The 126,169-nt window shown below is 41.1% G+C and overlaps 9 protein-coding genes, 1 long non-coding RNA gene and 2 other non-coding genes across 25 annotated transcripts; 5 read left to right on the top strand and 7 right to left on the bottom strand.

Annotated features, from left to right (window-relative positions):
• Positions 1-9,963: 9,963 nt before the first annotated feature.
• xpnpep3 (X-prolyl aminopeptidase 3, mitochondrial) lies at positions 9,964-19,147 on the bottom strand. The gene is made up of 12 exons (XM_026165621.2): positions 19,008-19,147; positions 18,811-18,924; positions 15,481-15,603; positions 15,208-15,395; positions 14,848-15,067; positions 13,297-13,481; positions 13,135-13,197; positions 12,679-12,792; positions 12,474-12,559; positions 11,601-11,784; positions 10,900-11,020; positions 9,964-10,819 (listed from the first exon to the last, which is right to left on the bottom strand). The coding sequence occupies exons 2-12, from the start codon at positions 18,875-18,877 to the stop codon at positions 10,653-10,655; spliced, it is 1,518 nt and encodes a 505-aa protein (XP_026021406.2). The 5' UTR covers positions 18,878-18,924; positions 19,008-19,147; the 3' UTR covers positions 9,964-10,652.
• A 1,194-nt stretch (positions 19,148-20,341) lies between these two features.
• On the top strand, positions 20,342-30,382 carry st13 (ST13 Hsp70 interacting protein). Of its 3 annotated transcripts, none has more exons than XM_026165631.2 (13): positions 20,342-20,495; positions 20,893-21,032; positions 23,551-23,599; positions 23,693-23,789; positions 25,114-25,187; positions 25,333-25,399; positions 25,523-25,607; positions 25,714-25,824; positions 26,918-27,020; positions 27,188-27,304; positions 27,402-27,441; positions 27,661-27,767; positions 29,578-30,382. In XM_026165631.2, exons 2-13 carry the CDS (start codon positions 20,923-20,925, stop codon positions 29,710-29,712), a joined length of 1,095 nt encoding a protein of 364 aa, XP_026021416.2. In that variant the 5' UTR covers positions 20,342-20,495; positions 20,893-20,922; the 3' UTR covers positions 29,713-30,382. The 3 variants fall into 3 exon arrangements, with proteins under 3 accessions (XP_026021416.2, XP_026021417.2, XP_026021418.2); XM_026165632.2 differs by lacking the exon at positions 20,342-20,495 and adding an exon at positions 20,572-20,775; XM_026165633.2 differs by lacking the exon at positions 20,342-20,495 and adding an exon at positions 20,585-20,685.
• Positions 30,383-30,741: 359 nt separating this feature from the next.
• rbx1 (ring-box 1, E3 ubiquitin protein ligase) lies at positions 30,742-33,546 on the bottom strand. Its single transcript, XM_026165651.2, has 5 exons — positions 33,415-33,546; positions 32,509-32,587; positions 32,303-32,373; positions 31,079-31,164; positions 30,742-30,901 (listed from the first exon to the last, which is right to left on the bottom strand). The coding sequence occupies exons 1-5, from the start codon at positions 33,487-33,489 to the stop codon at positions 30,889-30,891; spliced, it is 324 nt and encodes a 107-aa protein (XP_026021436.1). The 5' UTR covers positions 33,490-33,546; the 3' UTR covers positions 30,742-30,888.
• Positions 33,547-33,701: 155 nt separating this feature from the next.
• Positions 33,702-33,773, bottom strand: trnaq-cug (transfer RNA glutamine (anticodon CUG)). The gene has a single exon. It is a non-coding gene; the product is annotated as a tRNA-Gln (tRNA).
• A 1,093-nt stretch (positions 33,774-34,866) lies between these two features.
• Positions 34,867-41,106, bottom strand: chadla (chondroadherin-like a). 3 transcript variants are annotated; one of them, XM_026165611.2, is made up of 11 exons: positions 41,001-41,106; positions 39,147-39,305; positions 38,551-38,745; positions 38,318-38,473; positions 38,073-38,218; positions 37,585-37,823; positions 37,115-37,377; positions 36,133-36,469; positions 35,686-36,038; positions 35,299-35,465; positions 34,867-35,216 (listed from the first exon to the last, which is right to left on the bottom strand). In XM_026165611.2, the coding sequence occupies exons 2-11, from the start codon at positions 39,303-39,305 to the stop codon at positions 34,925-34,927; spliced, it is 2,307 nt and encodes a 768-aa protein (XP_026021396.1). In that variant the 5' UTR covers positions 41,001-41,106; the 3' UTR covers positions 34,867-34,924. The 3 variants fall into 3 exon arrangements, with proteins under 3 accessions (XP_026021396.1, XP_026021398.1, XP_080156551.1); XM_026165613.2 differs by lacking the exon at positions 41,001-41,106 and adding an exon at positions 39,859-39,998; XM_080300425.1 differs by lacking the exon at positions 41,001-41,106 and adding an exon at positions 39,859-39,998 and having other exon boundaries at positions 36,133-36,205.
• A 1,374-nt stretch (positions 41,107-42,480) lies between these two features.
• Positions 42,481-53,492, bottom strand: rangap1a (RAN GTPase activating protein 1a). 4 transcript variants are annotated; one of them, XM_026165619.2, is made up of 16 exons: positions 53,366-53,492; positions 52,448-52,567; positions 52,222-52,349; positions 50,227-50,286; positions 49,958-50,137; positions 49,691-49,825; positions 49,317-49,475; positions 48,816-48,929; positions 48,269-48,368; positions 48,055-48,139; positions 46,950-47,097; positions 44,880-44,996; positions 44,675-44,780; positions 43,669-43,757; positions 43,429-43,593; positions 42,481-43,113 (listed from the first exon to the last, which is right to left on the bottom strand). In XM_026165619.2, the coding sequence occupies exons 2-15, from the start codon at positions 52,557-52,559 to the stop codon at positions 43,468-43,470; spliced, it is 1,659 nt and encodes a 552-aa protein (XP_026021404.1). In that variant the 5' UTR covers positions 52,560-52,567; positions 53,366-53,492; the 3' UTR covers positions 42,481-43,113; positions 43,429-43,467. The 4 variants fall into 4 exon arrangements, with proteins under 4 accessions (XP_026021404.1, XP_026021400.1, XP_026021402.1 ...); XM_026165615.2 differs by having other exon boundaries at positions 43,472-43,593; XM_026165617.2 differs by having other exon boundaries at positions 43,472-43,593; positions 53,241-53,392.
• A 4,156-nt stretch (positions 53,493-57,648) lies between these two features.
• LOC113021133 (zinc finger CCCH domain-containing protein 7B-like) lies at positions 57,649-77,852 on the top strand. 5 transcript variants are annotated; one of them, XM_026165604.2, is made up of 22 exons: positions 57,649-57,875; positions 58,130-58,197; positions 58,318-58,354; positions 60,946-61,143; positions 62,547-62,705; positions 64,930-65,010; positions 65,139-65,181; positions 65,284-65,456; positions 66,780-67,365; positions 67,893-67,954; positions 68,046-68,139; positions 68,316-68,477; positions 69,488-69,702; positions 70,375-70,475; positions 70,618-70,799; positions 71,251-71,336; positions 71,673-71,833; positions 72,755-72,860; positions 75,790-75,898; positions 76,051-76,187; positions 76,309-76,478; positions 77,212-77,852. In XM_026165604.2, the coding sequence occupies exons 2-22, from the start codon at positions 58,139-58,141 to the stop codon at positions 77,390-77,392; spliced, it is 3,102 nt and encodes a 1,033-aa protein (XP_026021389.2). In that variant the 5' UTR covers positions 57,649-57,875; positions 58,130-58,138; the 3' UTR covers positions 77,393-77,852. The 5 variants fall into 5 exon arrangements, with proteins under 5 accessions (XP_026021389.2, XP_080156548.1, XP_080156550.1 ...); XM_026165605.2 differs by having other exon boundaries at positions 57,875-57,952; XM_080300422.1 differs by lacking the exon at positions 58,318-58,354 and having other exon boundaries at positions 57,652-57,875.
• Positions 77,853-81,881: 4,029 nt separating this feature from the next.
• Positions 81,882-90,274, top strand: tefb (TEF transcription factor, PAR bZIP family member b). Of its 2 annotated transcripts, none has more exons than XM_026165629.2 (4): positions 81,882-82,153; positions 87,219-87,785; positions 88,665-88,867; positions 89,217-90,274. In XM_026165629.2, the coding sequence occupies exons 1-4, from the start codon at positions 81,970-81,972 to the stop codon at positions 89,430-89,432; spliced, it is 1,170 nt and encodes a 389-aa protein (XP_026021414.1). In that variant the 5' UTR covers positions 81,882-81,969; the 3' UTR covers positions 89,433-90,274. The 2 variants fall into 2 exon arrangements, with proteins under 2 accessions (XP_026021414.1, XP_026021415.1); XM_026165630.2 differs by lacking the exon at positions 81,882-82,153 and adding an exon at positions 85,852-86,218.
• Positions 90,275-97,817: 7,543 nt separating this feature from the next.
• tob2 (transducer of ERBB2, 2) lies at positions 97,818-101,984 on the bottom strand. The gene is made up of 2 exons (XM_026165625.2): positions 101,757-101,984; positions 97,818-99,436 (listed from the first exon to the last, which is right to left on the bottom strand). The coding sequence occupies exon 2, from the start codon at positions 99,232-99,234 to the stop codon at positions 98,023-98,025; it is 1,212 nt and encodes a 403-aa protein (XP_026021410.1). The 5' UTR covers positions 99,235-99,436; positions 101,757-101,984; the 3' UTR covers positions 97,818-98,022.
• A 3,617-nt stretch (positions 101,985-105,601) lies between these two features.
• Positions 105,602-107,701, bottom strand: LOC145428329 (uncharacterized). Its single transcript, XR_013908614.1, has 2 exons — positions 107,398-107,701; positions 105,602-105,857 (listed from the first exon to the last, which is right to left on the bottom strand). It is a non-coding gene; the product is annotated as an uncharacterized LOC145428329 (long non-coding RNA).
• Positions 107,274-114,441, top strand: znhit1 (zinc finger, HIT-type containing 1). Of its 2 annotated transcripts, XM_026165645.2 has the most exons (7): positions 107,274-107,326; positions 107,668-107,730; positions 110,609-110,706; positions 111,239-111,314; positions 111,846-111,925; positions 112,012-112,181; positions 114,022-114,441. In XM_026165645.2, exons 2-7 carry the CDS (start codon positions 107,706-107,708, stop codon positions 114,041-114,043), a joined length of 471 nt encoding a protein of 156 aa, XP_026021430.2. In that variant the 5' UTR covers positions 107,274-107,326; positions 107,668-107,705; the 3' UTR covers positions 114,044-114,441. The 2 variants fall into 2 exon arrangements, with proteins under 2 accessions (XP_026021430.2, XP_080156547.1); XM_080300421.1 differs by lacking the exon at positions 107,274-107,326 and having other exon boundaries at positions 107,592-107,730.
• A 9,495-nt stretch (positions 114,442-123,936) lies between these two features.
• trnal-cag (transfer RNA leucine (anticodon CAG)) lies at positions 123,937-124,019 on the top strand. The gene has a single exon. It is a non-coding gene; the product is annotated as a tRNA-Leu (tRNA).
• Positions 124,020-126,169: the final 2,150 nt, after the last annotated feature.

The raw sequence follows: 126,169 nt of genomic DNA, 5'->3' as shown, positions 1-126,169 counted from the left end.
GCTGCACAGAGAGGACGACGCGCCGGGCTTACGGTTTCTCGGGTAAAAAATAAGTCTATCGCGGCTGTATATGTCTCACTACATATAACCCAATGATAGAATTCGTTGTGTTCTGCATGTACATGCCGACTTGTTTGTGCACTTAAGTGTTTGACCATGCAAAAGGCACTGTAGTCAGAAAGAACAGGACTCGTATTGCACGTAGTGGTTGTTGCAACCCGCTTGCGCGAGATGTCTTGCAGTCAGCACGGCTGCAAACAGAAGATCTTCAAGACCAAAAAAGAAGGGGAAAAAAAAATCACAGTTCTTGTGCAATCTCCCACATGCACACTTTATCTCTCCGTACACTTCCCGAGGACGATCACAGCGCAAATTTCCTATCAGCGGGCAGTCAGATTGATCCAATCAGTATTTTTCCTCTCTTGCAGAGGACGGTCTGTTGGGTTACTTATCTTGTGCTCCACAAGAGGTTCCTCTCCTGGTATTAAAAAAAAACACTTTAGAGAAAAAACCTCAGATTAAGTCACAAATATCGTCGCTTTTAAGGATGTCTTGGCCACGCGTGGAGGAGGAAAAAAGAAAGAAAAGCTCTGAAGCAAAAGCAGAGGATCAACGGCGACTGGAGAAAAATTGATCAAAATCTGACGGCTATTTCGGAAGCGGAAAGCTTCAGATCGGCACAATTATGTTGACACCCCCTCCTCCTTGAAATATTTTTGGCTGACAAAATCCTCTCATTGACTCTTTGTGATGGTGAATGCTCCCCCTCCGCGTTGATCCTGGCAGTTTTCCCCCCCTTCTCTTTAAACCCGTCTTTCTTTCCACCTCTCTCTTCTGCCCGGCAGCAATTTATTTATATAATTGTCTATGCGGGCTCTCTCCTTCCTCCGCGACGGACACATTATGATTTTTCATGTTGATGTTTTCCCTCCTCTCTTTTTTTGGCAGGTTTTTCCCCCCCTCGTTATGAGACACCGTCCTCTTCCGCCTCTCCTCCCCGTCTCCGCTCCGCAAACACCCCCTTCCTAGGATTTTTTCGGAGTATTTCCTTCTCATGCATACATATACACATATATATGTCACCGACTCGGTTTTCCCCCCACTGACGTCTTATCGGTTTTCGTGACGCTTTTTCTCCCCGGATAGCACGGACAGGATTCGGGCACTCTTTCGTCCCCCGGCGGTTCCCGGAGCGGCTGTCGTGGGTCGCGGAGTCGCTCCTTCTCTCGGTTATCTCCTTCTGTTTCTGACGGTCTGTCCGCACAAACAAAATGGCGGCTTGTTGTTTCTACTCCTCTGATACGGGGGGAGGGTTTGAGGTACAGCAACATTAGGCGTGAAAGGGGGGAGGAGGGAGCGCGCGACGACGGGAAGAAGAGGTTGTCTTCGTAAATGTTCGGGAGTGTCCGGAAACCGGTTCTGGGCTCTCTTTTTTTTCTCTTTTTTTTCCCTTTTTTCTGAGGATTTTTGCCGATTTCAATCTGCAGAGGACAGTGGCGCTCCACTTTTATCTCAGTCAAATACAGCGGCTTTCACTACAGCGAAAGTGGAGAGCGACTTATTTGACAATAATATTGAAAAGTACAGTTTTTAAACAGGGGTGCGTCCAGAATTTTTTGGTGGCCATATAGGGGCCGCTAAAAATATTGGGGTGGCACACCAAAAACAGAATTTCCAGTTTTATTGTGCTGTTGTCAAATATAGGTTACTTGAAAAACATGGCAACAAAAAGAGAAAATTCATTATATGCCTACTTAATTTCCTGCTATTATTGTTGATATCACTGAAAATAGGTACATAGATAAGATTTCAAAATCTTATCTGGTTTCATCCTGAGAGGAGAACAGAACAAAAGGCAGGCAACGGGATCCAAAGAAGAGCTTTGAATGTCCTTTAAGAAGCTTGGAGAAGTATTTCTGAAGACTACTTAAAGAAATGACAAGAAAGCTGCCTCAAAGTGATTAGACTTTGAGGTCGTACCGTATATTGATTTTCAAGCTCATTAGAATCACAGACATCCTGTTTTTGCCTTATATATTGTTTTTACATGTACGTTTGCACATGTTTCAATAAATTCCCGCACTTATTTCCCATTTTTCTAAGCAAAAGAATATAAGGGGCGGCTAACATTTACACATTAGTGTTTAATGAAATATTCTAAAATAACTTTGATTCTATCCCCAAAAGTTGATTCTGTTCATCTGGACGCAGTGTTTTCAGTGGGAGAAACGTTTCATCACTCATCCAAGTGATTTCTTCAGTCTCAGCTGACTGCAGGTTTCCCCAACCTTATAAACAGATAGATCAAAGATACTTGGATTCTAATAAAATGGCGAATTCATTAAGTGTTTTCTGTTACAGAGACAATACACTGCTAAAAAAAAGTATCATGTGATTACTCCAGAGATATCAGTGTGTCCAGTTATCAAACAGAAACCACTGTGGATCCAGTTCACCTTGCTTAGTGCAAATGAAAGTGACAACAGGTGCTCTGAAGAGCCAATAAAAAAGTAAAGGGTTTGCAGGTGGTGGCCACAGACCACTGCTGGTGATGAGAGATGAGAGCAGGTTCAGACTGAGCACATGTGACAAATGTGTGCTTCTGGAGACACCGTGGGAAACCTGCTGTCCCAACATCATATGTGCAGTCATGGATCTGCCAGTGGTGAATACCAGTTGAGTTCCACAGCGCAGGTATGTGAACACAATCCCAATAGCAGAATAATAACCCCTTTAAATTTTCATGAAATCTTTAACATCACAGCCCTGCATCAATAAATCTAAGCATGCTATTTAGCAGAAAAGAGTTAATATTACTTAATAAACATTTAAAAAAATCTTATAAAATATTTAATCATGTACAGTTTTGTCACAAATACATTTTTTTTTCTGTCATTTGGCCGATTTGTGCTGGTTGCATTTCAGCTTTTTCAACACAATTTGCATATTTTCATTGGTTTCATGGGTGTAGCTGGACAGAACGACCAATTGTCACAGATGCAAACTACCTGCCTTCATTGCAGCAAGACCCAGATTAGGCTGGCATTTAAACTACCAACAAACAACCTCCAGTCCTCTGCATTGTAACAACCCATTGCACTCAAAAGACCTTTAACATCAACACAAAGATAAAATCATCATCCACTTGGACGAATGGAATAAGATCATTCTCAAAAATTTGATTTCTGGAGGCAGGGGTTTTTTTCCTCACTGAGGCGACAGTCGCTTCCTTTGGCACATCTAAATCTCATTCCAGTCATTTAACGGTGCCTGAGTGAATAACTGGGAGACAGATGAGCTGCTAGAAGATGGATCTTCAAAGTCCCCATCATTACAATGTCATGCATCTGGAGACAAGACACTCTCACCACCTTTTTTTTCTCCAAATATTATTAACGTTAAAACTGAAAAAAGAAAACAAAAGGCATATGGAAATATTTATCACATTGATAAACACCAATCCATATTAAAATAAAACCTTTTTTGTAACTAAGTATAACAAACAAGATGTTAAACTACATAAAACTTTTCCTTGTTTCTAAAAACCCCCAAACATATCAGGTTATACCAACTGGTTTTTTTTAAAAAAACAAAACAAATCAAGTTCAAAAGAGGTCTCCAAATATTTTTTGGCTTTTACAATAAACAGTCCCAATCTAAAGTTTAAGACCACTTGAAAAATGGAAAAAAAAATCATATTTTGCATGGTTGGCTCTTAACAAGGTTCCAAGTAGAGCTTCAACATGCAAAAAGAAGAAATGGGAGCGAGACGAAACATTTTTTTGAGCATGCAATTTATTGAAAACAGCGCTTAAATGGAAACAAGCTGTTTTACAGCTGCTTAAAAGGCAGTATTTTTAGTGTGTTATTCCGAGGCGTGAGTTCAGCATCTGTGTTACAAGCACAAGCTGATTTCCAATCCTCTGGTCAGATTCCAAATCTACGTTCTATGGATTTAACTCATGTTGTGAACTGATGAGAATCAAATTTTACAAAAATAAAATTGTAAAACATCTTTTCTTATTAAAAAACAAAACATCCAAGACAGAATCAAAACACTAAAAAAGGAAATTGACAATATATTGACTGAAGAAGTGGAAAAAAAACTTTTTGAAACAGGATTATTGGATTATTATGAGAACGGCCCAAAAGCAGCTAGACTGTTAGCACGGCGTCTTAGACAGCAGCAAGCTGCTAATACAATTCACAAGATTAGGGACCCATCTACAAATAACTTGCAGTATAGCCAGGAAGCAATAGAAGAAACATTTAGGAAATATTACCAAAACTTGTATAAACAACCATGTTCCTCAAATAAAGACAAAAAAACTGCTTTTCTTAACTCCCTAGACTTACCACATATTGGTACGCAGCAAAACAGCAAACTAACTGCCCCCATCAGTCATGAAGAAATATCTAGAGCAATTTCAAGACTTAAAGCTAATAAATCACCAGGGGCCGATGGGTTTCCCTCAGAGTGGTACAAGAACTTTAAGGAGGAGTTGATACCAATGCTTCAATCATACCCTTGCGGAGGGTGTAACCCCTCTCTCATGGAGAGAGAGGCGATTATCTCAGTAATCTCTAAAGAGGGAAAAGACACAGAATATTGTAACAATTACAGACCCATATCGGTACTTAATGTGGACTACAAACTATACACATCAATAATTGCTAAGTGATGGAGGAGCTGCACAAGACAATAAGCAACCAGCAGAACTCCCATCCAAACGCAGTGCACATTATAGCTGGGGACTTCAACCATGCTGATTTAAGGTCAGTATTCCCCAGATTTGAACAGCATATTAAATGTGCAACGAGGGGGGAAAACACATTGGATCAAGTTTGCAGATGATACCACCGTGGTGGAGCTCATCTCAGGGGGAGATGAGACGGCGTACAGAGCTGAAGTTCAGAGGCTGTCAGATTGGTGTGTAGATAACAACCTGGAGCTAAATACCACCAAGACAAAAGAACTGGTAGTTGACTTCAGAAGGAGGAAGTCCAAGCTCCAGCCTGTCAGCATCAACGGGGAGTGTGTGGAAAGGTGTGCACATAGACACAGACCTCCAATGGAGCTCTAACACCTCTGCAGTCTTAAAGAAGGCCCAACAGCGTCTCCACTTTCTGAGAATCATCAGAAAAATGGACCTGAAGAAGGAGCTGCTGACCGTCTTCTACCGCTGCTCCATTGAAAGTGTGCTGACATATTGCATCGGTGTGTGGTTCTCCAGCTGCACCACAGCACACAGAAAGGCACTCCAGAGGGTCATCAATATGGCCCAAAAAAATCATTGGGCATCCTCTTCCCTCCCCGAAGGACCTGTACAGCACTCGCTGTCTCAGGAGGGCACGCAGCATCCTACGGGACTGCACACACCCAGGACACCGGGTGTTTAAGCTGCTGCCATCTGGTAGGAGGTTCAGGCTGCTGAGGTCCCGAACAAATAGACTCAAGGACAGCTTTTACAACAGGGCAATAGCCCTGATCAATGCAAATAGCTGACCTGACTGGCTACCTGCCTGGACTTTGTTAGGGGGAGGTAACAATGTTTAAAACAATAACAATAATAATATTTATATTTATAACAAGGTGCAATAATAATTAATGTGCAATAATAACAGTGTGCAATACACATACACTTCTTCTTTTTTTATTACTAAGTTAATATACTGTGTTGTGTTGTTTGTGTTGCGTTGTGATGTGTCATATCGTGTCGTGTTGTGTTATATGTAGTGCCGACGTAGGACAGTTTTCCAATTTCATTGTACTACTGTACTATGTATGACAATAAAGAGTTATCTTATCTTGATATGGGGCAATTATGACAGATTTAATTAATGAAGACCAAACTGGCTTTATCTCAGGACGTAGAACTCAAGATAGTATAAGAAGGACCCTCCAGGTAGTTAATTCGATACAAACAAAAAAGGGCAGTGCGGCCCTAGTAAGTCTGGATGCAGAGAAGGCTTTCGACAGTGTAGATTGGAGCTTCCTATATGCCGTGCTTGAAAGGTTTGGCTTTAATGACGGTGCTGTGATGTGCATCAAATCTATTTACCAATCTCCTACAGCTCGAATTAGAATCAATGGCAGCCTAACGGAGCAAATCTCTCTCTCTCGAGAGAGAGAGAGGGGTACCCGCCAGGGCTGTTGCCTCTCACCTCTTCTCTTTGCTCTATATATTGAACCCCTGGCACAGGCCATCCGACAAAGTGAGGAAGTGAGAGGAATAAATATTAAAGGGGAAGACCACATCATCAGCTTATTTGCAGATGATATGATATCATAGTCTACCTAGAAAATCCAAACCAAACTTTAATTCCACTGTTTAATGTAATTAATATCTTTGCTGAACATTCGGGGTACAAAATTAATGTGACCAAAACTCAGATACTGGCTTTCAACTATTTGCCATCCAAAGAGGTTAAAATAAGTTTAAACTGAACTGGACTGCAAAACAAATGAAATAGTTGGGTGTAACTGTGACTAAACAATTGAGTGACCTTTTTAAAACAAATTATGATGGACTGACCACTCAGATTAAACACGATCTAAACCGATGGTCAACTCTTACACTAGACTTTAGTGCAAGAATCACAACAATAAAAATGAGTAGATTTCTATGGAACTGTAAAAGGCCTAGAATAAAATACACAACATTACAACTATCTAGGAAGCAAGGTGGTGTGGGACTCCCTAATCTAAAAGATTATTACCATGCGGCCCAAACCAGGCCAGCGATAAAGTGGTGTGATCAGAACTTTAATGCTAAATGGAAAGATATTGAAATAAGAGTACAGGATGTCCCAGTCCAGACTTTTCTTGGAAATGAGCAACTTAAGAAAACTTTACAGCATTTCCTTGATCCTATAACATCCCACACTCTAGAGATATGGTCACGTCTTATGGCGTGCTTGATTGCGTAATCAAATCATACAGGTGCCTCCAATTCAAGGAAATTTCTGTACTATATAAAAACCTAAGAGAGAACATGGCAACATCAACTGAATACATAAAAAAGAAATGGAAGCAGGAAATAAAAACTGATATCTCAACTGAGGAATGGTTAGACATGTGTGAAACCCAGAACACAACGACTAACTCAAGATGCTGGAGAGAATTTGGATGGAAACATCTTACTCGATTCTTTATTACACCAAAAATCAAAAGTAAGCAGACTCAAGACAGTTTGCCATGCTGGAGAAGATGTGGTAACATGGAAGCACATCATACGCACGTGTTTTGGGAGTGCCTGAAACTGCATCATTTTTGGAAGAACGTGACTCTTGTAATAGGCAATATCTTGGGCTATCAATTACCACACAATTTTAAAACTGTATATCTTGGGAATATTAGAGAGTATGTTATGTATGATGACTTGTATTTGACATATATCCTATTGATAGCTGCAAAGAAAGCTATAACAAGAAACTGGTACAAACTGGATCCACCTTCTTCAAAAGACTGGTTAAATGTTGTTATATGGCACCAAGGAAAATTAATGAACGAACAAAACATTTAAGGTCTATAACTTTGTATATCCATATATGCATGCATGTATCAAAGTATGTATATAAGCTGGAGTATGTATGCTGGGAGTAAAGGCAGGTATGCATATGGTAGTTGATTAGAATTGGCACCCACACCTTTTGTTCGCTTTAGTTCTGTTTGTTTTGACTGTGTGCTTGTTTGGTTATTTCCCCTGAAATGTAAAACTGTGACAAAACTGTTAATAAAAACTACAGTGTCAAAAAACCCCCCAAAAAAACATGGTATTATATGGATTTATAAAAAATTAAATGGAATGCAATGATTTTTAATGTAATCAGTTTAAGTCATATGTTCATTTTACATAGGTGTTTTATGTTAATGCAAAGTAATGATATTTAAAATATACTATATATTATGCACTAAGCTCCCAGTTTCCTTTTCCCAGTGTCAAAATAATATGATCATTCATGATAATGTACTAGACTGCATTATGTTTAAAAGGGTTTAATATTCTCCTGATTGACGTTCACTACACACCTTCTCATTTATTTTCATGACTATTTACATTGTAGATTCTCACTGAAGGGATCAAAACTAAACTGAATGAACACATATGCAATTATGTAGTAAACAAACAGTTCAAAACAAGTTTTATATGTTAGATTCAAAATAGCCACCCTTTGCTTTGATTACCGCTTTGCACACTCCTTTTCTCCATTCCCTCACGAGGTCGTCACCTGAAATGGCCTTCCAACAGTCTTGAATGAGTTACAGAGATGCTGAGTGCTTGTTGGCCCTTTTGCCTTCATTCTGCAGTCCATCTCATCTCAAACCATCTCGACTGGGTTTAGGTCAGGTGACTGGAGGCCAGGCCGTCTGGTGCAGCACTCCATCACTCTCCTTCTTCTCCAAATGGCCCTTACACATCCTGGATGTGTGTTTGGGGTCATTGTCCTGTTGAAGAATAAATGATGGTCCAACTAAACGCAAACCAGAAGGGTTGGCATGTCACTGCAGTATGCTGTGGTAACCATGCAGGTTCAGTGTGTCTTCAATTTTGAATAATTCCCCAACAGTGTGACCAGCAAAGCACCCCCACACCATCACATCACCTCCTCCATGCTTCACAGGGCGAACCATGCATGTAGAGACCAACTGTTCAAAAAGCACAGATTTCCACTGGTCTAATGTCAATTCCTGGTGTTTCTTGGCCCAAACAAATCTCTTCTGCTTGTTGCTTTTCCTTAGTGGCTGTTTCTTAGCAGCTATTTGACCACCAAGGCCTGATTTACACAGTCTCCTCTGAACAGTTGATGTAAAGATGTGTCAGCTGCTGGAACTCTGTGTGGCATTTATTTGGGCTCTAATCTGAAGTGCTGTTAAGCGCTTGATAGTTTTTGTGACTGCATTTGGGGACACATTCAGAGTTTTAGCAATTTTTTCAGACTGACTGACCTTCAGTTCTTAAAGTAATGATAGACTGTCATTTCTCTTTACTTAGCTGATTGGTTCTTACCACAATATGAATTCTAACAGTTGTCAAATAGGGCTGTCAACCTCTGAAAAACACAACTGATGGTCCCAACATCATTAAGAAGGCCAGAAATTCCACAAATGAACCCACACAAAACACACCTGTTATGATCAATTACTGATGTGCTTTTGATTACCCTCTGAGTTTCTATGGAAGCAATAAGGAGGAACTTAGTACTCCACAGGACTGCGCAAAGCCCTGTGATGATAAGATCTGTAATTGACCCTGAACTAATACTAATACTGCATTAATGCTAATACTATCAATCTTCATTCAAGCAACATATATATTCAGATTAACCACCAAAAACTCTTGAACTTTCCCTGACTTTGACATTAAATATATTTTTATTAAAAATATACTAGTTAGATAGTAAGTATAAATATACCAGCTGTCACCTGAAATGCACTGAGATCTTTTAAATTTAAACCTTGAGATTTGACAATAGGACCAAAGCATTTCATGACTTTTATCATTCCAAAAGAGCACTTGGCTCTCACACTGCAGGCTTATTTAAGGTTTCCAGAGTATTTTAAGTAGAATGGGAGGCAGAGCCTTCAGCTTTCAGGCCCCTCTTCTCTGGAACCAGCTCCCAGTTTGGATTCAGGAGACCGACCACCTCTCTACTTTTAAGATTAGGCTTAAAACTTTCATTTTTGATAAAGCATTGAATTAGGGCTGGTCTGTCCACAGTCTGGTATCGCTTAAACTTTCTTCCTGCCTATTGTAGGGTCTTTACTTTACAATATAAACCACATTGAAGCGAATTCTGTCGTGATTTGACACCATGTAGATAAAAACTGAATTGAATGAATGGTCCTACAATACTGTCCTTTTTGTCCAAGACATAAGGGGACAACTGACCCTTATAATATAGTGAAGGAAATGTCATCTCTCACTATGATCGACCAACAAAACATCCTCCATAAGTAACCCAAGTTAAACCCATTGAATTTATTAGTTATGAAAGAAATATTGGAAATATTTTAATACACAATAATTTAGAAAACAACACAACTCTCCTCTCTGCTAAAAGAAAAACAAAATCCAACACACACTGACACTCTTGTGACCTTTTTCACATTCAGCAGATTAATGAAGACATCACAGTAACTCCAGATTTATGACGAGCAGCCTTTTCAGTACTCAGGTTTTTGGATCCTTTGTACTGCAGTATGAGTTGGAAAACAATTATGCACTTCTGTGTGCAACTTCTTCAGTGAGATATGAAAATGAGCCATAGTTCAGAAAACATGGTGAGAATCAAACCGGTTTTATCACGTAAAATACTTTTGTGGTAGCTGGATGTTAGCTGTTGTTTGTAGATGTTGATTTAGGCTTTAGTGTCAGATTTGGCTCACTGATAGAATCTGTAATCTGCCTTTTTTTGTAAATAAAGAATTGCAACTTTATGTTTGGTTGTTTGGTTTTATGTCTTGGAGCTGAGTTGCTCTAATGCAGCCAATATTTCATAGACAGAGTAGTGAGGATAACAGGTTGTTGTGACTTAAAAACTAAAGTCTTATTGTGTGCTCCCACCTGTAATGCACCACGGCCCTGAGTCTCAGGATATAAACAGATAGCAGTGAGTAGCACTCGGTCAGTTCTCTTTCTCTCCCTGCTCTATCTCTGTGCACAGGCCCGCTCTACATCAGCGATGGTCTTTGGTGCGTCAGAGGACAGAATCAGAGGTCCTCCCTTCTCTCTGATAACCACGTCATCCTCAATCCTGACACCCAGACCTCGAAAGTGCTTCGGCGCTTGGTCGTTGTCTTCACAGATGTATAGCCCTGCAGCAAGACACAATGTGAGCCGTAACGGTAACGGGACAGAACATTTACATGCAGGTGCAACCGTGTGGATTTCAAACCTGGCTCTATGGTGATGGCCATTCCTGGCTGAAGAGGTTGCGAGCGAGATAGTTCAGGAGTGTCGTGGACATCCATGCCCAGGTAATGGCCAACGTGGTGGGGGCAGTACTGCCTTGCAGCCTGGAATTTAAATAAATAAATAGTTAAAAAGGCTGCAGCAGTCAGACGAGTGGTTCTACTAAAGTCAAACCTCACATAAACCTTAACAAAGCACAACCACATTAAAAAGCACTTAAAACACCAAAATAAAAGATGAATGGAAGTCCAGCATGGACCTGAGAGGAATCCTCTGGATTAGGTCATCTGGTCTGCACACAAAAAAACAAAACAAAAAAAAACAACAAAAAAAACCTTTTTGAAATGTTGAATTGAAGCTCCAGCTTTAGTAACTACCGACACAAGATATCACCTGTAATACTGAAAGGGAAATCTGACTTCATAAGAATATAACGCCAGCATTCCTTCTGAAGCCTAAATTATACTCTGTTGCAGATACGGACAGCCGAAGACCCGACAACAGAGTAGTTATTCCTGTTATACTTCTTTGACGACCACTTGAAGTCCACTGCATGTGTAAAAATTCTGAGGAAAAGTACGATTTGTCCGGACTCCTCTAGGGACCATGACACTGTGCAGATGAGCCTCATTAAATATGAAGTGCACAACCAATCTGGGCACCCACCGTTTTTCCAATTATTACCTTTAGCGCCTCAGCATCGCTGGTACTGGCCCCGAGGATGCCAAGCCGCTTAAGCTGTCGTCCCAGCAGAGCCAGCATGGTGCTGTAGATGTGATCCAGACTGACGCCTGGAGAGCAAAGAGATAAACAGGAACGCTGGACCTCCAGGACGGATTCGTAGAGCTCAATCTGTGCAGGACTGAATCTAGTATTGAACACAAAAAAACCCCAAAACGTTTATTTCTGTGACTGGAACTGATCAACCTTCAAAAACAGACTACAGTTTCTTTAATTTAAGGGACCTAAATTCTAGAAATCAGATAAAATGAAGTTTAAAGTTGAATACCACGATCACCAAACCAGGATTGGAGGTGATGTGAACCACCTTTATTAACACATGCACTCTGGAAACAAATACTTGGAACAAATAGATGACTAAATAAACCTGGATGTAAAATGAAGTTTGACAAATTTACACTGTACACTGACTCATGGGCTGCGATGCACAAATGGGAACTTCACTCTATCGTTAGCGAAGTCATGATAACAGATGGAAAAGAACTTCTGCCACAACTCAAGGCGTAAAGGATTGAAACCTACAATCAGCGATTGTAGTTTTGTAGTTTAGTTTCTCTCATTTCCAAAAGCTAGATCACCCCTTTTTTTATTTTTTAAACAAATGTCTGGTTCTATTAAGGGTTGCCACACTAGATCATCTGTTGCTATGCAAGCCAATACGCACTGTGGTAGGTAATTTTTCAGATCCCCATATTGAAAAAGCTTTTGTGTCCTTCCTGAGGGCATAAACTCTCCATATTTATGAGCTCATTAAACAAACTATCACTTCTGTAAACAGTTGGCACCAAATATTTTAAGGGTAATCAGCTTACTTACTTTCCATTTATTGGCCACGTTCGAGTGATATCGCTGACATAACCAAAGTATTCGCAACCACCATCCAGCAACACCATCTCACCATCCTGATGGAGACAAAGAGGAGGGAGCAAAACGTAATGAGTCATATATGCTACTTAAATACATGTAAAGTAATTATTCTCAGGAATATCTGTGTCCTCTGACGTGTTCATGGAGTAATTACCTTGATTATTTGGTTGTTATTTATGTAGTGCAGAGTATTAGCTCGATTTCCTCCAGCAATCACAGGAGGGTACGCAAGAAAGTTAGCACCATGGATCCGATTCTCAAAATCAAACTGGAAAAAAGGTTATGTTAAATACAAAGAATGGAGGGGAGGCTCAAGACTTTTGCACAGTACAGTACGTAACAAATAAAGTAGACACTGTAAGACTTAAACAGCATTTTCAGTTTAAGGTACAACTCTCTGGAGTTCCATACCTGCTCTTTTAAAGCAGATTCGTGAAATTAGGAGGGAAATTTGGAAAATTTCAAAGCTGCTTCTCCAACTGTAAAAATCAATAAACTAACACTTACTGTTCTAATAATTACATCATGAGCCTAATCAATGAAAGACACAAAGATAATGACTGCTCGCACACGTAAAGGCAGTGAAGACAAAGGTCATCACAGAAGTCACCTTAGCAAACAGGACAGCTTCATCCACATCTCCTTGAGACAGAGCCATTGTCCTCCTAAAAGCCTGAAAGATAACAATATGAGCTGCTGCAAGTACACTTCATAAATCTAACATTCACTTGGAGTCTTCAAGAGCTTCACAAGAACCAATTTAAACGTCAACCTGTGCCGTGATTCGACCCGCTTCTTGCATGAGAGCCACTTCGGCTGAGCTTTTGAGGGCCCTGAGAGAGTGTATGAGAGGTCTGAGAGTGCGTGGTGTCGGCCCCGCCTCCAGAACGGGACACACGTGAGCCTGGTGGAGCTGAGGGTGAGCCGGCTGAGAAGTGTCGTACCACAGCATAGTGCCTGGAAGAGGATCAGAGAAGACAGAAATGCTAAGAGTGAATTTGAAGTGATAAAAGAGCTAAATAGAAAAAAAAAAGAAAAACATTTTAATACCTAAATGAAAAGTTTTGGCACTGAAATAGGAAAGCATTTATCCAACAACTGCATTTTTATTTACCACACACGTCCCATCTTTCTTTACTACCGTCCTGTCAAAAAGAACGTCTTCACATCAGTCAATAAAATTATATTATATACTCATCCCAGATTTTGAGTAGATGCACCTATGGTATCAATTTGTAAATCCTACTTTGCCTCACTCTTAAGTTATCACATCCACCCGGCTGTTCAATGGGCTGATGACAATACCCCATTAGCATTTTACAGTTGAAGGACAAAAGAATCCATGCAGATCCGCAGGTGCAGAGCCAAAAAAATGTGAACACAGAACAATAATCAACAGGTCACACATTGCACAACTCTAGAATCCTTATTTATTGCTTCTAGTGAAGTTTTGAGTACACCTGCTCTTCGTTTATGAAGATGAAGAGCAACCCACCTCAGCAGCAATAACCTCAATTATCAGTTTCTTACATAATTGTGGAGAAACGTTGCTTCACCTCATTGAGGTTTGTGGGCATTCATTTATGCACAGCTCTCTTAAACTTCCACCAAAGCATTTTAGTTGTGCTGAGGTCTGGACTTGAGGCGAGTCTAGGCCTGTCAGGTGAGGTCTGACTGACACCTTGATTTTTCTCTTTCACCCATTTGCTGTTAGGGATCATAGTCCTAATGCATGGCTTAATTTGTGCCAAGCTTCAGCTGCTGCACAGAGGGCCTCCTGTCTGCGTGGAGAATACTTTGGTATGAAGAGGAGTTCATTGTCAACTCAATGACTTCAAGGTGCCCGAGTCCTGTGGCTGGAAAATGAGCCCATTCACCGTGCTGACAGTTGATACGAAGTGCTTGTGCTGATATGCTGTGGTTGGTTTTCCCCTGTGCTGTGTATTATGGCCATAATGCCAAACGTGTGGCATCATTATAAACCTAATTCCCCCCAAACTGTACAATCAAGAAACTTGTGGGTCTTTTGCAGATTTTCTGACCTTGAGGTTAATTTGATAGGGCCACCACTCCTGGGCAGAAGTTTTGCTTCCAAAACACTCCATCCATCCATATATATTCCTGTGATAATAAGGTTTGTGAAAGACCCTGAAGCAGTGTCACTTTGCTTCTTTATTCAAGCAACATGCATAATTCAGACTGACCACCCAAAACGAAAGATATGGCAGTTAGTGATCTGGTAGGAATGAACCATAACACTTTTTTTTTTCTCTCTGCAGGATTGCAAAGAGTAACCCCCCCCCCACCACTCCCATGCACCCACCTTTCAGGCTCTTGAGTACAACACCCAGTTCTTCTATGCTATGAACTCTCTCTATGCCAGTCAAAGCAGCTGCTCCGTCCTTCCCAGACCGCGGTCCGTCCCACAGTTCTCTCCCCGGGTCTCTGCGAGGGACGAACAAAATAGCCTGGTCTGGTTGACCCTTCCCGTGAAGAACCAAGGCACTGTCAGGTTCGAGAAAACCACTGAGGTAGAGGAAATCCTGAGGAACATGTGTTTTGAGATGAATTAGTAAAAACTTACTCAGGAATTTCACCCAGGAAAAGGAAGAAGAGCAAAATCCAATTTTTTCTCCTTTCTGAAGAATTCTGAACTGAATGCAACTTGAAAGCAAGTGCTCACCTGGTTCTGATGGAAGGGATAAGGGATGTCATTGGTCATGTATCTAGTTGGGTGAGACAAAATGATGGCCACATGGGTGCTGGAGGAAGCAGAAGGTCCGAGTCTTTCGGCCTGAGCCTCGATAAGCGAGGCCAGTCGGTGTCTGCGGAGCTCATATTCCGTCTGGCTCAAACCTGGGGTTACCTCACCTGAGGAGAAGCATGCTTTCCTTAAAGAAATAAATTAAGAAATGACATTTTACAAGATCAGCTGTCCACTGTAAACAATACTCACCATGTTTGATGAGGTGCGGATGAGTGAAAGGACTGGGCTGGCCAAGGTAACGAGGTGGAACCGTCTTTGGCTTCAACCCGCCAGGTTTCACAGAAATGTTTCTGCACAGGCACCAAATACATCCTGCAGACAGAAACACACACAGACTGTAAACAGGTGCTTTGGTCAGTTCAGTTTGACTAAAGCAAAGTTATATCAGTTCTGTCCGCTGGGCGATGCTGGAGTATTGAATATAGTAGTTTTTTCTCATGCATCTTTTTAAACAATTTTAGAGTTCGGTACTAAACGTTAGTAAAAGTTAAAAAAAAAAAAAAAGACCCAACCCCATTTATAGCAATTTTCAGGCCACTACAAAGCATCCCGATGATTATTTACTGGGTAGAAGTCTGGCTGTCTTTACGGTTTCATGCAACATATCAGTGGGACGAGTGGGTGTCTTCAAAATGAGATAGAGAGAGAGATCAGTTGCATTAACAATCTATTATCTCCCACCTACTTACCTTTTGCTCATGTTACTAGGTAACAACAGGATGTCATGGGACAACTGACTATTAAAATTGGGGAGTGATCTAAGCCCTGTGACATTAACAGATTTTTTTAAAGTGTAAAACTAGCGCAAATGTAATATTATACATATGTATTCAGTTACGGTGTGTCTGATTTCAGCCAATATGTAAAACTTTATCCATACAAAACCATTAAAAAAAAAAGGGGGGGGGGGGGGGGCTCATTTAGCAATCACCTAGAGGTGGGGGGGAGTGACAACGATCAGCTCCAGGCTTCGCAAACCAATAAGTTGCGTCACAGCAGCTTTATCAGCATAGAACAGCGTCTCGCATCAGAAAGTATTTCAGTGTACCGACGGGTAAATCGCTGCCCACTGGTGGTGAAGGTTTGAAGTTACATTTTTTTAAAAGAGCGATTACAAAACATACCTTTTATATAAACAAGTAAAAAGCACAGCGGCGCTGGACAACGTTAAATTATTATGACTTTATTAGATATTTATTATCTGAGCATCAACATATGCTGTATTTTACAGGTTGAAGCAATGGTGAAGTTAGAGTAGCCCATCAGTACAGTGCTGTGAAAAAGCATTTCCCTGATTTCTTCGTTTTCTGCATAGTCGGTACACATCATCATCAAGCTCATCAACAAACACATTTGTTTTTTTAATTAGAAAAATATAACCTGAGTAAATACAAAATTCAGTTTTAAGTGAATATTTTATTTAATAAGGAGAAAAAAACCCCTACCTGACCCAATGTGAAAAAGTATTTTGCTAAATCATGAACTGTGATTAATTAACCACATTTTTGGAAAGCGGAGTGCAATTTCAATTTAACTTTTTTTTTTTTTTAAATTAAACCTTCATTTAAGGACCACATTTCGTATTTTCTCAGGTCATCTTTGCACATTCATTAGCTAAACCACATAAATGGGACACATAATCAATAAATAAATCAGGAAGAAGAAAAAAAAAAAATCATGGCATTGTAACTACATGCCAGTTCAGTTCAGTGGATCTAAGCTCCAGTACTGTGCAAAAGTTTTGAGCCAAATGAAGACGCACAGGGGTGGCTGTGTCCATAAGAACCTTTTGTTGATCCACCTACTGTTCACTGAAGGGTCATTAGAAATGGTCTCAGTGGAAGGTTGAGAGATGCCAAATTACACAAGAACTTGACCAAAAATCAGTGACAACAGGTCTGATGGAGTGTTGAATCCAAATGTGACATTTCTGGTTCAAACTGTCATCAGTACGTACAGGGGAAGTCAAGAGAGAGGTGCAACAGTGAGTGTCTACAGCAATCTGTAAAACAGGGTGGAGGCTCTATCATGGTTTGGAGTTGCATTTAAGCCAGTGGTGTTGGGGATCTTGTCAAAATTGATGGAATTATGAATGCAGAAAAGTACCATCAGACTTTGATCTACCATGCAATCTGCCTTTTAAGTCTGACGTCATTCGCCGTTTCAGGGTCCAAACTCCTCTTCAACTCAAACAAACACTGCGGCATCACTGGGAGCTAAAAAGTGCCAAAATTCTTTAGTTTGTAATGAAGTAAAAAGTGTGGCTGCTCTACCAGATGCAACAATCAAGTTTAAGATTCAGGCATCCATGAAAAACAGGATTTATGAAGTTAGAGGTTAGTGGGGAGTAAGTTCGCTAGTTTCTATCCAAAGATGATACACCATATTCTGACTGAGTTATCCTGAAAAATGAAAAGTACAGCGCAGCAATCACTTTGGACATGCATGAAGACAGAAAACTAAACAGCAGCAATGTTTGTAAGGTTACTGAAGTTGGGCTAGCTGACAGAGCTATGGTTGATATGGAAAATAAAAACACATTAGGACAGTGAAGTTGGAGGATGAACGCAAACTTTTTTGCTCTCAATGAAAGTTAATGTGAGAGACCCCAATGGGCAAAGACAAATGCAATCGTACAACAGGAAAAAGACACTGAAAATGGACCAAACTTCAGTCAGCAGAACGCCTGTGATGATCCATCCCCAGCACGTGGTTAGTCACTGATATCCTGCTGCATAGTTTGGATTACTTGCTATGAACAACAGCTTCATGCACCCATTCAAATCTTCGTTAGCCTCAGAGTGATACTTTTCTGACACATTAAAATATTTGGCGGCTCCCAAACAATAAGCTGGTTTAAATCAACTGAGCTTTACAACGTGCTGCAGACAAATGGCGGTAATAAAAACCCAGAGAGGTGATCAGCCAGTGATCACTGACTATTTTAAGGGCTTGTTCAGATTAAACTGAACACAATACAAACACTTTTAAAAGACACCAGCCTTAATGGAAACAGGGTTTATACGTCATCACTTAACAACCGGATACTATCTGGAAAGTGTCTGATTGATTTTTCAGGATGATAATGATCCCAAACACACTACCAATGCAGTAAAAGCATACCTAGAAAAACACACATTGGCCTCCCCAGAGCACAGACCTCAACATTATTGGAGCAGTGTGGGATCATGTTGAAAGAGAACAGAACAAAACCAACATCCAGAGAAGAGCTTTAAATGTCCTTCAAGAATCCTGGAGAACTATTCCTGAAGATTACTTAAAGAAATGAAAAGAAAGCTGCCTAAAAGACATTAGACTGTGTTGAAGAATAAAGGCGGTCGTACCAAATATTGACTTTCAAGCTGGTTAGAATTATTCAAGCTCTGTTATTGCCTTATATACTGTCTCTAGACGGGTTTTTTTTCCTATTTCCCACCCAACATGTACATAAGAGAGGCATGGTTCAGGACTTTTGCACAGTAATGTCATTGTAGTGATTGTAAAGTTACTGTCTCTAACCTCCACTCCAGGTCCGTGGCATCAGCTTGACAGCGGTCCTCACCAAGGCGCTCGCTGAGAGCAACATTGTTGCTGCAACTTGAGGACACCGATCAGTCACAGCATGTCGCTCCCCTGCGGAACAAAGTGTGACAGTCAGCGAACTACCGAGCACTCATATTCACAGAGACACTCTGAAGTAACTTATTATCACTTACCGAGGTTAACAGTCTCTCCTCCAGCAGTTATATGTACCCTGAATGACAGCTACACCTAGCTAGCTCGCTATTCTCACGTCTGCTAGCCACGCTCGTTTGTAGTTCATGAGAATTGCTTCCCTGAGTTTGGTTTCCCAGGTAGAGAAGCGGAACCCTCTCCCTTTCCTACTTGTTGAACCGACTACAAGCAGCTTTTATTTTAGTCATTTGTACACTCAATAAAATGGAGGCTATCGAGTGCCAAAAATAATCAAATAACTAGTTAAACAATTAATTAAATGTAATTAATTAAAATTGTTAACAAATAAATTATTAAATGTTTTAAATGGCATTATTCATATTTCAATTAATTATGTATAGATTTATTTAATGTATTATTTCATATTTTAATTAATTATCAGATTTTATTATTTACTGAATGATGTATTTATTTGATTCATTGAGGCACTGTATGTCCTCCATAAAATACACCATCAGCTTGTAAAAACAAGTCACAAACATTGCTCTCTCATAAAAAAAATAAACTACTAAACTAGAAACCAGCACAACACTGTCACTCTATTATTTAGTATGATTTTAACTTACAACAAGAAAAAAAAAAGTAGAATATTACAGGAGCTTCTTTCTAGCATTTCTACTACATGGTAGAAACAACAAATACGTGTATATTTATTAGCGATTTACACTATGAAATTCAGCGTATATGATTAGAAAATGAAAGTGCCTAAACCGTCAGGCGCGTTGCTGCCTGGGAGGCTAGACTCCGGGAAAACTGGCCCACTCAATGATGAGGTAACATGCTGCCTGTGCATTTTAACCCTGAGCGTGACATTTCAGGGAATAACGAGACAAGGTTCAAGGTGGGATGGGTTTGTATGTTTTTATTGCCTATTATTGCACTAACTTTTCGTATTTATGTTCCTCTTCTTGTATACAGCGCTTTGTGACTGTTTGCCTGTTAAAGTGCTTATTAATTAATTTATTATTATTATCACGATGCTGATACAGCCATGACTAGTAAAAAAAAATCTAAATGCACTGTTATATTAAAATGATCCAGTACAACTACAGGAAATGCTGTTCACTATGTCAGTAGAAAGAATATTAAATATTTATATATATATTTATATTAAATATTATTTTTTAATATTTCTATTTACAGATATTTATATAAGAAGAAAATAATGTTAACATTTTTACTACTTGGGTTCATTAACCCCTCTAATGAAATAATCTCGTACTTCTAGGGTTTACAAAGTTTGGGGGCGCAGAGTTGATTCGCACGCGCTGTGAAGCGGAACCGTTTCTGTCAGGCCATGCTCAGGGCACACACCACCCTCACCCCCTTGGTCTGTCCGATAACACGCCTGAATGAAAACCCAGGAGCGACGCCACTGTCGGTGAAGGTGTATTATAGTACTAACATCGACTGCAGGCTTCTTCTGTGTGTTTTTTCCTTAACTGTCAGTTAGGCATATCTTCGGCAGGGTGAGTTTGCTTTTATTCCTGAAAATAATGTTTGCATCTACGAACTATTTTCATTAATCATGGCCCGCGGTGCAGCAAGCTAACGACGTTATTATGCGTCAAACGGTCGCCGCGTCACAGATGAATTCACATTTCTAGAAACTTCTGACCTACGACCCCTGAAACAGTCAATACTCATAGGCGTTGCGTGGTTGGTTCATTTATAAAGCTTCAGTAGCGCTTGGTGCTGGTTTTATATTGAACTGTGGAGCTGGTTACTGCGCACGCTCATTCAATCCTTGTGCGTTAGCATACCTAGCTTACGGATGCTGTCACTTGTTTACGTGCAGCTAAACACAACTCCGGACTTTGCTAAGCTGTTGATTGTTTTTCCTCTCTGGTTTCCCCCTGCACCTAGAGCTCCGTCTGGTGGACGTGAAACTGCAGCATGGACCCACGGAAAGTGGCCGAGCTGAAAGGCTTCGTGCAGTTGTGCGAGGCTAATCCCGGGATCCTGCATCTTCCAGAGATGGGCTTCTTCCGGACGTGGCTGCTAAAGTTAGTACACTGGGAACTTACCTGTTGCTAAAAACAGTGGGAAGCCATTGTCTAATGCTGGTCTTCCTGGTTTAAGGAATCACAGATGATTTTTTTTTCCATAATGCCAAAACAAGTGCTTAGGTGAGATCTGAAACAGACTGTAGAGTTGACCACATGCCCTGTTCCGCCCACCTAACGGTAAAGAACACGGCCCCCCCACCGTAGGGTGCACAAAGCAAAGCCTCACAACACAACTAATTGTTAAATTAAAACCCCAGAGGTTGTTTTGCTTCCGTTGATGTTAATACCTCAACTCTGCAATGCAGAAAACTGTTTTGTTTTTTCATCTGAACAGCTCGGACTGTGGTACTATTATTTGTATATATTTTTAAGGTGCAGTCACTTATTTTTTTTGAGTTTGTTTAATATAAAAAGATATTGTGCTTAAGAATATGCATCGATTAGTGTGTAATTACATTTCCAACAAATTGAGGTTCTCATAAACTAATTAGTTCTCTTAAAAAAATACAGAGGAGCAGGTGTCACTTTATGGAAGCCGCCATGTTACCCTGCAAACTTGAATACAGTGACTGACATGTACATCACTGTATGTGGGTAGAGACCAGCAGCATACGTCAGAGGCCGCAGAGAAATCGTAAGCGTTCGCGTACGGTGGAGGTGAGATTTAATTTGTGTCTGCGCCTTCCCACTCAAGATATGAAAAGTTACACCTAGGTTTTATCGGTCCCCTTCACCAAAGAAGTGAAAAACGCACGATGGCATCTTAATAAAACATCATCCTCTTGCTCCTCACCTCAAGCCTCATCTCCTAAATTGAACTCAGAGAGGTCTAACACACAGAAACGTGCATAAACGTGCTTATTTATTCTTGATATTGTCACAGTTGGGTATTGTCAGCCGATTAGACACGCGACCCTCCTGAGCAGACAATGAGCAGGCTAAACAACAAAAGTTGGTTATAAGCTAACATTATGCCAGGTAATTTTAGTCTCTTGTGTCCTAAAAATCGCTGTTCCATGTGATAAACAAACCTCAGTGACACTGTTATCTGAAGAAAGCGATTCGTTTCAGACTCTTTCAAAGCTTTCACAGTTTTACAGCTGCCTCCAGTGTAAATAGACCTAGAAACACATTGACAACTGAGGTAAACAGCTGACTGACAGCCTGTACTCAATACAGATGAACTGCAGTCAGTTGTTTGTCCTGCAGAAGTTCGATGGGATTATGCACTTGAATTGGGGGGGTTTAAAAACAAGCTGAAATCAGTTGACTGCAGTCTGCAAAAGACTGACATCTGGTGGTGAGATTTTCAGCACTGTAACTTTAACTAAAGTAGCAGACTTTTGTCTGTGCTGCTGAGAATTTTTAGAAATAAACTGCTTGGAAAAACTGAATTAAAAACCAATTAGCCAAAACATTAAAAACTAGACTACTAGTATTCAGACACCCACCAAAGGACAGATCTGATATATGTGTGTGCTGCTGAGCTCTAACTTAATTTTTTAACACCTAACTACAAATCATTAGTTTTCTGATTGATTTGAATACAGGTTTTGTTTTACTACACTCTTGGGCTCACCAGGAGCCCACTATGATTGTTGGGGGTCTGACACAACTTCCTGTGGGGATAAAAGAATGGTCTTTAAAGGTTTGGGACAGGTTAAATAGGGTTAGGTAGGGTAAGGGGCTAGTGAGTACACCTTCTCAGCATCTGTCCTCACAATTATTATCATAGAGGCATGTGGGCCAAAATCTCAAATCAAAGTTCACGGAATGAATGTTTTAAGGTGCCAATATATCGTCCGCTGTGATCGCTTTGCTCACTCCGTACCGTCATCACACAGATACAGGCTTATACTGGTTGTTAAGCCATGAAAAAGTCGCTGCAGTATTTTCCTAAATGATAGTTGTTAGGGCTCCGACAATATCGCATCACAAGTGCCGATAAGAAAGAGAAGGAGTCAAAACTTGAAGCCAAGACTTTGTTGAGTGTCTTTTTTTAGGGGGGGGGGTTGATTCTTTCTACACACGTTTTCAAACAGTTGCAATATCTCCCTCCGGGCGTCAGTACATGATCGTACACTTGTGTCTTCAAACAACCTGCGACTTCTGCGGGGCAACGAACCAAGTTACAAAACTCAAGAGGTGCAGAACCGGCCAACACGCCACAAAGATTGGGTCTCGCAACACAGGATGTGATCTCAAAATCATCATCAGAAACCAGCGACCCAGGGATCATTAAAGTGGCCTTACTTTGTGCGCTGCTTGTTTTACTCAATTTAAGCTCACTTTTTGCAGTTTTAGATGCTGTGGTTCAGTGAAGTGGTACCAAGGAGAGGGACGTAACTTTAAATCTGATGGTGTATATGATTTGATTACACTAAAATGTTGAGAAATTAACTAAGCAATATGTTCAGGTGAAGTAACCCTGTTGCAATATCTGTTTAGGCTTTTCCTCCAAAACAATGTCTTAAAATTTAATGTTTTGTGTTTATTTTATTGTTCTGTTTTGCAGCATGGGTGCAACAATCCCTCCACCACCCAAGACAAGTGACTCATGCCAGGTGATGCCTAAAATATTATTTAATTGCCTTTTACTTCATGCTAATGTCAGAAATTACACCTCATCGTAACAAAGCGTGCTTTCGGACTTGTAGGGTGGCTGTCCCTGTGGCCCTCCACCCACCGCAGCTTCGCCTCCTGAGCCTGAGCCTGCGCCTGCTGTGCCGTCTGAGAGCGAGGAGAGTGAAATAGGTACTGTATGCCCCACTCAACACTTTGTTTCATGACAGCCTGGAGCTTTGATTTACATGCTGTAAATTTAATAGATTAAATGAAATAATGAACACAATTTACAGAAGATTTTTTTTAATAGAGTACACTTTAACTGCTAGTCCTTTATTTATCAATGAATGTTTTAATTAATTATAAATAAACAGAAAACACTTCTATTTACATCCTATTAAAGCATTTTAACATCATTATTTAGTACTGAAACAGACTCAGAGCTTACCCGCAATCATCTAAATTCCTTATTCTAAATATTTCTAAACCATAACAATGAGGGAGTTAACACAAGAATCAAGTAAGAATACTAAAGAGAAATTACTTGAACAGTTACCATCAGGATACAAACATTAAGTTCACCAAGGAGGATGCCGGGGAAAACACACAGACATAAACATATTAAAAGATATCCAAACTGGGCCTTTATCAAGTCACCAAAAATGCACCGAAAAGAACCTGAAGCATCAACCAGTGAGGAGCACAGTGACTGGGAGAATAACGCTGTCATCCACGGCACTTCAGACCCAGCCACACACTCAGACAAAAACCCTAGCTAAACAACTCAGTGCAGAGAGGAGTGCTTGGTTATAGACATGAGAGCGACCATTCCACAGCCACATGGCACAACACCTCTTCTACAGGATGAGACTGGGCTGTATGTTTGCCTTTAAAGGACAAAGGATGCTCTCCTGAGGATTCTAATGTTCACATTTTGGACAGAGAACAGGAGGCAGTCTACATCCAGTTTTGATTTAACCACCATTCGTGTTTCCACGCTGACAATCCCGTGAGCTTTTAGAGCTGAAGGGGCTTACTGGATGAGACGTGAAACCCAAAAGAAGTCCAATTGGCTTCAACTTGAGCCATTTCAGATCAGGATAGAATTTTTTCCATCCAGGCTGAAAAAGCTAATGCTATCGACAGATGGAGCACAGTGGAGATGTGGCTGGACGCATGTGCAGAAAAATAGCTCACTGATATGTAACAGTTCTGATGTGGTCACATAAAAATTGGTGTAACATCCCAACATAGAATGTTTTTACATTATATCCCTTGTTGGTAGCTGAGATGTGGTGCAGTTTTTGCTAGCTGTTAACCTGTTTTTAAGCTACACCAATAATTTCATTGAGCTTATTTCAGTTAGTGTGGAGCTGAGTAAACGTTCCCCGCCAACAATAATGGTTCAGTCCTGCAGGGATGCTGATGCGAGTAATTGTCTACCCTCCAAGTTATAGAACAAACTGCTCCCGTCTTAATTATTTATGTTATGTTTTTGTGTTTGGTTTCTCAGAAATCGACAGAGAGGGAGTGATCGAGCCAGACATTGATGACCCGCAGGATATGGGCGAGCTTGAAGACATTGAGGTAAAATTATGCACATACATTAAATCAAAATTTAACCCTATCTTAGTTGGAAGCTGAGCCCCTGACTAAGATTCAGAGACAGAGAAATTACTATATTTTAGATTTTAGAGAGACTTGAGGCATAGATATCCATACTCTCCCACAGGTCACAGAGGAAATGATGGACCAGGCCAATGAGAAGAAGATGGAGGCCATTAACGCTCTAGGAGAAGGTGGGTTGATGGTCTGTTTACAATGAACAGTGAATGCAATTCCTGAATGCTTCTCCCTGTACATGGAAGAAGAAATTAAAAGGACTCTATGATCTGTAATGTCTCATTTTAAATATATTTTAGGTGATCTGCAGAAAGCTCTGGATCTTTTCACTGAAGCCATCAAGCTTAACCCCTGCCTTGCCATCCTCTATGCCAAGAGAGCAAGGTGAGAGTCCACTGTGTCCTTCATTTGAAACCACCGCCTCTTCTTCCCTCAGATACCGTCTGTTCTGAATGCCTTTGAGTGTAACTGGTTATTCTCTTCGTTTTAGTGTCTACATCCAGATGCAGAAACCCAACGCAGCCATAAGAGACTGTGACAGAGCCATCAGCATCAATCCAGACTCTGCACAGCCTTACAAGTGGAGGGGGAAAGCTCACAGGTACGAGAGAGCTTCTGCTGCACAGGCAACATAGCCAAACTCTCATTCCAAACTTCCGCAAAAGCATCATTCAGGCCTGAATTACTCCCCTAAATGGGCTGGTCAGTGCTCATGATGTTTGCAGTGATAAGACATGCTTTTATTTTGAAGGCGAATATTGTCCATTTCTGGTTCATGTCACACTTTTTCAGCTTTCACAACCAGTCGGAGAGTAAAATTTTAAAGTTTGCAGACAAGTTGATGTCTTCCATGCAAACTACATGTGACAAGGTTTTTTGGTACAGCACCCTCTTTTACCTAGCAACAGCCAGCAGCCCTCAGCAACCACCAATCACCAAACAGATGGAGGAATGTGCATTTTCCCTCTTGGCCTGTGTGAATGGGGCCTTAAAAATGCTCCAAATAGCACCAACAACAGACAAAAACACTTCAGTGAGTCAGATTAAGGGAGGTGATGTTAAGCAGATCTCTGTCAGCTCTGCTTCACTGTATTCAATTAGTTCAGTTCGGTTTTATTTATTTAAAAAAAAAAACTTGTTGGGGGTGAAGGAAAAGGAAAAAAAGGAGTGCATAGGGAGATGATGACAAATGAAAGTAGAGAAAATGTAATGTTGCCCAGTAGTGGCTTCTTAACTAAAGGATATTTCAGAGGGTGTCTGTCTCTTGAATCCAAACTGGGGCCTCAAAGCTGAAGGCTCTGCCTCCCATTCTACTTCTAGAAACCACAAGTAAGCCTGCAGTGTGAGAGTGAAGTGCTCTATGAGAGTAACAGGATGATTTGATGAGGACTGATTGATCAGGGTTTTATATGTGAGGAAAAAGATTGTAAATTCAATTATGGATTTAGCAGTGAGTCAGAGAAGAGAAGCTAATGTGGGAGAAATTTGATCTCTGTGTCTAGTCTCTGTTGGTGCTACAGGTACAGCATTTTGGATCAACTGAAGGCTTTTTAGGAGCTTTTAGAAATACCTTTAACTCAAGCAGCCATATAAGTCCTAAAGTGATTAAATATGTGAGTTATTAAAGTTCTGAAGAAGGTAACTGGAAATGGAAACCAAATATTGTCAGTAAATTGATGTTTGTCCTGCTGCAGGCTGCTGGGACACTGGGAGGAGGCAGCCAGGGACCTGGCCACAGCCTGTAAACTGGACTATGATGAGGATGCCAGTGCAATGCTGAAGGAGGTCCAGCCAAAGGTAATAGTGAAGTGAACAGAAAGATTAAAAAACGCTTTGCCACAGTTTCATTTTTTTGGTGGGAACAGTAATGCAGGTAGTTCAATATGTAGAAGGTTGCAGTTAAACAGCAAAGTCCTGATCTGTTTACACGATCTTAATGCAGATGAACTCTTTGTAATTTTCAGGCCAACAAAATCATAGAGCACAGACGCAAATATGAGCGCAAGAGAGAAGAGAAGGAGATCAAAGAGAAGCAAGACCGGATAAAGAAAGCCAGAGAGGAGCACGCACGGGCTCAGAGGGTGAGTTGCTGGGAGGAATTCCACAGATTTTCCAGGAGTGAAAAAATCCAAAAACTGTATGACACTGATGAATGTCTCATTCATTGTTTTGCAACAGGAAGAGGAAGCACGACAGGCTGGAGGAGGATTCTTCCCAGGTAGGAGAGCAAAAGCAACTCATTTTACTGCCGAATGCCTTATGATGGAGTCCCATAATTTATACTCCTGTAAACACTGATTGTTTTATTGATCATCCCGTGTCTGCAACGTCCAGGGTGAGAACAATGTGTGAAGCTGTGTGTTCATGTCAGGGTTCTGTTATGCATCCATTTATTAGACACATAAGTGCAAGTATAAGTCTAATCATTGCTTGGCAGGTCCGGGTGGATTCCCAGGCGGATTCCCAGGTGGAGCCGGAGCTGGTCCCGGCATGGCTGGTCTAGGTGAACTCCTGAAAGATCCTGAGCTGCTTAATGCCATGAAGGTGACTAACTCTGTCCTCCACATCACAGCTGTCCCATGGTTAGGGTTGGTTATTTTAACACGTAACACGGTGCTGAGGAGAGTCTTGTAGACAGGACGGCTAATAGAACAATTTTGATGCGCACACTTAGACCAGGGAGCTTCAGGAGTGGGTTGGTTGTTTTTCCACACAGTAACAAATGATTATTTTAGCCTTTAGGGCAGCATGGAGATGAATTTAGTTGTTGTTCTAATTTTTACTCACTGACAAAGCTGTCTGCACAGTGTAGCCAGCACCTCAATAAAGGCAGATACCTAGAAACTGTATTTCTACTTGGTTTAGGAAAAATTCTCATCGTTTTGACATTTAAAAATCATTGATGTCACCTTTAACATTATGTCAGCAGCTATTCTCCACCGTGAACTATGTTAAAAACAAACACCGCTCACGCCTCACAGATGACAGCTTACAGTCCTGCGTAAAGATGAAAGTGACTTCGTACAGCCCCGATTTGCAGATGCTGTGTGCAGAGGTTCAGGAGCAGAAGTCCCATTGTAAACATATCACGGCAGACCTGACGATGTTTGCATGAACATGCTTTTCAGCTTCTCTTTATTGACCACTTTTCACTCACGGTTGCTTTACGCATACAGCCGGCTGTAGCTTTGCAGCTCACAGCCCGACACACACCAACACAACAGCATAGATGGCACAGACGTTAAGGCGGCGAGGCGTGATTGCGTGTGCCGCTCAGGTGTGTCCGCCTCCCCTGCAGTGGCGCTGCAGACCACGCCCCGCCAGACACATTAACCGGGTAAAATACATATTTAGGCAGAATTTTGCAAATATCTATTTTTCTTTTTTAGCAGCATAGTACTTTTTTTCCAGTTATTTTTTTAAAAGTCAGGTCAAGGATCCAAAAGCCCAAATAAGGGTGGCGGCTCACAACAGTGTTTGTTTGCTGAATCATTTTAGTTCAGCTGGGTGTCTTTCCTTTTGTTATATTTCTTTAAGAGTTCAAAATGTGTTAATTACATAAATAAAATGTAATTTTCTCTGTAGCACTTCATGGATTTCATAAGCAACACACCTTAGTTGTTCACACAAAGCATAAAGGTAAAAAACAATATATACAGTGTTATCTTCATTTTAGATGTCAAAAAGTATTTGCTGCTCCCAGTGTTTTCGTTTTCATGGAAACCGGGTTCAAATGGCTCTTTGGGTGTTAAAGGTTGCTGACCCCTGGTCTAGTCAGCCGATCACATGGCAGCAGCCTTTAGGCATGTAGACATGATCCAGATGACAAACTGAAGTTCAGACTGAGCAACATACTGGTGATTTAAGTGGCTTTCAATACAACATTGTTCTTGGTGCCAGACAGGCTGGTGTGTCTGGATTTAAATCAAGTTCTTATGCTGAACAGTACATAAATCGGGGTAGGCAACTCCAGGCCTCAAGTGCCAGTGTCCTGCAGGTTTTAGATGTGTCCTTGATCCAACACAGCTGATTCAAATGGCTAAATTACCTCCTCAACATGTCTTGAAGTTCTCCAGAGGCCTGGTAATGAACTAATCATTTGATTTAGGTGTATTGACCCAGGGTGAGATCTAAAACCTGCAGGACACCGGCAATTGAGGCCTGGAGTTGCCTACTCCTGACATAAATCATTCAGCCACACATGGCTGTTATGCATTGTTGAATCAGTAAGACCACCATATGACCTATGGTTAAAAAAAAAACAAAAAAACATCCAACAGTTTTTGTTAAGCTGATTTGGAAATGCCCTGGGTGAGCAAAGTTGACCCCATTTTTGTCCAATATCCAACTCCAGGACCCTGAGGTGATGGCCGCCTTCCAGGATGTCGCCCAGAACCCGGCCAACATCTCCAAGTATCAGAACAACCCCAAAATCATGGCCCTCGTCACCAAGCTGAGCTCTAAATTTGGAGCTCCTCCACAGCCATAGACAGGACGGGACCGAAATGGGAGAGAAGAACGAGTGGATATGTGGTGAAACAATCTGGAGAGCAAAGCTTTTCAACAATTATTCACTGTGTGTAGTTCAAACAGGGGAGCAGGTGACGGGTTATCTGGCATGGTGTAGAGGAAGATTGGCAATTTCTTTTTTTTTATGTTCTTAATCAACCTGTTAGCACTTAGCAACATGTCAACAAAGCAGCCCGGTGGTTAGGAGTCAGGTCTGATACTTATACACCCCGTCCAGCACATCTCAGCTGGGAATTCACTTAAACCACAGGTTGACGTTTTCTAACCTGCGTCATGAACAGCCAAACCGGGAGCCTCCTGCATTAAGACGCTAGCTTAGAAACATTTCTACCGCTGTTTAATACTCACTATGATTTAGCTACTGGTTTCTTTCTTTCTGTGGACGGAGCTGAACTCTCACACCACTGTGGGCCCTTCTTGTTATCAGACGTATTATTATAAAAAGTATTGAACATGTTTGACCCTGTTGGAAAAATTCACAAAAATAAAAGCTCTGTTCCTGCAAATCAGGTTTGATCTGCATTTCTAGTTCTGTTTCCCGTTAAATGTCATGTGTAAAAGAGTTCACTCATTTTTATTTTGACTTCAGTTTTCCTGTGATAATTAAACTGGAAAGAATGATCAGAAAACTCGACTCATCTTTAAACCTGTCATAATCATTGCCTCAATCTGTTTACAAACACATCAGCTGGTTCCAAATGTGGGTCTTTAAAGGTACTTTGATAAATCCGGCCTGGTGGGAGAGTGGGCCACCAGCTACTTAATCCATCCACAACATCTGTCTTTCAGCCAGAGGATTACCACTCTAACACGCAGCCGGCTGGGCTCTTATCAAAGCAGATCTGACTGAGCACTGTCCTGTCACAGCAGACGGCTGATTTGTCCTTTGGATCTCCTTCATTAACTCAGTCTTTTGCCCACAACCCCTGAAAATGTGCTGCTTGTCCCTTCCTCTTTAAAATTCCGACAACACAAGTCACACAAGCTGTATTTTTCACAAGATTCCTGTTTATTTCTGTACTTACAATATACCAGAACAAAATACATGAGAAACAGCTTTTATAAGCGGGTCAGAACAAGGATAAAGTGAGGGTGCTGCTTGCAGAAGCCAACAAAGGGGTGAAGGATAAACGAGCTAGTGTCCATATCTGTGAAAACATGACAGAGAGGATGTTCTGTCAGTACAGCTCTTCAGTTTTAAAGAATAAACAATTTTCTCTGCGGGTCAACAAATGATCAAATGCACTGTTAACCAAGGAACCCCTTAAACCCTTGTGATTGGACCACACAGTAAAACTGTATACAATGTAATGCATGGTACTCACTTCTGAAACTCCCACTCCCTGTTGTCCAGAGGACACACCTGTCTGGTCTTCAGCCAGCGAGAAATACAGTGGAAGTGGAAAGCATGCTGGAAAAGAGAAACAGTAGAAGGATGGTAAAACTACCTAAAAGAATTTTATTTAACAAAAATAACTTCTCTAGTGGAAAGTCGATATTTTACTTCAGGTTTACAATATTTAAGTATCATGTATTTTATTTATTATTAGTCCTTTATTTATCCAGGCAAAAATCTCATTTCCAAGAGAGACCTGGCAATACTGCTAATACTAATTCTTTGTACTTCCACACGACAACAATCAAACTTTGAGGCACAACTGGAAAACAAAGAAATAGATCATGTGCGCTTAAAATAACAAAATGACCAGAGGATCAAGTTATCCCAGATTATTTAAAACCATTTTTAAGGATTTTGGAAACTTTAAAACCTTCCATTTAAATAGTGTTCATTGCATGTATAGTTCCTGCATATAAACCTGGCATGAGCAAGCTCTTATAAGCACAACAGCCTTGTGCAGGAAATTCCTATTAAAGTTCATTATGATCAATGTTGGGAAAATCGCTTCAGAAGTTATACTAATATTAATTTGTGTTTAACATGATTCCTCTCACCTTTATGGATCAGCATGCTGATCATTTTTGATAATGATATATCATCTGGAAGATCACCTCTGCCCGATACATAGAACTTCCTATATCTGCCCTTCCTGGCAGCAGAGATGATTGTTACAGGAGGTGCCTGTCATCGTCTTTTTAAGATCACTCCTTAGAAGTCCTAATCTGACTTTGTGAATCTGCATGTTTTCAGTATGAATGCCAAATTTGAACAGGGAGCATCAACAACTGTCAGTGCTACAGACACCAGGGTCAGACTGTGAAGACTCAGTTCTACTGTGATATCCTGAGTTGTCCCAGGGAGATCATTCAGTAGAAACAACCTGAACTGTGGAGTGCAGGGCACACACACTTCCTATGACTTCCTCCTTTGTTCCCAAAAAATAATTTCAGACACCCATTTTCATCTTCTTTGCTGTGTGTGATTGGCTTTTGTTGCCAATCACACACAGCAAAGACAGAGAGAAAACAGAGAAAATCAAGTGGTCAGATCAGGATTTTTCTTCCACAGTGCAATTCAAACAAAGAGCAATGGTCTTAAAGGGGAGCTGAGACCATTTTGATCACACTGTACATGTTATATAGAAGCTTACATTGCAAACACCCCAGGCTACAGTGCACTCTTCAGAGGTTGCAGAAGCTTGGTTGGCCTGGCACTCTATGCCTAATGGGTGAGGAGGGAAAAGAGAAATGTGTCAACATAAAAAGCACCATATCACCTACAATGATAAGCAAACCTCATTTACTGTCAAAATGTTCACCAAAGAGATCAAAGACCAAAATGTAAAACTGAACTCACAGAGATCCATGATGTGGTTCCTACAGATAGCACAGTTGTCCACCACAATGTCCCAGGCCCAGAGCGCCACAGCATTCCACTGAGGGGGGAAAAATAAAATCACACAAATATATGATCCAAGATTCATAATCTGGAGATTATTTAATTTAAAAAATGTCTATATCCCCTTATTTGAACCACACGAGGGCCAGCAGTGCACAAACTGCTGTGACTTGAGGGGCACTTTTTGAGCTTAATAACAAACATGACATAAACATATGTTTTATTTAAAAATATATATTTTAACTTTGGTTCATTATGAGTGTCAAATGTCTTTTGATTTGAAAAAGAAGAAGCAAAAGCATCTCTTGAGTGTCTGTAAGAGGGCCTTATCCACTTCCCCATCCCAGAAACACGCCTGAGATGTTACTGTAAACTCTATAGAAGTCCTCAAATCATTAGAGATTTAAGGCATGGGGCCCTAAATATATCATTTGAGTCTAGCTTATTGAGAAAAGAATAGCATAAGAACGAGACACACAGTCGCCATCGAAAGCATGTCAAACGTGTAAACATTATTTTTAAATACAAAACAAAAATTACGTGTGATGTGTAGCTAGGCTAATTCCGCCGGGGTACCGTTTGAACAGCTGATGTGTTTCTGCCCATTACACCTTTGTTATTAATTCAGAGATATCTGTAAGGGCGTTGATTCTCGGCCCCTTAATGGGAAGTGCAAATTCGTGGGTATTCGTTACTAACAGCTACAAGCCTAGTGTCCTATGCCACAGTGACATAGCGCTAAAGTTAGCATGCTAGAGTTAGCTTAGTAAAGGCAGTGAGCGGCACTGAGCTATGATAGCGTCCATTGTTCACATTAGACAGCTTCTTAGTAACTCCCCGGTGAGAGACTTTTTACAGCCATACCTTCTTTACTTCAAATCGTTTCTTGCTTGCGCTATTAGTACCGCTCGGTGTATCCACGTCCATTGCTGCTGCCATCTTGAACGGAAGAGTATGACGTATGAGCCAAATCAGGCGGAAGAAGAGCGGCAGTTTCCGCCGTCGAATTTGAGAAATTTTAAAGCGTATTATATCGATATTTGACGGCGTAATGAAGACAGATCATAGTTATTTTCTTATATTTATTTCAAAAGCTAACAATGTTAACTTTCATGAACACAAAGCGAAAAGCTTCTCCATCCAAAACATTTAGGTTCCACCGAGATTTGAACTCGGATCGCTGGATTCAGAGTCCAGAGTGCTAACCATTACACCATGGAACCCCCACGACTAACCCTCAACTACACCTCAGTATAAAGGTAGGTATCACAGACACAATGTTCTGTCATTTCCCATTAGATATAGTAAATTGTTAGAGCACAAATGTTGCTAACACTGCCAAGTAGTTTGAATTACTATTGATCTCCCATCGATGCTACGGTGATAAGATCAATACTTTGCTTCTATCCTATAAGTTCAGTTTGTAGCCCACTGAATTTTGGAATTAAAAAACTATAGCTCAGACATGCTGTATGAAAATATCTGAAAGATTTTGTATTTACCGTCACGTCTAGAATATTTAAAACCTATAGCACATTTAGATAACAGATGTTGACCAAAAGTGCTTAAAAGACAGGTCTAAAAAAAAGAATAGTTTTAAAATAATTAAGAAGGTGAAAGATTTGTTTTGTTGTCGTGTTAACTAATTATTGTGGGAAATTAAAAAAAAAAAATCAAAGTGATTTTAGTGGTCATTAAAATGTGTTCAGAATTTGCATATTGATGACTATTTCATAAATCATGAAACACTGATCTCCCTTACATAAGCTGCCCTTATAGGCTAAAAATATTTGTATTGGTATAGGGAATACTGGCTTGATATCAGATCAATACCAACATTTGCAGTACTGCACATAACTAGCTGTGTTTGTCCGTTTTTGTTAGCTTTCAGTATGGATACACCCATAGATAAGATTTTTTTTGGCTATGTGGTTCTTCTATAAACTACACTCAATTCCAATGTGGGATATTGCTGTGCCGTCTCACATAGGGACAATGTGGGATAACATGGCCTCGCTGATTTCACCTATAGACACTTGACGCTTGGCCTCTGTAAATTAGTATGTGCACCACTAAATATACATTTCTGTAATATGCATAGCAGTTGGGCTCCTCTAAAAATGCGTTGTTATTCTCTCTCAACAAACCTTTTTAGTGTTGCATTAAAGTATCCCTGCAAGAATGGTGAGAGATTGGCTGAGTGACTGTCAGGTTTCCTCTGACTTTTTGACTTTGATTTTTCGCTTGGATACAAAACTTGCATGGCTCAACATTTTAATTTAGAACCAAACAAATGTAGCTTTCAAGAAACCCAGCTCCTTAACACTCAGGTTTATTGCAAAAAAAGAGGAAAAGGAAAATGAGTTACATGTTCTCATTTCAGTATCTTCTTTTTCTTTGTTACTTTTGGTGGCCCAGGTTTTCTTTGAGGCTGCTTCCTGGGCAGTTTGGCGACTTTAGCTGTGGTCTGTGCTTTGACTTTTCGGGATTTCAAGGAGTCTGCTTTGGATTTCTTCACTTTTGGATATGCAGCACTCTTCTTTTCTGGTGGAGAAATGTTCTCTGGGCAGGACTTGAAGACGTGGATGCCCCGGACCTTCTGACCTCTGAGCTCAGGAGGGTGACCACAAGTTGCGGTCAGCTCCAAACTAACATTCTCCATCCACCTGAGCCACAGATACAAAGAGACAGAGTCAGTAAAGCTGTCAGTTCATTCTAACTGTAGTCCCAGGTAAATCTTACACCGACCTGCGCAGAGGAAGCAGAGAGCAGTCACAACGCAGTGGGTTGTCCTGCAGGTCCACAGTCTCCAGGCCGGTGAGTGGGCTCAGATCAGGAAACTCCTCCAGCTGGTTTCCTCTCACAGTCAAAGTCCGCAGCTCTGAGGCCAGCCCCAGCAGTGCATCCTTGGAGATCTGCACAGTGGTGCAATACAAAGAGTTGAAAAGAAAATTCTTTATCTTGAACAAGCCCTCAGTGCAGTGAATAATCAGCACATATTTTCACATAAACACTACAGTCACGTTTGGACTAGATATTGGAAACCTGGCTGGTGTTCAAATACTGACAATGCTGAGAAAACATAAACACGTTGCAAACGAACTTGTGATATTAGCTTAAAAGGGTCTCTCGTACCTTTTCCATTCCCATATGATCCATGTAAAGTCTCTTCAGACTTTTGGATAAGGGCTGGAAAGCATTTGGTCCCACCCAACGAACTGAGTTCCCAGAGAGGTTGAGCTCCTGCAGATTAGGGGTCTCAAGCAGAGCGTGGGTGGGCACCTCAGTCAGCTGATTTGAATCCAGGTGAAGGGTACATAGAGAGTCAGAGTCAAGAGCGCCCTTGGCAATGTAAGTTAAGTTGTTATTGCCCAGGTATAACTCAGTAAGTTTAGAGCCCAGTGAGGACAGCAACCCACTGGTCTCAAGTTTAGAGATGGCATTTTGCTCCAGATGTAACACAACCAGACTTGGTAAGAGTGACAGAGCTAGAAGAAAGACACAGAACAGCCATGTTTTAGTTCCAGTGTTTCTTGTAGATAGTATCTACTGAGGCAGACTTAATGTAATTTTTCCACTGACCTGATCCAGGGAACTGCGCCAGCTTGTTCCTCTCCAGGTGGATGTAGGTGAGCTTGGGCACTCCAGCAAAGGCCTTGGGGTCCAAGGACATGAGGTCATTATCAGAAAGATACAAATACAAAAGGTTTTTCATCCCTTGGAGGGCACCACCTTCAATTTCATGGATTTTGCAGGACTGCAAGTGAAGAGAAACAAGTTGGCTGCTGCCTGGGAAGCTGTTGGCTGGAAGGTAGTGGAAGTGATTATCGTGGAGGTCCAGCAACTGCGTCTGGGCGGGGAAGCCTCGTGGGATTCTAGTATGGCCCCGACCCTCACATGTGGCATGCTGGGTCTCAGTCTAGAGAAAATCAGTTTTGAATGTGAAACCTGCAAAACGTCTCAGTGGAAATAACAAACAGTCATCGAGGAAGTACTCTGAGGGTTTACTTAATAGAATACCGACATATCACAGTGCTCTGAGACACTGATAAACATATGAGTAAAACAGCTGCCTTGTAGCATGCAGCATTAGCCTTCATTTAAAGGCCTTTGAAGCATTATTTGTGGTGTGCCAAAAATCTACCACTATGTTACCCATCTACCTACAGTGGAGTTTTAGAGCTTTCAACTCAATTTTATTCATATAGCATGGCCACTTGACCCAACCCCTAAATATATGCTTTATCAAAACCCTTTTAGCATAGCTCTCTAGCTTAAAACTAGAGAGGGTGTCTGCCTCCTGAATCCAAACTGGAAGCTGGTCCCACAGATTAGGGCCCTGAAAGCTGAAGGCTGTGCCTCCCATTCTACTTTTAAATATCCTAGGAATCACAAGTAAGCCACAGTCTGAGAGCCAAGTGCTCTACTGTGATTAGCGAAGTAAGTAAGTACAAGTGAGCCAAGTGAGAGTGTGGTAAAACAGCAAATCTATGAGAAACTGGAGTTTTTATTTTTTCTTCCTGCTTTCATTGTGTCCCAGAAGTGTTTTCTGTCTCCAACTTACATCACATTCACAGTTAGCTGGACACTTGACCTTCTGCTTTGGCTTGGCAGTGGCTGTGACCGTGGGTGGGACTCTTTCCGTACTCTCCTCCTCCTCCACCGGTGACTCCCCCCTCCTGCAGCGCAGATCCAGAGGAGACACCGCCTGCAGAGGCTCATCTGAGAGGTGAGGAGGTCCAGAGCAGGCCCCCAGCAGCTTCACACCACTAACTCTCGCCCACTGCCTCAGTGGAGACATGTAGCAGTTACAGTAGATGGGGTTCCCTTTAGAAAAAGTAAGAAATGCCTGTTGGTCAGCATGTAAAAATGACACATGGTATGCTATCACCCCCCTACATCTTTCTTTCTTGGCCTCACTATGAGACATGAGAAGTCAGATCACTTACATCTGCTGGTTTGGAAAAAATGAAAGCCTGTTATGTTAAAGTAAAAATCTGTGTCCAATAAAAAATATCAGAACACAGGCTTTACCTGTCAGGTTGAGGCTGGTGAGGTCTCTAGGGCCTGAGAAGGGCTCCACGTACCGAAGATGGTTGTGGCTGAGGTCAAGGTGTGAGAGGAGGGGGGCTTGAGAGAAGGCCTTGTCTGAGAGGTCCTGAAGGGACATGTGGCTGAGGTACAGGTGTGTAAGCTTTGCCATGGAAACGGAATCTTCCCCGAGGTAGACCATGGGGTTGTGGTTCATGTGCAGCCGTGTGACCTCACGGAGTCTTAAGAGGTAGAGGACATGGCAATTTAAAATTGTCACTTAAAAGCTCACAAATTTTACTACATATATATATATATATATATATATATATATCTATATATATATATATATATATATATATATATATATATATATATACATATATTATTGACTTCTTTCTGAGTGCTGCTGCAGCTGAGGATTCAATGCTAAACACACATTAAAACACACATATCAATACGTCCCATAACAGTCGTCCAGGTTGTCCCACCTCGTCATTGTCTGTGTGGGGAAGAACTGCAGCTCATTGTGATCCAAGTCGAGGCGGCTGAGGGTGAAGAGCCCAGCAAACGCCTCAGGTGCCAGGTTGTTCAGAGAGTTGTGGCTAAGACGAAGAAACTTAATGTTCTGCAGCCCCTTGAGGAGGAAGAGGAGGAGAAGGAGGACCGTTGTGGAATCGCATTACCAAACACATCCAAAAAGATTATTAACGTATTTACCCATAATTTGGAGTACCTGGAAGACCATGTTAGGGATGTAAACCAGCTGGTTGTGGGTTATGGCCAGTGTGTTGAGGAAGCCGAGCTGTGTGAAGGCTCCAGGCTGGATCTCCTCGATGCGATTGTTGTCAAGTCGCAGCTCTTTCAGGGAGGAGAGACCGTCAAAGGACTCCTGCAGCAGTGAAAAGAAGAGAACATCATTCTCATAATAAAGACTCGAGAGGAAAAACTGCGGGCCTCTGATCTTACTTGGTAAAGGATTTCAATTTTGTTGTGAGCCAGGTTTAGAGAGACCACTCGGCCAAGAGTCCGAAAGGCACCCTCTTTAATCTCGATGATGTTGCAGCGCTGCAGGTTGAGATGGGTGAGGTAGGGTGTGTGCATGAATGTCCCCCTGGACAGCACCTGCAAGTTGTTATTTCTCAGGTCGAGTTTCACAGTAATCTAGAGGAAACAATGAGTATTGGACACACAATTACATGCCAGGACGGAAACCAGAGTGAGGCTGGTTTATTCAGATAATAAGTCTGGTTAGCTAATCACTCTTTGGTTCTAAAATCACTCTCTCTCTTAGATGTTTCTGATGTTTCACTGAGGAGAAATCTTTGTCCTATAAACCTGTTTCAGTTCATCGATATTTCTGGGATGTCTTAATTGAAAACCCTTTTCAGGTCGTGCCAGAGCATCTCAGTCAGGTTAAGAGGAGAGCATTTGAAATTGTTATTGAAACACATGCACGCGCCATCCTTCAGAGTAAAGAGGAGAGGATCCATCCAGCTTGTTATCAACCCTCAGTTTAAAAAGCCTACATGTCTAAGATACAGCAAAACCCCTGAATTCCTCACCTCCTCCACAGTCGGGGGGACATCTGTTAGGTTCTTTCCCACACAGGCTGTTGTGAGTGTGATGCTGTCACAACTGCAGGCTCTGGGACACTTTTTGGCTTCCACGGGTAAAGACAGTGTTAAAACAAGGAGGACGACTTCAGCAGAGAAGATCTGCATCTGTGCCAGTAACACATGTTAGAAATAGAATTACAGGAGTGGCTAAAGGCCCCGGGTTGGGAGACAGACACTAGACACACTAGTTCAAGTTATAAAGCTCTTCTGCACCTTACAGAAGCAAAACAACAGATTTGGGGGTCTTGAAACATGGATTCCTCCTCATTTAGTTGGATAAAGGACTCTGCTTTTCCTTTCATGTCTATAAAATATTTTTGAAGGATTGTCATGTTACCTAAGGTATCTTTAAGGAGGCAGAAGAGCTCTCCACGGTTGAAACCAGCATAGCCTTTTACTTTGTTTGATTTCCCCTGATCTCCCACAACTGGTTCCTGGTTCCCAAAACTCAACGGTTTGGCTTTAGCAACACATGGCACACATCATTTATCTGCCATTTTTAAAATATAGATGTAGCAGGTGATGATCAAAACTGATCGATACTCAATATCTTACACTATATAGCTTAACACTGAATGCTACCATATGAGAAATCTAAACTCCAAAGAAAATCCGAGTTCAAAACCCAGACTCACTGAAAACAAGCAGCTTGGCTTACCTTTAACCATATGGCTGTGCTATCAGTGTTTCCTTGGTAACAAGAATTAGAGATGGATTTAATCTGCCAGTTCAGGCTTTAAGTTGTTCACTGAGGGCTTTACTTCACTCTGAGTGTGCTCAGTACTTACAGCCTGTGGTCCAACAGGCTAACAAACAAGACTTTGGTAAATTCTTTTGTGGTGACCCCTGATCTTTGTGTCCTCTCTCTGCAAATTAACACACTGGCTTCACATTTTCTGAGGCACAAGAAGCGAGCAGCTTCTATTTGCTGACACATGAGATGAAATAACTCACTGCTGGTTTGGAAAAATCAAGGCTTTTAAATCTGAATGTCGGAGTTTCATCCATAAGCTTCCATTATAACCTTAAAAAAGCCTGCTTCATCAGGCAATAATAATTGTGTGAATGCCTCAAAGTATTCTGTTATTTCTGCTAATTCCGGCTATATCTTTTGGTATTTATTACTATTATACTTTTTAAAATATTACACTTTTTTCCTTTTGTCCCATTGAAATGAATGGAAAACTTCCACAATTCTGCTAAAACTTGCTTGTTTTTGAAACTTAACTACTTCCTCATACTTTCACGTAGAAACTCCATTCAAACTTTAAAATGTTCTCAAATTATTGGGCTTTTTATGTGTGATTCAGCTTTTTCATATGTGTTACTGTTTTAATTTAATGCCTATTTAAGTTTTCAGTTGCAGCTTTGTGATTTTCCAGAAAATACATGCGTTGTTATGGTTGCTATGCAATTAACTCAGAGTGACAACTTGTCCTTTCTGAACTTTCTCTTCATGTCTGAACAACTTCTTGCTACTCACTCAATTTTCACTCAACCTCCACAAATTATACATCAAAACGTGGGGATTTTTGCTGGCTTTCAGAAAATGTCACTATCATTGTTGTGGAAGTTACAGATTTTTATCAGATCGCCTCAGAGCAACACAAAGTCTGAAAACTCTCCATAGAAAGTCAATGGAGAGTTTGTTCAAAATCAGCGCTGGAACTCTTTAATGAGAGCCATTTTCAAATCGTCATATCTCCTTAACAAAGCAAAGTTAACAAATGAGGCTTGTGCCAATTCATCTTCAGACACTGCTGACACTCACGGTCGAAGCAGTTTTTACAGTCATCTTACCGTTGAGCCATAAATTACATTTGTTTGAGGGGTGGAAATCTGTCCTTTCTGTCCGCAGTGAAGGTTCAAAGTCTGCCGATTCACCCAGTACAAGTGACAGGACAAGTGCTTCTATCCCACCGAGTTTTACAGTAGTTACACAACGTTTTGTAACTCCAAAAAACGGCGCAGTACCTCTGATTGGTGGACTGAAATTGAGCAGAACCAGGTTGTTCTGCCTCTTTTCAGCAGAAATTTCAGCGTTTTCACCTCTTATCAGCACAAATCTCAGCCTCTTCTGCTGTTTTTATCAGAATTGTCAGCTTTTTTCAGTTACGTGAGAACCAGTTTGGCTCAATGAGTAGCTGAAAAATTGCAGCCTCTTCTGCTCTTTCAGAAGAATTTCAGCTTTTTTACCTCTTTTCAGCACAATTCAGCTTCTTCGGCCCCCTGCATATTTTTTCTCTCATCATATCTATTGTTGGGACAAGAACTGCTTTGGCTCAGTGAGATGAGCAGCTGCTGTGAGATCTGTTGGTGCAGGTTTGAATCCTACTTGTTGCTGTTAGCACACCTCTGCTTGCATGCACTCTGCTTTAGTGACACTGTTCAGTGTACCCTTTCAAATAAAGCAGTTTTCAGCAAAGAGTTCAGCTTCTACACAGTGTTTTCATCAGATAGTTCTCCTGCTGTTTTCAGATTCCACTGCAAGGCATTCACACAGCATTTTCGCAGGAAATGCAACTTTTTCTAGTTATTACTACCATTTCAACTTTTCTTTCTCTGTTTTGCATTACTGTAAAATCTGTATCTGCATTACATCTTTGGAGTTTAAAGTTTTGCTTTTTATTTTTAAATAAAACTCATTCCAATAAAAGCTCGGATGCTATCTGAAATATAAAAAAACCTAAGTGTAATGATTTGAAATGCTTATAAATCCCATTTTTATTTTGACTGCAACATTCGAAGAAGGAAAAAATTATTTGGGAAAGAGCCACGTTCACCACAACAGCCTTCTTCTTTTAACTGCAGCCAGGCCATTTCAGCACTGAACCTCTTCGCTAGGTTTAGCATCGTCTTGCTGAGATATGCAAGGCCTTTTTCTGAAAAAGACATTATCTGGATGGGAGCACATATTGCTCTAAAAGCTGACCTTATACCATTCAACATTAATGGTGCCTTTCAAATGTGCAGATTATTCTGAAATTGCTCCGTAAATTGTGGACAAGGTCTTTTGCCAGATTGGTTAATATATATCCAATCACGTTACTGACCCGTTGCCAGTTAACCTGAATTTTCCTTCAGCTGTTTCAGTAGTTTCCCTTATCAGTTTAAATATTTAACATTTTCCATGTTTTATTGTGAATAAAATATGGGTTTATGAGACTTGCAAATCACTGCATTCCAGTTTTATTTCCTTTAAACCGCATTTTGTCTTTTTTGGAATCGGGGTTGTAGAAACTACACAGTCAGCTTGCAGACACTTAAAAAAAACAACAACAACACTCAAATGAGCTTTATTTTTGCAACACAATTTCATCAACAACTGTCTAACCTGAAAATACATTTCAATTTATTTAATGCATTTTAATGTGGTATGTTACAGTCTTGTTTCTGCTTGTCAATAGATATTTTAATATCACAATTTGACAATATTTGTGAATATATAACAAATATTTGGTGTGAAACAAGAGAACAGCAAAGGTGAAAATTAAATAGAGAAGCCACAATAGCTGCAAGTGCCAAGTCCACACTGATCCTGGTTTACAGCTGTCATCTGTGGAGCGTGAGGCCTTTTCTCATTCACCCATATACAAAGAAGGTGAAGTTAAAGGTGTCAGTGCTGTCTGGTAGTTATTTGAACATACAAAAGGCTTCAACAATTTCACACCTTCAGAGCTTTTTCTATTTCATAAGACATATTCAAGTTATGTCCGAAGTCCAGGGAAAAAAGGGGTTTTCTCAAGTGCTCCTCTTTTTTACTTTTGTGTTTGTGTGTGCTGGTTTCCAAAGGCCATGAATGATCAGTCTATGCGCACGTGTCCACAGTCCTCAGCTCTGAGACCGGACTCTCTGCAGTGTTGATTGGAGATTGTTTTTAGCATTTCCACATGACTCCAAGGTCTTGTTATTCCTAAGAATGACACGTGCAGATTGTACAATTATTTATCCTGTATTACAATTTTTTCATTAAAAGATCTGGAGATTTTCTAGGATCCCATGAAACACCCCAAAATCAACAATAATTATTTAATTATTAATTTTTTTATAAGTAAACTGCACCAAAATATTGCATTATATAAATAGTTTAATCAAGAATATAATGAATCCTCTCCAACACAAAAGTGAGATAAAACCAGGGCGAATTAATCACCATCTGTTTACGCACCTGGTGCAGAAGCATTTATGTGCTACGTTACTAAGGATAGGAAATAATGGCGTTTTGTACCTGGAAGCTGCCTTTTGATTGGCTCATTCTGTCACGTCCTTACCGGGACATGAAGGCCTCCAGCACAGCCACGCTCTCTTTGGGGAAGTAGTCCTGTCGAACGACATGCTCCAAAGCTTGGAGGTGGCCGGGGACCACAATCACAGGTTTCACCTTATCCTCGCTCTGAAGGTAGAGGACCAAAAACATTAGGGGGGGGGGGGAGCAAACCAAAGACACATTTTGCAGAGTGTTTCATACCTTAATAAGTCCAAGCAGCACTAACAAAGATGATACAAAGCTGTAGCCTTGGAAGGAAGAGGAGGTGAAAGCTTTCCTCAGGAGCCCATCTGCAAGAGGAAAACCATCTTTACAAACACAATTTTCAACACTGGAATAACACATCACTGACAACAAGTTTAGTTTCTCCAACTCCAAGCACTACAAAACACACATTTATGCAAAGCAAAATAAGATTATTTATTTTTTTAAAGCACAACTTTCCATCCACCAATTTGTTTGTTAATGGGAAAAATTACAATAATATGAAAAAAAAGTGCAACGTGTGGGGAACGTATACATATATATATCGTTATATCTTAAGGTTAGCGTGGCTCTCTTGGATGGAAACAACTACCAGCATCTGAAGCTAATGATTTTATACTGCTTCATAAATCCATACACACCATGCTAGTGTAAAAACAATGAAAATAAATAAATAACATACATTTAAAAAAAAAACAAAAAAACAAAAAAAAAAACTCTGGCACATACTGTATACAACAACAGAAACAAATGCCAGTTTTACATGTGGCTTTTGTTCTAAATAAACCTTTAAGTGGATCTATTATTATAAAGCTCCACTTAAAATTTTTGACTCCGTATGAACTCGACGAGACCGGTGAGGACAGAAGCCCCGCCCACCTTCCGCACAAACCCTTTGTTTGCAAGTGGCAGCCAAACGTGACAGCTGGCTCTAACTGTGATGAGCCAAAACCACTTTTTCCAGAGTAGACTGAGCTTTCTAATGACTTAGATGAAGTAAATTGTAGGATTATTTAAATAAAATTAAATAAAAATAATTTAAGAGCATTTTAAGCTTCAGCAATAGCTGAAAATGAGAAAACTATACTAATACTCAAAGTAATATGTGAAAAAAAGAAAAAGAAAGAAAGAATCAAACAGCTTAGCACAAAATAACTAAAATACACAAATGTCACACAAGTCTGGCATTTGCAAGATGACTCAACTCCACAAAGTGTCTTACCAATACTGTCCAACACTGCATTCCTAACTTCAGTATTGTCCTCCTTGTACACAGATGCAATCTTGAGGAAGGCTTCAGCTGTTTTTGTAGCGTCTGAAACATCCACCTGGGCCCGGAAGAAGAAATGTTTACACACTAAAGAACTGCTGGATCTTTGCATAGGATTACAAGTGTGTTTTAATGTCACTGGAGATTTCTTTGCTACCTGCTGCTCAATAAGCAATGCTCTCGTGGGGCCCAGTTTAAGCAGTTTGTCAGGGGAGGGAAAGCTGAGGAAGGAGGAGACTTCTGGGGGTCGAGGTGTTGACTGTGGGGTGGAAAACTGTAAGAACAAGGCAAAAGGAAAAAGTCAAAACACAAATGTGTGCATATGATCACAGCTAGTGTGGATTTTAGACTTCCTGTCACCTATTCAGTACAGAATGAGGCTTCTGTTAGACATAATAGTGACGTCCCTCAATACTTTAACATGTTAGTCATCATTTGGATTCAATAAGGCCCATATCTTACATATATCCTACTTAGAACTAGTGTATATTTTTTTCCTTATACAGTGGGGCAAAAAAGTATTTAGTCAGCCACCGATTGTGCAAGTTCCCCCACTTAAAATGATGACAGAGGTCAGTAATTTGCACCAGAGGTACACTTCAACTGTGAGAGACAGAATGTGAAAAAAAAAATCCATGAATTCACATGGTAGGATTTGTAAAGAATTTATTCGTAAATTAGGGTGGAAAATAAGTATTTGGTCACCTCAAACAAGGAAAATCTCTGGCTCTCACAGACCTGTAACGTCTTCTGTAAGAAGCTTTTCTGTCCCCCACTCGTTACCTGTATGAATGGCACCTGTTTGAACTCATCATCTGTATAAAAGACACCTGTCCACAGCCTCAAACAGTCAGACTCCAAACTCCGCCATGGCCAAGACCAAAGAGCTTTCGAAGGACACCAGGAAAAGTATTGTAGACCTGCACCAGACTGGGAAGAGTGAATCTACAATAGGCAAGCAGCTTGGTGTGAAAAAATCAACTGTGGGAGCAATCATCAGAAAATGGAAGACATACAAGACCACTGATAATCTCCCTCGATCTGGGGCTCCACGCAAGATCTCATCCCGTGGGGTCAAAATGATCATGAGAACGGTGAGCAAAGATCCCAGAACCACACGGGGGGACCTGGTGAATGACCTGCAGAGAGCTGGGACCAAAGTAACAAAGGTCACCATCAGTAACACACTACAACGGCAGGGAATCAAATCCCGCAGTGCCAGACGTGTTCCGCTGCTGAAGCCAGTGCATGTCCAGGCCCGTCTGAAGTTTGCCAGAGAGCACATGGATGATACAGCAGAGGATTGGGAGAATGTCATGTGGTCAGATGAAACCAAAGTAGAACTTTTTGGTATAAACTCAACTCGTCGTGTTTGGAGGAAGAAGAATACTGAGTTGCATCCCAAGAACACCATACCTACTGTGAAGCATGGGGGTGGAAACATCATGCTATGGGGCTGTTTTTCTGCCAAGGGGACAGGACGACTGATCCGTGTTAAGGACAGAATGAATGGGGCCATGTATCGTGAGATTTTGAGCCAAAACCTCCTTCCATCAGTGAGAACTTTGAAGATGAAACGAGGCTGGGTCTTCCAACATGACAATGATCCAAAACACACCGCCCGGGCAACAAAGGAGTGGCTCCGTAAGAAGCATTTGAAAGTCCTGGAGTGGCCTAGCCAGTCTCCAGACCTCAACCCCATAGAAAATCTGTGGCGGGAGTTGAAAGTCCGTGTTGCTCGGCGACAGCCCCAAAGCATCACTGCTCTCGAGAAGATCTGCATGGAGGAATGGGCCAAAATACCAGCTACTGTGTGTGCAAACCTGGTAAAGACCTATAGTAAACGTTTGACCTCTGTTATTGCCAACAAAGGTTATGTTACAAAGTATTGAGTTGTATTTTTGTTATTGACCAAATACTTATTTTCCACCCTGATTTACGAATAAATTCTTTACAAATCCTACCATGTGGATTCATGGATTTTTTTTTCACATTCTGTCTCTCACAGTTGAAGTGTACCTCTGGTGCAAATTACTGACCTCTGTAATCATTTTAGGTGGGGGAACTTGCACAATCGGTAGCTGACTAAATACTTTTTTGCCCCACTGTAGAGATTTAATGGTTAGAATTTAAAAAATTATAATTACAGACACATTTGATGCCATTTTACTCATTTAACTTGAGCCAACTTGTGTTAAAACTATTGCAATGAACAGACATGTCTTACCTTATTGCCAGTGCTTTCCTCTTCCTCCTCTTCTTCCTCTTCTTCCTCTACTTCCTCCTCGTCCACATCGTCCTCGTCATCATCTTCTTCCTCATCGTCGTCTTCGTCCTCCTCGTCATCATCATCTTCTGGCTCGCCCTCATCTTCACTGAAGAAGTTTTTTTTTTTTAAAGCACAGCTCTGTAGTGAGGACTTTGCAAAAAGACTTCATGACCTAAAGCTGCGTCCACAGTAGATGCGATTTGCGCGTTTCACATCACTTGATAAACTGATATTTGACATCTGACATGTGATGTATTTACTACCGTGTCATTCAATGGTATCCTGAGTTGGCAGCCGTTTGAATCACTCACCTGGGATTTGAGAAAAGTTTATCTCGGGTACTGTCCACGTCATGCTGGTTAGTATTTGAGTAGAGTATTTAAGAGAAGCCTGGCAGGAGGATCTCAGTATAAAGATTATAGACAGCAGATGTCAGAAGGCTCAAGAGCATCTACGGACCTCGTCAGCATGTGCCAGATAAAGGCCTATTACAATTCAAGGTTCTACACAGGCTACATTTATCAAAACGCAAACTGGCTTCCTTCCTAAAACGATTCATCCTGCGATCGAAGCGAACAAATACCGGCTTCTCTAGCTCAAAAATCCTGAACCTGTCCACACATCCGAGGATTTTGCACTAAGACATTTCAGGCCTTGTCAGAAGTTTTGCTAAAGCAAATTGCTCGGGGCCCAAACCAGACATTATTTTGGGTGAAAGCAGCAACCCTAGAATTGTCAAATAATCAATACATGTTAATCGGATTTGCGCTGTTATTGACGAAAACTTATTCTGTTGAACTGGAAGCAAACGAAGCCACCGAGGTGGGACTTATTCCATGTCATTGGGCAACTCTTTGACTACTTTAACAAATCCAAGGCATGAAAGATGTATCTATAATATTTTGTCTTTGAGATACTTTTTTAAGTTGCTGTAAGTTCATATGAAGAACCTCAAAAAGAGAGTTGTGGGGGGGGGAGGCTCTGAATGTCACTTTCTGCTATGAATCACAACCACTGTGGATGCAGCTCAAGCAAACAGGAGTCAGACTAAGCTGTGATTTACCTGAGTGATCCAAGTAGCTCGCTCATGTTCATGGCTTCCATGGCGACTTTCAAGGCTCTGCAACCATCCTCTCCGATGCAGTTACCTGAAAACCAGAGATCCTTTCACACAAGCCATGAAGCCAAATGCAGCTAAAACAACATTCCTCCATAATGTCTCAAATACAAACAAACAACAGAAGCATCATGACTGACACCGACTGCATTCTTTGTACCATTTAGGTCCAGTTTCTCCAGTTGGTCCTTGTCTTTTACTGCCTGTGCTACGACCAGAGCAGCATCCTCAGTAATCTCACCGTACGACAAATTGAGCTCCTGTGGAACATAAAAACTATTTATTCAGAAAGGTGTCCCACGTACATACATATGCTTTTATTTTAACTTCTGTAACGTCACTGTAGACTTCCACTATGTAAAACAAAAGGCGTTGGATAGGAGCAGCTGTAAAGTAAAGTTTTCCTTCACACGCGAGCTCCTAGATAGGTTTCTACTGCAGGTCTATTCTTTGTTGCAAATGTGAGAGAAAAGCTTTCATGGTGACAACTGAGCGTGAATTAAACGATAAGCGTCGAAGCAAACTTTTACATTAAAGATTTTTTTATAATCAAGTTAATCGATGAATCGTTACAACTCTAATACCATCATTAACCCTGTGCCCTGTTGTCAGGATGATAGGGGGAAAAAAAATTAAATATTGTCCAAGCCTACTGCCAACAACAACTTGCAACAAAGAGCTGGCAGTAGAGGGTTGCCCTCACTTACCTTGAGGATCGGCAGCCCCTCTGACACGCTCACTGCAATCGCTTTGGCTCCTTCCGGTCGTACCAAACAGTCTCCAAAGTTTATCACCTGGATGCTCCGCAAGTGTTTCAAGGCCTGTGAAGACACAGACAGTATCTGCTGTATCAGGCTGAAAATAACCAGTACAAATGATGGTGATGCATATTTTCACTATATTCAAATCATTCTGTCCTATTTTGCAGGCACTGTACAAATGTATCTTGTGAAGGCATAACTTTAAAGAGTTATATAAACAATACAGATCTTTCCTCTGTGCCTTTTAAACCAATCACTCTTTTGTGCAGGTGTCAGTGAAGCAGATTTCCATGCCTTTTTCAAGACTATCCAAGATTCTTTTTCCAGGCCTGGGAAATGAACGTTTTCAAATACTTTTCAGGTATTTCATGAGTGCACAAACTCTGTTTAAAAAAAAAACAACTCACTGTCTAGATATGCAACTACTAATCCCTTACATATGTATACCTGAGCCATGGCCATAGCCCCCTTCTCAGTGAACGTGTTGTCATTCAGATTGAGGATTCGAAGTCCTGGATTGTGTTGCATGGCTTCGGCCAGGGCGGTCACACCTGCGTGGTTGATGCCATTCTGGGGCATGTGAACCTCCTCCATGCTGCCCATAAGCTGGAAAGACAAACTTTAATCGTACACGTTCGCTGCTTACACATAAAAGATAAAACTGTAAAGATCTACTTTGAATGTGTCTGACAGCATAAACTGGCTGATAATTATTTATACGAAGTGGTCCAAGAATAAAACGTGTCAATCATTAAGAGACGTATGAGAAACAGTCGTTCTGATGAATCAAAATGAAGCCTGTCGATGAAAATCAGTCTTACCTTAAAAGCCTGAGCGAGGGCAGTGGCTCCGTCATTCTCCAGTCGGTTTCTTCCAGCAACAAACACCTTCAGGCTGAGGGGCGATCCCACAGCGCTGGATTTTTTATGGTTGTAGATCAATGATGCAGCTAAAATCTGAGGAGTACAAAACAAGTACAGTCATAATGATCTAGGATGCATCTGTCCACTTGTCTGGTTTTCATCTTTGATGCTTTATTCTTGACAATGACGACCTTATCCAAGAACACGTGTCATCTCCACACTTACCTTGCCACCTCCGATGCCCATGCCACAGTTGTTGAGCCGTAGCTCCTGCAGTGTGTAGCAGGTGGAACTCTTTAGCAGATTCTCAATGCCCTTTACTCCATCGGGTCCAAAAGCATTGTCGCTGAGGTCTAAAACTGTGAGCCTGGCACCCGCCAGCATCAGAGCATCACCCAGTGAATTCTACAAAACAAAAATAGGAAAATAGGAAGTGAATCAAAACTAACCGCTTGGGAGTCAAAATTGATGTGTTATTGATAATCATGTAGTACCAGGGAAGGTGGGATCTCAGAGCGCAGGCGACCTGTAAACATGTCACTCCAGTAACAACGCTGACGAGGAAGGAAGCAAGGAGACAAGAGCAGTGTCAGTGGAAGCCACAAGATGATTGACTGACTGATTGTATTCCATTACAGGGCAGTTAATCATATAAATTATTATTAGATTCACCCATGCTTGTTGCAGGTATCAGTGTGACAGAGAGCAGAAGGCTGTTTTCAGCCATATTTAAACATTGTGTCGGACTAAGTTATCAGTTCATCTGCATATGAAACTTCTTATTTTAAGTGTGCACCCAACCTATCGCCCTAAGGCAGCTGCAGGATGCCAACCCCCCTTCACCCAAGCCATGAATTGGATAAACGTTTGGATTTCTCATTCCAGATTTTCATACTTCAAACATTTGCTATGATAAAGCACCTTTCATCATATGCCTTTGGAATATTAATATAGGGCTGGGCCATATTATACCGTTCACGGTAATACCGGTATAATGTTAGGCAACGATAGGAAAATGAAATATCATAGAATATGAATAGAACGCGCATGCGCAGTGCCTTTTTTTTCATACGCACATGGCCGATTGTTGAGTGAAACAGATGAACCAGAATTGGTTTGTACAAATGGTGCAACTTCAGTGATGTGGAACTGGTTTGGTGTTTGTCCGTCAGATACACGACAAAGCACATTTTTTTGCAGAACATGCAAGCGGCCGTTGTTATTGTCATATTTGTCGGACTAAGATGCTCTTAAATCTGGGAGTAATCTGGGTCCTAAACTCCGTATTCTTCAGGTCAAACAACACTGCAGCATCACTTAGAGTTAAAAACTGTCTAAATTCTTTCATCTTTAATAAAACGATCAGCATTGCTGCTTTACCAGGTGTACCTATGAAGTTTAACTTCCAGGCATCCATGAAAACAAAATTTATTACATTTAACAGAGTTAGAAGTTAGCAGGAAGCTAGCGGAAGTTAGCTCGCTAGTTTCGCTAGTTACCTAAACATGATATTGCATGTTCTGACTGAGAGATTTCTGAAAAAAATCAAACGTACAGCTCTGCTATCACTTCCAACATAAATGAAGACAGGAAACTAAACAGCAGTGACGTTTGTAGGGTTACTGAAGTTGGGCTAGCTGGTATATAATGATGTGCTACGTGATCGCTAGCGACACAGCTATGTTAGCATAACATAAACAGTGAAGCTGGAGGACGAACACTAACACTTTTCCACTTATAAAAGTTAACGTGAAGGTTCCTCATGGTTAGAGACAAATGCAATCGCATGGCAGGATGCTGTAAAAGGACCAAACTTCAGTCAGGAGAACAACTGAGATAATCCATCCACAATACGAGGTTAGTCATTAATATACTGCAACAACATGGGAATAGAGCAGCTGCCAGAGAATTCAACATTAATGAATCAATGGTACAGAAGTGGAGGAAGCAAGAAGAATGAGTTTAATAAAGTTTGATTTATCTGACTGCTTTGTTTCGCTTAATGTGCCTTATAATCCCGTGCACCTTATGGTCTGAAAAATGCGTACTGCACACTGCAGTTTAATGTTGCAAAGCACCTCTTTTTAACTTCAGTGGATATTATACATGGTTATGCTCAGGATATGTCAGCCCATTTCCACTGGAAATGCCTTTTGGTTAAACTTTCAGCAAGGAATTTGCATTTGCACTGTTACATTTTTATAAAGCTTTAATGTACATAAAAACCAGCTTCTTGTTTAAGTGAAAATAAATGGAAGGTTGTCTTTTTGCGCTAGTAATGTTGTGGAGTTGTATTTTGTCTCGCATCAATTATATCGTCAGTTATATCGTTATCGCAAATTTTCAAATATATATCGTGATAAATATTTTTGGCCATATCGCCCTGCTCTATATTAATATTAATTGTATTTTTATTAGTTCGTATTTATTGTGGAGAAATATAAAACTGCTGAAATGTTAGAGATGATGAACAGAGAACAACGTCTCACCATCAATGCACTCTTTGTCTCCAGGGCCTTAGCGATGGCCTGTGCTGCCTCCACACCTACAGTGTTTCCCTCCAATCTCAGAGCTTGTAAACCCTCAAAGTCCTGGATCTCCTTCACCATCTCCTCAACTGCGGAGATTCAAATGATCATATTAAAACAGGTAACACATAAGAAAAATCATTAAAGCCAAGCCTTTGGATTATTTTAGTGATTAAGTGACACTCACCTGACTGAGCATCATCCAGCTTTCTTCCCTGTCCTTTGTAACTGAGCTCTCCATCCTCCACTCCAGTTTTGGCCAGAGAGTCAGCCAACTGCGCAACGTCGTCTGTCGCCATCCTGGCACCTGAGGACCAAATGCATCACTTTTTAAACTTCATGATAAACTCCGCTGTCTGACTCCTCTGCCCAATACCAGATGCTAACAGAACCAAAACAAAAGCACCCAAAAGAAGTCATTCAAACTCTAAATTATTCAGCTGGGTGTGAACAATCTGGTTTAAAGAGCGCGGGTTTTTTCTGGAAAACCTACCCTTACTGCTAGCCTTACTGCGACACAAAAACAGCTGAAAGCGCTTGTTCCACTGAGGGAATAATGCACCTCAAACACTGATTTTAAGTCTGGAAAACCACCGGAGCTCCCATGTCTACACTGTGTAACCAGTAATCTCTACAGTCTCCTACATAACGTCTGCACTCTGTGTGCTCGTCTAATACCCGGAGACAGCCGACAGCTTTGACGTAACGGTCACTGAGACAGAGTTGTTTTGGGGTGGATTTCCTCTTACAAGCAACCGGCGCCTAGCATGGGCTAACGTTGCTACCGTTATGCTAATATACCTGCATGAACTGTAACAGGCTCGTGTCCGTGGAGCCTTTACGATCGTTTCTGGAATTTATAATCCATCTTTATGCCATAATTACATATTTTCTTATGCGAATATGAACAGAAAAGATTCACGTGCTAGCAAAGGTCCATTCAACGTGGTTACAGCTCGGTCAGTCATCTGTTAGCAAACCTTTCAAGTTGGCCAGCGCCGAGGTTAGCCCCAGCCCTCGGGTTGAATTAGTTATTTTACACACCCTAAATCGCGTTTTAGCTAAACATGAGTCTACTCTTTATATAAATGAATGCTGTCATTACCACAACACTGCTGTGCCGCTTGAATACAGTCCGGCGGGTCGCTCCCTCGCTATTGCGCCTCTTCTTCTTCTTCTTCGTGAGTTTTATCAGCGAAAATGGTGCATTACCGCCACCAACTGGTAAGGAAGGACCTTAACAAAAATATTAGTCTGTCTTCAAAAATTAAAAAGCAGCCTCATAACCTTAAGGTTATGAGGCTGCTTTTTAATATCTTGAAGTTTGTTTGTTTTTTAATTTGTTTATTTATTTTCTTTGCCTTTAATGAATAGCTTTTGTTCTTATACTGAAGTTTTAGATTACTTGTCTAAAACAAGCCAGCATCAGAACTTCAGCCAAACTACAAAAATAAAATACGAAGGTCAGCCAGGAAGTGAATCAGAAACAAAAGCAACAAATCCTGAGATGTTAATAACCCATTAATCTTCGAAAATATTCTGCCATGCCAATTTGTTATGTTTTATTTCTCATGGAAAATACAAACTAGTTGCAACATTACAGAGATCCTCTTTTATTCTTGTTCTTCTTTTGGCTGTTCCCTTTAGAGTTCACCATCCGCTTCACATCAACTCTCTGCATGTCCTCTTTCACTGCATCGATGTATCTTCTCTGTAGTCTTCTTATTATCCTCTTAACTGGCAGCTCCATCTTTAACATCCTTTATTCCATATATTCAATATCGCTTCTTCCCTTGTTATCAGTGCCACAGTCTCCAAACTAAACATCATAGCAGGTCTCACTACCATCTGAATGGTGATTTTGCATTATGCCAAAGACCTACCCGCTATGCCTGCTGGCATATTTATGCAGGCTTTGTCAAACTGCTTTTATTCTTGTGGATGTCAGAGCTGGTAGGCCCTAGCTCGTTAAGTTAAATATGTCCAGAGCCTGTGATGCGCTAAAGGGCGGCAGTTTTATTTCAATAGAGATCAGAGGTCATCTCCTTCTATTTGTCACACTTACAGGATATGATCATGTGATTCATCATCTCTTGACTGTGCTGATCTGCTCTGCTAAACGCAAAATTTCCTTCTGTGTGCTGTGACTGTGCGGACTCAGGAAATATTATGGTACCCATAGTTGTGTGATTTTAGTTCAATTTTTGTCTTAGTGCTTAAAAGGTTTAAAATACCTTACAAATATAAGATGAACCGTTAGTTAATCATCAGTTTATCACAGTATTATATAGGTATCCTTGTTGTCCTTGCTGTTTTTAGTCTGAAGCATGCCTTCTCACCAACACTACAGCACTTTACCAGCTTCTGATTGGCTGATTCAATCATTTCTTCCCCTCCAAAATGGTGCTGTTTCATCTATCTAACATTTTTTTCATCACCACCTCATGCATCCATGTAGTTTGACCGCATAACAGAAATTAAACCATTTATAACGATTTTGTAAAGTGAAATGTAGTACATTCAGATTAAACTAAGAACCATTTTTTATGCTCAAACTTGATCATCTCCTTTACAAACAGGTTTGACAGGTTTCCAGTGCAGCAGGCAAAGTGGGGCGCAACAACCTTGCTTTTGGTTGTTAAAATATTATCATATTACCAAAATAAAACCCCTCTGAATTTTATTTTGTATAGTTATGCCTGTAAAGAAATTATGTATCATGGTTTGTATTTTTTATTGTATGCAAATACCATGTGAGTTAGAGTAAATCAAACAATATCAGCTTTATTTATACATCAGCTTAATGCCAGTTCATATCATTATTTCTAAATATTATTGAAGTGTTTCATACACTAAATTAAAAAATGTAGGGGGAAATACAGCAAAGATTGCGATGTGAGTAAAAAAAGGAAAAGAGGGGTCTAGTAAACTGGGAATAAATGTGAATGTTTTGTATAATACAGTAATTCAGTTTATTTAAGATAGCTTTTTAAAAGACGTGACAGTGCTTATACATTTGTATCTGTTCTCTAATTTCTAAAAATGTCAAATTTGAATTGATAACTCCATCATTTTAAGTCCAGTTTACATATACTGTGCCACACCTCAGGCTTTTCTTCCTATTTCCCTCCCTTAAGAATGGCTTCTTGACAGCCTTTTCACACTGAAACCATTTCTGATGACGCTTCAGTGAACAGTAAATGAATCAGCTGAAGGTTCAGGTATCAGGTCTTTGCTAGATTTCGCCTAATTTTTAAGCACGTAACCTTCAGAATGAAATATCTATTATTTATCTATCTTCATTTAAGCCTGCTGCTTCTTCTTTTGTGCTCCACTTCTCCTGTCTTATCAGATGTTTTAAGGACACACTGGACATCATGCTGAGATAATCACCTTGGTAATGGATAAATACAATTTTATATAGAATAGAATAGAATTCAACTTTATTGTCATTGCACATGCACAGGTACAGGGCAACGAAATGCAGTTTGCATCCATCCAGAAGTGCTTTAGTGATATAGATATATTACAATATATATTAGCAATAATATAGATATGTAAATATATTACAGAAATGAGTCTATTATGGTATGTTATAATGTACACGGTATGAAGTATGTTGTGAATATTCTATAACTATAAGTATGTACAGGCTGTAGTGAGTACAAGCTATGTACAGGCTATGAACAGGATATAAATATGAAAAACTATACAGAATATGAAATAAATAACTTTACAGAATCTGAGATATACAGCTATACAGAAATGGGAACTATGCAAGTTGTAAACAGTTGTAGGATTAAAGATTATTGAATGTACAGAATGATTATTTACACAGAGCTATACAGTAGTGAAGTTAAGATAAGTGAGGGTGTAGATAGTTTCTACAGAGGCTATATAAAGTGCTAGTGGTTGTGAGTGGTGGTTCAGTCCATGTTATTATTGTGTGTTTGAGGGTACAGTTGTCCATTGTGTGTGTGTGTATGTTCAGTCCATGTGTTAATGTGGGTCAGATGTCAGGAGGCAGAGTTCAGGAGTCTGACAGCTGTGGGGAAGAAGCTGTTCCGGTACCTGGTGGTCTTAGTCCAGAGGCTCCTGTGGCGCCTCCCAGAGGGCAGGAGGGTGAAGAGTCCATGTGATGGGTGACTGGGGTCTTTGATGATTTTCCCAGCCCTTTTCAGACACCGCTTCCTGTAGATGTGTTTTATGGCAGGAAGTGGTGCTCCGGCGAAGCGCTGGGCAGTTTTCACGACCCTCTGCAACGCCTTCCGGTCCGAGGCAGAGCAGTTCCCGTACCAGACTGTTATACAGTTGGTCAGGATGCTCTCGATGGTGCAACGATAGAAGTTCACCAGGATGTCTGAGGACAGGTGGTTCTTCCTCAGAGTCCTCAAGAAGAAGAGGCGCTGGTGAGCCTTCTTGACCAGCTTGGAGCAGTTGGTCGTCCAGGTGAGATCCTCGGAGATGTGGACTCCCAGGAACTTGAAGCTGCTCACACGCTCCACAGCCGTCCCCTTAATGTGGATGGGTGGATGTGGGTCAGCATTCCTCCTGTAGTCCACGATGAGCTCCTTGGTCTTCTCGGTGTTAAGCAGCAGGTTGTTTCTGTCGCACCACTCAGCCAGACGATCCACCTACTCCCTGTAGGCGGCCTCATCGTTGTCACTGATGAGGCCAATCACCATGGTGTCATCTGCAAACTTAATGATGGTGTTGGAACCATCAGCAGGTCTGCAGTCGTGGGTGAAGAGGGAGTAGAGGAAAGGGCTCATCACACAGCCTTGTGGTACACCGGTGTTCATCGTGATTGTAGATGAACAGTGGTTATCTGTCAAACTGTTTGTTTTTTTGGGGTTTTTTTTTGTAGATTCAACTAAAGAAATGTGAACAAATTGTGTTTTTTGTTGTTGTTTAAAATGTAAAAATATAAAATTGGTTCTCTTCTAACTTGTCTGCTCTTGAATTAAGTGCCTTTTTAATATTTGAATGATTCAAAGATCAGAGTTCAGTCGGTTAACAATCAACAACAACGCTCCTGTAAACATGGTCACATACAAAACTGAAACGAAAGAAAAAGCAGCCAAAGAAGACCTTTGAAAGACCCACAGAAAGCCCGGATACCTGGTGCTCAAGAGCACTTAAAAAATGAGAAGGTCCGACTGCTTGTGCAAAATCAAACGAAATCAAGGGTGGCTCAAAATTTTTGCACAGCACTGTATTTATCTACCAATTAATCGAGTTAATATTTTTGTAATGTAAACAGCACGGCACTTCTGTCTTCCTCGCAGGCCGCACTAAACAAACGCCGCCAGGTCTCCGAGGGTCACGATGACGACCTGAGCGCTGGTTGGCCGCGCGCTTGTGACGCATGGGCGCTTGTCGTGTCACGTGACTGCAGCCTGTAACGGGGAGGAGGTCTGCAGCTGTCTGGATGTACTCAGGCTGCAGAGAATCGAAACTTATCCGAGGAGAGGGAAGTGTCGGGCGGTTACAAACGAAACCTCCTCGGGGTTTGCTCCTGTCAAAGTCTCTCCGTCTTCGTCCGGAAACAGCATGGCACACGTTTAAACTTTGCTTCGGCTCAATGAACTTCCTGGCTTCCTCTTCTTCTACTGGTAGGTGTGTCCGATGCTGGCCCAGGCTGGTCTCACAAACGGCCTCGCGTGCTGGATGTTTGCGCCAGTGATAAACGGTGAATGAGGCTGAATGTGGGAGTGTTTATAGAGGCTTGCAGTTCTTTTCGACTACTTTCAAAGGAAGCGGGTGTATCGAAGAGTAGCTCTGATACACCCACTGTCACAGCCACTGTCACTGAAGTTGGTATTTCCTCCTAATCCCTCTCCGTTTGTCTGTGTGTCTCCCACTCCAGTGGACAAGCATGGACCCTGGCCGAGAGAAACGCAAGGAGGAGATAAACAAAGCTCTGGCTTTTATACAGTAAGATCATTTAAATTTTTATCTGAGCGCACCCAGACAGAAAGTGAAACTGTCCCTGGGTTACTCACGCCTCACAGCCTAGCTGTGTCATTACGATTTTAACAAGTTCCTCTGCTCTAGGTCTTCCCTGGCCTATCCTGACCCCGACGGCTATCAGGTAGTGCTAATGCTGTTATGTGCTTTTGCTTTTTATGCCCTGTGCATAAAAAGGGCAGCTGGCCCTGTGCATGCTTTGGTGTGAAGCACTCTGTCCTTTTTGCTACCTTCCTTCTTTCTATTCCTGGCTCTATGTAAAATCAAGCGCCGGATAGCTTTCTTTTGACTCTTTATAATCTTCCCCCATTACTCAGTTCAGTCCATGTTTGCTCGCTATTAACGTTTATTGACCGTTGACTGTTGAAGAAACAAACCACATCCCCACTCTACACCTCCAGAACAATGCATAAACCCCACAGGGAAACCTGTAGACTCAGGGGTTCCAGCTTGAATACCATTAAACAGTGCACCTTTGTCTCTGTTACATCTCATGCAAGTGTCAGAAATCTAAAGGCAAAGTTGTGGAGTTCTGCAGCTGTCTTGTAGGTTGTGTTGATCCATCTGCTGTGTAACATCATGTTTATAGTTGTGGGTTTCAGTTGAACCCAGTCCTCTTCATATAATAATTCTGCACTCAGAAAACAGAGTAATTTTCTATAAAACATGCAGCAGTATGCGATGAACCATTGGTAGTTAATCTTGGTTATGTGTAGGGCTGCTCGATTATGGCAAAAATGATAATCACGATTATTTTCACTGAAATTGAGATCACGATTATTTGATGATATTTATTTAACCCTTTAAGACCTACTATAGAACCAAGTCCACCAGAGCTTATATATATATATTTTTTTACATGCTGTAGTGCCATTTGTGGGAGCATTTCAAGTTGCTATACATCAATACAACTGTTATAGCCCATATTTTAATAATATGTATGCATTAAGTCCATAGTAAGTACATAAATTGCAAAAAAGTGCAATAAACTACAAAAAAAATTGAAAATCGCTTTTGTTTTGTTTACATATATTTCTACTTGGAGAAATTTAAGAGGTTTATCCCTCAAAACTTTAAATACAATAAAGTTGCAAAAAATAGTTTCCCACCACAAGAAATTTATTTTGAGTGTCTTCATAGTTTTATTTTGGAGATACAGCAATTTTTATATACTGCAGGAAAAACAAAAAACAATCCTATGATGCAAATTTGCAAAGAAAACAGCATGTGCATCATTTCACTGTGGGAAGTGTTACGAACAGCTGATAGGAACGGCAAAGCGTGTTTCTGGAATATTATGTTTTTGTTCCTGCAAGCGCTTTTTATGCAATTTTTGCAAAGCTATATGTGGAACGAAACCGTGACCGAGGACAAGCTGATGGCATCAGATGTAAGTACAACTCCTCCGGTTTCATATGCAAAACAAATTATTGCGCTAGCTTACACGGTTCAGGTTCTACAGGGATTTAACAATAGTTACGCAAAACGGAGCGTGCTGCTCTGACCGGCTTTAAAGGGTTAACAATGACTTTAAAAAAATTATATAAAAAAGTGTGCAACACCACTGAAGTTTTTTTTTTTTAAACTCTTTTCAACCAACGGCAGTCACTCTCCAAATAACTTCTGCTTAGCTTTCCGAGCTTCCCTCGGGTCCTCTTAATCAGTGGTCTCCAACCTTTTTTGAGCCACGGACCGGTTTATGCCCGACAATATTTTCACGGACCGGCCTTTAAGGTGTCGCGGATAAATGAGGGAGGGGCTAATAATCGGCTCAGTCATTTTTAATGATCGTTGAAAGCCCAGATCGTAATCGTGATTAAAATTCGATTAATTGAGCAGCCCTAGTTATGTGCAGTCCTAAGTGCACAGCATGATTGTAGAACCACCTTTAGCAGCGATGACTTGGAGCTCTGGGTTTCTGTATGACTTTATCACTTATGGAGGAATTTTGGCCCACTTTTCTTTACAACTTTGCTTCAGTCTGGTGATTCTGATCCTTCTGAACCATAGTTGTTCAACCTTTTTCTAATTGTACTGTCATGAACTTTAACATTTAAGGTGCGAACCGAGGCCTGTAGAGTCTGCGCTGCAACTCTTGGGGCTTTTGTATTTTCTCTGAGCATTGCACAATCTGACCTTGGGTTGAAGTTGTCGGGACTTCCACTCCTGAGAAGATTACTATTTATCTTAAAGCTTTCCTGCTTGTGAATGATCTTTCTCACTGCAAAGTGATGGACTTCAAAATGTTTGGAAAAGCATTTTGAAGTCCAATGATCCAGACCAGCAACCTGACAAAACTTCTGCTTTTATAGATTTGCTCACACTTGCTGAAAACCAGTTAATCAGCTACATTTGATTAGCAGCACCCAGATTGATTCCCGATGGGCCATTTTTGCACAGTGACTCCATAACTCTATGAAAAGTGAAATGTATTTTGGAGAAATGTCTCTACATATGAGAAAGAGTGATAATAAGTTATATATGATTTAACATAAACCAAATGAATTGTAAACACATTCAACATTTTCTAATGCAGTTTAAACTCCTGCTTAGAATAGTATTAAAATACTATACTAACCCCCTTAATGTAAATACGTGCATGTCAATATTAAGGTGGACCTTAAAAACATAATGTAACTTACAAGACGTTAGCGCAGGTCCGCATAGGTTAAAAAAAAAGCTTGTTATTCCTTTCTTTTCTTTTGCTCCTCACAGGACTTCCTGACCCAGTTAGTGTGCAACCTGCTCGATGAGGGCAACGCCTTCTTCAGGGATGGCCAGTGCGAGCAGGCTGTCAAAGAATTCAGCGAAGGCTTGAATGTGTCATGCTACGCTGAAACAGAGGAGATCAAGATCCCCGAAGCTTTGCTCGAGAGCCTGTATGTCAACCGGGCGGCTGCCTACCACAGTTTGGTGAGATAACGTTTGATCTTGTGTCTGTGCAGCGTTCTGGGTATAGGAATGAAGTGGGGCAGGTTAACGTCTCATGCTGTGAGATCTCACGATGAAGTTCTAGTATAGCAGCATGTGTAATACATATAAGGCTTATCTACCTCACTATGTAAGGGAGTGAGGGTTTTTTTTCTTTTTCTTTTCCATAGCTGAGACATTTTGAAACAAACGCTTGTGAGGAATTCTCCTCCACACCTAAATGTGCATGAGCCACATAAAAGTGGATCAACCTGAAATGATTGTTGATTGAACCTGAGCTTTTAATATCTATTGAGTGGTTAGTTGATAACATCTATATTTTCTACTTTAACAAAAACCAATTGTAAACATTCTTAAACATGAACTCCATGGCTCTTCCTCCACTGTGCTCCAGACTCACGTTCTCTGCTGGTGGCTGGATTGTCTTGAGTAGCTCCCCTATTCACAAGGTGTCACCACAGAAGATGGATTAGATTTCATGCTGGACGTCCTTCTCGACACAGCTTTTTTTGTTGGGTTTATGCCTCCTTCTGGTCTTTAACTGGAAGTCTTTCACACATTAGGTGAATGTGTTAACCAGGTTGGGATCATCAAACCGCATTTTGTTGATATTTTTTGAGGTATCAAAATTCATCATTAAGGGGACAACAGAGGTCTCCAAATGGTCCAAACACACAATAAAATTCATGCCCAGGCGGTTTCAGGCTGTCCTGCTTGAATATGCTACTGTAGCGGCCCAGAGGTCTGTGACATGCACGTGTCCACGAATATCCAGCCAAGCCCAGCAGTGTTTACCATTAGTCAGCACAGATATTGCCAAATCTATGCATGTGTGATTACAAAGGCTAATAATAGATGATTTAGTTGATGTCTACTTTTGTGGAAATTATCCCTGTTTTTGGAAGAAAAAAAATGCAAAAATCAAATGCTTGAGCAACACTGGAGCATGGAACATCTAATTTAATCTTTAACAAAGCCTACAGCGGTATTAAGAAGAAAAGGTAGAAATCCATTGTAGTGGCTATTCTTCCTGTAGCGCATAACTTGGATTTACCATTCTATATAACTGAGGCTATCCTGAACCTCCCACCCCTCACACTTGATTTATGAAACCACTTATAAAAACAGATCTGTTCTGATTTACTGCCTCTAATATGTAAACATCACTAAATCATTCAGATGTGTTTGTCTGCATTCAAGGCCGCAGAGCCTTTGACCTGCATACCAGTGAAGTGCTCCATAGCAGCTACACACAGTTTAAACCAAGAGACTGTGATTTCTTCACCTTGTAGAGTCTTACTTAAAGCTAGATGGGAAAAGGAAGTAAAGAATTGATGGTATATTACTTTGATTTCTTTTGTGTGTTTCTCTCATGTTTTCCACAGGGGGAGTATGAACAAGGTGTGCTGGACTGCAACAGTGCTCTGAAGGTGTGCAAAGACAGCCGCAGAGCGCTGTACAAGAAGGCCCTTTGTTTGAAGGGGCTTGGAAAGTATAAGGAGGCCTACGATTGCAGCGCCAGCTATCTGCTCATTAACCCTCAGGTGAAGGATGGACAGAAATGGGAGAGTTTATGCTGATAGTCTTATATTGGAAGCAGTCAGATAAATCAAACTTTATTAAACTCATTCTTTTTGCTTCCTCCACTTCTGTACCATTGATTCATTAATGTTGAATTCTCTGGCAGCTGCTCTATTCCCATGTTGTTGCAGTATATTAATGACTAACCTCGTATTGTGGATGGATTATCTCAGTTGTTCTCCTGACTGAAGATTGGTCCTTTTACAGCATCCTGCCATGCGATTGCATTTGTCTCTAACCATGAGGAACCTTAACGTTAACTTTTATAAGTGGAAAAGTGTTAGTGTTCGTCCTCCAGCTTCACTGTTTATGTTATGCTAACATAGCTGTGTCGCTAGCGATCACGTAGCACATAATTATATACCAGCTAGCCCAACTTCAGTAACTTTACAAACATCACTGCTGTTTAGTTTTCTAACTTCATTTATGTTGGAAGTGATAGCAGAGCTGTACGTTTGATTTTTTTCAGAAATCTCTCAGTCAGAACATGCAATATCATGCTTAGGTAACTAGCGAAACTAGCGAGCTAACTTCCGCTAGCTTCCTGCTAACTTCTAACTCTGTTAAATGTAATAAATTTTGTTTTCATGGATGCCTGGAAGTTAAACTTCATAGTTACACCTGGTAAAGCAGCAATGCTGATCGTTTTATTAAAGATGAAAGAATTTAGACAGTTTTTAACTCTCAGTGATGCTGCAGTGTTCGTTTGAACTGAGGATTACGGAGTTTAGGACCCAGATTACTCCCAGATTTAAGAGCATCTTAGTCCGACAATAACGATGGCCGCTTGCATGTTCTGCAAAAAAATGTGCTTTGTCGTGTATCTGACGGACAAACACCAAACCAGTTCCACGTCACTGAAGTTGCACCATTTGTACAAACCAATTCTGGTTCATCTGTTTCACTCAACAATCGGCCATGTGCGTATGAAAACAAAAGCACTGCGCATGCGCGTTCCATTCATATTCTATCGCGATATTTCATTTTCCTATCGTTGCCTAACATTATACCGGTATTACCGTGAACGGTATAATATGGCCCAGCCCTAGTCTTATAAAAAGTTTTCAGTAAGAACTGTATATAAATCTGTTGGTTAAATCAGCAGCAGCACTGATTTGTAGAAGCAAGATACAGTACAGTGTAAACATCTTGAGCCACTCCTTATTACTGTTACGCCACTGAACACTGATCTATGAATCAGTCAAGCATAAGAAAGGCACTTAAGGTTCATCAAAGGATGAACCAGGGCTGTGTCTTTATATAACAAGAAACTTAGCAAATAATGTCTGTGAAGGTTCTCAGTCATCCAAGTCACACCAACTCTCTGCCATTTATAATCCAGTTTTGAGATCCCTTCCCAGACGCCTGGGATTCCTGATCTCAGGAATTCGCATGATAAGGTGGGGCCAGGTTTCACAATGAACTCACCCGAAACTCTGGCTGATTGGGACCCACACCCAGTTTCACACCTTGGCTCAGGCGATTAGAGGATCATCAGGGGGTCCTTTTGTCCCTCTGTGGGGGGATACTCCCACTAGGTTTATATCTGGGACTCTCCACCATTTGACCTTAGAACTGAAGAAGCTTCTCGGATGAGAGGTGAAACGTCTTCAAGTAACTTAAAGAAGTCCAGACGCTTTTCTTTGCAAGCTCCTTTGACCTTAGCAAATAATGAATTTTAAATAGTATCTTCAGACACTTTGTAACTACAGCCTGTCACAAAAACACATCCCCAATTCTTAGTGAAAATAAAATAACAACAAGGTGATTCCCAAATTTTGCTAATTAACAACTAGCAAAGACACAGGACCTGAGAGATGTCCCCAAGTCTTAGCCCTGTGACATACTGGTGTCCAGGATGTAAGTGGAAGAAAATTGCTGCATCTTTAAATCCCTGTTAATGTGTATGGAGGAGGTCAGGAGAGAGATTTCATCACATTCCTTTTTTCATTCATGTTTAGTAAAATTTAATCAGTTGTCTGCATTTCTATTCATTTAATTTTTATTTTAAAAAAAATGAAGGCATCCAATTGAAGGAATGCATTTTTTTACATAACTGAAACGATGAATACTTTTTAACAAGATGAGATAAACTTATCTGTGTCTCAGTCTCGGTGTTGTTCATCGCATATATGTTAATTGTAGCTTGGAGCATATCAGTAAATCCATTCGTTTACCTGTTGGCAGGACCAACAGGTGAATGAGCTCGCACAGGAACTGGCAAACCATCTAGGACTGAAGATTCGAAAACCTTACGTCAGCGCAAAGGTGTGTAAATGTTTAAATCTGGTTCATTGTGGGTTGTAGGACTTTATCAGCCTTCAGCTTAGTCATAGTCAGACAGGACACAGTCATTTTATCAAAAATCTGACAGCGATTTATGTTCTTCTCTCCAGATGTCAGGCGGTAATGTAGAAAACGGTAATGGCGTTGCACCAGGTGGGAATTTTGACATTTGTGGCTCTGTTACTCTCTGTTCTTGATCATTTTGTACACAAACACAAGAATGGTCCAAGTAAATGCACTTCTGTTCCTTTTTAGTCAACTTCCCCAGCGTGCCTCAGTCCTCATTTCCTTCCACACCTACCAGCTGCAGCACACCTACTAACTCTGCAGTACCTGAAAGGTTGGGCACTATCGAGGACTCCGAGCTGATGGGAGATGACATAGACAGTCTGCTGGACTGTGTTTCTACTGAGCCGGAAACAGCTGAGGTAAACTCCAAGTGCTGTGTTTTTTTTCCTTTCAGAACAGCGGACTAACTTTTGTTGCTGATGATGGAAGATGATGTTTGAGTGATATAAGTGCTCAAATGTTTCATTTGAGTGAAAATCAGACACGGTTTACTTCTTGTTTTGAGCAGCTCACCCAACACAGGGAATTCTGTTTACCTTTTACCTCTTTCAAGGCAAAGTATGGTGAGTCCTTGATGAGGTCTGAGTGAAATGCAACAATACTTAGAAATTAAAGAAGAGTCTACTGAACACAGGCATATTTTTTTGTTTTGGAAGATTCAGTGTCAGTGGTTTTCTTACAGACACACAAAATATCAACAGATCTCCCTAACTTTTGTTATTTGTAGTTATTTATGTCAGTACTGTTTAAAAATAATCTTGTTTTATTGTCACAACAAAACATGGATTATTAGTTTATGCTCTGCTTGGATTGGCAGGTTGTTGAGGATGTGCCATTCCAAACTTATTGCCAATACATTTGGAAAGTTGCAGAGTGCCCTCTGGTGGACAACATTGGCAATTATAACATGTTCGAAAGGCGTTTCTCAGAATCTTGTTGGGGGGTTTGTAGGTGCTGATGCTGATATACCAGCAAAAAGCTCATTTTGTCCAATATATAATATATGTTTTTGTGAATATATCTGTTGGGCTGTAAGATATCTGCTAATGCTTGCAAGCCTCATCAATAAACTGCATGGGTGCAACTCCCAGTCACACATCTCCTAACTGGCTCTAAGTAACAGGTTACTAAAATAGTATAATTTCACTCAGCTAAACATCTTGGATAGTTTGTATCATGCAGTAGGATATATTTTTCAACAAATAATTCAATTTAAAATGCTCCAAAATGCATTAGAAGACACCAATCTGCTACAATCTCTGTGCCAGGATACCTGTCAATCAAAGCAACCCCCTTCTCTAACCTCCAGTATCTAGATGGGGAAGAAATTATATTTCAGGGGCAAGCAGGGCCACTTCATGCCTCCTTTTAAACACACCCCTGCTTGGAAGATTAGAAACAAGCTGTCAAAACAGTAGTAGTTGCTAACATAACTTGGGGACAGAAATGATGAAGTAAAACTAACAAGCTAATAGGCATCAAGGACTTTATAGAGTCAGGTGATTCCCCTTTGTGCATAGTGGTTTTATTGATCCATTACTTAGGCCAAAATATTGATTAATGCAGTATTGTATATGGGTTATTTACCAGCTGTGTCGGCCAGCATCCATTCCAACTTTCATGTTTAATTATCCAGTTGAGGCATGTTTTTTTTTTTTACATCCTGCCTCCTTTCTTGACAGGACGTATTCTCAGTGCCCAGCGGGACATCCACTTGCACACAAAGAGGCCCATCTGTCCTGCCCGCACCGACACCCCAACTACCCCCGGCCTTTTTCAGCTCAGCCGTTAACCAACTCAACTCCTTGGACTCCTTTTCTGGTTCTGGGCTCGGCACCTCAGCTGCTACACTGGATATCCTAGACGACCTCTCGACCTCTGAAAAAGGTGGTGTTGCAGATGCTTCAAACTTACTACTGACCCCTACGAAGCTGGACGGTCTTGATTCCCTCGATTCTCTCGATGACGCCTTGGATAAGATGCCGAGGGCTGCTGCTGCTGAAGAAGTTATCGAGGCCAAAACAGAGCTGGATGTAGGAGAAAAGTCTCTTGATGAGCTGCTAGATGAACTAGATCCCTTAGAGACACTCTCTAATCCAAGCAGCCAGGGCGATCATGTCTCTAAAATTAGGAATAGATCCATGGACCGGCTTGACTCCCTTGATTCCTTGGACTCATTTTCCTCGATAGAGGGTGTTAGAGTAGTTTCGTCAGCAGTCTTAGTCGGGGGGTCTGGCCTGGACTCGCTCTCCGATTTCAACTCAGCAGGTGACTATGATTTATATCTGGCTTATTATAAGGGATGCTTTTTTGCTCAAACATCCACCGATATACACCGATTTGTATGATTCACATGCCCATTTAAAGATATTCAGAAAGGCTGAAGAACAGTTATTATTTAGTAATAACTGAAGCAGTCTGACCATTCTCCCCAGGGATTAACGAAGCATTTTCTCCCAAAGAACTGTTGCTCGCCGGATGTTATCTCTTTCTCATACCACTCTCTGTAAACCTTACAGATGGTTGCATAGAAAAATCCCAGCAGATCGGCTGATTCTGAAACATTCAAACCTGCCACATTTAAATCCTAAAGCTGAGTTTGAACTTCAGCCATGTCTGTGAGCCTAAATGCATCAGGTTTCTGCCGTGTGATTATATGATAAATATTGACATTAGTGAGCAGCTGAACAGTTGTACCTAATGAAGTGGCCAGCTCCCCTTTAGCGTCTGAGGTTGGTGCTTCAGCCCTTTTACCTCATGCAGTTCATAATTTATGTTCTCTCCTTGCTCCTCAGGTATCTCAGGCTCTCATAGTATTGCGGCTCCAGTAATGCGATCTCCAAAAAATCATTACAAAGTAAGACTGATGATCAGGCTTGTGTTACGTTTTCTTTCCTTGTATCTTCCTTAGCATTAACTGATGTCTTATTCTTACCTTGGAAACAAAGGCGAAGGAAAACCAAAGGCCGGGTGCAGTGTATAACCCTCTGTCCTCCACCCATGAGTTCCTGCAGGCCTGCTCTGCTTGCTACCCTCGAGAAGGTATGGTAGGATTTGAGTGACATCAAAATGGTCCTGCTGCTTATCAGCTGGTGATGGTTTTACAGTGTGGGAAGTTTGATGCCCTGCTGTTCTCAGTGGAACTTTAAAAGAACTTGTTTTCCTCTTTAATGTTTGATCAATATGTATTGTGTATTTGTGCACTAATTCCTTCACAGGTGTAGGGATATATACTTACGTTCACAAGCCAGACCTGGTCCACAACTGTAAGAGAGACATTCTGCTATGCAGACTAAAAGCCGACCCCCCTTTAGACTGGACCAGAGTGCGACCGCTGCCCATACTGAAGGCCTTTGGTGGGCGATTTCTACTTTGCAAAGGTAAGGAGCTCAAGATCAAGGTCACGAGTCTCTTCTATTTTTCATAGTTATTTCTTATTATTGCAGATAAATATGTCTTTAATGGTAAAGTCTGAAAATGGTGACAATCATACATTTATAAGTTGTTGCCAGATAATCAACAATAAGGGACTAGTTTCCCACTTTTTCATTCATCAAGTTTAATTTCTTTTATGATTAAAAAATACAATTAATAAAATTTTATTATACCAATTCCCTTAATTGTCTGACCAGTCTATTGGAAGAGAGAAGAATATTTTAATACACATTTTATGTATTTATTTATCTTTATTTAACCAGGAAAATATGACTGTTGACTTTCAAAATTTCTGACCTGTCCTGTTCTGGCCAAGACTTGTATAAACTAGTAACACACATACAAATACACACAGAAAAACCCCACACAAGCCACATAACATACAGTTGATTTGAAAAATGTCTAAAAACATCAACAATTTATAAACTTCATTGTGAGTAAAGCCTGAAACATCAATAAAATTATTTTTCCTGTGCCAGAAACAAACAAGGGTGGTAATATTCAGGCAGAACATTTTCAGTAACTACATCCAAGTCATCTAAATTCCTTCAGTCAGACCAGTTCCTGAAGTTCAAGAGCAGCTGACTCATCACCATGTCTTTCCAAATATACGGGAATAGATTAGAGCTTACAGTCGTTTTAGTTTTCAAAGTCACCCCAGAGCACAGTTGGTTCTTCCAGAGATATTTTAAGGACTCAGTGTTTCTTGTTTCCATATTCCCTAACCAGGTGAGCATGTTTTGAAAACATTGAAAAATGTGATAAATTTGGGGAAAATTGTTCAGATTTTCTGTTAATTTGCTGCAGAGAGTTGAGAATGAGCCAGCTGTGGATTGCACACGAATACTGTGTGTGTGCCTGTTACTACACTTCAAATTTCTGTGCAGTGAAAGAATAAAACTCGCATACTTAGTGCGCTTATGTGAATGAAATGTGTGTTTTCTTATATTTCCAGAGTTGCTGAAGTCTGGAGAGCTGGGTGTGTGTAAGTATGGAGAGAAATGCACGTTTGCCTACAACCAGATGGAGATCGATGTTTGGACAGAGGAGAAGAAAGGGAGGCTGGACAGAACCCGACTGTTTGGCACAAAAGCTTTTAAACTGGACCCCGTGAGCAGCATCATATGCCTCCTACAGGAAAACAAAGGCACGTTCATGTTCCTCTGTCAGGTTAGTGCACGTGAGCTGTGTTTATTTGAAATCTCTGTTTTTCTCTTTGATAATGGAGCAGGGGTATAAAAGCTCTTTAACCTGATCGGATTAATGTTAAAGATTTACATGATGCACGCTGGAGTTTCTCCATTTGTTTTGTGTTTAAATGTTTAATCTGGAAACTTCAAAAGTACCACTTTCCATTTGTTCTTTTGAACTATGAGAGTTGAAAATGTGTGGCTACTAACCAATTTAAATGAACTATGGTACCCATTCTTCCAAGAGTGTTCAAATATTCAACCAGAATTATGCCAGAAGTTTGTTGATTGCTATCAAAAGTGTTGGCTGAGGTGCATCTTACTAAGGGACATTTAAACACAGATATCAGTGGTAATAATTGATATAACCACTTATAATTTGTATAATGTTAAACCTGTGTGAATTTGAAAAAAGGGGAGTTCAAAGACAATGCAGTTAAATCCAACGATAAGTGGATGTAAACTGCTGACTGTATGTTAGCCAATGCACACTATGTTTGTAATATTTGTGTCTGGATGTAGCACGCTTCCATCACGACAAATGTTCATTTCATTTCTAAGATGATCTTCTCCATCTTTCTCCCTTTGTTTCCGTCACCGGTCTCTCTTCCTTTCCTTTCAAAATCTTCGTCTTCCTGCCGTGTCTCTCCAGGCGTGCTATGACAGTAAACCGAGAATAATCAGTAAGCGCTTCCAAGACGATCAGACCATCTGCTCTAACTTGGATGTTCGCCACAACTTTGATGCTAATAAGTGAGTGTGCTTACAACATACGGGTCATTACAAGTCCTTGTTCTCTCACCCACTCTCACTTCTAATCCTGCACCAACTCTTTGCTCCGTATGCCTTCTCATCTGTCTCCATCACGCTTTCTTTTTCCCTCTGTGCCCATCAGGTGCTTGGCTTTCGTGGTGAGGACCCACAATGTGATTTACAAGAAGGTTCGCCCGTTGAGCATCCTGTGTCACATGGATCTGTGCAACCAAGCCATCCGGTACGGCTGTGTCAGAGAGGACAACTGCCACTACGCCCACTCTGTTATCGAGCTCAAAACCTGGAAGGTGCAGAGAGAAACAGGTGCCTGACAAATACTTTGCTTTACTGTTGTCATAGTACTGTTAATTACTGAGATCAAACTTAGAACAACAGATTGAGAGCTTGTGTGCTGAAATGATCTGAACCAAACCTGTGCTTTATAATAATGTCACACTATTATGTTTTAGTAGTAAGTGTTTAATTCATCATTTATATAGCATCACTCCTCCTTAGTATGCCATTTACAGCAGTGATGTAGTAGCAGTGTGAAAATTAAGTTGCACTGAAGAATTGTACTCAATGAAAATGATCTATACTATAAATAGAAATAATAAACAGTTAATTTCATTCATCGATGACAGAAAATCCATCGCGATCTGCCAGTATTTCCACTGTGGAAAACATTCACTGCCACAATATTCATTCAAAAAGTCCATCAAAGTGCACTGTTGTCCTGTAATCGTTCTCCTTCTTTATGCATTTTTATTTTCAGGTGTCAGCCCTGATGAGATTGTGAGAATATCCGCAAAGTATCATGACAAGCAGGAGCAAAACTCAAGCAAACAGAAAGGAAACAGAGTAAGAAGCATTGTGATGATCACTTTTATAGAAATAGTATTTTTCTTACTAACCCGTTCCAGTCTGGCTCTTCTTTAATGTTACTGTTATTACTGTAAATATGTGTTGGAGAGATGATGCTCTGTAAGGTGAATGTTTCATCTTGTCAACCATTCAGTAGATTTTGATATGAGGACGGTCATACTTATCATCAGTATGCTTGTAGTGGCCCGACAATGTGTGTGCGTTTGCGTTACTGCTGATACTAAATGCAGACTTCCATCCAGCAGCCTGTGACTTTATTTAACATTTCATCTGTGGACGAACGTCCCTTTTTTGTCATTTAAATTTAAACAGGTGCCTTTTGAAGGAGGTGGGAGCAAACCAGGAGGGGGAGGAGGTGCTGGGAAGAGTCTTAACATGCGGATGAAGTTTGCCTGCTGTCAGTGCTGGTTGGACGGCCTGATCAGTGAGCCAGACAAAGGCCTCAAGCACTGCGGTGCTAAAGCTAGACATGCGTGAGTAAAGTGAATACAGGTGCTCAGTTCCTGTACGAGTCTAGAGTTTTATTTTTAATATTTTATAATATTATGTCATATTAGGCGATCACTTCAGTGATTAAAACTTAATCATTGTCCAGTGCACCTCAACACAGCCAATTAAACTGTATTCAGACCTCCTGACCTTATGTGATTTTTCCCTCCAGGGTGTGTCTGGCAATGAATGAATGAATGAATGAATCACTGAAAGAGAAACACTTTTTGCACTGCAGCGACTTCTCTTGTATTTCAATTTTAACAGTAGAACCACCAGGGGGGGTCGCTTTGACCACGTCTTGCAACAACAGCATCAATAACAAGGAAGTCATTCAGCTCATTTTTCTCATATAAGAAATATTTAATTTTTTTTAAAGCATTTAAGGTTAAGTTTTAGGATTTTTATTCATTTTGCAGTGATTTTTAATATTTCATTTTAGATCATAAAGGTAAAATATATAGAGTTTGCTAATAAGCAGCACACATTTTAATAAATACATTATTTTAAAGTACAACAGTGAAAGTTTATCACACAGTCCATGTTTTCTTTTCTTTTTGTCCCACACGCGGCAAAATTCACCATATGAAGAAAAAAAAACTATTAAAAAAGTCATAAATAAGAGATGTTGGACTTTTAATCTAACAGAGTTACATGAATTTTAAAATGCCGAGCAGTCAAAACACCCCGCTGGGCATTTTGTGTTGAAGAATTGTTTCACCAACCAATCGAATGATAATCCCTCAATGTCTGTCACTGCAATCAAACAGAAAGTGCTGTTTAACTGCAGATGCACTGCTCTTACAAAGGCACCTAAATGGACCCTTTACAGCTTTTCTCTTCCTCACCAGATAAATCCGCCAAAGCACGGAGCATATTTACAACGTTTTTGTCGTCATCTTCAGGTGGACTAAAGACAGGCGAGTGCTGCTGGTCAAGTCCCAAGAGAGAAGTAAATGGGTTCAGGTGCGACCACTGCCACACGCCAAGGATCTCCCTGCACAGTATTATGTAAGTCTGCACTTTAAAGCAGAAGGCATTTAAACCAAGGACTTGCATCATAGACATCATCCCTGCACTGATACAAATGAGGACTTCCCTCATCTTTGTTACATTATTTGGTGGCATTTGTAGCGTTCCAGTAGAGAAGTTGGATACTTTGTCTCACAAATGGCACTGTGCGTTGTTGGTTGAACAGTAATGTGTTCCCCCATCACTGCTTAATTTCTTAAAATTTCACTTGTCAGCAGTGTTGGGGAGTAACGGAATACATGTACCACCGTTACGTACTTAGAATACAAAATATGAGTAACTGTATTCCGTTACAGTTACCGTTTAAAAAGGTGGTATTCAGAATACAGTTACTTTGTTGAAATAAATGGATTACACTGCGGTACTTTCCTGTTTCATATTGTCGCGGGTCAGGACTGTTTGGGTTTTGTTTGACAGCTACGTTCTGTTGTTCCAGGCGGCAGCGCTACGGTTGCCATGGTTACATGGCGACGCTCTCTCTCTCTCTGCGACTGTGTGTTTCCTGGGTGAGAGAGCGCCTTTTCGTTGTTGTTGTTGTTGTTGTGCTAAGCTAACAGGCTGAATGCTACAAGCATAGCTCTAAAGAATGTAGCATCATGGGCAGTGTAGTCCGTGCTGCAGGGAGAATGGACTGCCATACACGTTATGTGTCTGTGAGCGCGAGGAGGGAGAAAAAGGGGAGTGGAAAGGTTGGAGTTGTCATCGAGGAAAAACGGGAGCTGGAAGCATGTAAATATAATAATAACCACTTCAGCCAAGAAGAGAGCCTGACGAGCCCAGTTGTAAGTAAGCTATTAAGACTCGACTGTACACCGTGTTCGTGTTTTCCTCCGAAAACAATAAGTTCCGTTGGAGCAGTCTTTCAACGCCTCTCTCTGTCTCTCGCAAGAAAAATTGACCCACACAACAAAGTAAAGCTATTTTTCGGCTACGAGCCGACAGGGACCCCGCCGTATTAGTCAGAGGTCCCTTTACTACAGCTCGGAGTCGCGGACCTTCAGTAATAGTAATAAATCACACAGCAATAGTACATTCACGTTGTTGTAAAAAGCACGATAATATATTAAGTAATCCAAAGTATTCAGAATAGATTAGATTAGATTGAACTTTATTAATCCCTCGGGTGGGTTCCTCTGGGAAATTCGATTTCCAAAAAAGCACAGCACCGACAGAAGTTACAGAGTTACAGAATATTATATATATATATATATATAATACACACACACACACACACACACACACACACACACACACACATATATATATATATAAATACAGAGACAATATAAATAAAATATACGAAGGGGATAAATAGAATAAATAGGAATAAAAATAAAAATACAAGTGAATTGCACATTTAAAGTATTGAGTCTATTGCACCGTTGACTATTTACAAAAGTATTGCACAAGGTATTGCACAGTGAGGTGAAGAGGCACTACAGCTTAGTTGTTCCCCCCTCCTTTGTCCTCCTGTTTCCCCTCCCTCTCCCCTCCAGAGAGGAGTTAAACAGTCTGATGGCGTGTGGGACAAAGGAGTTTTTAAGTCTGTTAGTTCTTGTCTTTGGGAGAAGCAACCTGTCACTGAACAGACTCTTCTGGTTGTTAATGGCCGTGTGCAGAGGATGTCTGGCATTGTCCATAATGTCCATCAGTTTCTTTAATGTCCTTTTCTCTGCCACTGTCACCAGAGTGTCCAGCTTCATGCCGACCACAGAGCTAGCCTTCCTGATTAGTTTCTCCAGTCTGGATGAGTCCTTCTTTGCTGTGCTGCTCCCCCAGCACACCACAGCATAGAAAAGTACTCCAGCAACCACCGACTGGTAAAACATCCTCAGGAGCTTCCTGCAGATGTTAAAAGACCTCAGCCTCCTGAGGAAGTACAGTCGGCTTTGGGCTTTTTTATACAGGTGCTCTGTGTTGCATGACCAGTCCAGTTTATTGTCCACCCACAGCCCGAGGTACTTGTACTTGTTGACCACCTCCACCTCCTCCCCCTCTATCTGAACCGGCAGTGGACCTGCTCTAGACCTCCCGAAGTCCACAACCAGTTCCTTAGTCTTTGAGGTGTTGAGTTGCAGGTGGTTTGTGTGACTCCATGCGACAAAGTTCCTCACCAGACTTCTGTACTCTTCTTCCTGATCATCCCAGATACACCCCATGATGGCTGTGTCGTCTGCAAACTTCTGAATGTGGCATAATTCAGAGTTGTAGCAGAAGTCAGAGGTGTACAGGGTGAAGAGAAGAGGGGACAGCACAGTTCCCTGTGGTGCTCCTGTGCTGCTGACCACTGTGTCAGACGTGATGTCCTTCAGCCTGACGTACTGTGGTCTGTCGGTGAGGTAGTCGGAGATCCAAGCCACCAGGCAGGGGTCCACCTCCATCCTGTTCAGTTTTTCCTGAAGCATACAGGGCCGGATGGTATTAAAGGCACTGGAAAAGTCAAGAAACAGGATCCTGACCGTGCCTTTTCCCCCATCCAGGTGTGAGTGGGCTCTGTGTAGGAGGTACAGGATGGCATCCTCCACTCCGACACCCGCCTTGTATGCAAACTGTAGTGGGTCCTGGGCATGTTGTACCTGTGGTCGGAGGAGGTTGAGGAAGAGCCGCTCTAGAGTCTTCATAAGATGTGACGTCAGTGCCACCGGTCGGAATACGTTACTGTCATTGAGTAACGTAACGGAATACGTTACAGAATACATTTTGGGGCATGTATTCTGTATTCTGTAATGGAATACATTTTTAAAAGTAACCTTCCCAACACTGCTTGTCAGTCATTATAAATTCTGATACCGATATATCAGCGAATAGCTATTATTGTCCGGGCAGGCTCTAGTGTTGATATTTCAAATGATGGGGAAGGGCGTCGTCTGCGATCGGTGTTTAACAGCGTGATGCTTTCTCCTGACAGATGTGTGCACAGATTTTGGAGAAGAGGAAATGTAGCTACTCTGGGGTCTGCACCTTTGCTCACAGCCCAGAGGAGAAGGACATGTGGATGTATATGAAAAATAATGACTGTAAGTTACTAAAAGCAGCCAACGCTATTTGGTTTGATTGGAAAAATAAAGGAAGCACTTCTTATCTGCATGAGGAGGGAAGTGCAGTTTGTACGAGAAGAGGTCCACTCACTGAATGTCCTCTCAGTGATCTGATGTTTGTGTGCCTGTAGTGAAAGACATGCAGCAGATGTATGACATGTGGCTGGAATTAAGCGGTTATAATCGTCAAGCAGATGGATCCACGGTCAACCAGCCCAGCCCTGAGGAAAAATACATCACTATGCCCACTGATTATGCTGAGCCAATGGTGGGTTTCACTTTTCTCTCTTTGTTTCAACAAAGCAAAAGTCTGAAAATCTTAAAACTCCCATATTGTTCTTTCAGTTAGTAAGAAAAGATGAGAGTATTTCTTCCCGTCTTTATTTTAGAGTGGCTTTCACTGCCGCCTGTGTGGCAAACACAGTAACAGCGAGCGGCAGTGGCAGCAGCACATTTCCACCGAGAAGCACAAGGACAGAGTGTTCAGCTGCGAGGGAGAAGATGAAGCTCTGACGTGGAGCTACCGCTTCCCGGGTACACGCTTTGAACTGTGCTCCAAGTAAGAAATTTTCCTGGATCAGTTTGTACATGCAGACAATGAATAAAAGTGAGCTATTATGCTTTTTTTATTTTTTTTATTTTTTACATTTAATAAATGCAGAAATTAAGTCAGCATATGTACAAGTAATCAACTTGAGCCACTTCAGGCTTCAGTGTCTGTTTTAGTCCATTTTCTTTCCTACTCTTTGCTCTGATGAGGTCATAGAGAGGGGAAATTCCGAGTATGGTCATCTCAGGGACACATATGTGACTGTGACCACAGAGGCCCCACCCACTGTTTATGATGGACAGCCAATCAGAGAAAAAGCTGGCTTAAGTTGAGGATGAAAGGAGCTAAAACTGCTTGTTTCAGACAGAAGAAACTGACGGGCTGCACTAAGTCCACTGTGAACTGCAAATCATGCAAAACTACCTCAGTACAGTTTAAGAGTGAACATAAGTGAGAATAATAGATCCACTGTGTGAGGTGTAAATCACATGACCAGTTTGCAAAACCTGAGCTGTTGTAACAAACTGTGCAGCACAGGATATGAGGCGTTTGGGGACAGTACAGAGCTGTAGGTCACTTGTGTGCAGGAAGTATCCAGGTCCTAACATACAGAAGGACTCTCACACTTTATCATCCAGCAAAGATTAAGTTATAAAGTCTGCTGAGTGAGTGGACTAAATCGTATGGTAGTGTTTAGTTAAAGTAAAGCTCACAGCATAGTGTTTTATTTAATAACTGACAGGTTGGATGGCAGCTGTCCTGATGGTGCATGCTGTGACTACGCCCATAGCCCGGAGGAGCTCCAGGAGTGGATAGAGAGACGAGAGTTCTTACGACAAAAGCTGGCCAAAGCTAGGGAAGATATGCTCGTCATGCCTGATGAGGTCGACTTTGGAAAATACAACTTCCTGCTTCAGGACTAACAAGAATTTGACTTTGTGAGCCAATTTTGTAACTGCCAAACAGCATTTCAGTTTGTCAAGAGTTTTCAAATTAAAACCAACAGCAGCAGTTCACTCGAAGGCACATATATATTTAACAAACCTGAATTTAAAAAAGCGCATATTTTAATTTTCTTGTGACTTCACGGCGCTACATTCACAGCTCGTGTCTCTCCAGCCAAAACATTAACTGCACTGTGCTGTGAGCGTAAGGCTATGTGGTGCCACACTAAGAAAGAAAGAAAAAATGATCATCAGTGAAGATTTATAAAGGTTTCATATGCCATACCTGCAGCCTTCCTCGTGCCTTTGTTGTTTTACCTTCTGTTTGTGTTTTGCTCAATCAGGGAATGTTACTGAAGTGTGCCTTCATTGTGCAGTTCATTAAGAAAGGAGGTTTTCAAAACTTTCATTGTGCAATAAAATGTCCCCTATATGGCAAGCTGGCTTGTACTTCTGATTTGTACTCGTGCAAAGACAGCAGAGGTCCAATTTTGTGTTCTGTTTAATACATTTGAACTAATTGAGTGGTAAGGGAGTACTTGACCCCAATGACTATCTCAACCACGAAAGAATATCATTCCTTTGCCTTGAGATTCTTGGGTTGTTTTTGTAGTGTGCTTTGGATCATTGTGGAGAGCTCTCTGATCACTTTTGTAGCATTTGTCTGAATCTGGGCAGAGAGTGTAACTCTGTACACGTCACCATTCATCCTGCAGCTTCTATAAGCAGTCATAGTATCAGTGAACGCTAGTAAACCAGTTATAGTGCTATCTGTATAAAATATACTGCCAAAAGCATTCAGTCACCCATCCAAATCATTGAATTCAGGTGTTTAAATCAATTGTATGGCCACAGGTTTATAAATTTCGCCACCTATTCATGCAGACTGCATTTATGAAAGAATGGGTCATCCTCAGGGGCTCAGTGAGTTCCAGGGTGGTCCTGTCATAGGATGCTATCTGTGCAACAAGTCCAGTCGTGAAATGTCCTTGCTGCTAAATATTCCACAGTCAGCTGTTAGTGGTGTTATAACAAAGTGGAAACGACTGGAAATGACAGCAACTCTACTATGAAGTGGTAGGACATGTAAAATCACAGAGTGTGTTCCGTGGATGCTGAGGCTTATAGAGCACAGACGTTGCCAATTTTCTGAAGAATCAACCGCTATAGTCCTCCAAACTTCATTTGACCTTTAGATTATGTCAAGAACAGTGCAGCCAGACCTTGATACAATGGGTTTTCATGACCAGGCAGCTGCGTCCAAGCTTTACATCACCAAACACAACAAACCGTCAGATTCAGTAGTATAAAGCACACACTGGACTCTAGAGCATAGACGATTCATGCTTATCCATATGGCAATCTGATGAATGATTCTGGATTTGGTGGATGTCAGGAGAACGGTACTTGTCTGGTTGCATTGTGCCAAGTCTAAAGTTTGGTAGAGGGGAGATTATAGAGCGAGTTTGGTGTGGAAGAAGTTGACTCTTCTGACCTCAACACAATCAAACACCTTTGGGATGAATTATAGCAGAGACTGAGAGGCAGACCTCATGGATGTACTTCTGGAAAAATGGTCAAAATTTCCCATAAACACTACTAAACCTGTGGAAAGTCTTCCCAGAAGAGCTGAAGCTGTTATAGCTGCAAAGGTGCAAAGGTATATGCACATGCCATAACATCCCGATCATGTTTGAAGGTAATGTGGTATTCTGTATCATTCTTGTACAAGTTCATCTTGTTTTCATCTGTTCATAGAATTTTCCAGAACTGTGAAGGCTCTTTTAGATGTTTTCTGCCAAAGTCTAATCTGTAACAAGTAGTTTTCACCTCATGATAAACTTTCTGTGTTTTTCATTCCTGAAAGCCTCTTTTGATTGTAAATTTGAACAATATGTCTGCCTCCTCATAAGTGTGCTGACTTGGTTAGATGTTGTGAAGTTGTTTTTGTTAACCATCGAAATAATTCTGCCCTCATGAACTTTAGCTACTTTAACATCTTCTGTGGTCTTTCAGACATTTTTACTTAGCTGGTCAGTGTATTTGTTCTTTTTAACAGTGCAACAGATTATTGATTTGGGGCTACTACTGATGTTTCTGCTGTGTATGTGATAGCTTTATTTTGATTTTTCAGCCAAATGAAAACCTCTTTCAGTTGAACTGCCCTTTATTTCGGTCTCGTATTTAGTTACCTATAAATGGAAATTCATCTCTTTATCTATACGCTTCATTTGTTGTGAAGTAAAAAGTAAAAGTCCTCAGCCGCCATGAAACTGATTGACAGCCTCAATATACAGGGAGTGCAGAATTATTAGGCAAGTTGTATTTTTGAGGAATAATTTTATTATTGAACAACAACCATGTTCTCAATGAACCCAAAAAACTCATTAATATCAAAGCTGAATGTTTTTGGAAGTAGTTTTTAGTTTGTTTTTAGTTTTAGCTATTTTAGGGGGATATCTGTGTGTGCAGGTGACTATTACTGTGCATAATTATTAGGCAACTTAACAAAAAACAAATATATACCCATTTCAATTATTTATTTTTACCAGTGAAACCAATATAACATCTCCACATTCACAAATATACATTTCTGACATTCAAAAACAAAACAAAAACAAATCAGCGACCAATATAGCCACCTTTCTTTGCAAGGACACTCAAAAGCCTGCCATCCATGGATTCTGTCAGTGTTTTGATCTGTTCACCATCAACATTGCGTGCAGCAGCAACCACAGCCTCCCAGACACTGTTCAGAGAGGTGTACTGTTTCCCCTCCTTGTAAATCTCACATTTGATGATGGACCACAGGTTCTCAATGGGGTTCAGATCAGGTGAACAAAGAGGCCATGTCATTAGTTTTTCTTCTTTTATACCCTTTCTTGCCAGCCACGCTGTGGAGTACTTGGACGCGTGTGATGGAGCATTGTCCTGCATGAAAATCATGTTTTTCTTGAAGGATGCAGACTTCTTCCTGTACCACTGCTTGAAGAAGGTGTCTTCCAGAAACTGGCAGTAGGACTGGGAGTTGAGCTTGACTCCATCCTCAACCCGAAAAGGCCCCACAAGCTCATCTTTGATGATACCAGCCCAAACCAGTACTCCACCTCCACCTTGCTGGCGTCTGAGTCGGACTGGAGCTCTCTGCCCTTTACCAATCCAGCCACGGGCCCATCCATCTGGCCCATCAAGACTCACTCTCATTTCATCAGTCCATAAAACCTTAGAAAAACCAGTCTTGAGATATTTCTTGGCCCAGTCTTGACGTTTCAGCTTGTGTGTCTTGTTCAGTGGTGGTCGTCTTTCAGCCTTTCTTACCTTGGCCATGTCTCTGAGTATTGCACACCTTGTGCTTTTGGGCACTCCAGTGATGTTGCAGCTCTGAAATATGGCCAAACTGGTGGCAAGTGGCATCTTGGCAGCTGCACGCTTGACTTTTCTCAGTTCATGGGCAGTTATTTTGTGCCTTGGTTTTTCCACACGCTTCTTGCGACACTGTTGACTATTTTGAATGAAACGCTTGATTGTTCGATGATCACGCTTCAGAAGCTTTGCAATTTTGAGACTGCTGCATCCCTCTGCAAGATATCTCACTATTTTTGACTTTTCTGAGCCTGTCATGTCCTTCTTTTGACCCATTTTGCCAAAGGAAAGGACGTTGCCTAATAATTATGCACACCTGATATAGTGTGTTGATGTCATTAGACCACACCCCTTCTCATTACAGAGATGCACATCACCTAATATGCTTCATTGGTAGTAGGCTTTCGAGCCTATACAGCTTGGAGTAAGACAACATGCATGAAGAGGATGATGTGGACAAAATACTCATTTGCCTAATAATTCTGCACTCCCTGTAGAAGCTCGATAATTCTGGAGCCTCTGAAAATTGAGGGGAGGACTAACATGTGTAAATTCCTGTAATTCCTAAACAGTTAATCCAAAACTTTTGCTAAAGCCCTTGAATTAAAGGGTGAAAGTAGTGTATTTGTATGTGTGGAAGTATATACTCTAATTGGACAAAGCGTCTGGACTGATGAGTTTCTTAAAACTCAAACTCAAAGTAATCCAAACACTTTTTTGCCCAGATCCTTGGACTACAATGACCTGGATGACTGAGAACCTTCACAGATATAGGCTCTAATACTATAAAGCATTACTTTATAATAGTATTATAACACTATAATGGCATTGAGTGTGGTTAACAAGTTTCAGCATAATAGTTTGACACACCTTGGCTTGAATGGTGGTCACTGTGTAGTGCAATTTTTAATCAAGCCACTAGGTGGCACGTGGCGCTCCAGATCCCACAGTGTCACTGCACGTGCTGCCGTGCGTGGGGGGGAAAGCCGGAGCCGCGCCGTTAAAGGTTGTTGTTTTGGTTGTGATTCTCCAGAGCCCGCCCCCTGCTTTTTGATAGGCGCTGCGGTATGATTGGCGTGCGCGCGCTCAATTGTCACCGCGTCAACATGCTGAGGGGGCGTGGCTCGCATTGGTAATTATAACTCTGATTGTGTTCGGACACATGCATCCGTCCCCGTGACGTTGAAAAGTTGATGCAAAGCGCACGTAGTCGTTTCGTCGGAGTAAATAAGAGTTGTGTTTTCGAGCAGAGCGGGCAGTTTCACAAGTTGTCCAACATGACGGCGGCTAACCAAATGTTTTTCGAGGACAGGAGCGACGTGCCGGACCTGCTCAGGTACTTGGCCGACTGTCCCTTCCCGGCCTTTGATGACAGTGGTAAGCATGTTTTAAAATAACGTTATAACTGTTTTTGCATCTTTTTATGAGAGCTGCTTTTGCTAGCGTGCAGTCTGTAGTTGGCAGACTTATTTAAGTAGCATATGGTGGTGTGTAGTTACATTCATGGAAACGCTAAGTACGTTTTTACTATATTTCATTACTTTATGTGACTTTCCCACATAAAAATTTGACATAGAGGCCTATGAATATTAAGGATTAAACTATGGCACTGGTTGTAAAATGAGTATAATTAATTAGTTACATTATTTTTAAGGTTTATGATTTAATATTGTCCTGTGACAATTGCTATGTTGCCATTTTATTAGAGTCTGAGATACAAGTAATGCAGCAGCCCTGCAATTCTTCATGGTATCTTCATCTTATTTATCTTGCTTTCAGTGATACACATGAAGTGGTTTTATACATAAAGCTAATGAAGTGACTTCTGTTATTTTGCCTATTAAAACTGACTAGTGCTTTCATTACATCTCAGCATTGAACTAAGTACTTAATCCAGCTCTAGTGTAAAGTGATTTTACTAGCAGACACTTTAAACCCTTCTGTATGGGAAACTGTAGAAGTAAAACCACCCGTAAACATAATTAAATGTCTCCTGTTCAGTTCATTATTTTACTGAGTGCAGTAGTATGTGGTAATCAGAATATCACTCTAATCTCTTGAAGTGTGCACAGGTGATGAAAGGCTGTGAGGTGTATTGTGTCAGCAGACTGTCTATGCTGTTTCTCCGTGTAGCCTGAAACTGATGCAACAACACTGAAACAGTCCTCACTCAGAGTTTCATCATTTCATTAGCTTCTTTATGCACTCTGCTTATGTTATGCACACTTTTTAGCTTACTTTCTGTTAAAAATAAATAAATTCTTTGGTTTATTTTTCATTAGAAGTTGCTAGTGCAATGACATAGGAAATGTGAGAGGGAGTGACATGCAGGGCATGCAAGAAAGACTGCCAGCTGAAACTGAACTAAATGTGTTGGGGTTGTGTTACTTCACCTGTGCTCTGATGTCTCCTTAAGCGTTTGATGGCACTTATGTGGGTACGAACACCTAATTGCTCCAGTATCACCAAAGTTGGTCACAGTGAGGTTTCGAATATACCTTGACCTGTTAAAAAAATAAATAGATAAATAAATCTTAGTATGCAGTCCCCATCTTCTCATGACTAATCAGAGAGTTTGTTCATCTCTATAGACAACCAGACAGCTAGCTCAAAGGCACAGTGTCAGATTTGGGTCAAACAACTTGCAGTAAAGCTGTGGCTAATGATGCATAGGAAATAAAACCACCCTGGAGTTTGATTTCCTTCATAAAGACCAGTCTGTGTCATTCAGCCCCTGAAATCAGACATGTGCTGTATTAGCAGATTTACAGCGAATATTTAGCTGTGTGTCATAAGTGTATGATATACATTGGCAGCATGTAAAATCTATGATGCCCTAGAGTTGACCTTCGGGGGGCACTTTAAGTAAATGTGGTTACAACTGAAAGGAACTCTGCAGTAAAAGCAATAAAACTCAAATAAAGCAAAATGAGTCGGCTAGTAGAAGCAAATCATGTGCCAGTAAAGTTTGTAGTATGTTTAGTAGTTTGTAAGTAGGTTTCTAGTCATGTAAAAATAACAAAAATCCAAAATTATTTATGTAAAAAACAAAACAAAACCAGGTTTTGCAGTAGCCTGAGAGTTAGCTTAGCAAACCTGAAATAATAATAACAACATAGATTTGTATAGGGTCTTTCAAGAAAGCCAAGGATGCTTTTCAGTAGAGTAGATAGAGGTTAAAAAATGCAGTATTATAGAAACTTGTTTTGCTCTCATGGTCTTTCACAATGCTAACTACATATTATTATATTATGATTATTATATTATTATCTTAAGCTAATAAAGTATACTTCCATCCATACTTTCTATGCACATTTACCTACATGATGCTGGTATACAGATGAAGAAATTGTACAAAGTTGTAATAGCACTACCCTTTGCATCCCTGATACCCTGGCATACAATGTTTGGCTTTAGATTTACATGTTTACACATGTTTGTGACACCAGAAAAAATCCCACAGACATGCAAAGTAATTATAGTGTTAGAAACTCAAATATAAATATTGCATTTTATTATCTTGTTGACAACCAATGCTGACTCACTAGTACATAATATGCTGGCCCTGTGATATGCAGTGTCTTCGCAGGACACTTCAGTGGCAGATTATTGTGTTATTGTTATTGTGTTTACTGTGGTTGAGGCCTTAATAGTTCTGTAATTTCCCCTGTAAAGCATGCAGAAAGCATCACCATCAAGTTTTAATTCAGTTATTTCTTCCTCATCTCAGTGTGCATACAAAGTTCCCTCTGTTCACATGTGTTGAACAACAGCAGACTCCTGTCTCAGCTGTTTCAAGAGTGTAAATTTAATCAGTTTAAATAGACAGCAGAGGGCACTGATAAGTGTTTATTGTGCTCTGGTTTGCTCTGTAGACACAGCAGACTCCAGCCAAGACCGGTTCTTGTTTTGTATTTTTTCCAGTGAGCTGCAGGACCTAGAATGAAAACTTTGTATTGTGTGAACCGAAAGCATAACAAATGATTTAACAGTTCATTTCCAATATTGAAACATGCTTCCTACTCCCCCTTCGTCTTCTTCTTCTTCTTCTTATTGTTGTTTCAGTTTGACCTTTATCATCCTTGTAATGCGATACAAAATGTTGCACATGCGCTCACTAGTATTCGTGGCCACAGAAACCTTAATAAAAACCCTGGTCTCATGTGTCCCTGTCTAACCTTGTACGTGGACAGAGTATTAGGACACCAGTCTTTTGGTGTGCGGTTTCAGTGTTCAGTCTGTAGAAGCTCATGGCACTTGTGCTGAACTTGGAGGGGGGAAAAAAAGGAAAAAAATGAATTTCACTGCGGCTGAACATCGTGTTCCTGAAACAAAACAATATTCGAGACAAGGTCGTGCGCGCTCCGTCGCGCGGAAGCACGCACGTCTCTTTTTTTGTGGCAGTGAGGGTTTATTTTTTTTTAGATTAATTATTATTATTCGGTGCAGAGAGGACCTGGAAGCTGGTGCGCGTAGAGTTAAAGCGTATCTAGGGAAATATGTGATAGACGTTATAGATTATACCTCGCGTGCACTATTAAATCAATATAAAATAAAAACACTGTCGTGCGCGTGCCCGCTTCAACCAGCTCGCATTGGCTTGCACGTGCAGAGAATCTTTAAACCACGCCCATCGACAGAGTGTGCTTTCACGTGAGTCGGGTGCGGGCGGGGCGCACGTGTTTGGCCACGAGTATCACGCTCAGAAAACAAGCGACTGCACGAGCTCACAACGTGTTTATGTGGGTGTGGGTATTTGCGCTATGCGTGCGCGCGTGACACGCAGTTCTTGCCGTGAAAGTGTGAGTACCTCGTGCCTCTAACGCCTTCTAATAAAGATGTTAATATGATGACTGCACGAGGCCGAGTGTTGCATTCACGTTGCGCTTATAGGGTCTGTTTTTTTTTTCCTTCTATGTAAAGCCATGATTTCCTTGTGTGTTTGTGGCCAATGACCAAACGTAGAGATACCACAGATTAGTCAAAATGAAGCTGCAGTAATATATTCATATATGAAGTACTGACAGCCAATCAGCTGCTACTATTGCGTGAAAGAGGCGTGGCACGGAACTTCTGAATATCCAACGAGCGTGCTCCGTGGGTAAGGAGAAGAAGAGGCTCGGTGTGGTGTTGTTTTTGACTCTAGAAATCTGCATTTTCGGCTTAAAAGGCTCAAAATCACCGATAGTGTCGAGTCCAGCGGCTAAACGCGGTTCTTGTGTTCCTGTTTTTCGGACGCAGCTCTCGGTAAAAAAAAAAAGCAGCGTCGCCTCGGTGTACTCGGAGCTCGGCACGGAACAATGCCTGGCGAAGCCGCGATGGCAACGGAGCTCGAGCCCAGCGGTAATACCGCTACAGCGTCACCCCAGAAGTCTTTTCCTTTTGTTTTAAAGAAAATTATGGACATACCTCCTCCGAACATCCTGGAGGAAGGAGAAGACGGTAAGCATTATTAATTATTATAAATAATAATAATAAATTTAAATTAAAATGCTGCCCAGTTTTTCAGCTTGTAAATGAACCACGAGTATATAGGTTTTAAAGCTGGGTAGTAATCAGCGTCTGGTGTTTCGCCTAAAACGTGTGGTCGTGGTTTTGGCTCACATGCCCTCTGTTGCGTGGAGCAAACGATGAAGAACAAAAAGTTCCTGCTCTTCTGCGCTGACAATCAAGGAGCTAAACCAGGCTGGAAACAGTCAGGACAGAGCGGACTCCCTGCGGTTTCATTAAACAGCCCGAGCTACTTTTCTTTGGTTGCTGGCTGATGGTGATGGTGTTTTCTGACTATCTTCTTTCATTTTAACATCTACTCCCTCTCTCTGCCTCAGTCTGTCAGACCGCTTGTAGGGCTTCTTGGATGTAGCCCGCCTTTGTTTACCCACTTGTTTGTCAGGTGTCACATCACCACCACCCCTTTCCACCCAGCCTCTTCTCATTCATAATTTCACTTTCTTACCGTGTCTCCTGAATAATGTTGTACCATGCTGCAATTTTTGGTATCCATTCAACACCCAAGTAAATACAGGGCCAGTATCGCCAATAGCGATACTTACAAAGGCAACTTGTGTAGCAGAGAGTAGTGTGTCATTACTTATGAGGTCATCACCAATTTGCAACACATTGTAATGACTGGGATTTTTTTGTAATTAATACATGCCTTTCAACTTTTCATGTTTGTTAAAACTGTTTTTTAGGCCTTGAATGTTACATATATATTTTGCTTAATTTTTTTTGTTTCCAAAAAATAATAAAGTCAGTGGGTTATATACTGAACTTAGGATTGATACTTTGTTTCGATCCTCTGTCTTGTTGATACTGTTGTCCTTCAGATTGATACACCCACCTCTACTACTGAATAATATTTGGACAAGGGAACTGTTCATTTTCAGCAAGCAGCCATTAATTTCACTTTTTCCTTTTATGCTTTATGTCTTTAATGTAGAAATAGAGAAGGAGAAGTTGTGCTCATCTGAAGATGTGGATGGAGGAGGGGCTGTGGCAAACAATGCTGGTGGAGGCTCCAGAGGAGGTGGTGGTGGAAGTGGGGGCAGTGGAGGGGTATCAGCCTCCCTGACCCCAGCCATTTGGGAGAAGACCATTCCGTATGATGGGGAGACATTCCACTTGGAATACATGGACTTGGATGAGTTCCTCCTGGAGAACGGTATCCCTGTGACCCTGGAGGAGGAGGAGCTGCAGAAGACGCTGACAGTTGAAGACAAAGGCAAAGCCATTCCCAAGGCTATTGCAGGAGCTACCACCACCACTCCTACTCCTACTACTACTGAAACAACTACTCCCGCTACTCCTGTTGCTGCAGACTCATCATCTCCCCCCTCTGCCTCCATGGCTACCCCAGATCCAGAGGAGCCTGTGACAGTCACCACGTTACAACCGGCTAAGCTAGAAGAAGAACAAGAAGAAGAAGAAGAAGGAGAAAAAGAGGAAGAGCAAAAAGAGGAATCTTTGCCTGAGGAGGCAACGCCAAAAGCAGAAGTAAAGAAAGCGGGTGAGCAGATTTACTGCATGTGTTAAACATTAACACCTGATGAAAACTGTTATTTCCTCTCAGTTATGCAGCTCTAGTTTTATTTAGTTTGGTCTAAGAATATCAATGCTGGCATGGCTACCTGAGTCATAACGATTAATAAATGTTACCAAATCTGGCCAAACAAGCTCTGTGACAGACTGGTGACCAGTCCCAGGTGTAGCCTGCCTCTCACCTCATGACAACTGGGATAGGCTGGATTAAATAAGGAATATCGTCAACTTTATAAAATGCGGTATGCCAGAGCATTTGGCAGTAGGACATACCTTATACAGATTTTGGTGCTTGCCCAGCTATTTCTGTGCATTATTACTCTGCTAAAGTGATGTCTTGAAAGGCAGATTTTTGCATATAATTTTCATCTAGGTCTTCAATGCTAATATAGTCAAATAATTTCACTGCAGGCAGTTTAGTCACATGTTAACAAACTGACACAGAAGCAGTGATGGAAATATTTTTTACGTAAATGTATTTTTGGGAGGTGTCCAACTTGGACACCTTTCATTTGAGCTGCACAGAAACTTTTAAAGCCTTTTTTTCCAGTGTGGCATGTAGTGAACTTATTTGTTTTACTACGTTTTATAATTGTTTTTATGTAGGTATGGTTATTATTCCCACAAAGACTTGTGCTTCTTTTGTATAACCCTCAGTTTGTTTGTTTTTTTTTAATGAGTGTTTGCGATGATAAAATATCTTTGTGGGATAAGCGGCTGAGAGCAATGAAGCCTACATAGCTCCCTAACAGGTTTCACAGTAGTGGTGTGAAGTCTGGCCACCTGGTTCATTGCTGTTTACCTGTCTTGTGTCCAAGCTTACTTTTTCCCCTGCTGGACTCTGCAGAACGTAACACGCCCTCCCCAATCGACCCAGACGCCATTGAGGTGGACATTAATTTCCAGCCAGATCCCACAGACCTGGTCCTGTCCAGCGTGCCCGGGGGTGAGCTGTTCAACCCACGCAAGCACAGGTTCTCCCAGGAGGAGCTGAAGCCGCAGCCGATGATCAAGAAGGCCAAGAAGGTTTTTGTTCCCGATGAGCAGAAGGTCAGTGGAATCAAATTTTCTTCTTCCCAAACTGCAGTTGAGATCAGTTCACTCCAGTCTGAAAAAACACTGTTGTAAAAACTAGTTAATATATGTCATACAGTTTAAGTCTGACATATATTTAGAAAATTTCCACTCTTTTCATCTTGTTCAGTTGTCAGAAAAATGCATTTATCAAAATTGGGTTTGCAGAATGTTTAAGCTCCAACTCCATCAGTTAGTTTGTATTTCTATGTGATTACGTTAGCCCAATAAAACATTAGAATTGAGCTGATGATCTCCTCAATCCAATCCCTTCTTTTATGTGGGCAGGTTTAACTCTTCTTTCTGTCCCTTTTCATTCCTCTAGGATGAGAAGTACTGGTCGAGAAGAAAGAAGAACAATCTGGCAGCGAAGCGTTCCCGCGATGCACGCCGCCTTAAGGAGAACCAGATCACCGTGCGTGCATCCTTCCTGGAGCGTGAAAATGCTGCTCTGAGGCAGCAAGTGGCTGAGATGCGGAAAGACTGCGGTCGCTGTAAGAACGTCCTGGCTCGATACGAAGCCAAGTACGGCCCACTGTAAAAAATAAATAAATAACAGAAAAAAGAAAACTCACAATAAAACCCATGACGAGACAAAAGCAGAACTCCCTTCCCCGCAAATTTCAACACAGATATAAACACCTAGGGAATCTAAATTTGCACTGTTGTCTTTGCTGACCTCCAGTCACTGTGTTCGGCTCCAGTTTCTAACACAACGCTGGAGTTTTGGATGCACACTGGCAGGCAGTGAGGCATGATGGGAGCGGTGGTCACAGGAAGGCCTGTGGAGAGCGCCTGGCTTCTACACTCGGAGAGGAAGTGGACCGTTCTGGATTCTCCCATGGTCAAACACACATGGAAAATATGGTCGTCTCGAGAAAAGTTCAAAGAGAGTCAAGCGACATGAAAAAGAGCGGGTCGGTTAGAAAGAATCGCACGCTTTCAAATTCGATACAGCAGTTTCCGTCAGAGCACAGCACACCTTAATGGACCAAAGCACGAGTAGCGTCAGTCAGAAGCTGCATATTTAGAAAGGTGCACTCCTCCTGTTTTCCTTGTGTTGCACTTAATTAGGAGGCTCAGAAGAAGAAGAATATTTAGTGAAGTTGCGCAGTGTAGGAGAGGAACAGATGAAAAATGAGCCGGAGTCAGGTTCAAGGTGGTACTCCCAGTCTGGAGAGGGTAAGAGGAGGGAGACCTCAGGAAAGGTGTGGTCCAGTCAGAGTTCTTCCGTCACACAAGCACGCCTCTGCACACTGTTTAAAAACAACTGTTATGTATATATAATCATCTCTCTGCACCATTTTTATAGTGTATAATCCATTTTGCACTTTTTCATTAAAAAACAGAAAAGAAAACACACACACGGTGTGCGGAGATTAAGCTGGTAGCAGCTGTCAACCTTATTAACGATGATCACAGTGGGAGCTGTTTTAATGGTAGCATACTAATGAAAATGCAAAGTAGGTCTAAAGTTTAAAGCTTCTGTGATTTTTAACATCTTTTTTTCTACTAAGATCAGCTTCCAGAGACTCAAAGATTCAGTGAAGGAGCAGATTGTTTTATATATGGGGAAAGAGTAGTAGTTTCTATCTGTGGGTTACTGTTAAAGGCATGCTGTGCATTTGATCTCCAAGGCCTTTGATTGTAGAGGGGTATGTTCACATGTACAGTACTACGCACATGTCTTGTGCCACCCTTCATTCCCTAAAATTTTGCTGATAAAGTGGGATATAGATGCAGGATTTTATTGACATACATGGAAATACAGTGTCTAAGACAAACACAGAGTTTGTATTACTCTAACCAGCTTGAAAGTTGATTTTTGGAAGGATCACCTTATTCTTCAACACAGCCTGATCTCTCTTAGGCAGCTTTCTTCTCATTTCTTTAAGTCGTCTTCAGGAATAGTTCTCCAGGACATTTAAAGCTCTTCTTTGGATGTTTCTGCCTTTCTGTTATGTTCTCTGTCAACATGATCCTACACTGCTTCAATAATGCTGAGGTCTGAGCTCTGGGGAGGCCAATCCATGACTGATGTTTTTCTATTCAGGTATGCTTTCACTGTGTTGTTTGAGATGATTGCCATTCTGAAAAATAAAGCTGTTTCCAATTACGACACTTTCCACATAGTATTGTATGATGGCTCAAAATCTAACAGTACTTTTCTGCCTTCATAATTTCATCAATAGTAACAAGATCTGAAAACTGTTTAATGCCCATCAAACTGTTACTTTTGATCTTTTGCGTAGATTCAACAAAAAATTAAAACAAGTATGTGTTTTGTGACAACTGCTAGTAACAAAAATACAAACAAAAAATAAAATCAACTTTGAAAGAGCTTTTTAGAAATCCTGGAGAACTATTGCTCAAGACTACTTTAAACAATAACAAAATGTGGCTCCTTGAAAGCAAAATATAAAGAAATGAGGGGTGGGTTTAAGGGTTTTTCACAGTGCTGTTGGGATGTTTATTTACTGCACACTGCAGTTAGTGTGCTAGAGTCACTGCCTGCCTAATGGTGTCGAGAGGACTGGATTGATTGGTTGCTTTTTGTTTTTTTATCTTAAGCAGGCTCAAAGTCGGCTGTTTCTGAACCTTGTAAATATGTCTCCTGGTCTTTATTTTGCTAAGACGGGGACTCTGTGTCTTTATTAACCCTACAATATTCCTTATATTTGCCAAATAGTTGAATGAGTGCTGTATTTATTCTTGGGTAATGATGCATTTGTTGATTGTGATGTACAAACAATGTGTCAGATAATTTTATTTCTCCTTAGGATAATAATAATAATACCTATATAATGAAACCAATGACAAAGCAGGGAATTCAAAGGGTGAACTGTGCTTTTGGATGTTTGTTTTAAAAACAGGTTTATATAGTAATGTGGGCTTTATTTTTTGTGGGGTGGGGGTATTGTGTTGTGAACACACAAAGGACAGGGTGCACTTTCCTTTACCTCGTCCAACACTTGCTACTGTGAAAGGTAAAACATGGAGCATGGCTACAAAGTGTTGGTTGAAGCAAAGAACACGTACAAAGCAGCTTAGTTCCATTTGGCAAAACCTTAAATCCGACTTTATAAACTGAGTTCTTTCCGCCAAAGCTTCTGAGTGTGAATCTTAATTAGTAAATATGTTGCAGACTGTTATGGGACTCTGTATCTCAAACTTATAATTTTCTTTTTGATTTTTATCAGCCAGCTTGTGCTCATAATCCTGGAAAGAAAATAAATGTGGCAATAATACTCTGTTATGTAATGCTAGTTTGATTTCAGTAGTGATGTTGTATGTATACTTACTATGATGTACTAAATAGAAATGCCCCAAAATCATTCGTGCTTCCAGTTCTTAATTCTCTGTAGTCCGAGATCTTAATGCATGAAACCCAGTGAACCTGTCTGTCTCTCTCTCTCTGTTCCTTGTTTGTTTTTTAAAAAAAACAAGTTTTATACCAAGTGTACTTATGTCTGTGAACCATTACTGAAAACTAGAGCTCTTTGGTTTTTGGGGGGATGACGTGGGCTGATGGTGTATTGTGCAGAACAGTGGAAAAAAAAACAAAAAAGCAGAGCATCTTTGCTGCGATGTCCTTTTGTTTATGACAGCACCGCCTTTCCTTGTGCAGCCAGCGCTTGACCTTGTGGTGAAAACAGCTGAAAGCAGCATCTTTTAATCACTGTGGATTATTATCTTTTTCTTTTTTTTTTTTTTTTAAATTTGCTATAGATTGATCTGTATCTGGATACACAGGAATCAGCTGGTGCTTTTTTTGTTTGTTTGTTTTTTTGTGTGTGTGTGTGTTTTTTTTTCTTGTCTTCTTGATTGCTAATATGATCATTTGAGTTTCCTGATAGTGTATTGTAACAGCTGGTTCTTGGGGGGTTTTTTTTCTGTCACATCGACTGCACTGAGCTTTAGACATCAGTCTAGCTGATGAATGCAAACTTGGACATTTAAAAAGAAAAAACTGGTACTGGCCACGAGAGGTTTTTAGAAGCCAATAAAATAAAGATCATATTTTGTATAGTGATGCATAAAGTATGTAGCAGTTTCTGTTTGATGTGAAGCTCCTTATGAAATCATTTTTCCTTTTAAAGAGGTTGGAGTTTTTCCCCAATTCTCTGCATGCAGACCTGCAGTTATGACTTTTGGATGTAGGTGCGTCTTCTGCCACCTACTGACAAAAGATGGCTCCTGCACTTGTGAAACCCTTTGTGCTACTTTTGGGTAATATTTAAGGAAAACTAGAATCCTGGAAATGCACAAATAATTGACAGAGAACATCTGGCACAAGTGTGTGTGCGCACAGGTGTTTGTAGGTGTGCTCAGAGCAGCACGACTAGATCTCCAATCTAAACCTCAGTTTTAAGGTTATTGCTTGAAACTCTTGACACTGGTTTGAGATGCTTCGCATTGACAACACCGTGTCCTTGTTTACTTATTTGAAGTAGCTCCCGGAAAACCATTTTAAATCTCTTTCTGGAAACATTTTTAAAGACTTGTGGTGTTTTTGGCTTTCTGTTCTGATTTTTATATAAATGTGGGTTTTTTTCTCGTTTTTGTATTGTCCCTATCATGTATTGGATACATGCAACTGCAGTATCGTGTCCTAATTGTATCTTGTATTATGCATATGAAATAAATTTGGAGTTTTACCGACACGTGGCCTTGTCTTTTTGACCTTGCCTGATTTGCTGACCAGCTGCGGCGGCTGTGTGACAAATGTCGGGTAACGCAAGGAGCTGGTGGATAAATGAAGGCATTGTCCTCATCCTTGATGCACTTGCACGCGCGCACACAGAAACACAAGCCCCCTGAGTGCACATCTTCCCCCCCCCCCCCCTTTTTATTGTCCCTCCATTACCTCTCTCCTGCTGCTCATCAGTATTCCAGCAGAGTAGGAGATGTTGCGTAATGATCACATCGACAGACAGGGGAGCAGAATTGCGTAACACATAAGCAGCCTCTAAAGACCAGAGGGATGGGTGTGTGTGTGGAAGATGGAGCAAAGACGGCGAGGAAGCAGGAGGTGGGGACAAGCAGTGGAAAGGATCAGGTAGTGGTAAAGATGGAGAGTGGGGGAGGGAAGATAGCTAGATGATGAAAAGAGAATGAGGGATGCGGTGCTGAGGATGCAGAGCTATGCATGTTGTCACACCGCGACATGAGCAAGCCAACCTTCCAGCTGGCTGTACACAGACACCAGCACGGGGCAGGACAGGCAGACGGAGTGCTAGGTGATGAAATGCAAAGTAATATCTGCTGGGATGGGTCCAGCTGAGGTGGGCTGGTGAGCAAGCTGGCTGCTCACCATTTGAGAATTCCATCCTTGCTTTGAATTATTGATCAAACATCACTCGAATCTGTTTACCGCAATCAGAGCAATGAGCTGCTCCAGGACTCTCACGCACGAACCAGGGGTCTGAACCTGCACAGAGACCACAAAGGAGGAGGACTCACCCCCGCACTGTCACGCACAAATGAGGACGACACAATCAGCTTAATTTTTCCATGCTTATAATTTTTTGCCAATCTGTTTTTATTACAAACTTAAAAAAGGATCTCATACAATAAGAAACTGCAGTAGTAACTCCCCATTCCCGAGGGGGCAGCACAGAAAACAGGTCATTGCATCTCAGTAGTGAAATATTCATTATACATCTACAGGGTGTACAGATCAGATACAAAATAGGAAGAATAATAATAAAATACAGGCAGGAAAGAAAACACTATTTATACATCATCTGAACATTTTATTAGATCCATTTTACTCTTAAAGGTTAATGTTTATTCACTTTTTTCTTTTTTTACATAGAAAATAAATTTATTTTATGCCAATGAAATATCCCAAAGTGCAAAGTAAAACGCAAACATCAATATAAGCAAAACGACATCAGAATACAAAATTCTTGTCTCCATCGTCATTCCTGCTCAACCCTGATTTTAGAATAGCCCGCATTCAGGTTTATGGTGCTTCCCCCCCTTTATTTACTTCTTTCAAATATCTAAGAGCTGACTCTCCAGCTTGTGTTATTAGGAAATGTAATACCACCATCGCCTCTATGCTTATTTTTTGTTTCAATTTTGGTTTTAATCAGGATGTGAGGGGTACAGAGAAATGTTTCTGGTCATGCATGACTCAAAGAATCCCTCCAAATGTTTTCACCATTAAATAAACCTAACACAATCTAAACCAGGGTTGACAACAGTTCAGAGCAACATTCATTTCCCTCGTCTTTTCCCAAACCGGTTGCCTTCTTATTGAAGAGAGATATTGGAGAGAGGTAGAAACCCCTTGAATCCTTCAGGGTTGTTTAAAAACTTATGGCATTTCATTGAATTGGAGAAGGGTGTGTAAGTAAAGACAGTCAGGGATTATGGCTATAGTATCAGTACCATAAGGATCCGGCTGATGGAGCAAGGGTGGCTCAGTCAAGACAAAAAGAAAGAAAAAAAAGAAAAAAAAGAAACAATAAAGATAGAAGGAACATTTTGTTCTTTTTAATATTAGCAGATCTGGGAATTGAAATGCAGATAAATTAGAAGTGTTGGGGAGTTTATAATATACAGAGTGTGTGCTACGTGAAAATAGGACTAATTAATTTTTTTAAATAAAAAAAAAAAAAAAAAAAAAGAAAATACATTGTTTTGGTTTAAATGTAATGCCTATGGGGAGGAGTGCTGTCAGACTGCCCTCGGAGCACAGAAAGTGGTGATCAGCCATCTTTTCCTACACAAACCCACTGTAAACATTTCTAACTCCAACTGCAAACTGAAGAATGATTACATTTACCCGTCTTATTAGACATATGGTGTACAAGGTACAATAAACATTCAATACTTTATTCTGTACATCTTTATTTACGTCTCAATTTGCATATATTCATGTTATTTTTCTGAAAAAATAACTTCAGCATGTAAGAAACTAAACAAAGAATCTCAACATAAGAACTTTTTATACACATATTCCTGGACTCTGCATGTCTTATACAAATGTTTTAGTGATCATTTTCAAAAACTAATATTAAAAAAAAAAAAAAAATGGTGGAAATAGATTCAAGATCAAAAAGAAAAAGAAAGAAAAAAAAAAGCCTTTTCCCTCACAACTGTAACATTTACAGAGGTGTACACTTCACCCACTCATTCCCTCTGAAACAAAAACAACTAAAGCTTGCTGCATATGACAGTAATGCCACATTGCAAAACCAACATGAGGACAAGACAAGGGTCCTTCTAGTACAAAAATATCTATAGTCTGAAAAACATTAACAAAATAAAAAACTAAACAACCAGCCAACCAAGAGTGAGACTGACTGCATCTCTTTCCCGTTTGTGATGCAAATGTAGCTCATTGGAGTTTCCAAAGCATTTCATGACATCTGAATAAAATGTGCAACAGCCAAACGGAGGGCAAAGGAACGGTTCGGCATCGGGAGCCTGGTAATAAAGTGCTGGACCGCTGGACGTGGACATGTGGAGGTTACCCTTCTCTTTCAGGGACGAACCAACAATGACATCAGGCCCCGCTGTTAAACTGCACCAATACAAACATCAGATCTCTGACAAGCTATCCAGTGACACGACAGATGCCACAGAAGAACACTCCTCATTGCATCTCTGTTCGCATCACTGCAGCTGGGAAATAAATTTAAAAAAAAAAAAAAAAAAAGAAAGAAAAAGAAAATAAAGAGAGCAACCTGAACTGTACAATTCTGGTTTTTCCTTTGCAACAGCCGGAGGAGCAGAGATCGCTGGAGAATTTTAAGAGGACTGAGAGAATAGTGAGCCTTTGGCTTCAATACCATTTAAGCCCATCAGAAACGTGCTCTGGGTGTTAAAGCGTTGCTTTCTAAGCCAGTACACCCTGAATGGCACAGGGGGCAACAGAACCCTCTAGCTGCTTCTCTCTCTTACCGTCTCCCTCCCTCCCTCCTGTCCATGCAGAGGAAAGCCTCTCCTTCATAGTCAAAGTCATGCTAAGCCATTTATCACAATCCCTAATGCTGAGCTACTGCTGCATTCCCACCCCCCCACCCCCACCTCTCATCCTTCCTGCCTGTTCACCTTCATATGCTGCTGACTGGTGTATGTTTGAATATGTGTGAATATGTGTGAAACCATAATTTGCATCTTTATGTGCACAACTGGCCTAATCAGCAGATGGTTATCGCCTTAAAATTCAAAAGATTCATTTGTTTTCACATTCATAAAAAAAAGGTACCCCCCCCCACCCCCAAATCCATTTTGCTGACCTTCACAGCTGCAATTTCCCTTGACAGGTACAATACATTCAACTACATTACTCTTAGCGCCTCGATTCTCCCCTTAGCTGCCCTTGCTTCATTGAAACCCCGGTCACGTGCCCATTCCAGCTGATGATAACCTGCTTTCAACATGCGTCCACCAACAAGACTTGAAATATGCCCGTGCGTCAGGTTGTTTCAAAGGTAACAGGGCTTCACTGTGCAAGCAACGAGTCTCTCAATCACTCTGAACCACGACCAAACAGAAGCGAACTACATGCACAGAGAGCAGAGCCCCTCCACCAACCCCACCCAGTATTTGTGGCAAGTAGGGCAGAGCAGATTGCAGAGCAAAGTGCTGAGTTTTCCACAGCCGTCGTTCCCTGCAGGACTTGGCAAAGTCCTTTTTCACAGCATGACAGTGCAGTGCAAAATGGAGCTATACTAGAGTCCACTAGACTACAAGTCCCAAAAAACAAGAAGAAAAAAGGAAAAAAAAACCTGACATTAGCATTCATTGCAAAATCATAAACATGAAATTGGAGACGGCAAAAAGGTGGACAAAAACAACAACAAAAAAAAAAACAATAACAAAAAAAAAACAACAAAAAAAACAGAAGCACCCATTCCAAGCCAACACAAATACAAATAACGGGTAACAGCAATGGACACAGGAAGTAGGAGCAGGGTGGGGTTTGGGGCGGGTTCTAGAGATACCAAACAAATCACACTAAATATTTAGTGGACATTGTAAATCTTTGTAGTAAAACTAATTCTTAACACACATTAGTATTAGAACAATTTGTTAGAAAAACTGAAAATATCAGGAGGGTCTTTGCCGTACACCCAACTGCTCCTGCAACAATTCTTATTACAAATGAAGGCTTAGTTGGCCAGCACGACAGGCTGGAAAGACTGGCTGGGATATTGCAGGTTGTAGCTTCCTAAACCCTCAACAAATGGTGGCTTCTCCATGTAAGAGATCCCTCCACTGCTGCCAATGATGCCCACGCTCTGGGCAGGAGGGCTGGAGAACGGATCAAATGGTGGGTGGGTGTTGATAGTGTGCGAGGGCTGGAAAGGGCTGGTAAGAGGCTGCATGGGCTGGGTGTCTGCATCAAAGTAAAGAGGGCCTGGAGATCCAGGGTAGACAAACTCTTTGGCGTTGGGGGAGAGCTGGCTGTGGATGGGACCCCCGAGGGAGTGCAAGGAGAGAGAGAGGGGCTTGTGCTTAAGCAGCTCTGGTGCTGAGATGGTGGTAGGAGAGCGGGAGAGTATCCTCTGAGATGGTGGTACGATGACACCAGAGCCTGCAGACCCTGACCCGGCCCCACTGCACTTCTTCATTTTGGTGGAGCCGAATTTGGTGGCGGCGAAGCTGGCAGTGGTGAAGGTGATTGGCTGTGGACGGGCAGCAGGAAGAGCAGCAGGTGGCTGCTGAGTGGAGAGGTAGGGCAGACCGCCGCTCGGAGGAGAAGGAGTAGATGTGTTGGAGGAATGGATGCTGGGATCGGTGGGTGTGCTGGAGCTGGGGTAGCTGAAGATTCCAGGGCAGGACTGGGCAGATAGGGGTGTGGGAGAACTGGAGAGGGATGGCATTAAGGAAGGAGATGCCTGACTTCCAACTGGTACAAACACTTGAGCATCTGGATTAAAGCCCAAGCTCTTGGCATCCTCCACCTCTGCATCTAATTTAGCCTCTCTGATGACCCCTTCGGCCGGCTCGCTGTCACAACCGAGGCCAGGGGGGGACTCCAGATAGAGCACTTTCACCGCACCCTTCTCTCCAATCTGGTAGGACACCTCATAAGGGTCAATCCACACGCTCAACTCTGCAGGAACATTTGCCCGCACCTCCTCCGTGTCCAGCCCACTTCTTTTGGCAGCCAACTCCACCACAGGGTCCCTCGGTGCACCCAGGTGAATGCAGCGGAAAGCAGAGCCCCTCAGTGGGGCCTCGGGGTACCAGTGACCCTCAAAACGAGAAACTAGTATCTTCTCCAGCTCCTCGCCAAACAGGTCGGCTCGTCGACGAGGCAGCTTGTTGTACAGGTAGGACACGATGAAGTTGAGCGCGACCTTCACTTCCAGATGCATGTCTGCACCGGGTTAGTGCCAGTGTGGGAACAAAGTGTTCAAAGGGGATGAGATGAAAGTGAGGCAATGCAGTGGCAACAAATCTTTTTGTCCCCCTCTGGCTTATTGTGCAGTGTTTGATTCTTTTAGTGTCACCATGGTAAAGGCACCTTGAAGGCAGAGGCTGCAGGTTACAGGCTGTTTTGTGTTGGCAGGTCCTCAACTATGAAGACAAGAAGAGAAGAGCAATATAACTTTGTGTGAAAATGAGGAATTTGTTTTTTCAGCTGATCTCTCACAACAGACAGTTAATGTGGTATTTTTGGAATACAGAAAGACGGGGCTACAGGGGGATTGTAATCAGAGTATTATTTTATAGTGAGCTTAAAAAAAAAAAAAAAAAAACTCAAGTCTTACATACAAGACAATTACCCACACATAATGCATCACAAGAGAAGAAATTCCTGCCACTACTTTCGATACAAAAAAAAAAAAAAAAAAAGCCAAAATCCTAATGGAGTCATAAGCTTCCAACAACACTGAAAAATGCATAATACATGCACCTGCCAACCAGTGCAAGCATCGGGATATCTATTCAAATGCCTACTGGTATTTTTTATTTTTTTTAATTACAGTAGTGATATGAAGTATAACTCCTGCATCCTGCAATCCTAAAATTTACCCTTTTATATTTCCTGTTTATCAGCCTCAGGGTGGATGTAACAGATGCTGTGCACTTCGTAAATCCTGCATAATCTGAATGCAATTGCATGAAGTGCTTCTTGCTTTAATACACAATCGTACAAGAGTCCACTCGTCACCATGCACATTCCCACTGAGAGCAACATTATATGCATATCATAATACAAAAGGATGTACCGGAGAAGATGTGTAAAATGGAAGGACAGTTAGCCGACTCCACAGAACACAGTTTCCCAGAATGCACTGAATGTGTTCAACACCACCCCATCTCCCTCCCTTCACCTCTCCTCCCCTCCTCCTTCCTACATGCACACAAACAATTCACTCACATTCACTTCCCTGCCAGATGGGGATTCGGAAGCTAAGATTAGAAAAATGCCTCAGATTAAAGGTAATTCTAATGTTGCTACAGATAAAGCTGCACAGCCTGCACGCAGGGCTGCAGGGGTGACACAAAACCACAGGTCTTGCATTTTTCCCCTTGCATAAAAAAGGGTGACATTGAAGGATAAGATGGGGGCTGTTAGGATGAGGCTATAAGTAGGGGCCCTGTTTTTGCATCATCTGAGGTGCAAATTCCTCACCTTAATAACGAGTTACACTGACAAAGAAAGGACTGCACCGGTCTTTTACCTGAAACAGCCATCATCAGTGTCTCCAAAAACCTTGAGTGCACAAACCTCTAAGCCACCTACTGCATTTCCCACCTCTCATTTAAAAAAAAAAAAAAAGGGAAGCAAGCAGCAAGATACACAAGATCCAATGTCAAACAATGACATTAGAGAAACAGCTCAGCTGTTGTCCACAGATGTGTGGCTTTCAGAGTGAAATCTGAGGAATACAAACAAGACTCCAATCTTTCCACAGACACAAGCCCCACCACCTTGCATAACTGAAACATTTGCATTTTCACTGGCAGACTTGATTCTAGTCTTGTTTTCCTTCTCGTCAGGTCATCAGCAGAATCTGGGGTGGTATTTTTTGTTTACATGCAGGCATTAGTACAGCGCTGACACAGTACTGCTAAACATCCACTATATACCAGACAAGCGGCACAGCTACACAATTTGCTATGAAAATAACAAAAACAAAAAACCGTGTATAAGGGCAGCAGAGGGAGGCCTGCATGATTGCCTAGAATAAGGATATGAATGTTGCAGGAATTTGTACTCGTGTCCCTCACTTACCAACAGAAATTAAACTGTCTGCTACTTTAATTTTCCTTACGTTTGGAATTTTGTGCACATGTGCCTCCTTAAAAAAGAGACAAACATGGACAAATGTCTTCAATGTTTGCAAGAACGCATTAAGGTCTACCTGGAGAAAGGATTAGTGACATTTGCGAGTCAAAAGGCAGTGGACCAGAGAAGACATTGGTTTAGCTGATGTGCAAGTGGAGAAGCCTTCCCTGGCAAATTGTCGCTGTAAATTAAATTATAAAGCTAATTAAGTGATGAGCAGCCTATCGACCAAGTATCTGAGGAACGAAGGCGGCAGCCCCCTCTCTCTCTCTCTCGGCATAAACACCCCCGCAAGCACAGCAGAAGGAAAATAAACGTGAGCTGAACACACTCCGGGAGGCTCGCTTTAGCTAATCTATAACGGGCTCGGGCAAAACAAAAGCTGTGTCTTTCCAGGGGCTCAACCCTGTGCACCTTCTCTAACGGACAGCTAAAGCTTCTAGAAGAACAATAACAGCAACATCCCGCTGTCAACAAATTTTATATATTTGTTTACATTTTTTACAGTCCTTGCATTATCAGGGACTGTAACATCCAGTCCTTTTTTATTGAACATAAAAGCAACCAATCCCGCGCACCGGCTGACGGTTAATTACTCACCTAGCTTCACTGATGTACTAGCTTGTCTTTGTTTTTTTTAAATTCCCTTACGAGGACTCCGATTTCATGTGTCGACTCACTGGTTCAGATGCGAAATAGTTTACATTTTTTTCACCATCATAAATATATATATTTTTTCTCCCCCACAGCTGCCCAAATAATTGAAAGCCTCTCCAAGGTTTCCCCACTTTGTCTTCAGCTGACAGTTTGCATGGAGGGTCCAGTAAACTTTGCTGTTTGACAACCCAGCGTATTTATACAGTGTGACTCGCCCACACCCCCGTGACGACAGGGACTACTTTCTTCCCATTATTATCTTTTCAACATAGCGGTTCTGACGCTCCTGTCGAAGCATAATGTGCTCCTGTCGCCACTATATTATTATCTGTATTTCATAGGTTTAGTTTATCCAAATTTAAGCTGATAAAAATAAAAGTGACTCCTTAATTTCTGCTCAAATAGCATGGTGTTGATTAATCAGTTTTCTCGAATAGCCAAAAAGCCAAACACCCCACTGTATAGTCGGGGAGTGCGCTTTTCCAGCTATTAGAACATTATAAATGACCCAGCGCGATCTAGTTTCTATGGTGGAGGGATATTTGTAGTTTCATATGGTGCTGAACAATTTACTAAAAATATAAGCAGTGACAGCAACAGAGTCCTAATTGGCGGAGATAGGGGAGGACCCTCACCTTATTGGACTACAGCCGCTAAAGCGACCAGACTTTCATCAAGGGCTTGTGGGAAATGGTGTTCATGTTGCAGAATTACGTGGTTAAGATAGCAGTAAAAATATTGCGCGTTTGTTGTTTTTCTCTTTCTCTTTTTCTTTTAAATTTCATTTAAACAATTATACAGTTATGTATATGTAATATTTTTTCATATAAATGACAAAAAAAAAAACCCATAAACCGAAAACAAAGCTGAAAAGAGCAAAAATTAAAAATGAACAAACAAACAAAAAACAAATAAACAAATCAATATTATTAGTTCAAACATTTCTTTAAAATTATTTTACATTTAAATGTATTGAATTTAAATGTAAAATAATGCTATTGAGCATTTTAGTTCCCCACTGTGTGTGTATATATATATATATATATATATATATATATATATATATATATATATATATATATATTTTATTCATTCATTTATTTATTTATTTTAAACCTTTTAGCTGGATGTCAAACAACACAAGACTCTTAAGCATATTTATTTAGCAAATTTCGCAATGGTATAAGCATCAGCAGTACGTTTAACTTGAGTAATGATGCTGGTAGAAAAAACTGTCAACTCATGTTTTTTAACAGATGACTTAAAACACTAAACTCTAATATCACTAGTTTATTTTAAGTTTATAAGAATATAAAAACTGGTAAGATGGTGAGTTTTTCTTCTCACTGCCGTGTGTTATGTTGTAGTATCCATTTATCGTGTATGCTACTTAAAAATGATTACAATGAAACAACTGTGAAAATGTTTCATTGTAATCATGAAATAAACCAGATTTTTACTGTCTGCATCTTTTACTGTTTTTCTGCTTTTGTTTACACCAACCTTAACAAAACCCACCAACATCCAGAGTTACCTCACTAACAACGTGGAGCAATAACAGTGTACTTAGCTACTTTTTTTTCCCTAAACACAATCAGCTGACTGAGAGAAATGCCTGTAGCTCTCCACTTGGTCAGTGTGAACCTTGAAGATGTATTCCATAGACACCTTATACTTGTATTGCCTTCACTTACATCCGACACTACTATGTTCTATTTAAATCCAGGTTCCTTTTATAGTTTGCAGTAAAATTTTTTAAACCATTGCTCAACGGACCAGAAGTGCAAGTCACTCTTTACTGACACATTGTAGATAAGCTTGTTTTCGGACAACACAACTAACACCCTCACACACTCTTTCATTTAGAACTTCACATTCACTCTTTCATTTAAAACTGAGATTCTAAGATGTAAGCAGAAATGCTCAGCCAGGAGCATGTATCCCCACTTTCACAATCCTTCAAAAAAAGTAGCACAAAAAGATAACTGACTCAACAATGGTAAATAGAGCCACCCTAGGCTGATATTTAAGCCTCTGATTGAAGAAAAATGTGTTTAATAATTCAACAAATCTCCCACCTTCAACGCATGTACATTTAAATTTTGGAACAGGCTCAACATTGCTGTTGTTTAATGTTTTTTAGCTGCTCTCAAAAGTCATCTTATGGCTTTAATACTTCCAGCTGATAAGGACACTTACTGCATTTCAAATGAACGCCCAAAGGCTTTGAATATTCACTTTGTCTGTAATGACAGTATCAAGCTACAAAGCAGTGTTTTTACTAAAATTCAACATTTTCAGATGCCTGTGTTTTGTTTTTTGTTTTTATTTCACTGTAACAACCCCCAGAATGCAATTTTTTCCCCATTTTTTATATCTTGTGCTTTTGTAGTGAGGGTATCGTTGTCACTGTGTTTTGTACTACCAGCTGTTAAAAGAGCACATGGGGGGGAGCTCTGCTTTTACTTTGAGCAGTCTGTTTTTATTTTGTCTAGTGAGTGTGTATTTTCAAAGGAGATCTGCATCAGTTTGATTCTGTTAACACAAACTTCATGTGAAGTTCACAACAGAGATAAAGAGATTTAGAGTTCATTGTGTATCTAAGACATCCCTGCAGTTTAACCAATAAAAGTGGGTATCAATTGCATAGCAGTGAAAATCTCATATTAGGGTCCATAAACAGTCTTGAACTAGCAGAACAGGAATGATAAAATGGTAAATGGCCTGTATTTGTATAGCGCTTTACTTAGTCCCCAAGGACCCCAAAGAGCTTTACACTACATTCATTCACACACACGTGATGGCAAGCTACATTATAGCCACAGCTGCCCTGGGGCGCACTGACAGAGGCTGCCGGACACTGGCGCCACCGGGCCCTCTGACCACCACCAGTAGGCAACAGGTGAAGTGTCTTGCCCAAAGACACAACGACCGAGACTGTCCGGGGCTCGAATCGGCAACCTTCTGATGACAAGACGAACAGCCAACATTTGAGCCACGATCGCCCCTGCAGGAAAAAAATGCAATACATCTGCACCTCTGTATCCATGCTAGTGCTGACCCACAATGCAATGGTTGTGCTCTTAGCTAAGCTCTGGTCATGTGACCATCACAAATTCTACCTCAACCAAACTTCACAGCACTTTGCACCTTATAACTTTTAACAAACACTTATTTTGTAATCACATATTTTAGACAGGTTTTCAATCAGTGCTGCCCTTTTTATTATCTTGTCTAATACATTTTAACTCTTTCCAACAAATAAATGAACTAAATTAAACATCAATCTATCACAGAAAAATAAACACCTTTATTTAACTGTCTCACAAAGTAGAATAACAGTGATTCTAATAACAGGAGTCACTGAGAGCCTGTACAGAGTCTGACTTTCATGAGTGTGTGAGTGTGCGTGTACCATGTTTAGATATCTTTCTGGGAACCAAAAGTGGGAATGTTACTATACTGATGTGGACCAACAGTTTTTTATGGGGACAAAATTCTGGTCCCCGTGAGTTTGAAGACATGTTTGAGACTCAAAATGTGGTTTTAGTGTCAGGGTTACAGTTAGGTTATGTTTTTGATCAGGGGTGTGTGTGTGTGTGTGTGTGTGTGTGTGTGTGTGTGTGTGTGTGTGTGTGTGTGTGTGTGTGTGTGTGTGTGCGTGTGTGTGTGTGTGTGTGTGTGTTAATGAGAGCACACACAGGACACTAGACACTGATCTCTGAATTTTTTACTTCTCGCCTTTGGAAATTCCACCATAGGCATGAAGGAGAGATTGGAATTACAGATTGGACTTTGATTTGGTTTTATTTCTGTTCACCATCATCATCATTATCATCATAATTACTGTGTTGGATTATAATTCTGAGAAGGATTTCGACTTCCATTATTCTCAAGAAGATTCTCAAGACTTCCAAGGTTTTCTCAGCTGATTATAGCTTTGAGAGAAGTGGGATCAATCAAGGAATCCTGCTTTCCTGATTAATTCCATGAACACAGAGCACTGAGGTGGAACACATCTTCTCACCACCAGCCTCTCCCCCCCTAAAGACAAGAACAAAGTCAGAATTACCTCAGTGGGTTAATTAAATAAGTTGAATTGAGGTGATTTGATTATTCTTTATTATTCTTTATATTTATTTTATTTTGCTTGGCTCCTGCCAAGCAGTTGTAATCAAATCCAAACTGTGGACATTCCCTTTTAAACCCTTGTAAAACAATAAACATATAAAGCTGGGTATAAATCTATATTAGCCCAAACAGCTCTAATAGGTTGCTCTAGCCTTTAGCTCTAACCATCTCAGATCAACAACTACCACGATTTAGAGAGGAGTGGCCATAATAGATATGATTAATAAGATTTGACCTGCAAGGCTTCTCGGGTTTCTTCATATCAGGGCAAGCAGGGAAGACACCTGGATGTCAAGGCAGTCAGGCTGGACGAGTCTCCTCAGTCCCCTCAGTACGAGGGAGAAAGGATAAACCGTTTTGAGCCGTGTGACGTATAAAGTGACGTTTAATGACCAGAAAAAAATCGTCTTTTACGTTCCAGACCTGAGAGCAAAGCTGCACATGTTGGGGAGGTTGTCACAGGAAATTATGCTCCAGGCCCGAGAATGTCGGGAGTGCCTGTGCAACGGAGGGACGAGGCTTACTTCTCTTTAGTTTCTATATGAATCAGATCAGGTTTTCAATGCATGCAGACATAAGTGATGTAAGTCTCAGGTAAAACTACTGATATCTCTTAACTGCTGCATCATTTACAGAGCAAAGCTTAGCTGGACTCTCAGCATTAAGAAAACAGTGTCTGTGTCTTTTCCTCCAGGGCTCGGTCCTCATTAGAAGCGAATAAGTTACATTTAAAAGATCAAAACAGGTTTCCCAGGTAAAATATCTTACCTTTACTTTAGATGCCCCTCCCAAATATAAAACACAAGATAAATAAGTTATAACAATAAGCTAAAATACATTTAAACTTATCAGAGACTGTTTTTGTTTGCTGCACATACTTTTCTGGACTCTGTTTTTCTCACTTAAATTATTGTGAAACCTCTTGAAGCTTCCACAGTGATGATGATGTACAATCAGGCAATTCAAGGTTTGTGATGTTTTTATGAAATTAAATGTGAGTTTTACTAATTCACAGAACTTTACATAATGGCTGCGCAGTGACTTCAGCATGACCTCTTTCATTACATCTGACTCTTCTCTTTCCCTCCAGCCTGGCAGCTCCATCATTCACCACATCATTGTCCAATGAAACCACTATAACTGAGTACAATATATCATCTCCAGGTGGCAATTCTACTATGGTGGCCCTGAGAGGCCAAACAGACTGCAACTTAAGAAAACATCCGCAATAAGAAAAACACTGCAAAAGAACACAAAACACAACGGAAATAGGAAAAAACAAAACAGAAATAGGAAAAAACAGATTTCCAAAGGCACAAGGGAAGTGTTTCTGGGGAGACAATAACCTGACGGACCAGTTGCAGGAACCCAAAACATGCTAGGTGTGTTTTATCATGATTCATATAAAACTGATGACAGATTTTTAGGCTAATAGTTAGGCTTACACACTTACCTCTCGTCTTTTCTTTCCTCACAAAAACGGTAGATCCTCCACTTCTGTTGAGTGTCTCCCAGCGCAATTCTTAGCATATTTTGGTACAACAGACTGAAGAAAACGCTCAAACTTTATTTAAAATAACAAACATAAAACACTCACTTCAGAAAAAAGTAGAATTAGAATGAAGTAGAATGAAGATCAGCCATCAAAATCATCAAAAGTTGTCACCCTTTAATTGTCCTATCAGCGGTCAAGATGACAAACGCGCTTCGTTTGCTCTGACAGGGACTTACACGGCCGCCGTACAGAGGACGTGAACAAAGATGGTGCTGGAGAAGAAAGGTTCCGGTGAGTGTTGGTCTGTTTGAACTCTTCTTTTGAATATAAAACACTGTCATGCAGTCAGACGGTGTAAAAACACTTTAACAGAGAGCCCCTCTGTTGTTCTATCTTCTTTAACTTGGAGCTCACAGGGGAAACGTTGGTTTTAAACTCAACTCCGGTTTGCTGAGCGGTTCGTGTTGTTTACTGTTAATGTTATTATTACTGTTTTTATAGAGCTGCAGGGTTTTATTCTAACATATACATGTTAAAAAGGAATAGTCCAGTTATTTAAAAAAAAAACCCCCAACTTATAGGAGAGGATCGACCGTAGGTGATGTTACTTTACGGTTTATTTAACCAGGACCACCTGAAGGATTTTGGGTGTTTCACTGAAGTAAAAGATGTTTTTTGGGCTCCAGCTGTGAGCCGAATTTAAGTTAAGTACTTAACTGGTTCAGATTTTGTTTGATGAGCTTCCAGACAATAATACGAGAACAGAATGAGATAAATTTAACGTTTTCACAGTGCGGTATGGTTTGATTGGAAGGAAACACTAAAACTACTAGTAAAGGGTAATTCAGGGACACACCAGCCAGCTTTTTCCAGTCCTAAATTGATAGCAGGCTTTTCTGCTGATAGTTTCTCCTTTCCCTGCTCTCAGTCTCACTGTGAGTGCATCTCCTCACACACGGAGTGGAGCAGAGAGCAGGGCTTGCAAAATCGCTAGCCCGACGTCCCGGGGCTAGCGATTTTTCCAGTCGGGCTACCAAAATCTATCTCTGCCCTGCCCGTCGGGCTATCGTAGGAAGGGAAAATATATGTCAATGCTTTTGCATTCTTTCGGAAATGTAGCTGGGTAATTATGTCATTGGCATCGGTGAGCCACTGTCAATATGTGACGTATTGAAATCGCGTTTGAATTTGCGCTTGTTTTTTTGCTTTCACTTTGCAATCGTGCGAACTGTGTATAGAGAGCGACAGCACTGATTGGTGAGTGATGATAATTTGTGCACCAATTCCTCTGACATTGTCTTATCAATCGTTAGCTTACTATGCAAACATGACAAGTGAAGTCTCCCTCAGCAAGCTTAAACATATGAGAGGTTGATCGCACAGAGAATCGCTGACCTGTCTGTGTGTGTGTGTGTGTGTGTGTGTGTGTGTGTGTGTGTGTGTGTGTGTGTGTGTGTGTGTGTGTGTGTGTGTGTGTGTGTGTGTGTGTGTGTGTGTAAAAGCAGCAGGATATATATTTTAGTTCTGCTGAGCCAAATAAGACAGGTCAGGGTGAAGAAGTGACAGCCAAAGAAAAGCTTACCACCAGCCACCGTACAAATCAGACTATAAGGCAAAAAGAAAGTGCAGCTTTATGGTTTCATGGACAAAAGAATTTCTGTGGCTGCAATATGACGAGCTAAATAACCAGGGCTGCACATAAGTGGTCCGCAGGTGCGCATTCGCTGTCAAAAAAAACAAAAAAAACAAACACAAGATATGAAGTTGCAACGCGTGTTTGCGTACATAAGATTTTCTGGAGGACAGACATTTGTTTAAAACTCTTAAAGATGTCGAAGAAGCTCCTTTAAGCAATTACTTTGGTGTTCCTCCACCTCCAAACAAATGTCAGAAGGAGTCCGAACCACAAAAGAAGCGCGTATTCTCGGAAAAGTGGTTGCAGGAGGTGAGCTGGCTGAAAATCCCACTCTAGCGGACAAAAACAGTGCTTTTTATATGGACGCAAACGCGCGTTGCAACTTCTTATCTGGTGCGCTTTATTTTGACAGCGAATGCGCACATGCGGACCACTTATGTGCACCCGTGTAAATAACATAATGTTCTGCCGGGTGTGTTGTTGGTTTTCTCTCGATTTCTGAGTCGATAAGCGCCTTTGTTACTGGGACCAGTTATTTTAAGAAAGGCCCCATTAGAACCCATGAGAAATGCAAGAAATGCATTATTGCTCAGTCTGCAATATCTTTCCCAGAACAAACACCAATTGCAAATAACATACTAAAAATAAACCTGAAAAATCTGTTTAGAACAGCGTACTATGTTGCAAAGAGTGAACTACCACTGGCAAAATTTAGCAGTCTTTGCAAACTTCAAAAAGCAAATGGCCTCGATCTTGGTTCCACTTGCCTCTTACCCGTGACTTCAGTGGAAATTTTAAATTCAGGATCTGACACAGACGGATTCATGTCCTACACAGTTCTTACAAGTTCATAGAAATTTCTGTTCAATTAGAACCAAGTATTTGAGTTGATGATTGTAATTTTTATACAATGTTGTAATTTGTTTTTCAACAATTTTTTGATTAATGTTTTGTTTCCTTTACAATATTATACTTTAATGTATAATATTGTAAAGGAAACAAAACATCAATCAAAAAATTGCTCTCTTTTTTTATTCGAACTACTTACATTTATTTTGGGCTACCAAAAACTGAAGAGTCCCTGCCTGAAGGGCTACCAGGGATTTTGAAATTTTGAGAGCCCTGGAGAGAGATTCTGAACATTATGTTGCTGTAAGTGCATCAAAGCTTCCTCCCAGGAGTCCCACTGAACGTGAAGAGAAGGTGAAGCCGACAGGGAAAACATCACCATCACTGGAGCTTTTCAGCATGGTCACACTCTGTGTTTAAAACTTTTGCAGACCCTTAAGCTGCTACTGTGGCAGGTTTGAAATCCCTTAAACTGCTGAGCCTTTGAGCTTTCAGCTGTTTTTTCCTGCTCAGAATGAACCTCTGTGAGGTGACTGTGTGCTGTATCACAATTAGCAGTCCTGATGATTTCCCTTTGGTTTACATGCTGGAAAAACTACACAGAACTTTATAGAAATGAGCTGAGTCGATGGGTCTTTTATCACTGATACCAACTGATGGAAACTGTGTGTTTGGATCCAACAGCTCGGGTGGAGGCTGGTCAGCGCAGAGTTTTGGATGAAGCCACCAGACAGAGGAGGCTGACCCGTCAGCTGGAGGCTCTGGAAAAAGACAACTTCCAGGTCCGTGTCTGTAATTTAAAGTTGACTGACAGCTTTTCTGCTCTCACTTCCCTCTAACATCCACACAGAGCTCCACTCTGTACACGGGGATCACTTCATCCACCTCGCATTCACATAGAAACAAGCACAGGTGGAGATTTTAAGCAGGACTTCTTTAGAAATCCTCTAACATTGAATTGTGCAGTTCGGGCGACTAATCAGAAGAAAGCTCAGAGCTCTCTCTGTGTATGTCACACATTATAGTAACCTGTAAGGCGCATGAGCTGCTTGATCACTGATGTTCTGCTTCTGTCAGGGTCAGAGGTCACAACCCTCTAACCCTCTTTCACCATCTCCAGCTGCTCGATGTGGCCTTAGAGAAACTAGAAGTGGTGAATGAACATAGGTAAACATGGTGTTGCTATAATGAAATACAATGATTTTAAACATGTCCACCTGTTAGTGATGCTGATTGGCTCATGTATGTCTGACGGGCTGTTAATAAACAGTCTGTATTATTGCTTAGCAATGACATCTTGTTTTGTGTTTCCAGGACGACCCTCTGTCCTCCCTTCCTCCCCCAGGTCCTACTGCCCGCCTACCTGCATTCAGTGAGTCTGAAGAACCAGGTGAGTTTTTCACCGTCCAATGTGCACATGAACCCTACACTTTTGACACTTTTTACACGGTAGCAGCTGAAATCTTTATTCCTTGAAACTTGAGTAGCTGTATATAGGCTGGTACTTATAAAATACTTTTCTACTCTAATTAAGTATTCAAAGCACTTTTCACATGGTTCACACAGCTCTGAGATTTCTTGTATTCACAAATTAAGGCATATTGGACAATTCGAGGTTCATCATCCTTCCTGATGATACTTTGGTATCCAAACTGGAGAAGCTGAGGTCTAAACCACTGACCTTCTGATGAGCCACTCTCCCTCCTGAGCCACAGCTGGCCCAACAGTAGTGATTAGAAGTGGAAAATTACAACCAGATCAAATCCTGTTTAAAAACCTGCAAATATTTTTCCATTGTCACCACACCGACCAATTTAAAAACTGAAAAGTCCATATTAGGAAACGTGTTTGTGATTAAAAAATCTTCCAAAAAATCCTCTAAACATTCTCTGTCCTCCTTCTTCTCTGTCTGTGCGTCCAGAGAAGAAGAAGAGAAAGACGAGGGGCGACCACTTCAAGCAGCGTTTCAGGAAGAACTTCACCACGCTGCTGGAGGAGGAGGTGAGTCAGACGCCCTCTCTCCTCTCTCTGATTGGCTGAAAGGTGGTCGTTAGCTGACCCACTGTCTCCTCTCCTTTGATTGATAGAATCTCTCAGAGAAGCCAGAGCCTAACTACCTGTCAGCGGCGGCCCCGCCCTCCTCGCTACCTGCACGCCACTTCTGCTGCGTCTGTGGGTTCCCGTCGCACTACACCTGCACCACCTGCGGGGGGCGCTACTGCAGCACCAAGTGTCTGTGCACACACAGAGAGACGAGGTAAACACACCACATGTTTTTTGGAGATCTGGGGCCTGTTCTTCGTACCTCGCTAAGTAAGTTAGCTGGATTAGATTGTTGACGATTTCGCGTGATCTTGGATCGTTCGGTTCCCCGAAGCTCATCCGGGACTTGCTGTCATAGCAACAGAGCCGTAAGCGTAAACCTGCTCGGGAGCAGGTTTACTTTATGTAAACAGGATTAGATCGCGGCCACGCAGGTATGTCCGCTTCATTTATACGAAAGCAACAGCGATATTCCACCACTGTTTCACCATAAATAAATAACATCAATGTAACTAAAGATAATGCAGCACTTGATCCTTTTATTGATGTCACACAGATACATACAGGTCATTTCCTAAAAAAGGGAAATGTACTATTAACATTCTATTACATGTATGTGATTATTACAGATGTAATTCATATTTCAGAGTAGTAATTGTAAATTACTTCGTGTAATCAAGATGAGAGACCACGGCTATAAAAGCGAAGGTGGATTTGGGAAGCCTGTCACAGCCATGTCCTGTCCGTTTACGCGAGCCACCCATTGAGGAAGGTGCAAGATTGATAAGGAGAGTCCTCAGAATTCAGCGTATATTGCGGGACAGACAGGATCCTTTAGCTCAGCGCGACAGTGTGCTCATTGAGAGATATCGATATTCCCGTGAGGGTATTATTCACTTAACCAACTTGTTGACGAGGGGGTGCAGGACCACCACCTGTCTTTTTTTTTGCTCTGCCCTTTTCTTGGTTGCTGTTATGAACAAACAAACAGATTATTTCAGGGTCTCTTTCCAAGAGACGAAAAGCAATATAAGTGATAAATATTACCATTCTGTAGAATATTCTTATATTCCACTTTTACTTGTTCCCATGTTCTAGTGGGTCCTGTTGTGGCTCTAATGTGAAAGGGGATATAATATAACAATATAATATAATGTAATATAATATTGGATAATATAGTGTAATATAATAAATCTATAAATAAATAACAAAGTGACTGAATAGTGGTATTGTCATGCGCTTTGGGTGCCTTGAAAAGCGCTATATAAACCCACTCCATTATTATTGTTATTATTGAATTACTTACGAGTTTGATTTGTCAGCAACTTTCTGCCAGCCCTCTCTCCTTGCTTTTGCAGCCTTTGCAGTGTTCCCTTGCGTTTTAATTAAACTCTGAAACTCCTGAAATCCCTCAATCAAGAGTTCTTGCTCTGCTGCCGGAAAATACCGAGCGCGCCCCTTCGACATTTTCGCCGACCAATCAGCGGGTTGCCGATCAATATTTCTACTATCGATGCGTAGCCCCTTTTACGACACCCAGTGATGTCACATTACTGCGTCCAGCTGTACTAATCGTCAACAACAGGTGTGTTCGGGGAACCGGATTAGCGAGCTCACGGTTAGCGCGATGGTTTGGTCTTGGATGTTTCATTTGATCTTGGATGTAGTAAGCGACGTACGAAGCACAGGGCCCTGGTTGCTCAGGTTAGATAGATGCTCAGCATCAGTTACCATGACGATGTACCAGGTCAGAAGTTTACCTCATGTCAGCGAGTTACTTCTCCAAAAAAGGGCCGTCTCTTGTGACTGGATGGATTTGATTTTGATGGTCTTGGTTCAGTTTTGGAGGGTTGCTGTAAGAACTGGAACCACTAAAAGCAGAATGAGGACACCCATCTCTAAGATACGGAGATTATCTGCAGGATCAGGCTCATTGAAACAGACTTTAAACACTCTTTGACGCGCTGTGATGTCACCATCTGAAGAAACTGGAAAATCTCCTGACCAGAGTTCATGCTTAACAACATCTTTTTTTCTCCTGTGTGTCTCTGCAGGTGTTTAAAGTGGACGCTCTAACTGCCACTGCCCTGGTGATGGAGGTGAGGGTTGCATATGGGATGCATGAAACTGCATCATAAAGAGAGTCTGAACCCTTTGTGCCTCTGCTGGCTGCTGTGAGAGCAGCTGGACAGAGACTGACATGTGCAGGTGGACAGGAGGCTTCTTGTGATGTCGCAGCATTGCAGATTCACTCGGGAGATTTGGCTGCTTCAGTATTTCTGTATATTTTTCTTTACTCTGTCAGTTCTTTGTTTACCTGTCATAACTTAGCTCTGGTGCAAATGAAGATACATGCACGCGTTTGTTGCATCATCATCATCATCATCATCTGAGTGGGCAGAATCAGATTAATTGTAAATATCTGTGTAACTTTAATGTTTTCTTCATATTTCAATAAATCAGATCTGATTTCACACAGTCTCCTAATCCAGGACTCCTACTCGATCTACAGCATCCATCTGCAGTCATGTTTCTGTCTCTATGAGCCGCTCACATCACTAGAGATTTTTCTAAGTACAGGTCATTCCACATTATTTCATTAAACGCCTCCCACCTGACCATCAAACATCTGCCTGAAAAAAATTCCAGCAGAAAATTTTAAACAACATTTCTTACAAACTCAAATTGATTAAACTTTGCTTCAGAGAATAAAGAGGCAGACTTAAAGTCAAAGATTAAATTCCATCTAAGGCTTAGATATAATTTAATCTTTGACTTTAAGTCAAAGCTTAGATTCTAAGCTGTTGTTTGTGTCAGACAGAATTTGATGCTGGCGTTGGCCTGATGGAAGAGTTACAGTAACTCAGGGGTGGGCAACTTGAGGCCTCAAGGACCGGTGTCCTGCAGGTTTTAGATCCTTGATCCAACACAGCTGATTCAAATGGCTAAATTACCTCTTCAACATGTCCTGAAGTTCTCCAGAGGCCTGGTAGTGAACTAGTCATATGATTCAGGTGTGTTTACCCAGGGTGATGTCTAGAACCTGCAGGACACCGGTCCTTGAGGCCTGGAGTTGCCCACCCCTGCAGTAACTGCTGGTTGTTCAGTGAGAGGAGCCAAAAAACACACGTTTACAATCCATTTCACTTTTATATAAGTCTGAAACAAAAGCTGCCAAACACCTGCAACACTTTATTTTCTGAGCTTCAAAAAAGGTCTTTTGACCTGCAATAAACACCTGCACTCTGCTGTCACACTCACACATTTTTGGGATAAAATATCTTAATTTCAGGAGCAGGCGCACGCCTCCAAACATGCCCTTTTCAGTTCTTATCTATGTATATGATCCCTCAGCTCTACAAGCTGTTCGTTGTGGTTTTCCTGTCCCCCCTTCAGTCTTTTCACTTCTTCACCTCTCGGAAATAAATAAATAAATGGGGATCTGCCAGGCCCAGGAGCCGCCGCCAGTCCTCTCCGAGGCTTTCCCCAAATCACAAAAATACTGTCAAAACTAAAATGAGGATGTGGGCGCACCTGAGTGAAATAAGTGGAAGTTGAATGAAGCTCCACCCCCTCATGTCACACTTCTGAGAAGAACGAGGAATGAGGCTGTTCCACTTCTTTATTAAAGACAGACGCACAGACGATCAGACTGAGTTCAGAACAAACTAGCTTCTTCCTGTGAGTCAGCTACAGGAGAGAAAAGTGGAAAACTCCAACACTGCTGCTTCAAGCTGCTGAGGCTCCACACACTGAATGTGAGTTTGAGCAAAAACACGACTCAGTGAAGGTAGCAGAGGAGGGAGGGGAGCCAGGACTGACTGTACTTCCTGTCTGCTGTTTTCAGCTTCACTACAGACTCAATGGCTTCCAGATCAGAGGAGGATCTCTGCTGTCCGGCCTGTCAGGAGGTCTTCAGAGATCCTGTTCTTCTGTCATGTAGCCACAGCTTCTGTAAAGACTGTCTAAAGAGATGGTGGAGAGAGAGAACAACACGACTGTCCAGTTTGTAAGGAAATATCAGTGTATGAACCACCTTTAAACCTGGCTTTAAGAAAACCTGTGTGAGTTGTTCTTACAGGAGAAAGATCAGAGAGCTTCAGAGGCTCTCTGCTGTCTGCAGTCTGAGAAACTCAAACTGTTCTGTCTCGACCATCAGCAGCCAGCGTGTCTCGTCTGCAGAGACTCAGAAAAACACACCAAGCACAGATTCAGACCCATCGATGAAGCTGCACAACAACACAAGAAGGAATTTAAGGAAACTCTGGAGGCCTTAAAGTAGAAGTTAAAGGTTTGTGTAGAAGTTCAAGTGAAGTTTGATCAAACAGCAGAACACATTAAGGTCCAGGCCCGGCACACAGAGAAGCAGATTAAGGAGCAGTTTAAGAAGCTTCACCAGTTTCTAGCAGGCTGGCCGCACTGAGGGAGGAAGAGGAGCAGAAGAGTGGGATGATGAAGGAGATGATGGAGGTTCTGGGCAGAGCGATAGCAGCTCGTTCAGACACAGAGCCACAGAAGAGGAGCTGAGAGCTGAAGGTGGCTCATTCCTGCACAACTACAAGGCTGCAGTGGAAAAAGTCCAGCGCTGCCCCCTGCTGGATGATCCACAGCTGCCCTCAGGAGCTCTGATAGACTGAGCCAAACACCTGGGCAACCTGACCTTCAACATCTGGAACAACATGAAGGACATGGTCTCCTACACTCCTCTCATTCTGGACCCAAACACTGCTCATCCAGACCTTATCCTGTCTGAAGATCTGAACAGTGAGAGAAGGAGCGAGGCAGCGGCTTCCTGATAATCCAGAGAGGTTTGATTGGTTCTATTCTGTCATGAGCTCTGAGGGCTTTAACTCAGGGACTCACAGCTGGGATGTCGAGGTTGGAGACAGTACAAGCTGGATGCTTGGTGTGGTAGAAGAGTCTATCAAGAGGAAGGGAAACACAGAGTCTGGATTTTGGGGAGTAGTGGTCTGTTTAGGTAAATACTCAACACGCTCACCATCAGCTGGATTCACTGCTCTCTCGGTTCAGAAGAAGCTCCAGAGGATCAGAGTGAATCTGGACTGGAACAGAGGAAAGCTGTCAGTGAGTTGAAGCTGTTAAACTGCAGCTGTCCTCCTGCTGCCTCTTGGTTCCAAAGCCCTTTGTTTCTTTTTTAGTTCTCACTGTTCCTGCTCTCCACCTTTTCACATTGAAAATCATTTCACTGTTTCTCACTGAATGACTCCCCAAACCAGATTTGAAATTCATCAAGTTTCTAATCATTACAAGTGGTTCATGTTTCTATTTGATGTGTGTAAATGGAGATGATTTAGTTTGCTGGGATATGGACTGACGTGTTGAATGGGAGGAGCAGATTGTTGTTGTCTTCTTGTCTGTTTATGAAAACAAATATATTGTTGAAACAATGATTAATTTTTAACTCCACATATGAAATGTTTCTGATATTTGAATTCTGTTTGATTAGAGACTTTCATCATAACACAAATGAGATTTTAGTGTTTTACAGTTTTTCGCGATTGCTTAAACCAGAGGTGTGGACTCGAGTCACATGACTTGGACTCGAGTCAGACTCGAGTCATTAATTTTATGACTTTAGACTTGACTTGAAAAAAGGTTGTAAGACTTGTGACTTGACTTGGACTTTTACACCAGTGACTTGGGACTTGAATTGGACTTGAACCGGTTTACTTGAAAAGACTTGATATTTTACCCAAATCTAAAATTTAACATACATATTATATAAAAAGTGTGGACCATTAATTCACTTTATTCATTCATTCATTCTTACCACACTCCGTATGTATGTGAGCGTGAGCTGTAGCACAGCCAATCAAATTAACCAGATTAAAAAACAAACAAACAAACAAACCAAAAACGCTCGAGCCAAAAATGCTCCCAAGAGTAATTTCTTTCGGCTACATAAACTACGAAGTAGTCAACAAAAAACGAAATGCAACATGCAAAACATGCAAGAAGAGAATTACAGACGGAGATGGAACAACTTCCAACTTTGTCCGACATTTGAAGTTGCATAAAGAACGGTAGGTGCTGCCTTTTTTTGCTACGATGAGATAGCGACTTAGCTAACTTCATCTTATTAGCAAATGTTCTCCGGGCTACGTTGATGATACTGTTTGGCTTTAACAGGTATGATATGTTTGTCATGCTATTTTAAATCCGGTCCTACAAGCGCATCCAAGAATAATACGCAACTTGTTAGCTCAGAATTGTCGGTGAATGGTGAGCAGGGTCCGTTTCAGAAAGTGGGTTCTGTAGCTGTACTCAGGGAAGACAGTTTCTCTCCGTCTCCTCCTCATCATTAACCCCGTAGAGCTACATGTTTATTTTTGTAAGAAAACCAATTACATCCTTATTTTTTTGTTTATTATTGTGACTTATTTTGACATTGTTATGTGTTGCCAGACCATGGTTATATTTCATTATGCCAGTAGATAGTGCTCTTGCATTGCTGTGGAACTACCAGAGAGACTCTAGCAATAGGCTCTGTGCACGCGCAGCTCAGAAATCTGGCCCACCTTAGTGTGTTATTGAGTAGTCCTGCTATATATGGCCCTTTTCTTCTGTCATTTATGTCAATACATCAAATAAAATACTTTGATCTTATGTTATTAGCTGTTGTTTATTTGCAAAGGTCAGTTATTCTTAACAGGGATGCTAAACATTGCTTATTAGAACTGTATGCAGAGTTTTGAGAAAAGTGTTTTAATAAATATTGTTTATATATTTTTCATTTATATTTTTTATTGTCTGAAAACTATGAGAGTTTAAGTGTTAATAGTTATTTAGGATTATTAGGATCAACTTACAGTAAAATGCAATTCATGAATGGCTGAAATGGAATTTCTGACATGAGTCTAATATGCTTACCTCTATCAGATTTGAAGAATACCAGATGAAAAAGAGGATCACAAATGAACCTCAACAGCCTTCCATATCACAGTTTATGGACACTTGTGCCGGACAGTACAGCATGACTCATCCACAGCAGAAAGCTATCACGAATGCATTATTAAGTGACTTGATTATTGGTTGCAACCTGCCCCTTTCTATTGTGGAAAACAAGAATTTTCGGCACTTTCTGACGGTAGTTGACAGAAAATACAGCCCGGTATGTCGCAGAACAATTATATCAAAAACAGAGAACCTTGCTGCTGAGAAACGTTCAATGTTAAAAACTCAGTTGAGCGAGACTGATCATGTTTCAGTCACTGTGGACATTTGGTCAGACCGAAAGATGAGGGGTTTCCTTGATATCACTGTGCACTGGATACAGAAAGAGACAGACAGGATGCAGCTAAAATCCAAACTGCTGGCCTTTGACCGCTTCAAAGGATTACACACTGGTGAAAGAATCTGTGAGAAATTTGAAGCTATATGTGACGAATACAACATCAAAGATAAACTAGACTATATTATTAGTGACAATGCTGCCAATATGCGGAAAGCATTCACTGTGTGCTTCCCCACTGAGCAAGCTGAGGAACAGGATGATGATGGTGATCATCTTGACGACCCAGAGCTCTGGCATGACTTAACCTTGGAAGATCAGGAAACCGTAGGTGCTGCTATGGCAAAGACACAGCGCCTGCAGTGTTTTGCGCACACACTTCAGCTAGTGGTGAAAGATGGTTTGTCAGAGACCAAAGTGGCATCTCCTTCACTTTCAAAGTTATCTAAGCTCAGCTCTCTACTGCACACAAGCACAACATTCAAAGATGTGTTTGAAGCTGAATTTGGTGAACAGAAAGCGATCCCTGCAGCTGTAATCACAAGATGGAATTCAACACTGAGACAAGTGAAGGCAGTTATCCAATGTGAACATCTAAAACTCTGTGCTGTTCTTGAAATGGCTGGGCACAAGGAGTTATTATTCACAACACGAGAGTGGAACCTGTTGAAGGAGATGGTGGACATCTTGAAGCCTTTTGCAGAAGCAACAGATTTGACACAAGGTGAGAAAATAGTCACGATCAGTGCTGTTGTTCCATCCGTGCTGTCCCTCAATCACCACCTTGAGAAACTGAAGCCTCAAGTCCGTTTCCTGTCTGGTCTGGAGCCTCCAAGCATCTTTGAACAAAAGATTTCTTGGAATCTTTATCAGTGTGCGAATGGCTAGAGCAGAAGATGGGATCACTGCCCCCTTTTCAGATCCAGTGTACCTTAAAGCAGCTGCTTTGGATCCAGCATTTTCTCTGTTGTGGGTGGAACAACATGTGTTGGGCAGTTGTGACATAAAGACAGAGGTGACACAAAAAGTTAAAGGTAAAGATTGAATATAGTTTATATTTTTTCTGTATTTTTTTTTTTGTCTAAAATTGTAATAAAGGCTCTTTTGCTGTTGTTAATTTGTTTTGCCAGATCTGATCCTGCAAGATGTTGCAGATCCTGCAAAGTCAGAGCAACCTGTGACTCCTGGTGAGGAACATCAAGAGGACTGTGAAGATGGAGGACTCTTTGCTGCTTACTGTAAGAGGCAGAAGAAGGATGTGGGGAAGAGTCCAGCTCTACAGCTAAGTCACTACCTGGATATTGCTGATGGACAGAACGCCCTCTTGTTCTGGGCAATGAACATGCAGACTCTTCCTTCTCTGTTTCATGTGGCCACCAGAGTTTTGGCAGTACCTGCATGTAGTGCTCCTGTGGAGCGAGTTTTCAGCTATGGTGGCATCATTCTACGGCCTCATCGTCCACAAATGACTGACAGACTTTTGGCCAATTTGGTCTTTTGCAAATGCAATGCAGAATAGTTAATAGTGAACTGAAATAACTTAAAGTGCACATTCTTGCACATTCTTGTTCATTGTTTTTATATATATATATATATATATATATATATATATATATATATATATATATATATATATATATATATATATATATATATATATATATATATATATATATATATATATATATATATGTATATGTATATATATATATATATGTATATGTATATGTATGTATATGTATGTGTATATATATGTATGTGTATATATATGTATATGTATGTGTATATATATGTATGTATATATATATATACATATATATATATATATATATATATATATTCATTGTTTTGTACTTTTTGTTTCAACAGGAAGTTCTGCTTTTGCATTTTTTCACTGAATGTTTATTCTGTGAATTTGTAATTTAGAGGAAGACTATTCTTGCAGCAAAGTTTAATTGAGCTGTGCAAGGTGCAATTTCAGAATTAGTTTGTGCATATTTTGTAAGTTACTTGTTTCATCAGGTGATGAGATCAATACAGATTTAAAAAAAGAACACATGGTCTATTATTTACACCTAACATATAACTGCAACATTGTTTAAAAAAAAAAAAAAAGACTTGAAAGGACTTGAAATTCAAAGTTTCGGACTTGGGACTTGACTTGAAAGTTGTCTGTCTTGACTTACGACTTGACTCTGACTTGCTTGACTTTACTTGAGACTTGACTTGTGACTTGAGGATAAAGACTTGAGACTTACTTGAGACTTGCAAAACAATGACTTGGTCCCACCTCTGGCTTAAACACATTTCTTGAAACTATGCCTCATATTCTCAAAACAGGATAGGGCGAGAGGCGGGGTACACCCTAGACAGGTTGCCAGTCTGACACATAGAGACTGACAACCATGCACTCACAATCATGGGCAATTTAAATTTTTCAATAACCTATCCCCCCATGCAAGCTCCACACAGAAAGAGCCTGGCCTGATGGTGGAATTGAACTCAGGACCTTCTTTCTGTGCGGCAACAGTGCTAACCACCGTGCTGCCTGACATCGGTGCAATAAATTAAAAACAATATTTCCAAAACTGGCAAGTTATGTTGCTTGTGGTTCTTCCCCTCAATGTGGGCAGCACACACAGTGCTCTAATTTCTCCCCTGTACTTGTGCCAGTTTCCCACAAGTACATTTTTGTGAGTTAAAATCTAACAGGCAGAAGGCAAATGCATTTGGCACGATGTTGGTGCAGGCAACTATAAATCGCACTGTTCACACAAACACAAACCCTGAGGCTTCATGCATTAAAGAAATGCACATTTACATTCCATGTGTCAAAAAAGAAACAAAAAATCCAACTTAGTTTAAAAATACACAAAAAGGTGAAAAGTGTGTTTTGCTGCGTTAACTCAAGTGGAGAGTAAACATCAGCCGTCATTAAAATATGTTCAGAGTTTTGCAGACTGATAATGATGCATCTCCTAAATCATGACACATTGATTTTTACTGCATTTGTAATGTGAATGTATCAGTATTGGTAGTACCAGTAGTAAATGTATATACTTGGTGTTGGATGGATATCAAAATTTGCAGTACGACACACCACTAACATTTAGTGGAGTCTGTGAATTATTTTAAAAGCAGTTTGGAACTTTTTTGTTCAAACATCCTTTCTGTTGATAATTTCACAGAACTTTCTGTTGTTGTTGTTGTTTATTTTTAAGCTACCTCTCCCTTATCCTGCTTCTGCCACAGGTTTCTTCCTGTTAAAAGGGAAATTATAGATTTTGCATCTCTGTCATAGATAGCATGGCCAATAAGGGCTGAAAGTCAAGATGTTTGGTCCTGAAGATGTTTCCCAAGTGACTCCTGAAAAACAGCAGCACAGAGAAACTTTCAGCACCTTTAGCAGCAATAACTTGAAGCAATGGTTTTCTGTTTGATTTTATTGCTGTCTCGCATCACTGTGGAGGAGGAATTTCGACCGACTCTTCTTTACAATGTTGCCTCAGTTTATTGAAGTTTGGGAGTATTTGTTTATGCACAGCTCTCTTAAGGCTGCACTAAAGGCTTTCCATCAGGTTGAAGTCTGAACTTTGTCTGGGTCATTGCATTGACTCTAGAACACTTTGGTATAAAGAGAAATTCATGGTGAACCCAATGACTGAAAGGAGCAGAGGTCCTGTGGATGTAAAACAAACCCAAATCATCACTCCTCCACCACCCTGATTGACAGTTGGCTTGTGTAGCTACCAACCATGGGGTGAACAATGGCTGATGTTTTTCTTCTTTGAGTTGTGTTAACAAACATCTTAAAGCTTTAGACCTGCAAAACCTTCTGTTTTTATAGACATGTTCAACACTAGCTGATGATAAGTCAATCTAGAGCATTTGCATTAACGTCTGTTTGCTTTTTACAACTTCAGTTCTTTTTTCACTCAGTAGGTGGCAGCAAACTACAAACAATGGCTGCATTTTACGCTCATCCGTTTTCATTAGAGGCAGAACTCAGAAGCACATCCAGGTTTAGGTCTACTGCTTGGTGCTACACAAAAACAGGCTGAACAGACTGAAACTCACATGAACTTTGACAAATTGAAGTAAGAATGTCACTTCTGCTCTTCAGTTTTCTCAGAAATGCCTACACCTAAACCTAAACCTACGGATATGTTCGCGAACTTTTTCTCTTAGTCTGGAAATACTTAGTTAGCCCATTACTCAATTGAATTGATTATCATGACCCTCACTAATAGTCACTCAATAAGTTAAGAGTAATGTGCAAAACCCATTAACCAAAGCAGTATAAATATTTAAACTTTTAGCAAATCCAGCAGCTTAATTAAGTGATCATATGGTCAAACGGCTTGTCCATTTTTAATATATCCCACATAGGAGAAGAAGAGCAGTCATGGAGTTTTTGCTCCTCATGTTTTTTTAACAAGTCCAATAACCTGATAGATGTTTGCTGAACATTGTGGTTTACATCAGCACCTACATTAAAACATAAAAACCCTGTTTTGTGTGGGCTGCTCAATACCATAAAGCAAGACCTCTGAACATCTCAGTTTTTACACACACACACACACACACACACACACACACACACACACACACACACACACACACACACACACACACAGTGTTTTATGTGCTGTTGTCTGTACCGTTGCCTAAAATAGAAATGTTTAAAACTTCTACATGGATGTCACATGATACAGTTGTCAAGATGGCCGAGCGGTCTAAGGCGCTGCGTTCAGGTCGCAGTCACCCCTGGAGGCGTAGGTTAGAATCCCACTTCTGACATCATGCCTTTACCGATTTTCCCAGAGGAACCCACCCAAGTTCCTCTGCAGAGCTGTGCTACAGAGCAGAAGTTCTATCTAATCTAAGATTCTGTGTGGTGCAAAGCAAAAATAAAAAACTCCCTCCAGGCAGAAGCGCTCCATTTTTGTATGTGGGGAAAACAACACACACCGAAAAACCCAGGAGACAGGCTGGCACCAGAACACCAGGGATGTGCCCCGAGATGAGTGTGAAAATGTGATTATCAACAAGCCCACCTGGGCTTCAGGTAGGCCGCACGCTTGTCCAGAGTTCACTTTGTCTTCAAGCGTTTTAATTTAAAACATAAACTGAGGCCTACCCCAAGCTAAAAGAAGGCAGATTATGTTCTCAGACAAAGCAAGCAATGAGGGCGAAGCAGAGAAAGTACCTGCACAATACATTCACATAAATCAAAATGGAATTTCTTTGAGGACACAAACATCTGGGGAGTAAACAGCTGTTTCAATACCTAATCACAGATTGTGCTCTCTGTTGTACACATTTTTAGTAAGGCATAATTAACTAAAAGGCTAGAGAGATGAAAGGATGCCAAGCTGATACCAGGCCTCAGTCACATGGATTGTTTCTTAAATTCTGAAATTAAGTGGACATGCAAAAAGATCTGACACTTCATATATTAAACTGACGAGAGGCTGTGTTCACCCGAGAAAGCTCCCAGAAATTTGAGCAAATGTTGGCTGTGAAGTTTTTACTCAAACCAAATTGCAGGTCAGTTTAAAGCGGAAAATTGTGCAAGTAGTCCAAACTAAACCGTTCTTGAGATGCAGAAATGTTCTCACACACACAAAAAGCAGACGACTGTGCCTCCAAACAAATGCTTGTAACATAAATGATGAAAACAGTAACTGCAAAGTTGAGACTGAACAGTGTTACAGTTAAAGAGCTCCTTCAGTGACTGACTGCTGCATCCTACATGCATGAAGGAGCGTTTCCGCAGGTCCTTCCTCCCTGCAGCTGTCAGACTGTACAATCTGCTCCCAACAATCATAGATGTTTACATCTACGCTGTAACTGCAATAATTTAATCAACCGATTCGCACTACAACCTGGTTTACCTCTTATCTGTAGTTAATTTAATAACTGTACAGTACTCTAGTACTCTGTTTATAGTAACCATTGTCCTTGATGTAAATATGTAAGAAAAATTGTGTGTTTCTGTTCTGTGTCCTGTTTGTTGTATATGTGTCTTTCTGGCTGCTGTTACAACCAGATTTCCCCTTGTGGGACAATTAAAGGATTATTCTATTCTTCTATTCTATAGCCAACCATTCAGCTGACTCATTGGTGATTGCAGGTTTCATTATAGAAGAATTTCAAGGAGAAGACAGACGGCAGGGAGTCAGAAACGGGGGATGGAAATGCAAGATGTTGAGGACAACTTATGAGCCCAGGCGTCAGGTGTGAACAACAACAATAACTGGGCTGCATTTAGGTGTACAGATCACATGACCATCAAAAGAGCAGTGTAGGGGAGCTTTATGGACACAAACTGGGAGAGGTGGCATGCTCAGCTGACCAGTAGAATACCACACTAGACTTTCCTCCGGGAGGGTTGAGGACCCTGTTGTGGGTGCGAGGCTTGGGTCCCAGATGAGGCTCGTGGTTCTTCAGCTAAGTGTCATCAGGAAATGAGGATGGCGTGGGCTCAGGCTCCAAGGGTGCCGAGACAGCAGCCGCAGTGGCAGCGGGTGGCTCTTCCTTGACTGGTGCATCGGCTGGGGGTGTTGTTTCTTCTTTCGCCTCAGGCTGGCCGGCTTTGGCTTCAGGAGCTTGATGAACTGAAGCAAACATGCTGACATGTGATATCAAATTGGACACAGCCACCGTGACCTCACCCCCTGGTTATTGCACTCTGTGTTGTGTGTAGTGTGATGGACAGTGGCGTGTCTAGGAAATTTTTGTTGGGGGGGCCAGGTAGGGGCACAGATTTGGAGAAGGGTGGCAGATGTAATTGGCAGATAATGTTTAAAAAAAATTCTACCAACCGTTAACCATATTTCAATAACCCTGTAAACCTAATAACCGAACGTGCTTTTAACTCTTATTAGAATGAGATTTTAACCACTACGGTGCAAAGTTTTTAGATACTGCGTTGATAAAGTACAAGA

Source organism: Astatotilapia calliptera, chromosome 4, assembly GCF_964374335.1.
Source record: "Astatotilapia calliptera chromosome 4, fAstCal68.1, whole genome shotgun sequence".
NCBI lineage: Eukaryota > Metazoa > Chordata > Actinopteri > Cichliformes > Cichlidae > Astatotilapia > Astatotilapia calliptera.
This window is presented reverse-complemented; position numbering and strand designations above follow the sequence as displayed.

Bases quoted from the DNA above. Each gene is read 5' to 3' on its own strand.
- xpnpep3 (XM_026165621.2), bottom strand. From the start codon at position 18,877: ATGTTGCTCTCAGCGAGCGCCTTGGTGAGGACCGCTGTCAAGCTGATG. The intron at 13,198-13,296 runs GTTGACGTTTAA...GTTATCTTTCAG, and splicing joins CGGGTCGAATCACGGCACAG to GCTTTTAGGAGGACAATGGC. The intron at 12,793-13,134 runs GTGACTTCTGTG...CCTTTTTTCCAG, and splicing joins AAGCTGTCCTGTTTGCTAAG to TTTGATTTTGAGAATCGGAT.
- st13 (XM_026165631.2), top strand. From the start codon at position 20,923: ATGGACCCACGGAAAGTGGCCGAGCTGAAAGGCTTCGTGCAGTTGTGC. The intron at 23,600-23,692 runs GTGATGCCTAAA...TCGGACTTGTAG, and splicing joins AGACAAGTGACTCATGCCAG to GGTGGCTGTCCCTGTGGCCC. The intron at 25,825-26,917 runs GTACGAGAGAGC...GTCCTGCTGCAG, and splicing joins TGGAGGGGGAAAGCTCACAG to GCTGCTGGGACACTGGGAGG.
- rbx1 (XM_026165651.2), bottom strand. From the start codon at position 33,489: ATGGCAGCAGCAATGGACGTGGATACACCGAGCGGTACTAATAGCGCA. The intron at 32,374-32,508 runs GTGAGTTCAGTT...CTCACCCATTAG, and splicing joins GAACCACATCATGGATCTCT to GCATAGAGTGCCAGGCCAAC. The intron at 31,165-32,302 runs GTAAGCTTCTAT...TCTCTTTTCCAG, and splicing joins TAGCCTGGGGTGTTTGCAAT to CATGCTTTCCACTTCCACTG.
- chadla (XM_026165611.2), bottom strand. From the start codon at position 39,305: ATGCAGATCTTCTCTGCTGAAGTCGTCCTCCTTGTTTTAACACTGTCT. The intron at 37,824-38,072 runs GTGGGACAACCT...CTACCTCTTAAG, and splicing joins CCCACACAGACAATGACGAG to ACTCCGTGAGGTCACACGGC. The intron at 36,470-37,114 runs GTAAGTTGGAGA...GATTTTCTCTAG, and splicing joins CAGCTAACTGTGAATGTGAT to ACTGAGACCCAGCATGCCAC.
- rangap1a (XM_026165615.2), bottom strand. From the start codon at position 52,559: ATGGCGACAGACGACGTTGCGCAGTTGGCTGACTCTCTGGCCAAAACT. The intron at 50,138-50,226 runs GTACTACATGAT...TTTGTTTTGTAG, and splicing joins CTGAGATCCCACCTTCCCTG to AATTCACTGGGTGATGCTCT. The intron at 49,476-49,690 runs GTAAGACTGATT...TTGTCTTTCCAG, and splicing joins CCCTCGCTCAGGCTTTTAAG to CTTATGGGCAGCATGGAGGA.
- LOC113021133 (XM_080300422.1), top strand. From the start codon at position 57,692: ATGTACTCAGGCTGCAGAGAATCGAAACTTATCCGAGGAGAGGGAAGT. The intron at 69,703-70,374 runs GTTAGTGCACGT...GTGTCTCTCCAG, and splicing joins CGTTCATGTTCCTCTGTCAG to GCGTGCTATGACAGTAAACC. The intron at 71,337-71,672 runs GTAAGAAGCATT...AAATTTAAACAG, and splicing joins GCAAACAGAAAGGAAACAGA to GTGCCTTTTGAAGGAGGTGG.
- tefb (XM_026165629.2), top strand. From the start codon at position 81,970: ATGCAAAGCGCACGTAGTCGTTTCGTCGGAGTAAATAAGAGTTGTGTT. The intron at 87,786-88,664 runs GTGAGCAGATTT...TGGACTCTGCAG, and splicing joins AGCAGAAGTAAAGAAAGCGG to AACGTAACACGCCCTCCCCA. The intron at 88,868-89,216 runs GTCAGTGGAATC...TCATTCCTCTAG, and splicing joins TTGTTCCCGATGAGCAGAAG to GATGAGAAGTACTGGTCGAG.
- tob2 (XM_026165625.2), bottom strand. From the start codon at position 99,234: ATGCATCTGGAAGTGAAGGTCGCGCTCAACTTCATCGTGTCCTACCTG.
- znhit1 (XM_026165645.2), top strand. From the start codon at position 107,706: ATGGTGCTGGAGAAGAAAGGTTCCG. The intron at 110,707-111,238 runs GTCCGTGTCTGT...TTGTGTTTCCAG, and splicing joins TGGAAAAAGACAACTTCCAG to GACGACCCTCTGTCCTCCCT. The intron at 111,926-112,011 runs GTGAGTCAGACG...TTTGATTGATAG, and splicing joins CCACGCTGCTGGAGGAGGAG to AATCTCTCAGAGAAGCCAGA.